At 43.5% G+C, this 134,528-nt stretch overlaps 3 protein-coding genes across 5 annotated transcripts; all 3 read left to right on the top strand.

Annotated features, from left to right (window-relative positions):
* The first annotated feature begins 16,747 nt into the window (after positions 1–16,747).
* LOC132820440 (interferon-inducible GTPase 5-like) lies at positions 16,748–28,622 on the top strand. The gene is made up of 4 exons (XM_060832577.1): positions 16,748–17,300; positions 17,450–17,559; positions 18,928–19,093; positions 25,204–28,622. Exons 3-4 carry the CDS (start codon positions 19,074–19,076, stop codon positions 26,465–26,467), a joined length of 1,284 nt encoding a protein of 427 aa, XP_060688560.1. The 5' UTR covers positions 16,748–17,300; positions 17,450–17,559; positions 18,928–19,073; the 3' UTR covers positions 26,468–28,622.
* Positions 28,623–38,642: 10,020 nt separating this feature from the next.
* Positions 38,643–62,167, top strand: LOC132820442 (interferon-inducible GTPase 5-like). Of its 2 annotated transcripts, none has more exons than XM_060832581.1 (3): positions 38,643–38,736; positions 48,835–48,999; positions 58,523–62,167. In XM_060832581.1, exons 2-3 carry the CDS (start codon positions 48,980–48,982, stop codon positions 59,760–59,762), a joined length of 1,260 nt encoding a protein of 419 aa, XP_060688564.1. In that variant the 5' UTR covers positions 38,643–38,736; positions 48,835–48,979; the 3' UTR covers positions 59,763–62,167. The 2 variants fall into 2 exon arrangements, with proteins under 2 accessions (XP_060688564.1, XP_060688563.1); XM_060832580.1 differs by lacking the exon at positions 38,643–38,736 and adding an exon at positions 42,574–42,849.
* An 11,164-nt stretch (positions 62,168–73,331) lies between these two features.
* LOC132820441 (interferon-inducible GTPase 5-like) lies at positions 73,332–91,126 on the top strand. Of its 2 annotated transcripts, none has more exons than XM_060832579.1 (3): positions 73,332–73,510; positions 80,249–80,412; positions 87,345–91,126. In XM_060832579.1, exons 2-3 carry the CDS (start codon positions 80,393–80,395, stop codon positions 88,606–88,608), a joined length of 1,284 nt encoding a protein of 427 aa, XP_060688562.1. In that variant the 5' UTR covers positions 73,332–73,510; positions 80,249–80,392; the 3' UTR covers positions 88,609–91,126. The 2 variants fall into 2 exon arrangements, with proteins under 2 accessions (XP_060688562.1, XP_060688561.1); XM_060832578.1 differs by lacking the exon at positions 73,332–73,510 and adding an exon at positions 73,679–73,769.
* The last annotated feature ends 43,402 nt before the right edge of the window (positions 91,127–134,528 follow it).

Below are 134,528 nucleotides of genomic sequence, written 5' to 3'. Positions count from 1 at the left end.
TTCCAGGGAAGGCCCACTGCATCACAATTCAATTAGGCAGTGGCAAGGCCACAAGTCGACGTTCCTGGGAATCAGATGCACGGGGATGGAGGTCCCATTCGAAGGGAGCTGCTGACTAAACATAGGCCAATGGGTCTTATATTGGCATGTCATAGAGGAGGCCGTGGCTCCTGCTGGAGATACACCCATTCAGAATCCAAGGATTGCAGGGTGAACTAGGAGAAAGGGAAGTGATGGGGTGGCAGGGGAGTAGGTTTTGCGGTTGGGGCTCCATGCAACTACAGACAAGCACCCACCTGTGAGACATCTAATCCCTTGATCAGATACTGATTGGCTTTGGATCAAGAGATCCTTGTCCATTCGTCCTGAAATGACAGGCTGTCAGCAGGAGAACATCTATAGTGCATGCTGCAGAGTAACATGCCAGCTCATCACGGGGTTAACGCCAGCAGCGGTCAGCTAAGACTTTTGAATAGCCATTACTTGGTCTTAAGGACCCCGATTGGCTGGACAGGATTGGCTGGATGGGAAAGTTGACCGTTGGCCTTCCTGCACTTAATTCTCCATCTAATGAGGTGCCCTTCCTGCCTCCAAAATCACCAATATCAACAGCAGAGGATTTGCCCCACATGTTCAAAATGAAGAGAATCCTCCAATTGCCAGACACTTTTAACATAGATCATTACCTGTTCAATCCCTAAAAACTAAAGAACTTGCAAACAACCAAAGTCCCTTTTCTCTCCAAAGTCATTGAAAATGTTGTCACCTCCCAAATCCATTCCCATCTATTTTGGAATTTTCTTAAAACACATAACAGTCAATAAATTACCAGGATCTGATCAAGTGTATCCCAAGAAATTGTGGGAATCTAACAAAGAAACTGTGGGGTCCCTCACTGGCATATTTGTATCCTTAGCAGAAATGGGGAAGGTACCAGAAGACTGGAGGGTGGATAATGTTGTGAATTATTTAAGAAGGGCTGTAAGTAAAGACCTGGGAAATACAGAGCGGTGTGCCTAATATCTGTGGTGCGTAGGTTGTTTGAGGTAATTCTGCGAGACAGGATCTGTATGCATTTTGAAAGGCAAGGACAGATTAGGGATAGTCAGCATGATATTGTCAGTGGGAAATCATGTCTCAGAAATTTTATTGAGTTTCTTTTGAATAGTATCCGGGAAGCTAGATGAAAGTAAAGTAGTAGACATTGAGAAAGGTGTTGAACCACTGTAATCCTCCTGGTATTTTTCCTTCTAAGCTACATTTGTGCCTAATCATCAATGGCTGACTGTAGAGAAGTGCAGTGTATTCCATTGAAAAACAAAACCTCAGCAAGGAAGATCGCTTAGGACTCACCTCATGAAGGTAAGATAATGTAATGACGGGAACGAGGTCAGCTGAGTGGGCCTCATAGATTATGAGTTTTCTGATTGGGGGATCCAATCAGGGAGTCCTGGCTGACAGATATAAACAGAGGTGCTGCTCACTCTGAGAGAAACTGGCTCTGAGGAAGCAGAACAAGTGTCAAGAACTATATACATCTAAGTAAAGGGTGATTTTGGTGACAGGATACTGGCCTCTGTGGAGTTGTTTCATTGGCAATGAGGTTGGGATTAATGATGTAACCATGCAAAAGCACCTACTAGCTGAAGCCCAACTTCAAACAGGAAGTACAACTGGCTTTATTATTGGAAAATGCAGCAAGTGTAGCATGAGGTACAGGTGTGCCGATGGAAATGGACTCTCTGACCAAGCTGACTGAGCTTAGGGGACACCACCTGAGTGAAGACAATTACATAGCCTCACTCGTGACATACTCTGAACAGAGGGACCCTTGGTCAGCCCACAGCAAAACACCAAAATAAAGCCAGCATTGGTCAAACGGTTAAGATTTTCTTCAGGAACTGGGCCGGCAAGCCATTGTACTTGCTGCTGGTATGTGGACCCTAGAAGGAAAAGAGTCATACTCATCCTGAATTGAGTAAGAGAACTCATTGGGTAGTGTCCAGGGAAAGCCCTCCTAAATCTGCTTTGGAACAGTTAAATTGCTTGGCAACATTCAAATCAGAACCAATCAAAATAAGCATCTGGTTAAATGAGGAAATACCTTTCATCATTGAAGGTGTAAGCACCTTCTTGTTGCAAGTGAAATCTGGTGCTGACATGTGATGCCTCCACAGACAGATTTGGGTCGTGGTGGCTACCAGTGGTTCAATGGAACGGAATGCCCAATGATGTCGGCTTCTTGGACTTTGGCTGAAGCCTATGCTATTGGTTAAGTTACACCAACAGATGTAAATTTGTAATAATAACAGATCACAAACCACTGCTAGGGCTATTCAAAGAGAACAAGCCTGTGCTACCCAGGGTAGCAGGGTGGCTCAGGGGTTAGCATTGCTCACTCACAGCACTAGGGACCCGTGTTTGATTCCAACCTCAGGTGACAGTCCGTATGGAGTTTGCACATTTTCCCTGTGTCTGCACGAGTTTCTTCTGGGTGCTGTGGTTTCCTCCCACATCAAAAAGTTACATGAATTGGCCATGCTAAATTACCCATAGTGTTTAGGGTGTGGAGGTTAGGTGCATTAGTTAGGGGTAAAATGTAGAGTACAACAGTGCATACAATTACATCATCCAGGAGGCCAAGTAGCAAATGTAGATGCATTGCAACATCATCTGGTAGGCCAAATAACAAAGATAGATGTCCTGAACTGCCTCCCACTGGCAGATACACCCGTGGTGGTGCCACCACTGGAAGAATCCATTTTCGATTTTCTGGGCAGCCTTCTAATCACTGCTAACAATATCATGTGGATGCAAGAAGATGAGCTCCTAGCAAAATTGAAACAGCTGGTAGTGATGGAGTAAATAAAAGGATCATCACAACCAGAATTGCAATCTTTCTGAGACCAGACCACCGGAGAGGATGCCATTTTAATATGGGGAGCGAGGGTAATTGTCCTGAAGGTTGCCACCAGATACTGGTGAACTGCATCAAAGTTATCCAGGGCTTGTCCAAATGAAGATTTTGATGAGAAGTTATATCTGGTGGCCAGGTCTGAATATAAATATGTCACATTGGTGGGGGATTACCCAAAGTTAAAACAAGGACAAAACGTACTGCCAGCAACTCCCCAACATTCAATGGAATGGCTGGGTAAACCCGAGATTGGGTTACAGTGGGAATATTCCGGCCCTCTTGTGGTCTCAATGTTCTTCGTTATTGTGGATGCCTACTCAAACTAGTTGGAATTACATAAGGTTTATTCTTCAATGACAGGGACAACCATAGAAAAGATTCGAGCAACTTTTCGCATACACGGACTCCTGGAAGTGTTGGTCACTGACAATGGGTCATCCGTTACCAGCAGGGAAGTTGAGTATTTCCTAAATTGAATAGCATTTGCCATATAATGACAGCTCCATATCATCCCTCATCCAACGGTCGAGCAGAAAGAGCCATCCAAACTTTGAAGGCAGGCTTAAAGAAGCAGCCCATAGGTTTACTCGATACCAAACTGACCTGGTTCCTGTTTGATAATAGGACCACCCCACATGCAACCACGGGAATAGCTCCAGCAGAGTCGCATATGGGGAGAAGGCTTCACACTAGATTAAATCTGATTTTCCCAGACGTGTTGAGGGAGGGGATTGGGTGAAAAGGCATCAGGGCTGCTAATGTCGAACACAAGACTCCTCTAAGCAAGAGAGACCATATACTTCAGGGGATGACGTTTGGTGCCAAAACCATGGAAATGGCCCTGTGTGGGTAAGAGGCATGGTTGGCACAAGGTCAGGTTCTGTGGCGTACAAAGTCTGGGTCAGTGAGGCGGTCCTGAACTACCATGTGGACCACATGAAAGCTGCAAACTCGTAAACAGGGCAAGAGCAAAACATAGCTGGCCCCTCAGAACAGCTGGCATGGCTGTTGAAAACTGTGGGCTTTTTCCCTCCATCTATTGTCAAAAAAAACCTCGGTGTCTGAGATGGACACGGCACATGTTGCAGTCTTAATGTTTTTACTGCCTGAAGAAGAGGATGAATTTCTTCCAAGACACCCCGTTTCCTCATTTCCCCTCCCCCCACCTTGTCTCAGTCGGTTCCCTCAACTCAGCACCGCCCTCCTAACCTGCAATCTTCTTCCTAACCTCTCCGCCCCCACCCCACTCCGGCTTATCACCCTCACCTTGACCTCCTTCCACCTATCACATCTCCATCGCCCCTCCCCCAAGTCCCTCCTCCCTACCTTTTATCTTAGCCTGCCTGGCACCCTCTCCTCATTCCTGATGAAGGGCTTATGCCCGAAACGTCGAATTTCCTATTCCTTGGATGCTGCCTGACCTGCTGTGCTTTAACCAGCAACACATTTTCAACTGTGATCTCCAGCATCTGCAGACCTCATTTTTTACCCGAACAAAATAATTATCCCACCACATAATCTGAACTGGAAGACAATGTTACCTGCTGAGGTGAAATGTATGATATGTCATTGCTTTGCAAAGCAAGTGTCAGTTTCTGTAGCATGAACTTTGCTATTCAAACAATACTGTACCTTCATGAGCAGGGAGTAACCACTCACAGCACAATGTCTCCTGCTCCTTGGATGCTGATTGACCTGCTGTACCTTTCCAGTGCCACACTTTTCAACTCTGACTCTCCAGCATCTGCAGTCCTCACTTCCTCCCCGAATACATGACTAGCCCATCATCTTGAAGTCAGTGCCAAAGATTTGTGTTTGGAGTGACTGTCATGCTCACACAATCTGACTGTATGAGGGTAAGTATGAAATAGATGGTGGTTCCTTGGTTAGCACTAATGCCAGTATTTTCCAGTGTTTCAGCCTGCTACCTGCAGAGAAACACCTCATCTGCCCTGAGAGGTTCAGATGTCCCCCACAGCACCAGAACTGGGGAGATGGCAGGGAAGTAGTTTTAAGCGGTATTTCAGACAAGATTGAAAGACAGAGCAGGCTCGATGGGCTGAATGGCCTAATTCTGCGCCTCTCTCTTATTCTCAGACAGAATTGATATCTTAGTGGATGTACAAAGCGATGGGAAACTATACCTGTGCAATGAAAAGCTTCTGTTATTTTAAATGAAACGTCCATCAGGATAAACTATAGTCCTTTGCTTGGCAAAGGGACTTCCCAGTGCAGTTAATAATGAGGATGATGCTCAGAACAGAGGAGAAATAAGTTCAGGAATCACAAACTATAAAAATATAATTACCCGGCAGCAAATAAGCATTCATTGTGTGTGATTCTCATTGGATAGTGCACAGTAATCGGTATAATCTGACAGAATGTAACAGTCCCTGGTCTGTACCCAGTTGCTCAGTGTCCCTGGTGTGAGAGAGACAGTGAAGCAGCAGGAGCAGTCACTCTGCATTGAGGTGCTGACAGTGGGAGAACTTCACTGACAGACTCTCCTTCAAGGAAGTAGCACAGGTAAGGACAAAAGATCAAGCCATAAACTGGGGACGGGGAGTTAGTGAAATGACGAGGGAGGTTCATATTGAACAAGTTTTACCTAAGTTACAGCTCAGTTTTGACAGCTGTTCCAAGTGCTTTCCATTCTTTCAATCTTCACTGTACTTCACGTTCTGGATGTGATCAAGGCATTAGTTGCTCAATGTGATTAGTTAGCTTTCATAGGTCTGATTTAAAATGATACTTGTACAGGCAAAACCAACTGCAGGAAAGGATTTTGGATGAAATGTTGAGAGCCGTGTATGTACTGGAACAGGGATTACCACCGAACGAGAGGTAGGGGATACTGACTATTCTCTGCAGAGGGTGATCTGTGCCTTCAGTTCAGAGACAGCAGTGTATGAGCATAGAATAGAGGCAGTTACACTGTCCAGGCTCCTTGGCTCCAGGTGACCGCTTCCTCCTTTCTTTCCCAACCTTTTCTTCATCCTCTCGCGGGGGGGTGTGACATGGCGGGGGGTGGGGGGGGCTGGTGGTGGTGGAATGGGCTCTCATTCAAAATCCCTGAGTGAGTGATCCAACATCGGGAAGGCAGTGATGTCACATAGTAATACCCCATCCTTGTGGCTGACCCCTGTTACCCCGAGCACTGCTGGAGCATGAAAAAGCGATTTCCTAACCTCAGGACTGGTTGGTTGGCACTGCCACTATGTTTCCTTCATTGTCGAGCCAAAACCTTACCCTCTGCATGCTCTATCTAGTGAGTGAAACCTGCTTAAACAGTCCTTTTATTTCTTCAATACAGAGACTTAGTGCCAGCATGTTTTGCTGAGTCTATCAATGATTAAAAGCAGAGTTAAATAGAAGCAAAGGAAGGAACATACAGAGACAAAACAGTGAACCAACAAAGTAACAAATAGGTCACTATATTTAAATTTTAGAATGCCAGTGACTATCAAAAAGAAAAAGAAGGCAAGTATTTTCTTCTGGGATTCATTAGTGAGCTACACCCGCAATGAATTACAACTGGTTAAACACCACAGGCAACTTTACTTCAGATCAATAAATGATCCCAAAAGGAAATCCTTTGCTATCAGCATGTAGGATCTTTACCAAGTAAATACATTCAGCTTTTCTGAGGATAAGAAAAAGCATCATATCACAATATATGAAGATCAAAGCAATGTAATTATCTGTAATATTTCCCTAAAACAGGCAGTCTCTGCTGATCACAGTCTGATGGGTGAGGTACAGGGACCCCAATACAACACCTCGTAAATGACCCTGTCTGTTAACATAATCACAGCCAATCACAGAGCCACCCCACCTCTCAGGTCTCATATCCAGCCGTCAATTAATCACCAACTGCAGACTAATCCTGTTCCATTCCGAGGAAGTGTCATTCAATCTGAAACATTAACTCTAATTTCGCTCGACAATTGATGTCAGATTCACTGAGGCTGTCTCTCCCACGCACAAGGCATCAAGAGTTATTTATAATTCATTCACAAGATGTACATCACTGGCCAACCAGTATTTATTGTTATCTCTAATTGCCCAGATGGCAAACCACATTGAGTACCACATGTTGGTCAGTCTGGATAACAACATTCCCAACCATCCTCCAACTCCCTCTCCAGCTTCACTTCCATTCCATTCCTCCTATTCACCCTTCCTTGCATCTACCAACAAGATTCATTTCTCCCATCAACGAAACAGATCGTATCGACCAGCTGTATTCCCCTATCACTACTTCACCATTCTAACCCTCTCCCCACCTATATCCGCTCCCCCCCCCTCATTTATCTGCAATATCCACGACTCCCACCTCGATTCCTGAAGAAGGGTTATATCTGAAACATTGACTTCTCCACCTCCTGATGTTGCCTGGCTTGCTGTGTTCCTCAGCCTCCTGCTTGTCTACTTTCGACCGAATAAGGACAGCAGTTTCCTTTCCTCAAGGACATGAGTGAACTAGATGGGTTATTTTTCCCAACAATTGGCGATGGTTTCTTGGTCACCATGAGACTCTTCATTCCAGATTTCTTACTGAACCCACATTTCACCATCTATCCTGGCAGTATTCATTTCCTGGTGCATTACCTGGGTCCCGATCTCAGAAGGCCATTGCCTCCACCCCGACTCAGTTACCAGACCCTGAAACCAATCTGCATCACAAAGGCTGGGCACCATTAACTGCTGGCCAACAGGCTTCATATGGATCATTCTCTGGCCCAGCTAAGGACCAATTCAGCTCCCTGTTCAAATCTCTGGGTTAAACACTCCTCAGACAATCCAGCAGGACATTCCACATGATCAGTCCTCTTGCCTGGAGGGCATTGGTTAATCACATTGGTTGCTTGCACCATTTTTTCTGTTGAATTCCATTGGTCAACCGGACACGATAAATTTGTATACATAACCCCAATGTCACCCCCAACTCGAGCAATATGACAACTCAGCACCCAATGTGTCAGGGCTTCAGTCCCACCACCTTGCTGCCCCATTCTGTTTTGCTGCATGAACCACAGGTCAGTCAGCAATATGTTTGTTTCTGATGGGGATAATAGAGCAGACTCTGCTAATGTTTACAGTTGTGCAACAGGTAAATATTTAATCAGATCAGAGACTCGGAGTGCGGTGGTAGTGACCCCTACTTGTTGTCTAGAGGTATGTTAAAATATGTCTGAACTGTGAATATATATATAAAACTTACCAGGAAAATAAATTGTAGAGTCTGAGTGGGCGTGTCTTCGGCGCTCGGAGGTCATGTGATCCTCTGATGCATGCGCAGAGGATGATCACGTGATGCTCCGAGACACGGGCGCGGTCACGTGGTCTCCCTGTTTCTCATTCCGGAAGAGTGCTGGGAGGTCACGTGATCGGCCGTTTCGCGCCCCGGAAGTTTGCGAGTCTGCCGTTTCGCGCCCGAAAGGAGGCCACATGGTGCTCCTTTTCAGAGACAAAGGAGGGTCACGTGGGATCGGACATCCGGGAATGCGAGGAGGCGGGGAATGGAGTCAGAGCAACAGCCAATTAGAAGACAATCTCACTTGAGTGATGGTATGATGTTTTGTATGGTATAAAAGACTGGGTCGGGGCAGGAATACATCTTTGTTCTTTGTGAACTGACTTACTTAGTAGTTTGTCAGGGACAGAAAGGTTTAGACCCAGAGCTCTGTATACTTTATCCACTTACTGATAGAATAAAACTAAAAGTGTAAGATTAAATATTTTTTCCTATTGCTTTATTTAAAGAGCACGCAGGACTTGGCTCACACATAAAAGAAAATAAGTTTGTAGATTGAGCCTAAAGTCCATCAGATGGTGAGACTGACGTGATCCCGACTGAGCGACGTAAATGCGAGGAAAATAGAAACAACGGACACTGACGTCTGATGACGACAACAAGCGGCGCCGCATAAAAAAAAGTGAGCAGACACCTGTTTATATCAAAGTTCTGCGATTGGAGATACTAAATTGATTGTTGTCACTAGACTGCAAGTGTCCTAGTAATAGTAAGTGGATAAAGTATTGATTTCATACATACGGGTTTAAAGTCCCATGGGGTTAGAGTCCTCATAAAAGCACCAAGGTACATATGTGTGAGAAGGTTTAAAGTCCTTTGAGCAGGATCTCACGAATTTTGGTTGATGATTGATGTGTTGTAAGTTTTAAAATTACATTGGGAATGTACGGAGGGTAGTAGAAAAGCCAGTGATGTCTCTGAGACAAAGACGGTGATGTCTCAGTGAAAAAGAGTAGGCAGTAGAAACTTAAAGGTGATAATGAAACTGCTGATAACTTTAACTGTAAGAGTAAGTTGTTTGGGTGTATTTTATACAAATTGATTCACAACCGGATTTGTTTTAATTGGGTTGGGTGCTTGGCTAAATTAAATATAAACTGATTGGTTATTGGACAGGAGGATTCTTAAAAAAAACAGAAATACATAAAATGATAGGGAATTTGATAAAGAGTGTGAAGAAAACGGAGGATGTTCTTCTGATTTAGTCTTGTCTGTAAAACAGCAGTGGGGTAAAGTTAGAGGTCAGTTAATTAGTGGGCTTGCAAAGGACAAACAAAAAACAGTGATGCAGAAATATGGGAAGATTTATAAAAGCAGGGCAAAGTTCCTAAAGATGAGGAGAGGAAGAAATTGTCACTGTTTTTGGGAAAAGCAGAAGAGTAGGTTAGATTAGAAGTAGAAGAGCATGTGAAGGGAAAGAAAGGGTCAAATACTGGTTGGAAGAAAGTGGACAAAAGAAGCCGAAGAGAAAGAAGAGAGGAGGAGTCAAGGAGTAGCACGGATAGTGAAGACGAGGAGTCCCGCCCAGGGGGCGGTCCAAACACGTACTCTGTCACTTTAAAAGGCTCACTTACCATGCATACTGAACAGGGCTCCTCAGGGGTACAGCCTCCGTTTGAAAACAGTTATGATTTGTGACGGAGGGAGATATTGCAGCTGCCCATAAAATATCAGCACCAACTGCCTCTAGTTTATAAAGGCTCTTTTATGGGGGATGTGTATCAGCCCTTTACCTATACCCGATATGAATTGTATTTTGGATAAAATGTCCCCATCCATGGAGGGAGGTGGACCCTGGATGACTAAATTTTGTCAATACACACTAGGCTTCAAGTTGGCCATGAGTGATTGGAGAGCATTATTGGGCAAACAATTGAGTATGTGGGAGGTACAGCAGATTGAAGTGTCTGCGGGGACCACCTTAGTACCTGACTCGGACCCGTTTGCGCAGCATGCCAACTGTGTGGGAAGGGCAATGAGGGATAGATTCTCGATTCCACCGGGAGCAATGCACTCGCTCACCTTCACAATGAAGGAGGGCGAGGAGATGCTTCCCTTTTTGGCTAGATGTAAAGGCACATGGACAGATACTGCGGGGAGCCATCCAGGGTCAGGTCAGCTACAGACCACGTTATTTAGGAATGCCGTTATGGCAGGGATGCCTAAGGAAGTAAAAGAGGCAATGGAGAGTAATCCTGATATCCCAGGGTGTTTGACAGAACAGTGGGAAAAACAGTTGATGCATCACATGAAGCGATATAGGACAAAACAGGATGAAGATAAACAGAGTAATGAGTCAGCACAAGTGCAGTTGCTGAAGTTACAGCTTGATGAGGCTAGACGGAAGGTTAATGAGACAAAGAAGGCCCCCCAAAAGACGACTAATCAGATGGTGCAGCAGCCATTGCCACAAAATAACCAGCAGAGTCTAGACCCGGCACCTGATTCGACGCCATATTACCCCCTTTATGGGGGCAGACCAATAGCTGTTGCAGGAGGAATGCGTGGTAGAGGAAGGGGCCGTGGAGGAGTCAGAGGTTAGCCACCAGACACTCGTTTTGAATGTGGCCAACCTGGGCATTGGAGAAGAAAATTGTCCCCGGTTGTGGGGCCCCCAGGGACGCCAGGAATTGATCCGAGGACAGTATGTCCCCTTAAATCAGCCTCCTAATCTGCCTTTGACATCGCCACTGATTACATCAGTGGCCGGACAGACTTTTTATCATCAATATATTTCATCACCTGCATGCCCTGTGAATTTGATGGGACGTGACTTGCTGGTGAGATGCGGGGTCCCAGTTCTGTGCGGACTAGACGGACTCGTAGTGATCTTTCAAATGGCTATTCTGTTAATTGTTCTATGTCGATGATTCACTCTGGACTCCAAGTGATATTATCACCAGACACATCACCAATGGCAGAAGGACAGTGGGCAGATATATACTGGGGACTCCTTGAACCTGAGAAAGGGCAGAATAACAGCATACAGTCTTTATATAACCAAGGGCGACCCTGGGTTCAGATGCTGCATCCCTATGCTCCTCCTGCAGATCCCCTTGTGACCCTATATTACAACAGATGACAATAAAATCTATCCGCATGCATTCTATCAACACCTGGAAGTTGTGGTGGGTGTTGTGGAACTAACTCTGGAACAGTTGGAATGGTATGAGATATCTGACGAAGCTATACCGCATTTCACATTGGCAGTGCATGCTGAATATCAGGCCAAAGATCTGGGACTCTTGTCCAAAACGCTTGATAGAGCTAACTGATTGGGTTTGGACTCAGTTACCCAGTTTGCAATATTCACCCTCAGTTGAAGCTTATATACTTGTGCACAGAACAACTGACAAGGTGTTGCTGGAACATAGGCAGATTGAAAGGTTTCATGGCAGGGAAAAGACGGACCATCCACAGGCCGCAGCGATGCTTGATACACTACCGGATGCCTTGTGGTCAGCAGGTTCGACGGACGTTGGTTACTGCGAACACGTCGCACCAATCACATTCGATTTCATAGACCACACTCAGATTTGACTGAGACAATACCCACACAAACCAGAGGCTGAAGCCAGCATTGCCGACACAATTGAAGGATTGGTAGCAGCAGGGGTGTTAGAACCCTCTCAGTCAGCCTGGAACACTCCTATCTTACCTGTAGAGAAGCAGAATACAGGCAAATATAGAATGGTGCATGATCTTAGACGGATCAGTAGTGTCGTTTCTACTCCAACAGTTCCATTCCCAAACCCTTATACTGCGATGTCTGTGCTGACCCTGACCATAAGTGGTTCTCGTGCATTGGTTTGGCCAACGCGTTCTTTTGTTTGCCCCTAGCTGATTATTTCAGGGACATTTTTTCGTTCACCTATAAAGGCTAACAACTTCATTATACAAGGGTCCCTCAGGGGTTTATTTTGTCACCTGGGGTGTTTAATCAGGTACTGAAACAGCAGCTGAAGGATCTGATGCTCCCAGACGGGGTGGTATTGATTCAATATGTGGATAACATTCCTTTGGCGGCACCCGACCATGTTTCTTGTTTGGCAGCTACACACTCGTTGCTGTTACCCTTGTATAATGTCGGTTTCAAAGTTTCACGGGCTAAATTACAATGCTGCAGACGAACGGTGTCTTTTTTGGGCAGAGTTATTTCCAGTAAGGGAACAGGTGTGTCTCCATGCCATAGATCTTCTATTCTGCATCATGCCAAACCAGTCACTGTAAAAGACATGCTTTCGTTTCTTGGGTTGGCAGGGTACAGTAGACAATTTGTTCCCTCATATGGGGAGCTTACTCTTCCTCTAAGGGCCATGGTAAATGAGCAAGGTATGAGAAATTTGTCGGCCCATTTGCAGTGGACCATGGAGGCAGACGAAAGTTTCATATCTCAAACAGGCCCTAACGCGGGCTGCTGATTTAGCGGTCCCGGATTATACAGAGCCATTTTTGCTCAATATTTCTGAAAAAGCACACACAATAAATGGTGCTCTTTTTCTGGAAAAAGGGGGAGGCAGGCAGGTGCTGATGTATGTAAGTGTTACCCTTGACTCAATAGAGGACAGATACCTGCCATGTACAAGACATGCAGCAGGGGTAGCAAAAATTCTCCAAAAAGTAGCACATATAGTCATGGGCCATTCACTAACAGTACTGACAACACATAGTATAGTGGCCTATGTGAACTCAACAGCCTTTACAATGACGCCACTGCGGCAGATCAGGTTAGAGAAAATTCCGAGTGCACCACATTATAATTTTTACACATGAAGGAATTAACGTGGCTGATATGATGGGAGAAGGAGAGCCACATCTGTGTGAGGAAAGGGCACAGAGAGATGCCAAAGTTAGGCCAGATTTACAGGCAATTCCATTAGTAGACCCAGAAGGAGTGCTGTTCACAGATGGTTGCTGTTACAGACATCCAACTGAGGGACTTAAAGCAGCCTAGGCAGTGGTGCGACAGACAAGTGAGGGATTTGAAGAAGTGTTGATAGGAAAAGTGACAGGCAAAGAATCAGCCCAATTGGCTGAATTACAGGTAATGAGTGAAAATTATATCAGAGAATGTAAAAAGTGTTCAGAATATAATGTAAAAGCAACAGTGAAACCACAAGAGGGAAAATTTCCTCTCCCAAGAATGCCAGGTCAGGAAAGAGTGATTGACTACACTGACATGGTAGAGAGAGTAAACGGATGTAGGTACCTTTTGGTACCAGTGGATGCATACACTGGTTGGCCAGAAGTGATACCTGCGAAAAAGGAAGATGCAAAGACAGTGATCAAATTTTTGATAAACCAATATATTCCAATGCATGGGTTTCCAAAGAAAGTCAGGTCAGATAATGGCACACATTTTAAGAATAAAGACCTGCAAGAAGTAGAAGCAGCTTTAGGAACGGTGTACCATCCTCAGTCACAGGGAAAAGTGGAGAGAATGAACCAGTCCATAAAGGGGAAAATAGGAAAAGTGTGTGCACAAACGAAGTTAAGCTGGGTGGATGCCCTACCTTTAGCCTTAATGTCCATTAGCAGCTCAGTAAACTCTATTACAGGGTTTAACCCGTACGAGCTAACAACAGGGCAGCAGTTTCCAGGACCAGGAGCTGGAATACAGATGATAGAGAGAGGAGTCTCAATAAGGTACAAACCTTATAATGATCAACTAACAGCTTTGGTCTCAGCTTTCTCTAAACAGGTTGGATCGGAAAAGGGGGACCTACAGAGCCAGGCGCCATCCACCACAGAGTGGGTCCTGCTGAAGGTGATCAAACGGAAATGGTTGGAGCCACGGTAGACAGGACCTTACAAGGTGGTGGAAAGGACATCTCATGCGGTTCGACTACAAGGGAAAGGAGACACTTGGTACCATTGGAGCCAGTGTGCGGCCACAGACCCGCCAACGAGAACTCTAGAACAAATAAGAACAGAAAAAGAGTAAAAGGGTCTTAAACTTTTAATTTTTGTGTCACGAATGTCATGTTTATTTTAGTAACTAGCCCACATTATCCTAGGCCGTTAAGGTTGGGAGTGTTTACTATTTTAGGTATAAGTGTTATGATACTGTTAATAAGGGCATCAACCGCGAGGGACAAACACACAGACGAGTAGAGAGTCCCAGGAATAAGAGATCAGCGGGACAAGAGATGGACAAATGTTAAGGGAGCCGGGTAGACATTAGACATGATAAAAAGCGTGATACAATATACTGATATACCAGTTTGACTTATGTCAAGTAAATTGACTGTGGCCAAAATACAGGGAACTGGAGGGAGTATGATGTATATCTTTGTATCTACACTATTTACTATGACCCATGCCCTTCGTGGGATAATGTAGTAACATGGACTAGGGTACAATGGAAACCTAAGAAGTCGTCACCCTTGGATAATAGATGGGAGGTTAGAGACCATGTGAGCCTGACAAAGGGGCAACTTGGTCAATTCTAAGAGCTAAAAAATCCACTCTTGTTAACCCTGACAAGATTCAACATTAATCCTGGTTCTGAAAAGGTACAGATTTACTGTAGAATTGATGACAGAAGCTTTTATTTTGTAATAGGGGTTCCCCGCGGCGTACCTCATGAATATAAGTTGGTAGACCAGGTAACAACAGGATTCGAGAACCTCCCAATTATTAGTGCTTTATTCCCAGTTACACCGAATAAAAACGTTGATTGAATTAATTATGTACATTACAATGTACTCAGGCTAGCCAATAGAACTAGAGACGCCATGGCGGGACTCTCTGAACAACTGGCAGAGACATCATTGATGACAGTACAAAATAGAATGGCCTTAGATACGTTGTTGGCAGAAAAGGGGGAGTGTGCGCTATGTTTGGAGATCAATGTACATTCATCCCCAACAATACAGCCCCTGATGGCTCGGTAATCAGAGCCCTGGAAGGATTAAGAACCTTGTCTGAAGAAATGCATGAACATTCAGGTATTGACAACCCTCTAGGAGGCATTTTCGATTCCTGGGTAGGGAAATGGAAAGGATTAATTGTGTGTGTTTATGTCCCTAGCTGGTATGACCATTGTGTTCGTGTTGTGTGGATGTTGTTGTATCCCCTGTATCAGATCTTTGTTGAACAGGGTAATTATTACAGCAATTGAAGGGAAGGCTCCACCACCCTACCAGATGTCACAAATAGCGGCGGAAACCATGGCACTGGCAAGAGGGGAGGACTATGTGTCGGAGAGTGAATGTGATGCATAAAACTGGTTTGTTGGTCTCATTTTCATGAGACCAAAAGGGGGAGTTGTGAATATATAGAACATAGAACATAGAACATAGAAAGATACAGCGCAGTACAGGCCCTTCGGCCCTCGATGTTGCGCCGACCGAATCCTACCTAACCTACACTAGCCCAATAACTTCCAAATGCCTATCCAGTGCCCGCTTAAATGACCATAAAGAAGGAGAGTTCACCACTGCTACTGGCAGGGCATTCCATGAACTCACAACCCGCTGCGTAAAGAATCTACCCCTAACATCTGTCCTATACCTACCACCCCTTAATTTAAAGCTGTGTCCCCTAGTAACACCTGACTCCATTAGCGGTAAAAGGTTCTCAGTGTCGACCCTATCTAAACCCCTAATCATCTTATACACCTCTATCAAATCTCCCCTAAACCTTCTCTTCTCCAATGAGAACAGCCCCAAGTGCCTCAGCCTTTCCTCATAAGATTTTCCTACCATTCCAGGCAACATGCTGGTAAACCTCCTCTGCACTCGTTCCAATGCCTCCACATCCTTCCTATAGTATGGCGACCAAAACTGCACACAATACTCCAGATGAGGCCGCACCAGAGTCTTATACAGTTGCAACATGACCTCAGGACTCCGGAACTCAATTCCTCTACCAATAAAGCCCAGTACACCATATGCCTTCCTCACAGCAGTATTTACCTGGGTGGCAACTTTCAGAGATCTGTGTACATGGACACCAAGATCCCTCTGCTCATCCACACGACCAAGTAGCCTACCATTAGCCCAGTAATCCATCCTCTTGTTACTCCTACCAAAGTGAATGACTTCACACTTAGCTACATTGAATTCCATATATATATATAAAATTCCATATTATATATATATAAAACTTACCAGGAAAATAAATTGTAGAGTCTGAGTGGGCGTGTCCTTGGCGCTCGGAGGTCACGTGATCCTCTGATGCATGCGCAGAGGATGATCATGTGATGCTCCGAGACGCAGGCTTGGTCACGTGGTCTCCCTGTTTCTCATTCCGGAAGAGTGCCGGGAGGTCACGTGATTGGCCGTTTCGCGCCCCGGAAGTTTGCGAGTCTGCCGTTTCGTGCCCGAAAGGAGGCCACATGGTGCTCCTTTTCAGAGACAAAGGAGGGTCACGTGGGATCGGACATCCGGGAATGCGAGGAGGCGGGGAATGGAGTCAGAGCAACAGCCAATTAGAAGACAATCTCACTTGAGTGATGGTATGATGTTTTGTATGGTATAAAAGACTGGGTCGGGGCAGGAATACATCTTTGTTCTTTGTGAACTGACTTACTTAGTAGTTTGTCAGGGACAGAAAGGTTTAGACCCAGAGCTCTGTATACTTTATCCACTTACTGATAGAGTAAAACCAGAAGTGTAAGATTAAATATTTTTTCCTATTGCTTTATTTAAAGAGCACGCAGGACTTGGCTCACACATAAAAGAAAATAAGTTTGTAGATTGAGCCTAAAGTCCATCAGAACAGATGGATTAAAAATGTTTTTATAATCAGAGATTGATGGGTTTGCTTTGAGGAGCCGTTTGTCCTTTAACCGGTTAAGTGTTGGCTGGTGTTTGATCTTTGTTTGTTGGTGAAATTTCAATCGAAACTGCTGACGTGTTCCTCAGCTGAGTGATGTACAGATTCTTTTCATGAACTGAATTCCCTGAAAGTGAAACTTCATGGAGCTAAAGGGCTACTTTTAAACAGAGCAAAGTCATTTCGTCAAATAGGAATTGTTTGAACCCACCCATCTCCAACTATCCAGCCCAGTGACTGCATCTGAAATTCAAGCAGATACCAGTTCCCAACTTCTTGTCTGGGGTAAAGTTGTGTTTTGTTTATATTCTCATTTTTTGTGTAACCTGTAAAAGCAAAATCTCCCCAGTAACAAGTGACCTTGCTTGGCCTTTGATTTTCATTGGTCAGATTTGCTGTGCATTGACCTTCAAAATTTGTATTTAAATATCCAGATTCCTTGTTTCCTGACAAAGTGAGTGCGACGCCGAGATCACAGACATCTCGGTGTGCATTCAGTGTGAACTACACGGAGAAATTCACCCCCTCCACGGAAACAGTGCAGGTAAGGACCAGGAAATGGAAACAAAACAGTGCAGCTGTCACATTCAGAGAGAATTGCATTTAAATTTAAACAGGATTACAGCACAACTTGGGCAGAGTCTGGCTCTATCGATCTGCTTCACCCCTCGAACTCTGAAGTTTTACAATAAGAATTCTTCAGGAGGCCAAATCTAAGCGAAACTGTTCCCGGAGCAAACTGTAGAAAATGTCTCGTCGTGCTGTTGAGAAGGGAGTGAGTTGTTTTCAAGTGACAGGATGTGGAGACTGTACTCGGCAGAAAGTTAACATTGAGAAACTGCTTCGGAGTCTTTGGCAATATGGACAAATCATCTTGTTTCTTCTTATCCGTAGGGTTTAAAAACAAACGCATGAAATTAATTTAAACTTTTTTGGGTGCGAATGCTGAGTGCGCATATCTCGTTGGCTTAAAAATACTTTTATGTCCTGAAACAGACTCGCAATGCGGATTTCACCAGTTTCCTCATTTCCCTTTCCGCTTCACCTTCACCTCACCCCAGCTCCAACCTTCCAGCACAGCACCGTCTCCATGACTTGTACTACCTGCCTATTTTCCTTTCCACCTATCCACTCCACCCTCCTCTCTGACCTATCAGCTCCATCCCCACCCCCATTCACCTATTGAACTCTATGCTACTTTCTGCCCACCCCATCCCCCTCTCATTTATCTCTCCACTTTGCAGGCACTCTGCCTCTATTCCTGATGAAGGGCTTTTGCCCGAAATGTCGATTTTCCTGCTCCTGCTGTGCTTTTCCAGCACCACTCTAATTTAGACTCTGGTTTCCAGCATGTGCAGCCCTTGTTTTTACCGATGTAACAAATCAGCCATTTTGTGATTTTCAGTAACAAATAGATTTGTGGCCAGTTCATATGTAAATGGAGCAACATCATGAAAACCATGGGTGAAATGAAGCATAAAATGCCATGTTCATGAGGCTAAAGCTGGAATGGGGCAAATCATCAGGAACTTTGTAGCAATTTGCCACACAGTGTCTGCACATCACCACCAGATACCAGCCAATTTACACATTAATCAAAGGGAGGGTCATTCAGACAACTTTATTTGTACAGTAAAGCCTGCACTCACAATATTTTTCTATTTTCCACTCAGCCTGCCTTCTCTGTTTCCCCAAAGAGAGCAATTTCCTGAAAATATTGAAGGTGAAACACATCTAACAACTCACTCCTTCCCTCACACACTGACTGGGTGAAGATGTAAAATGTTCTGGGATGAAGTTCATGTTCCTGTCCTCACTCTGATTAAGGACGGGGTTCCTCACACCAGTCTTGTACTTTATCTGATGGCGAATAAGGTGCTGCGACTCACTCTCTCTACTCTCCCTCTAACAGGAGAAAACCGAACACAACCAAAGACGAAGAAGTGACATCGTGGGAGGAGCTACGACCCTCTGGCCCCTCCCCCCCCCATGTGAGGAGGGTTCTCTGGAATCACTGGGCAGTCAGACGGGGAAAGCAGTGAGAGACACAGAAGGAGGATGGGAGGAGCCAGCTCCAGGTTGGTCAAGAAACTCCTCGTATTCTGTCATAGGCTCAAAGGAACATAGAAACAGGAAAAGGCCATTCAGCTCATGGAGCCTGGTCTTCCAGTAAATTAGATCATGGTTAGGTCCTCATGATCTCCATGTGATTGTTCTGCAGAACTGAATTGATTTCTGTCATGAATATGCTCCATGATTGAGCTTCCACATCCCTCTGGGACAGCAATTTACAACAACCTAACACCATCTAAGTGAAGGAATTCCTCCTCCTCTTAAATGGCCTCCCTTTTAACTGGAGCTGAAAATGTGTTGCTGGTTAAAGCACAGCAGGTCAGGCAGCATCCAAGGAACAGGAAATTCGACGTTTCGGGCATGAGCCCTTCATGATTCCTGATGAAGGGCTGCCTGACCTGCTGCGCTTTAACCAGCAACACATTTTCAGCTCTGATCTCCAGCATCTGCAGACCTCACTTTTTACTCCCTTTTAACTGGAGACTATGTTCCAGATTTTAGACTCAAAAGCCATCATATATATATATAAATACCTGTCATGTTTGATCAGATTTTTTTAACAGAGACAATGTAGTCAACCCTTATGCAAAATGTAGTTTCTTCAATTCCTCCTCAAATGACAATCCTACCATCGCAAGATTAATGTGATGAACTTCCATTGCATTCCCTCAACGAATGTATATCTCTCCTTTAACGGAGACTAAAACTAGACGCAATACGCTAACTGGGCTCTCATGATTTATAGAAGTGGATCTTTATACCTGGTCTCAAATCCCTGTGCAATTCCATTTTAACAACTGTCATTGGAAAAATGTTGACTCTAAGCAATCAAGCAAAGACAGCATTGCTTTCCAAAAGGGAAATCTTACCAGACACCTTTTTTATTAGAATTGTTCCAGGAGGCATTCAGCCAGGTGGATAAACAGGAAGCACAAGGTGCCATATATTTGCATTTTCAAAAAGATGTTCTATAAGGTATTGCCCATAGGTCCACTGATTAAGACAAGAGCCCATGGTATTGATGGTGTATATGTGTATGCACAGAGGATTGGCTAGCAAATCAAGAATATAGAAAGTTAGGATAATGAGGGAATTCTCACTGTAACCAGTGGAGTGCCAGAGGGATCAATGCTGGGGCCATGATTATATACATTATAAATTAATGACTTTGGATAAAGGAGTTGAATACAGAGGAACCTCGATTATCCAAACGAGATGGGCGGGCACAATTTCGCTCGGATAATCGATTTTAAATATCTTTCCTCTGGGCTGAATGGCCGACTCTGCTCCACATGCTATGCTGTTATTGTCTGTCATACTTTAGTCCATTCACTGAGCCTGTCCAAGACGTGTTGAGGCCTCCTTGTATCCTCTTCATAACTTATTTCAGTTTGGTATCTTCAGCAACTTTGGAAATCTGACAACTGATCTCCAAATCCACACCATTTATGCATCTTGTGAACAGCCATGGATCAAGTGGTGATCCTTACCAAATCCCACTGGTAAACAGTCTGACTTTTGACAATAATCTATTTACAGAGCAACCTTGATTTATCCGAACGAGACGGGTGGGGAGTATTTTGTCTGGGTAACTGTTCAGATAACTCACCTGATCGTAAACAAAAGAAGCCATACTGAACACAAAATGTAAAAAAAAGCATGGTTTGCAGAGTTTTTGTTTCAGTAAATCAATTTAAAATGTATACAAACACTGGATATTGCTTAAATGGAGATCAAATCCTGAAATATTCCTGAAGCACTCTACGTATTTATGGAGGAAAGTAGAGGATGTAATGTTGTGCTCTACTGGAGACTCTGTTTAAATCTATAATTTTGATGAGTCTGCTATTTAAACTAACTAATGTTTGCATTCTGCAAATTGCAGAATTTTAAAATGTTTTATTCGGAAGTATCTTGTGATTATAGCAATAGGAAATAACACTAGAACAACATTCCAGGCTGCGTGGAGCATGTTGCACAAGTCTGGTTAAACTGAGAAGGATGAAACCCTGACTGTCACATAAATATGAAAATCCCAGCATTAAACAAGGTCCTGAACAGCTTCTACAATCACAAGAGCATTTGTCAGTTCCCACTGAACGCAGTATCACGATAGAAAAACAGAAGCAGCGCCTCGCTCATGCATTTACTTTCTTTATCTTATTTTCCATGAGTGGCCTGGTAAAGTGACAGGAATAAAGCACTTACTTTTGCAAAGAGCTGTGCAGCTAACTCTTATGTTAAAAAAAATTCCGTTGCTGGTACTTGTGCTTCTTTGTTTTTGCTAGAGTTTCCACATGTTCTTCAGTACAGATTATCCAACTTCACTTTGCATCATTGTAAACAAAAGATGCAATCGGCACACCAGTGTCGGTAACTCCTCTTTAATGTATCTTGCTCAGATAATTGAGGTTGTTCGGTATTCCTAATTTCTGCTTTCTCACTGTTAGCTATATTTATATGTTTTGCCCCAACCCCATGCCTTCTAATTTCATTCACAAACCCACATAGGACCTTATCAAAAGGGAGCTAACCCACTGATTCTCCTGGATCAATGCTAAAAGTAATCACCTCAAAGAAACACCAATGAGTTTGTCAACAAGACTTCCCCTTCACAAGTCTATGTTGACACTGAACAATTCTATCATTCTTTTCAAATAGCCACTTATTACATCTTTTACAGATTTTAACAGTGAGTGGTGTCAAGGTAACAGCTCTCCCTCTTCCTCCCTTTGTGAATAATGGTGTAACATTGCTCTTCTCAGTCCATAGGAATGTTTTCAGAATCTGCAGAATTTTGAAAGATAATCACCAATACATTGAGTATCCGTCTGGGATGAAGCTAACCTGGTCCAGGAAAGTTACTAGCCTTCAATGAAGTTAACTTTTCCAGCATTAAATGTTTATGAATGCTTATTTCTTTCAGTCACTCAGTTCCATACTCTCTTCGTCTGTTTGTATTTCTGGGAGATTTTTTTGTATCTTCTACAAAGGCAGACACAGTAACCATTTAGTTTCTCTGCCTGTTCTTCAAACTCCAACTGCAATTTGCCTACATTTGTTGGAGCTAGTTTATTTTCCATTTAACATACCTGAAGAAACTGTTATAGATTACCCTGAAATTCCTTGCTTGTTTACTTTCATGATTCTCTTTTCCATTTTTAAATCTTTTCTTGGTCCTTCACTTGGTTTTGAAATTGCAATCATCAGGATTACAACTTTTTCTAAGCTAATTCCTTTGAAAAAGGAGGGAAGGCAATGGGAATCAACGGTTACAGGAACTTGGCAGGAGGATGATGTTGAGAAACATATCAGCCATGATCAAATGGTGGAGCAGTCCTGATGGTCCCAATGGCCTAATTCTGCTCCTGTATCTTATAATCATGCGTGTTATGGTGACAGATAAACAACTCCCACCGATGTTTGCTACCTTTTGCTGTTTCATGGCTCCACCCAAATTGATTTTACATATTGTTCCTTTGGCCTAAGATCCTGTCTTACTAATGTATTGATTTCATCTCTGATCAGAAGTTTCTGCCACTTCCGTTTTGCCTGTCCTTCATAAATGCTAAATATCCTTGGATATTCACCTTCCAAATTTAGTACACGTGGAACCACAACTCCATAATAGCAATTAACTCATTTACCTCAAATTGTCCTTTCACGTTATTAATCTTTTGTGAATGCCGCACAGCATGCCTTCAGATGCAGTGCCTATAATTCGGAATTTTTTGGGGGGATTTGTTTCACTCAAATTGGAGTTTCTCAGCTTCCCATTCCCTTTCTAAACCACATTAAACCCCCAGCAGCACAAGTGAATCTCCCTACAAAGATGCTCGTCTTCTCCCTGCTCTCCCTCTCTCCACAAGATTCCCCAGCCATAAGCTCCATTTTCCTAATTCTATAATGACTCTCAGATGAGACGGAAGGAATTCTGAAGTTACTGCTCAAGTGCCCCTGCTTTTCAATCTCGTTTCCAGCTCCCTGAAAGTTGCTGTCCCTACCCAAGTCACAATCACCACGACCTCCACCAGTTCAGCTTCTCCCAGAAGAATGTCCTGCAATCACTAATGACACTGTTGGCCCTGGTATCAGGGAGTAACACAAATGCCAGTCCTCTTAACTAATGAATCCTTTATCATTCTCTCCTCTTGTCCAGCTGAACCACCCATAGAGCCATGAACTTGTCTCTGACTGCACTCATAAATGCCTTCATCAATATCCAAACTAGAAAATTAATTAGGGTTCTCTTCCTGGTTTTCTAGGACTGTTTGATAGTCACCCATGTCCCTTCTGTCTACAAGATCCTAGCCTGCAGTTTGACTACCTCTGTGAACATGCTATTCACCTTGATCTCAGCCCTGCAGATGCATCATAGTGAGTCTAGCTGCCAATCCAAACTGCAAAGCCCAGAGCTCAGGTTTATATGACTGGTTCCATTATCTGCATTTGTGGTTGGTTATGTCACTGATAGCATCCATGACTTCTCACATGCAACAGGACACACATACCATGTGACCGTGCTGCCTTGCCATCCTAAACTAAACAGCTTCTGTGTCTTCCTCCTCTAGAATACAACCAATCAGTGCAACACTTTACACTTACTCAATATTGTTTGTAAAGAAAGTATTCAGGCAGGTATACAGCTCCTGTACCCTATTAATCTCTCCTCTTCTTCAGTCCTTCAACACAAGAGGAGTATCTGCAACAGCAAGGCCCTGGGTTTGGGCTTTAACCAAGCCTCCGTTCACTTGATCCATCACGACACTTGAGCCTCAGAAACAGCAGTTTGGAACCACCCCTTTGGGAGGGCTTAGGAGAATGAAGGAAGGTGATTCATAGACTGATGAAGAGGAACGTGGGGTGTGGAGGTAGACATTTGATTGCTACTTTCTAGAAAGAGAGAGAAAGGCTATGATTATCCTCCAGTGTGGTAGCAATGAACCTACATGTAATGGGTCCATCAGTAAGAGGGATGACTGACATTCATCTCGTTGCTCACACAAGACCTTTTGTAGAAATTGGCCATGACAAACAGTTATATTTAAAACAATGATTTCATTTTAATAGTCAGTGACAAATTAAGTGTGTTAGGAGGCTCTGAACATTTCTAGGGATTATTTAAGCTTCTGGATGTAAGTTTGCTCGCTGAGCTGGAAGGTTTGTTTTCAGATGTTTCATCACCTAACTAGGTAACATCATCAGTGAGCCTCTGGTGAAGCACTGATGTTAGTGACCCACTATCTGTTTATGTATTTAGGTTCCCTTGGGTTGGTAATGTCATTTGCTGTTCTATTTTTCAGAGGGTGGTAAATGGGGTCCAAGTCGATATGTTTGTTCATAGAGTTTAAAGTATTCAAAACGATCGGTACCCAATGAACACAGTCCACCAATTTTTCCCCAACAAACCCAAACAAGCAGAAGAAACGCATCCAGAAACCCTAGCCACTCTCCCCCACATCAAAGACATATCGGAAATGACTGCCAGACTACTCCGACCTCGTGGCATCACGGTAGCCCACAAACCCACCAACACACTAAAACAGCAGCTTATGAACTTGAAAGGCCCGAAACAGACAACAAGCAAAACTAATGTTATTTACAAAATACTTTGCAAGAATTTAACAAACACTACACAGGACAAACAGGCCAAACACTAGCCACCAGGATACATGAACATCAACTAGCCAGAAAAAGGCATGACCCACTGTAACTAGTAGCCTTACATCCAGATGAGGAAGGACACCACTTTGAGTGGGACAACACATCCATCCTAGGACAAGCCGAACAGAGACATGCACGAGAACTCCTAGAAGCCTGGCATTTCAACCGCAACTCTATCAACAAGCACATTGACTTAGATCCCATTTCCCAGTCCCTGAGAAAAAGAACAGCAAATGAATCACCAACCCAAGGAAACTAAATACATAAATAGAAAGAAGGTCACTAACACCACTGCTTCATCTGGAGGTTCACTGAAGATGTTACCTGGTTTGGTGATGAAACATCTGAAAATGAACCTTTCAGCTCAGCGAGTAAACTTACGTCCAGAAACTCAACCTCCAGAAGCTACAAATATTCTCAAAACTCATTATTTAAGCTTATTTTCTTTCAGAGATCAACGAGCTGAAACTTCAAACTGTTTAGAAGATGAAACAGTGGAATCATCAAACTCTACATTCTTCACTGATGAAGAACTCACCAAACTCAAGTCTGATTATGACATGGGTGGAGTGGAAAAGGTTAAAACAGTGGTACAGCAGAAAGTAACTGAACTGGACAATACAGAACTTAATGTTGCAGTAACAGGAGAAACAGGTGCAGGGAAATCTTCCTTCATCAATGCGATGAGAGGACTTGAGTTCGATGATGAGGGAGCAGCTGAAGTTGGTAACATAGAAACCACAATGGAGCCAACGGGATACAAACATCCCCACCTGCCGAATGTTTGTTTCTGGGATTTGCCAGGAATTGGAACCAAAAAATTCCCTGCGAATAAATACCTGAAGGAAATGAAATTTAAAAAGTATGATTTTTTCATCATCATCTCATATTGTCGATTCACAGAAAATGACACAAAACTTGCCAGAGAGATCAAACGGCTTGGAAAGAATTTCTATTTTGTTCGATCAAAAATTGATAATGATCTTGATTCAAACAGAAAGGGAGGGAGGCAATTTAATGAAGAGGAAGAACTGGAGAAGATCAGGAATGACTGTATCAGCAAGCTGCAAGAGGCTGGGATCCCATCACCCAGAGTGTTCCTGATATCAAACTTTGACCTGAATCTGTATGATTTTAGTCTGTTAAATAAAGCTCTGGAAGATGGCCTTCCGAATATAAAGAAAAGTGTATACATCCTCGCCCTCCCAAATATCAACTCGGAGGTTGTGGAGAAGAAAAGGAAAGAGCTAAGGAAACGAGTCTGGATGTTGGCGACACTGTCTGGGGTAATTGGGGCAGTGCCAGTTCCTGGAGTCTCCCTGGGCTGTGACATTGGGATAGTAATTGGAGGAATAGTACATTTTCGTCAATGTCTGGGTCTGAATGATTCCTCTCTTCAAAGTCTGGCCAAGAGGGCAGGGAAACCTGTGGAGGATCTGAAAGCAGTGGTGACAACTCCCCTGGTCGGCGGGGAGATAACCCCCGATGTTATAAACAGATTGGCCTGGGGTGCTGCTGCTGTCACCATTTCAGCAATCGAGCTCGCCCTTGACATCATCCCAGTGATTGGTTCCATCTTCGGAGCAGGATCTTCGTTCCTTGTGACCTACAAACTGCTGAGTGCTGCACTGGATGATCTTACAGAGAGTGCACAGAAAGTGGTGACAGCTGCATTTGGGACCAAAAATGATATAAACCAAACATCAGTGCAGTGAGTGGATACTGCAGTTGATGGATAAATGGGATCTAGCCCTAAATACTGATGAAACTTTACTCAAATATTCCCTTGTGACTGACTCATTTTTGAAAATATTCCTCCCTGATATCAAGGAAATGTTATTGCAGAAAAAACAGCATCTTTTTTGAGGTGTATAATAAGGTGAATTTTAAGACTCCAATTAACTTCACATATTCCTGGCACACTGGCTATCCCTTCATGAAATACAAATAAAATACGTGTTCCCTGCTGCTGGAATCATCCAGCACAGGATGTATCCATTCAGCCCACTATTCCTCTGGTCAGAAATATCTGTGTGTCCACAATGACAGTGATGGACAGCTCTTTCTAACATTCAGCTCCTTCTCTGTAATGGTGTCTTCTAAAGTATGACAACAGCATTATGACTGAAATGGACTCCTACAGAAAGAAAATTCACTGGGATTGTGTTTATTTTTGATTATGGGTAATTTCCACATTGGTCCCTTTTTCCACCTTCATAGCTATCATTCACATGACATTTTAAACCTGTGTTAAGGTTAACAGTATAGTCTTCCTCCGAGCATATAACAATCCCAACATAAAGCCTTATCAAGAGAAAGCTTGTTTTCCAATGCTGTTAAACCCATCAGCACATTCAGTGTACAGCCCACTCACCTGGCGTTAGAACAGTTGTTGCACAATGCAGAGAATGTCAGAAAAGATTTCAGTTTTCTGCAGATCTCAATATACATGATATCAAAATATGGATGAAGGCACTGGATAATGTAAGAGCGAAGGGCCCTGACAACATGCAGCAATACGACTGAAAGCACCAGCTCCACACCCTGCCAAGGCCCGAGGCAATTTGTCCATTTGAATCTAACTGACAAATAACACAGATCGAATAATGAACCACTAACTGCCTTTGCAGTCTCCTCTCAATCATTAACAAAGTGATGTTGCTATCAAACAACAGTTGCTCAACAATAACCTGCTCTCTGATGCTCAGTTTGGTTCAACCAGGCCCGCTCAGCTCCTGGCCTCATGGCAGCTTAGATCCAAACACGGTCCAAAGCAGTGAACTGCACAGGTGATGGGAGAGAGACTGCACTTGGCATCAAGGTCCCACCCCTCAGTACCAGTGAGACAGGACTTGCAGCACCCTGATGCAGCAAGGTTAGCGGGTCGCATTTAGTTCCAGGACATTAACAGAATGGAACACATTACACATGAATGGACAAAGAATGCTTGGCCATTGTCTTTGCTTGTGAACATTTTCATCAATAACTACTTCCAGGAGACAAAATCACATTCAGAACTGACCACAAACCACTTCAAAGTAATTTTCCACGACTGCCACTGTTCTGCTCCAAAAGCCGTCACTCACAATACAGAGGTAGCATTTGCAAATGCGAGGCAGGCGACTGAAGCAGATGTAAATTGCAGACATGCTGTTGACAGCAGCTTCCCAGTGAAGACAGTACAGGATACTGGAATCATAAATTGCAACATCCACAGAAACAGTTTCTTTGGTCCAAGTCATCCACACTGACCAGACATTCCAATCTGACCTCGTCCCATTTGCTTGGATTTGGCATATCCTTCTAAACCCTTCTGACTCTTATACCCACCCATATGCCTTTTAAATGTTGTAATTGTACCAGCCTCCACCACTTCCCCTGGCATCTCATTCCAGACACGCTCTACATTCTGTGTGAAAAGGTTACCCCTCAGGGCCTTTTTAAGTCTTTCCCCTCACTTTAAACCATATTGACATAAACTGTAATCTGTTGTCATTTTCGGACACAATTCATAAAAGAAACCCTTCCACTAACAACTTTGTATTTCCAAGGTTCATGTTGTACTAAAGCTGACACACTCACCTCTACGACCATATTACTCACTTACCCTCTGCCAGTTCCCCCATGGGTCCCAGCTGCTGAGATACTATAAGACAGGAGGACCAGTGATTGCAAGGATGACTGTTACAACATATGCTCATGGACCAAGATTCCTTTGTTCTGAATCAAGCTGCCCTTTTTAAACACATTAAATAAAAGGCAAGTTTATTTTCAGTCAAGCTCATGTTCTGTATCTGTTTTTATGGCATTACCATATCATTGGAGTTCAGCTTGCGTTGACATTTGTATCGGAAAGTGTTCTAATTAAATGCTGTGTTATCAATAAATAATTGATTATCATTTTGGGAACCGTTAACAAAGTTATTGTTCAAAGAGTTCAAATTATTTTGGATTTCTTCCTTCCTTACCACATTATTAAGTTTTGTTTCCTTCCAAAATATGATCAGAAACTTCTGAAGGCAGGAGAGTGAGTGAGAGACTAACACTGCCTCTTCCAGGGAAGGCCCACTGCATCACAATTCAATTAGGCAGTGGCAAGGCCACAAGTGGACTTCCCCGGGAATCAGATGCACGGGGATGGAGGTCTCATTTGGATGGAGCTGCTGACTAAACACAGGCCAATGGGTCTTATATTGGCATGTCATAGAGGAGGCCATGGCTCCTGCTGGAGATACACCCATTCAGAGTCCAAGGATTGCAGGGTGAACTAGGAGAAAGGGAAGTGATGGGGTGGCAGGGGAGTAGGTTTTGTGGTTGGGGCTCTGTCCAACGACAGACAAGCACCCACCTGTGAGATGTCTAATCCCTTGATCAGATACTGATTGGCTTTGGATCAAGAGATCCTTGCCCATTCCTCCCGAGGTGACAAGCTGTCTGCATGATTTGGAGATACTGGGGTTGGACTCAGGTGTACAAAGTTAAAAATCACACAACACCAGGTTATAGTCCAACAGGTTTAATTGGAAGCACTCGCTTTCAGAGCACAGGTCCTTCATTTGGTGGTTGTGCAGCAGGAGAACAGTGATAGTGCATGCTGCATAGTAACATGCCAGCTTGCCATGGGGTTAACCCCAGCAGCAGTCAGCTAAGACCCCTGAATGGCCATTACTTGGTCTTAAGGGTCTCGATTGGATGGACACGATTTGCTGGATGGGAAAGTTGACCGTGGGCCTTCCTACACTTAATTCTCTGTCTAATGAGGTGCCCTTCCTGCCGCCAAAATCACCAATATCAAGGGCCAAAGATTTGACCCACATCTTTGAAATGAAGAGATTCCTCCAGTTGTCAGATACTTTTAGATCCTTATCTGTTCAATCCCTAAGAACTGTACATACTGGTGTAAAAGTCCAATTTTTTGGATGGTTTGTTTAAGCTGAAATTAGGGGTTCGACTATGACACGAGTATTGTTTTTGAGGGGATGAAAATCATGCTTAGTGTGAGTCAAAACTGGCCAAACAAGATCCAGATCTCTAGGTCAAATAATAAACAACAAAAGGAGAAAGAATTATGGCCATATTGAATATTTATCGCCAAAATAAATGCCTCCATTCTGCTTGCTACGGAAGAGTGGTATTGTCGTACTGTATTCCAGATACCAGTCCAGTATACTCGAGAAATAATTGAATTTTTTCACTAATTTATAAAGTTAAGTTTATGGGGTTGACTATTATAGGGATGCCTCAGTTCAAATTAGTGCCCGTTAAAATACATACCGTATCGGTAACAGAAGCCCAGCTGATCTCTAAACAAATAAAGATGCAATACACAAGAATTACAGCAATTCTGAAAACCTGGAGAGAACGTGACAGCTGGTGGACTGGAAAGCCGGACTGGAGCGTAATGGGTACGGTCACTGACTCATAAGTGTTGATTTGTTATCTGTGAATAACCAAGGTTGACTTTTACATGAGATCTATGGAAAAATCCTAACATTTTGACCAAAAACATGGGGTCAACATTTACATGAGATCGACTTCTACTCGAGTATATACGGTACTTGCAAAGAATCAATGTCCCTTTTCTCTCCAAAGTCATTGAAAATGATGTCACCTCCCAAATCCATTCCCATTTATTCTGGAAGTTTCTTAACTTGATCAAGTGTATCCCAAGAAATTGTGGGAATCTAACGAAGAAACTGCAGGATCCCTAGTCGACATATTAGTATCATCGACAGGCACAAGGGAGGTGCCAGAAGATAGAGGGTAGCTAATGTTGAGCAATTATTTAAGAAGGGCAGTAAGGAAAGGGCTGGGAACTACAGAGCAGTCAGCCCAACTCTCACATACCCAAACTCTCACATTGAGGATTTATATACAAAACTGGCACAGGGGTAATGTCCTTCACATAGTTGAACATGAGACATGTGTACTTGCAATTGTGGTTAAATGAGGATTTCCAAAAGTATGCGACAATTAATTCCCATAAGGGCTTGTACCAATATATAAGACTGCCATTTGAGCAATCATCAGCCTGTACTATTTTTCAGTGGATGATGGAGAACATTTTACAATGTTCTACCCTGGTGGTCAACCCGAGGTTGCTATTTATTTAGATGATGCAGTAATAACAGAGAAGACCAATGAAGAGCACGTTGAGAACTTGGACATAGTCCTTAGCCGTTTCTTGCACATGGACATATGCATTTGAAGTTAAAAATGTGTGTTCCAGGTACATTGGGCTACAGAATGGACAAGAAACATTGGAAGATAACGTGAGGATGAACAAATGTGCTGGACTCCCATGTCAATAGTGGAGATTAGGTCTTTCCTTGGATTGGTAAATTATTATGGAAAGTTCATACATTACCCTGGCCTCAATCCTGGCACCCTTACATCTGCCATTGGAAAAGGGTCAGCCTTGGAAATGGTCTTGCAGCCAAGATATCGTCGTTAGGGAAATGAGGAAGTAGCTTTCATCATTGAAGGTGTAAGCACCCTATTGCTGCAAGTGAGATCTGGTGCTGACATGTGATGCCTCCGCAGACAGATTTGGGTCCTGGTGGCTACCAGTGGCTCAATGGAATGGAATGCCCAATGATGTCGGCTTTCTGGACTTTGGCTGAAGCCTATGCTATTGGTTAAGTTACATCAATGCCTTTACAGATGTAAATTTGTAATAACAGACCACAAACCACTGCTAGGGCTATTCAAAGAGAACAAGCCTGTGTCATCCAGGGTAGCACGGTGGCTCAGTGGTTCGCATTGCTGCCTCACAGTGCCAGGGACCTTTGTTCGATTTCACCCTCGGGTGACTGTCTGTGTGGAGTTAGCACATTTTGCATGAGTTTACTCCGGGTGTTCAGGTTTCTTCCCACATCCCAAAGATGTGCAGGTCAGCTGAATTGGCCAGGCTAAATTGCCTGTAGTGTTCAGGGATGTGTAGGTGAGCTGAATTAGTTAGGGGTAAAATGTAGAGTAAATGTAGGGGAATGGGTCTGGGTGGGGTACTCTTTGAAGGGTCGCTGTGAGCTTGTTTGGCTAAATGGCCTATTTCAACACTGTAGGCATTCTATTAGATTACATTAGCTTCTGGTCGAATTCAGGAATGGTTCTCATTCCAAGTGTGCACAATTACATCGTCCAGGAGGCCAAGTAGCAATGGCGGATGCCCTGAACTGCCTCCCACTGGCAGATACACCAGTGGTAGTGCTGCCACTGGAAGAATCCATTTTCAACGTGTGGACGCAAAAAAGATGCACTCTGAGCAAAACTGAAACAGCTGGTAGTGATGCCGCGAATATAAGGGCCATCACAACCAGAATAGCAATCTTTCTGGACCTGGCGAGTCTACACCACTGGAGAGGACGCCATGTTATTATGTCGGACATGAGTGATTGTCCCGAGGAAAGGTTGCTACCGGATACTCTATCAAAGTTATCCAGGGCTTATCCAAATAAAGATGTTGGCGAGAAGTTATGTCTGGTGGCCAGGATTGAATATAGATATGTTCACATTGGTGGGGCGTTACCCAGAGTTCCAACAAGGACAAAATGTACTGCCAGCATCTCCCCAACATTCACAGGAATAGTTGGGTAAACCCGGGATTTGGTTACACTTGGAATATTCCAGCCCTTTCGTGGTCACAATATTCTTCAATATTGTGGATGCCTACTCAAATTGGTTGGACGTGCATAAAGTTCATTCATCATCCACAGGGACCGTAGCAAAGATTTGAGCATCCTTTGTAATCCGCAGTCTCCTGGAAGTGTTGGTCACCGACAATAGGTCATCCGTTACCAGCGGGGACATCGAGTGTTTCCTAAAATTGAATAGCATTCGGCATATGATGACAGCTCCATATCATCCCTTGTCCAATGGTCGAGCAGAAAGAGCCATCCAAACATTGAAGGCAGGCTCAAAGAAACAGCCCATAGGTTTACTCGATACTAAACTGACCTGGTTCCTGTTTGATAATAGGACCACCCCACATGCAACCACTGGAATAGCTCCAGCAGAGTCACAAATGGGGAGAAGGCTCCATGCCAGGTTAAATCTGATCTTCCCTGACATGTTGGGGAGTGGGCGAGGATATAAAAAGCCATCATAAACACTAATGTCTGACACAAGACTGCTTTAAGCAATCGAGCAGGTTTACTTCAGGGGATGACATTTGGTGCCAAAACCATGGAAATGGCCCTGTGTGGGTAAGAGGCATGGTTGACGCAAGGTCAGGTTCTGTGGCGTACAAAGTCTGGGTCGGTGAGGCGGTCCTGAACAAACATATGGACCACATCAAAGCTGCAAACTCACAAACAGGGCAAGAGCAAAACATAGCTAGCCCCTTAGAACAGCTGGCAAGGCTGTGGAAAATTGTGGGCTTTTTCCTCCATCTATTGTCAAAAAAAGCCTCGGTGTCTGAGATGGACACGGCACATGTTGCAGCCTCCATGCTTTTACCGCCTGAAGAAGAGGACAAACTTATTCCGAGACACTCCCTGTGCAGGCGCTGACCTAGTGTCCGCTATATGTCACCTGTACACCTTACAATGTGTGCAGGAGGGTTTACAATGTGTGCAGGAGGGTTTCCTGACACAATATGTCGACAGGCCAACAAGAGGGGAGGCTATATTGGATTTGGTTCTAGGTAATGAACCAGGCCAGGTGTTAGACTTGGAGGTAGGTGAGCACTTCGGGGACAGTGACCACAACTCGGTGACTTTTACTTTAGTGATGGAGAGGGATAATCGTGCGCCGCAGGGCAAGAGCTATAGCTGGGGGCAGGGGAATTATGATGCAGTGAGGCATGACTTAGGATGTGTGGATTGGAAAAACAGGCTTCAAGAGAAGAACACTAATGAGATGTGGGGATTGTTCAAGGAGCAGCTACTGCGTGTCCTCGATAGGTATGCACCAGTCAGGCATGGTGTAAAGGGCCTTGTGAGGCAGCCGTGGTTTAGTAAGGAATTGGAGTCCCTTGTGAAAGGGAAGAAGGCGGCATATGTAAAGATGAGGCGTGAAGGTTCAGTTGGGGCGATTGAGAGTTATAAGGTAGCCAGGAAGGAGCTAAAGAGGGAGCTAAGAGAAGCGAGAAGGGGACATGAAAAGTCTTTAGCTGGTAGGATTAGGGAAAACCCAAAGGCTTTCTATAGGTATGTCAAGAATAAAAGGATGACTAGGGTAGGTATCGGTCCAGTCAAGGATAGTAGTGGGAAGTTGTGTGTGGAGGCGGAGGAGATTGGAGAGACATTAAATCAGTACTTTTCATCAGTATTCACTCAGGAACAGGACACTGTTGCTGATGTGAATATGGAATCACAAATAATTAGAATGGATGCCCTGGAAATATGCAGGGAGGAGGTTTTGGGAATTTTGGAAAGGATGAATATAGATAAGTCTCCTGGGCCTGATGGCATTTACCCCAGGATCCTATGGGAAGCTAGGGAGGAGATAGCAGAGCCATTGGCCTGGATTTTTATGTCGTCATTGTCTACGGGAATAGTACCAGAGGACTGGAGGATAGCAAATGTGGTCCCATTGTTCAAGAAAGGGAGTAGGGATAGCCCTAGTAACTATAGGCCAGTGAGTCTGACTTCAGTGGTGGGCAAAGTCTTAGAGAGAATGGTAAGGGATAAGATTTATGAACATCTGGGTAGGAATAACGTGATCAGGGATAGCCAGCATGGTTTTGTGAAGGGCAGGTCGTGCCTCACAAACCTTATTGAGTTCTTTGAGAAGGTTACTAAGGAAGTGGATGAGGGTAAAGCAGTAGATGTTGTGTATATGGATTTTAGTAAGGCGTTCGATAAGGTTCCCCATGGTAGGCTAATGCTAAAACTTCGGAGGTATGGCATTGAGGATACATTAGAGGTTTGGATTAGGAATTGGCTGGCTGGAAGGAGACAGAGGGTAGTAGTTGATGGATTATGTTCATCTTGGAGCGCAGTTACTAGCGGTGTACCACAAGGATCTGTTTTGGGACCATTGCTTTTTGTTATCTTTATAAATGATCTAGAGGAAGGACTTGAAAGCTGGGTAAGCAAGTTTGCGGATGACACAAAAGTCGGTGGAGTTGTGGATAGTGAGGAAGGAAGTGGTAGGTTACAGCGGGATATAGATAAGTTGCAGAGCTGGGCGGAAATGTGGCAAATGGAATTCAATGTAGCTAAGTACGAAGTCGTTCACTTTGGTAGGAATAACAAGATGATGGATTACTGGGCTAATGGTAGGCTACTTGGTAGTGTGGATGAGCAGAGGGATCTTGGTGTCTATGTACACAGATCTCTGAAAGTTGCCACCCAGGTAAATAGTGCTGTGAGGAAGGCATATGGTGTACTGGGCTTTATTGGCAGAGGAATTGAGTTCCGGAGTCCTGAGGTCATGTTGCAGTTGTATAGGACTCTGGTGAGGCCTCATCTGGAGTATTGTGTGCAGTTTTGGTCGCCATACTATAGGAAGGATGTGGAAGCTTTAGAATGAGTGCAGAGGAGGTTTACCAGGATGTTGCCTGGAATGGTAGGAAAATCTTATGAGGAAAGGCTGAGGCACTTGGGGCTGTTCTCATTGGAGAAGAGAAGGTTTAGGGGAGATCTGATAGAAGTGTATAACATGATTAGGGGTTTAGATAGGGTAGATACTAAGAACCTTTTACCGCTAATGGAGTCAGGTGTTACTAGGGGACATAGCTTTAAATTAAGGGGTGGTAGGTATAGGACAGATGTTAGGGGTAGATTCTTCACACAGCGGGTTGTGAGTTCATGGAATGCCCTGCCCGTATCAGTGGTGAACTCTCCTTCTTTATGGTCATTTAAGCGGGCATTGGATAGGCATTTGGAAGTTATTGGGCTAGTATAGGTTAGGTAGGATTCGGTCGGCGCAACATCAAGGGCCGAAGGGCCTGTACTGCGCTGTATCCTTCTATGTTCTATGTTCTATGTATCCAAGGCAGAGTCAGAGGTACTGGCCCCATTTGTAAACACCCCAGGAGAGGCTACAAGATAAACAATAGGCCTATGTCCCTGGGTGTGGTGATTATAAGCCTGGGGATTTCATGGAATGAGTCCCTGATTGGACCAGCTTAACAGCCCTAATCAGGGAGTGCTGGCTGACAGATAAAAACAGGAGCAATTCTTTTGTGGAATTGTTTGCGGAATTGTTGAGTTGGGGGAGCAACATTGTAGAATGCATAGAGGATTTGTTAGTAAACTAGAAGCAGCGAGTAGACCTTAATGGCGCAGTTTACATTTAGGAACTCACTGAATAGGAGCATCCCACAAGGATCAATATTGGGCCACAGCTGTTACCAACCTAAACTCCTGATTGCCAATGAAGAGACAAAGACTAATGTTTGTACATTTGCTGATGATATAACGTGGAGTGGAAAGGTAAGCTGCGAGGAGGACACACAGAATGTGAAAAGAGATAGACAGGTCAAGAGAGTGGAGAACAAGATGGCAGTTTGAGTACAGTGTAGATACCTGGAAGATTATTCATGATGGTTGCAAGAATGTGGAACTACCAAATGGTGATGTTCAGAGAGATCTGGATGTGCTCAGACAAGGAGAACAGAATGTCAACAGGCAGCTGCAGCAAGCAATTAGGAAAACAAATGGCAAAGTGTCTGTTATAGAGGGAGGATTGAAGTTCAGGGTCAAGAAGTCTTTCTAAAATTGGACAGGTTTTGGTAAGGTTACACCTGCAGCACTGTGTGTAGGCCTGGCCTCTATATTTAAGAAATGAAATCATTGCATCAGTAAAGTTTCATTATGTTGGTCCCATTGACGTGGGGCTTGTATTATGCTGAGAGACTGAGTAAATCTGGAGTTCAGATGAAGAGAACATATTTCATTAAGATAGATAACTTTATGAAGCATTTGACCGGATAATTGCTGAGAGTCTGTTTCCCTTGGTCAGAGATTCTAAAATCAATCTTAGCATAAAGCAACAATCATTCTGGATTGAGAGGAGGAGAAATTACTTCACTCAAAGGATTATGGTGTGGTAGAGTTCTGTATACCCTGTTGGATTATGTATATTCCATCATTCCAGACACCCATCACTGATTCCTGTCATTACAATGGGTGAAACTCAATGTCAGAATGATGTCAGGTCCAGCTGCTCAGAACAGGAAAAATGATTGGGAAGAAATCGCAACAGCAAATCAGATACTGCAGAGAGAAAAGATGAGGGACTGAGTTATGCCCACTCAATGCAAATCTTATGATGCAGAATTACTGATCTAAACATTATCATTGCTGTATCTGTAACTGCTGTCAAATATCATACTGTTGCATTCTGCTTCACTGGAATTCTTTTCGATAAATTGATTTTCACGAACATGCATCCAAACACATCAATTCTTGTTAACAATACTTTCTTCTAACCAAAAGCTCACCCTTCTTGCAATGTTTATTGTATATTTGTGAACTTTTGTTTATCTTAATAAGACTGATGGGAATCTGACCAAATGAAACTGATGAATAAGATAAATATCCCACCACATATTCTGAATTGGAATACAATGTTACCTGCCAAGGTGAAATGTATGATATGGGAGAAAGTGAGGACTGCAGATGCTGGAGATCAGAGCTGAAAATGTGTTGCTGGTCAGGCAGCATCCAAGGAGCAGGAGAATCAAAGGAGGTCATCTCCTCTGCCCAGAAGCTCTTCAGCCACATTCTCAAACAGACTTGCTACCACAGACACATCGACCAGGACAGAACACCACTGGTCCTCACCTACCATCCCACCAACCTCCATATACATCGTATCATCTGTCGTCATTTCCGCCACTTCCAAACGGACCCCACCACCAGGGTTATATTTCCCTCCCCTCCCCTATCAGTGTTCCGAAAAGACCATTCCCTCCGTAACTTCCTCATCAGGTCCACGCCCCCCACCAACCCAACCTCCACTACTGGCACGTCGATTCTCCTGCTCCTTAGATGCTGCCTGACCTGCTGCACTTTTCCAGCAACACATTTTCAGAAATGTATGACATGTCACTGCTTTGCAAACCAAGTGTCATGGAAAATGGTGTCATGAATCCGTTTCTGCAGCGTGAGCTTTACTGTCAAAACAATACTGTACCTTCATGATCAGGGAGTAACCACTCACAGCACAATGTCTCCTGCTCCTTGGATGCTGATTGACCTGCTGTATCTTTCCAGTGCCACACTTTTCAACTCTGACTCTCCAGCATCTGCAGTCCTCACTTTCTCCCAGACTACATGCCTAACCCATCATCTCGAAGCTAGTGCCAAGGATTTATGTGTTGAGAGTTACTGTCATGCTCACACAATGTGACCTTATGAGGGACAAATATGAAATAGATGGTGGTTCTTTGGTTAGCACTAATGCCAGTATTTTCCAGTGTTTCAGCCTGCTGCCTGCAGAGAAACACCTCATCTGCCCTGAGAGGTTCAAATGACCCCCAAAGCAACAGAACTGGGGAGAAGGCAGGAGAGTAGGTTTAAGAGGTAATTCAGCCAAGATTGAAAGACAGAGCAGGCTCGATTGGCTGAATGGCCTAATTCTGCTCCTCTCTCTTATTCTCAGACAGAATTGATATCTTAGTGGATGTACAAAGCGATGGGAAACTATACCTGTGCAATGAAAAGCTTCTGTTATTTTAAATGAAGCGTCCTTCAGGATAAACTATAATCCTTTGCTTGGCAAAGGGACTTCCCAGTTCAGTTAAGAATTAGGATAATGCTCAGAATAAAGGAGAAATAAGTTCAGGAATCACAAACTATAAAAATATAATCTACCCGGCAGCAAGTGAGCATTCATTGTGTGTGATTCTCATTGGACAGTGCACAGTAATCGGTATAATCTGACAGAATGTAACAGTCCCTGTTCTGTACCCAGTTGCTCAGTGTCCCTGGTGTGAGAGAGACAGTGAAGCAGCACGAGCAGTCACTCTGCATTGAGGTGCTGACAGTGGGAGAACTTCACTGACAGACTCTCCTTCAAGGAAGTAGCACAGGTAAGGACAAAAGATCAAGCCATAAACTGGGGACGGGGAGTTAGTGAAATGACGAGGGAGGTTCATATTGAACAAGTTTTACCTAAGTTACAGCTCAGTTTTGACAGCTGTTCCAAGTGCTTTCCATTCTTTCAATCTTCACTGTACTTCACGTTCTGGATGTGTTCAAGGCATTAGTTGCTCAATGTGATTAGTTAGCTTTAATAGGTGTGATTTAAAATGATACTTGTACAGGCAAAACCAACTGCAGGAAAGGATTTTGGATGAAATGTTGAGAGCCGTGTATGTACTGGAACAGGGATTACCACCGAACGAGAGGTAGGGTTTACTGATTATTCTCTGCAGCGGGTGATCTGTGCCTTCAGGTCAGAGACAGCAGTGTATGAGGATAGAATAGAGGCAGTTGCACTGTCCAGGCTCCTTGGCTCCAGGTGGCCGCTTCCTCCTTTCTTTCCCAACCTTTTTTATCTTCTTTATTTCTCATTTTCATTTTCTTCATCCTCTCGCGGGAGGGAGTGACATTGCAGGGGGGTGGGGTGGGGGCGGGGCGGGGAGGGGGGAATGGGCCCTCATTCAAAATCCCTGAGTGAGTGATCCAACAGCGGAAGGCAGTGGTGTCACATAGTAATACCCCATCCCTGTGGCTGACCCTTGTTACCCCGAGCACTGCTGGAGCACGAAAAAGCGATTTCCTAACCTAAGGACGCTCACCTGTAGGCACTGGTTGGTTGGCACTGCCACAATGTTTCCTTCATTGTCGAGCCAAAACCTTACCCTCTGCATGCTCTATCTAGTGAGTGAAACCTGCTTAAATAGTCCTTTTATTTCTTAAATACAGAGACTTAGTGCCAGCATGTTTTGCTGAGTCTATCAATGATTAAAAGCAGAGTTAAATAGAAGCAAAGGAAGGAACATACAGAGACAAAACAGTGAACCAACAAAGTAACAAGTAAGTCACTATATTTAAATTTTAGAATGCCAATGACTATCAAAAAGTAAAAGAAGGCAAGTATTTTCTTCTGGGATTCATTAGTGAGCTACACCCGCAATGAATTACAACTGGTTAAACACCACAGGCAACTTTACTTCAGATCAATAAATGATCCCAAGAGGACATCCCTTGCTATCAGCATGTAGGATCTTTACCAAGTAAATACATTCAGCTTTTCTGAGGATAAGAAAAAGCATCATATCACAATCTATGAAGATCAAAGCAGTGTAGTTATCTGCAATATTTCCCTAAAACAGGCAGTCTCTGCTGATCACAGTCTGATGGGTGAGGTACAGGGACCCCAATGCAACCACCTGGTCAATGACCCTGTCTGTTAACATAATCACAGCCAATCACAGAGCTCCCCCACCTCTCAGGTCTCATATCCAGCCGTCAATGAATCACCAACTGCAGACTAATCCTGTTCCATTCTGAGGATGTGTCATTGGATCTGAAACATTAACTCTAATTTCGCTCGAAAGTTGATGTCAGACCCACTGAGATTTTCCAGCAATTTGTTTTTGTTCCAACCTTATTTATTTTATGAGCACAGTAAGAATCATTGATAGTGTATGGGGCTGGAGTTATAGGTCCAGCAGATCCAAGGATTAAGGATCATTCGAAGAGACAGCAATAATGGATAGCTAACCCAGACAGGCTGTCTCTCCCACACACAAGACATCGAGGGTTATTTACAATTCATTCACAAGATGTACATCACTGGCCAACCAGTATTTATTGCTATGCCTAATTGCCCAGATGGCAAACCACATTGCAGTACCACATGTTGGCCAGACTGGATAACAACCTTCCCAACCATCCTCCAACTCTATCTCCAGCTTCGCATCCTCCCTTCCTTTCCTCTGATTCACCCTTCCTTGTATCTACAAACCAGATTCATTTCTCCCACAAACCAAACAGGTCGTGTCCATCACCTGTATTCCCCTATCACTACTTCACTATTCTGACCCTCTCCCCAGCTATAAACCACCAGCCCCACCCTCGGCCCATCCCCATTTATTTGCAGTATCCACTACTCCCACCTTGATTCCTGAAGAAGGGTTATATCTGAAACATTGACTCCTCCACCTCCTGATATTGCTTGGCTTGCTGTGTTCCTCCAGCATCCTGCTTGTCTACTCTCGACCAAATAAGGACAGCAGTTTCCTTTCCTCAAGGACATGAGTGAACTAGATGGGTTATTTTTCCCAACAATTGGCAATGGTTTCTTGGTCACCATGAGACTCTTCATTCCAGATTTCTTATTGAACTCACATTTCACCATCTATCCTGGCAGTATTCGAACCCATTTCCTGGTGCATTACCTGGGTCCCGATCTCGGTAGGCTATTGCCCTCAACCCCGACTCAGTTACCAGACCCTGAAACCAATCTGCATCACCAAGGCTGGGCATTCATTAACTGCTGGCCAACAGGCTTCATATGGATCATTCACTGGCCCAGCTTAGGACCAATTCAGCTCCCTGTTCAAATCTCTGGGTTAAACACTCCCCATACAATCCAGCAGGACATTCCACATGATCAGTCCTCTTGCCTGGAGGACATTGGTTGATCACATTGGTTGCTTGCACCATTTTTTCTCTTGAATTCCATTGGTCAACTGGACACGATGGATTTGTATACATAACCCCAATGTCACCACCAACTAGAGCAGTATGACAACTCAGCACCCAATGTGCCAGGGCTTCAGTCCCACCACCTTGCTGCCCCATTCTGTTTTGCTGCATGAACCCCAGGTCAGTCAGCAATATGTTTGTTTCTGATGGGGATAACAGAGCAGACTCTGCTAATGTTTACAGTTGTGCAACAGGTAAATATTTAATCAGATCAGAGACTCGGAGTGCAGTGGTAGTGACCCCTACTTGTTGGCTAGAAAGTGTCGCTTCGACTCCCAGTTTCTGTAGAGATATGTTATAATATGTCTGAACAGATGGATTAAAAATGTCTTTATAATCAGAGATTGAGAGGTTGGCTTTGAGGAGCCGTTTGTCCTTTAACCGGTTAAGTGTTGGCTGGTGTTTGATCTTTGTTTGTTGGTGAAATTTCAATCGAAACTGCTGACGTGTTCCTGAGCTGAGTGATGTACAGATTCTTTTCATGAACTGAATTCCCGGAAAGTGAAACTTCATGGAGCTAAAGGGCTACTTTTAAACAGAGCAAAGTCATTTCGTCAAATAGGAATTGTTTGAACCCACCCATCTCCAACTATCCAGCCCAGTGGCTGCATCTGAAATTCAAGCAGATACCAGTTCCCAACTTCTTGTCTGGGGTAAAGTTGTGTTTTGTTTAGATTCTCATTTTTTGTGTAACCTGTAAAAGCAAAATCTCCCCAGTAACAAGTGACCTTGCTTGGCCTTTGATTTTCATTGGTCAGATTTGCTGCCCATTGACTTTCAAAATTTGTATTTAAATATCGAGCTTCCTTGTTTACTGACAAAGTGAGGAGAAAGTGAGGACTGCAGATCAGAGCTGAAAATGTGTTGCTGGAAAAGCGCAGCAGGTCAGGCAGCATCCAAGGAGCAGGAGAATCGTTGTTTCGGGCATGAGCCCTTCTTCAGGAATGAGGAAAGTGTGTCCAGCAGGCTAAGATAAAAGGTAGGGAGGAGGGACTTGGGGGAGGGGGCTAAGATAAAAGGTAGGGAGGAGGGACTAGGGGGAGGGGGCTAAGATAATAGGTAGGGAGGAGGGACTAGGGGGAGGGGGCTAAGATAAAAGGTGGGGAGGAGGGACTAGGGGAGGGGGCTAAGATAATAGGTAGGGAGGAGGGACTGGGGGAGGGGGCTAATATAAAAAGTAGGGAGGAAGGACTAGGGGCGGGGGGCTAAGACCTCCTAGGCCCTCCTCCCTACTTTTTATATTAGCCCCCTCCCCCAGTCCCTCCTCCCTACTTTTTATCTTAGCCTGCTGGACACACTCTCCTCATTCCTGAAGAAGGGCTCATGCCCGAAACGTCGACTCTACTGCTCTTTGGATGCTGCTTGACCTGCTGCGCTTTTCCAGCAATACTGACAAAGTGAGGGCGACGCCGAGATCACAGACATCTCGGTGTGCATTCAGTGTGAACTACACGGAGAAATTCGCCCCCTCCACGGAAACAGTGCAGGTAAGGACCAGGAAATGGAAACAAAACAGTGCAGCTGTCACATTCAGAGAGAATTGCATTTAAATTTAAACAGGATTACAGCACAACTTGGGCAGAGTCTGGCTCTATCGATCTGCTTCACCCCTCGAACTCTGAAGTTTTACAATAAGAATTCTTCAGGAGGCCAAGTCTAAGTGAAACTGTTCCCGGAGCAAACTGTAGGAAATGTCTCGTGCTTTTGAGAAGGGAGTGAGTTGTTTTCAAGTGACAGGATGTGGAGACTGGACTCAGCAGAAAGTTAACATTGAGAAACTGCTTCGGAGTCTTTGACAATATGGACAAATCATCTTGTGTCTCCTTATCCGTAGGGTTTAAAAACAAACGCATGAAATTAGTCTGAACTTTTAATATTGGGCGCGAATGCTGAGTGTGCATATCTCGTTGGCTGAAAATTACTTTGTGGTTTAAATGTCATCATGTATGACTTTAAAGTTAGAATATAGGGCCCCTCAAAGATCAGCAAGGCGGCCTTTGTGTGGAGCCGCAGAAAATGGGGGAGATACTGAATGAATATTTTGTATCAGTATTTACTGTGGAAAAGGATATGGAAGAAATAGACTGTCGGGAAATAGATGGTGACATCTTGCAAAATGTCCAGATTACAGAGGAGGAAGTGCTGAAATGGGTAAAGGTGGATGAATCCCCAGGACCTGATCAGGTGTACCCGAGAACTCTGTGGGAAGCTAGAGAAGTGATTATTGGGCCTCTTGCTGAGATATTTGTATCATCGATAGTCACAGGGTAGGTGCTGGAAGACGGGAGGTTGGCAAATGTGGTGCCACAGTTTAAGAAGGGCGGTAAAGACAAGCTAATGAACTATAGACCAGCGAGCCTGACCTCGGTGGTGGGCAAGTTGTTGGAGGGAATCCTGAGCGACAGTATGTACATGTATTTGGAAAGGCAAGGACTGATTAGGGACAGTCAACATGACTTTGTGCGTGGGGAATCATGTCTCACAAATGTGACTGAGTCTTTTGAAGATGTAACAAAGGATTGATGAGGGCAGAGCAGTAGATGTTATCTATGTGGACTTCAGTAAGGCGTTTGACAAGGTTCCCCATGGGAGACTGATTAACAAGGTCAGATCTCATAATACAGGGAGAACTAGCCATTTGGATAGAGAACTGACTCAAATGGAGAAGACAGATGGTGGTGGTAGAGGGTTGTTTTTCAGACTGGAGGCCTGTCACCAAAGGAGTGCCACAAGGATCAGTGCTGGGTCCTCTACTTTTTGTCATTTACATAAATGATTTGGATGTGAGCATAAGAGGTACATTTAGTACGTTTGCAGATGACATCAAAATTGGAGGTGTAGTGGACAGTGAAGAGGGTCAATGAGCTGAGAAGTGATAGATGGAGTTTAATTTAGATAAATACGAGGTGCCGCATTTTGGGAAAGCAAATCTTAGCAGGACTTATACACTTAATGGTAAGGTCCTAAGGAGTGTTGCTGAACAAAGAGACCTTGGAGTGCAGGTTCATAGTTCCTTTGAAAGTGAAGTTGCAAGTTGATAGGATAGTGAAGAAGGCGTTTGGTATGCAAACCTTTATTGGTCAGAGTATTGAGTACAGGAGTTGGGAGGTCATGTTGCGGCTGTACAGGACATTAGTGAGGCCACTGTTGGAATATTGCATGCAATTCTGGTCTCCTTCCTATCGGAAAGATGTTGTGAAATTTGAAAGGGTTCAGAAAAGATTTACAAGGATGTTGCCAGGGTTAGAAAATTTGAGCTATAGGGAGAAGCTGAACAGGCTGGGACTGTTTTCTCTGGAATGGTGGGGGCTGAGGTGTGACCTAATAGAGATTTACAAAATTATGAAGGGCATGGATAGGGTAAATAGGCAAAGTCTTTTCCCTGTGGTCAGGAAGTCCAGAACTAGAGGGCATAGGTTTAGGGTGAGAGGGGAAAGATATAAGAGAGACCTAAGGGGCAACGTTTTCACACAGAGGGTGGTGTGTGTATGGAATGAGCTGCCAGAGGAAGTGGTGGAGGCTGGTACAATTGCAACATTTAAGAGGCATTTGGATATGTATATGAATAGGAAGGGTTTGGAGGGCTATGGGCCAGGTGCTGGCAGGTGGACTAGATTGGGTTGGGATATCTGGTCGGCATGGACGGGTTAGACCAAAGGGTCTGTTTCCATTTTGTACATCTCTATGACAGTACACAGCCCTAGTTGTCCTTGAGAATGTGGTGGTGAGCAGCCTCCTTGAACCATGTTCAAACATGCACAAAGAGATAAATCCCAGAGGGGAGGTGAGAGTGCAAGTCATTGACATCAAGACTGCATTTGGCTAAAACTTCCAAGCCCCTGATCATGACCAATGAGAGGGATAGGGACAGCAGATACATGGGAACACCACCCCTACAAATTTCCCTCCAAGTCACACTCCATCCTGACTTGGAAATATATTACTATTCCTTCACATTTCCTGGAATTCTCTCCCTGAGGGCATTGTGGATGGATTGACAGAACATGGACTGCAGCAGTTCAAAAAAGCAACTCACTACCACCTCCACAAGGGTAGCGAGAGACTGGCAATAAATGCTGGCCAGCCACTGACACCATATCCCCATGATTCAATGAAAAAATCCTTTGAGTTGGCTGCAGCCTTCAACACAGTTAATCCTGCTGATTCTTCCTGGCACAATGAATTCCCACTCCTTACCAGAGGTTTACTTGGTAGAATTACAGAAAAAGAGGCAAAACGTCATGATGGAAGTCAGGAGTCACTTAAAAATCATGGTCCTGTAATGGATGAGCCCTTGACTGTGAAAAAGCTCCTGTACAGCAGTAGTAATTCCAGAACAGGAGCCCAAGAAAGAAATGAAATAAGACATGTCGATCAGTATGTGCCGGATTTTGCTGTTGTGAGGTATTTCTCAATATGTCCCACTAGTTACACTTGCTGATATATTGAACACTTGCTTTTGAACGATTTTCTTCCTGTGTTGCTGAAATTAGTTGTTAATACCAGCTGCAACCCAACCTTAGTGAATAACAGCACTGAGTAATCCTTAATGTGTCAGATTTAAAGATGGTAAATACATGAAGATGAATGAAGACTTGTGGTAAACTAATTAAGACCAAATCAGTTCCAGTAAGAAGAAAGTAGTAGATGAATTTAATTGGAGCTATGTACAGTTATAGAATAACGTCCACTGCTATCAGTTTCAGATCTGAGGAAAGACCAATCTACTCTGCAGCAGCTCTATACAGTTTTTGTAATATAGGGTCATAGATGTGTACATCAGGGACTAACCCATCCATGCCGACCAGATATCCTAAATTAATCGAGTCCTATTTGCGAACCTTTGGTCTATATCCCTCTAAACCCTTCCTATTCATGTACCCATCCAGATGCCATTTAAATGCTGTAATTGGACCAGTATCCACCACTTCCTCTGGCAGCTCATTCCATACACGCACCACCCTTCTGTGGTAAAAGACTACCCCACAGGCCCCTTTTCAATCTTCCCACTCTGATCTTAAACTTCTGCCCTCTAGTTTTGGACACTCCTGCTTTGAGGAAAAGACCCTATTCATGCCCCTCATGACTTTATAAACCTCTATTTGGTCACCCTTCAGCCTCTGACACTCCAGAGAAAATAGCCACTTGCTATTCAGTCTCTGTTATAGCTCAAACCCTCCATCTCTGGCTGCATTGTTGTAAACATTTTCTGAACACTGTCATGTTTGACAAATGGAGATCAAATCGACTGTTTTCTGACCAAACTTTGATAAGTTTAAGTTCTATAAGTCCTATAACTTCTATAGTTCTACAAGTGTCATTATTTTTTTCATCTACACCCCAGTGTTCCAAAAGCAGATTATCTAGGCATTGTCATGTTGGTTGTGGGAGTTTGCTGAGTAAATTTGCTTTCGAACAGGGATTCCATTTCAATATCTTTGGTTGAGAAGCACTTTCAGTTATCTGATGGTAAAAATAAACTCAAATCTTCTCTTACAAATGTATTCTGAAACATCTCTTGAAAACTACATCCACTGATTTCCGTTTAACTTCTCTATTTACCGTCAACATTAGTAAGTTTGCAATGATACCATAATTGAAGGTGTAGTGGACAGCGAAGGTTATCTCAGTCCATTGACCCATCTGATCAAGAGCCCAATGGGCTGAGGAGTGGCAGAGGGGTTTAATTGAGATAAACAATGAGATGCTGCTTTTTTTTGAAAGGCATATCAGGGTTGGGCTTATTCACTTAATGGTAAGGTCCTGTGATGGATTGATGAATGGACTTTGGTGTGCATGTTCATAGTCCCTTTAAGTGGAGTTATAGGTAGAATAGTGAAGAAGGCATTTGATAAGCTTGACTTTATTGGCCAGTGAATTGAGTATAGGGGTTGGGAGGTCATGTTGCAGGACATTGGTGAGGCCTCTCTTGGAATACTGTGTTCATTTCTAGTCTCCCTGCTATAGGAAGGATGTTGCATAAGTTGAAAGGGTTCAGAAAAGACTTAAAAAGATGTTGCCAGGGTTGGAGGGTTTGAGCAATATGGAGAGACAGAATAGTCTGCGGCTATTTTCCCTGAAATCTCAGAGGCTAAGGGATGACCTTATAGAGGTTTACAAAATCGTGAGGGGCATGGATAGGGTGAATAGACAAGGCCTTTTTCCTGGGGTGGGCAAGTCCAAAACTAGAGGGCATAGCTCTAAGCTGAGAGGGGAAAGATTTAAAAGGGACCTAAGGGGCAATATTTTCACGCAGAGGGTGGTGCATGAATTGAATAAGTTGGCAGAGGAAGTGGTGGAGGCTGGTACAATTACAATATTGAAAAAGGCATCTGGCTGAGTACATAAATAGGAAAGGTTTAGAGAGTGACTTCCTGCTGCTACTGCCTCTCTAACACAGTGCAGCTCAGACTTAGGTAGTCTTGCTTTAGTCAACATCGTCAACACTTCTGCTTCCCACATTCCCCAAATGCTGGCAAATGGTGCTAGATTAATTTAGAATATCTGGTCAGCAAGGAAGAATAGGACTGAAGGGTCTGTTTCCATGCTGTACAACTCTGAATCTGTAATAACATTTCTAGGGTCTTTCCTGACTGGACATTGACTTGATTCCAAGTCAAGAAGACAGGTTGAACTAAACAGTGAACAATTTAGTCATGTGACCCAGAAATCTGGCTGATGAGTATTGGCTGGTATACTGGGGACAAGTTCCCAGCTCTTGCTTGAAGTAGTGCCTGGAGGTAGTGATTTGTCATCAGATATGCCAGGTGTAATTTCTGAGTTCAGGTACTAAAGGTGGAATTGAATGCATAGCCTTGTGAATCAGACAGTGTGAAACCTATTGAGTCAGAGCTGACCCCATTCCCAGTCCCTTGTATTCACAAGTTTGAAATTCAGTCACTGATCACACTCTCTTCATCTGTTTAAAATTGCCATTCATTGACCTTTTAATTACATCCCAATCGATGACGAACATGTTCCCTCAATTCATTTATTATCCAATATCAGATACAAATGCAGGACCAAGGCGAGCATTACTGGCAAGGCAGAGATAAATGCAAAGTGCAATACAATTGCCATTGCAATGGATATGTGAGAAGTAAATGTTAATGGTTAAGTGTATAAAGTTGGCACTAACTTGTGCTCTCCTTGGTAACAGTTTTTAGCTGGAAACTTTCTCTCCATAACTCTTTGCTGTAGTCTCATAATTTAGATAATCTGAGTGGGTAGGGGATCCTAGCTGACAGAACATAGCCCAACAGCCCACCTGGTCTGCACCATGATGCCATTCTGAACTAATCCTGTCTGCCTGCTCATGGCCCATATCCCTCTCTTCCCTGCCTATTTGTGTCTGCCTACACGACTCTTCACCATTGTTATTGTTTCTGAATCTACACCTTTCCAAATTGCGTTGCTACAACATTGTCCATTTTTAGATGCATTAACTCACTCTCTCTACTTCCCTCTAACAGGAGAAAACCGAACACAACTAAAGACAAAGAAGTGACATCGCGAGAGGAGCTACGAGCCCTCTGGCCCCTCCCCCCTTTCTGAGGAGGGTTCTCTGGAATCATTGGGCAGTCAGACGGGGAAAGCAGTGAGAGACACAGAGGGAGGATGGGAGGAGCCAGCTCCAGGTTGGTCAAGAAACTCCTCGTATTCTGCCATAGGCTCAAAGGAACATAGAAACAGGAAAAGGGCATTCAGCCCATGGAGCCTGGTCTTCTAGTAAATTAGATCATTGTTGATCTGCATGATCTCCATGTGATTGTTCTGCAGAACTCAGTTGACATCTGTCGTGAATATGCTCCAGGATTGAGCTTCCACATCCCTCTGGGACAGCAAATTACAATGTCTTAACACCATCTAAGTGAAGGCATTCATCCTCATTTTAAATGGTCTCCCTCTTAACTGGAGACTATGTTCCAGGTTTTAGACTCAAAAGCCATCTTATATATATATAAATATCTGTCATGCGTGGTCTGATTTTTAAAATCAGATACAATGCGGTCAACCCTCTGTGAACTGTAGTTTCTTCAAATGCTCCTCATAAGACAATCCTACCATCACAAAATTAATGTGATGAAGTTCCATTGCACTCCTTCTCCGAAAGTATATCCCTCCTTTAAAGAGGATTAAAACTAGACACAATATGTCAACTGAGATCTCAACAAGGATTTATAGAAGTGCACCTTTATGCCTGGTCTTAAATCCCTGTGCAATTCCATTTTAACGTCTGTCAATGGGAAAATGTTGACTCTGAGCAGCCATGCAAAGACAGCCATGTTTTCCAAAAGGGAAATCCTGCCTGAAACATTTTATTAGAATTCTTTCGGGAGACATCCAGCCAGATAGATAAATCGGAAGTAGAGGATGCTATGTATTTGAATTTTCAAAAAGATGTTCAATAAGGGATTGCCCATAAGCCCACTTATTAAGATAAGAACCCATGGCACTGGTGGTGTGCGCAGAGGATTGGCTAGCAAACAGAGAATATAGAAAGATAGGATAATGAGGGAATTTTCACTGTAACTAGTGGAATACCACAGGAATCAATGCTGGGGGACCATAATTATTTACAATATAAACCAATGACTTTGGATGAAGTAAATGAATATACTATAATGAAGTGTGTAGGTAACACAAAAATAGAATGGGGGCAAGCAGTGAAGATGATAAAAAGAATCCACCAAAGGATTTAGACAGGTTATGTGAGCAGGCAAAACATTTGGTAGGTGGACTATAATGTGGAAAATGTAAGATTATGCATTTTAGGAGGAAGTACAGAAGAGCTGAATATTGTCTAAATGGGGAAAGACTGCAGAATTTTGCATAATAGAAGGAATTTGCATCCTTGTACAGGAATCACAGGAAGCTAAAGTACAAATTCAGTGGGTGACAGGGCAGGCAAGTAGAGTTAGCTTTTATTTCAAAGGAAACAGTGTATAAAATATGGAGGCCTTGCTGAAATGATACAAGGCACAAGTCAGATTATAGCTGTAACATTGGGAAGGGTTTTATTCCCTTTGCCTTAGGGAAGAGGTACTGACATTGAACGCAGCTCAGGGAAGGTTCACCAAGTCAATTATGGGAATGGGGTGATTTTTCTGAGAGTAGGTTGTGCCTGTACTCATTACAGTTTGGGAGAATGTAGGGAGACTTTACTGAAACATAGGATTCTTAAGAGGCTGACGGGATAGATGAAGAAAAGTTATTTCCTCTTGAGGGAGAACCTAGGACCAGGAAGGATTAAGGGGATTTCAGATTATTTGGATAAGATAGGAAAGGATTTGTGGATTTCTAAATCAGCCGTGATTTCATTGAAAAGCAGAACAGACTCAATGGGCTGAATGGCCTACTCTGATCCACATGCTATGCTGTTATTGTCTGTCATACTTTAACCCATTCACTGAGCCTGTCCAAGATCTGTTGAGGCCTCCTTGTATCCTCTTCATAACTTATTTCAGTTTGGTATCTTCAGCAACTTTGGAAATCTGACAATTTTTCTCCACATCCACATCATTTCTGTATCTTGTGAACAGCAGTGGATCAAGTTCTGATCCTTACCAAATCCCACTGGTAAACAGTCTGACTTTTGACAATAATCTATTTCTTCCTAATTTCTGCTTTCTCACTGTTAACCAAGTCTCAACCATATTTGTATATTTTACCCATGTGGGGCCTTATCAAAAGGGAGCTGAAAATCCAAATACACCCTACCCACTGATTCTCCTGGATCAATGCTAAAAGTAATCACCTCAAAGAAACACCAATGAGTTTGTCAACAAGACTTCTCCTTCACAAGCCTATGTAGACTCTGACCAATTTTATCATTCTTTCCAGATACCCATTTATTACATCTTTTACAGATTTTAACAATGAGTGGCGTCAAGGTAACAGCTCTGTAGTTCTCCCTCTTCCTCCCTTTGTGAATAATGGTGTAACATTGCTCTTCTCAGTCCATAGGAATGCCTTCAGAATCTGCAGAATTTTGAAAGATAATCACCAATACATTGAGTATCCGTCTGGGCATCAGCATTAGCGCTCTGGTGTTAAGCTAACCTGATCCAGGAAACTTATCAACCTTCAATCAAGTTAACTTTTCCAACATTAACTGTTTACGAATCTTATTTCTTATAGTCCCTCAGTTCCACAATCTCTTGGTCAGTTTGTATTTCTGGGAGATTTTTTGTATCTTCTGCAAATGCCGATACAGTAACAACTTAGTTTCTCTGCCTTGTTCTGCACAATGTAAATTCTCCAATGTCAAACTGCAATATGCCTATCTTTGTCCTTGCTAGCTTTTTCTTCATACTGAGAGAATGTAGGGAGACTATACTGTCTATCTCTAAATTTCCTGCTTGTTTACATTCATGTTTTCACTTTTTAAATCTTTTCTTGGTCCTTCTTCACTAGGTTCTAAATTCCTCCCAGTCATCAGGTTTATAACTTTTTTCTGGCATCCTTATAAACTAATTCCTTGGATTAACTAGGGGAGGCAATGGCCTAGTGGTATTTTTGCTCGATTGTTGATCCAGATAAGGTTCTGAGTACCCGAGTTTGAATCCCGCCAAGGCTGATGGTGGAATTTGGATACAATAAATATCTGGATCTAACAATCTAATGACAATGATGAATCCATTATTGGAAACACTCATCTGGTTCAATAATGTCCTTTAGCAAAGGTAATTTCCCTACTTACCTGGAATGGCCTACTTGTGACTCCAGACCCAGAACAGTATGGGTGACTCTTAACTGTGGGATGGACAATGAATGCAGCATAGCCCTCATCCTGTGAATGAATAAAGGGAAAAAAAAATGCAATCTCTAACTTATTTTGTTAACCGTGATTTACTCTTCCATTTGGATTGTTTGAGCCTCAGAATAATGGATGTCAGTGTACACCATATAATGTTTCTTTCAATACTAGCCCCTGCCTATCATCAACTTTCTTAGGGATTTTCCCATTTCACCACAACTAGGGGAGGCCCTCTTAACTTCCTAATTTTGTTTCTTCAGATTTAAAACCTGAGTTTCAGAATGCGATACATTGCATTCAAATCAGATACAAAATTCTCTCATATTAGGGTCACTATTTCCCAAAGGCTCCTTTTTGACAAGACTATGAATTAGCCCTTCCACATTATGCGACACTATTCCAAAATAGCACGATTCCGAGTTGGTTCCTCAATATACTGCTTCTACAAACTCTAGGAATACATCCTCATTAGCATCAGTGCTGTTTGGATGCACCCAGTCCATGTGTAAATTAGAGTTGCCTATTATTGCTGTGTTACCACGTTACAAGAGTCTATGATTTATGTTACAAGAGTTTCATGATTTATACATGCCCAACAGTTTGGTAATCCGTGTTGATAAGCAGGAGTCTAAGCTTTGGTCACTGAAACATATCAGGGAGGGGGAGATTTACATGTGTTTCTGGTGGCAGTCACACCCTATAGGTTAAGTATTTAAAATTTGGCCTGTGGTCAGGAACAGGAGGGTGTGACTAAAAATGAGGCAGGTAGTTTCTGGAATAATACCAAAACTATATGCGAATTTGCATAAATTAAAGAAAATTAGGAAAGCAAACTGTTAGCTAAAGAAATGGTGTGAGTAAGACGGTTTCCATTTGGTGAGGTCCTGGCATCAGTATTTGGACAGGAAGGAATATTACCATTGGATCAGCCTCCACCTGAACTGATCTGGGACAAGAATCTTAAGGGAAAGGATTAATTGTTGGTCACAAGTACTTTAAACTAATTATAGTCATAGTGTCAGAGAGCTAAACAGCATGGAAACTGACGCTTTGATCCAACTCATCAATGCCAACCAGATGTCCTAGGTTAATCTAGTCCCATCTGCAAGCATTTGGCCCAGTTCCCTCCAAATCCTTTCTATTCATATACCCATCCAGATGTCTTTAAATGCTTTATTTGTACCAGCCTCACCATCTTCTCTGGCAGCTCATTCTGTACACGCACCACCCTGTGTGTGAAAACATTGCCCCTTAGAGGTTTGTTTTAAATCTTTCCCCTCTCCTTAAACCTAGGCCCTCTACTATTGGACTCTACTTCCTTGGGGGAATAGATTTTGGCTATTCACCCCTTTCCATGCCCCTTTTGATTTTATAAATCTCTGTAAGGTCATCTCTCAGCCCCCAACTCTCCAAGGAAAATGGCCCCAGCCTATTCAGCCTCTTCCCATAGCTCAGACACTCCAACTTTGGCAACATCCTTGTATGTCTTTTCTGAACCCTTTCAAGTTTCACAACATCTCTCCTATAGCAGGGAGACCAGAATTGAACACAGTCTTCCAAAAGCACCTGACCAATGTCCCAACACCTATAATCAATGCACTGACTAATTAAGGCAAGTGTATCAGATGCCTTCTTTATCACCCTTTCCATCTGTGATTCCTCTTTCAAGGAACTGTGAACTTACAGCCAAGGTCTCTTTGCTCTGTAACACTCCGCAGGGCCTTAACATTATGTGTATTCGTCCTGCCCTGATTTGCCTTTCCAAAATGCAGCACCTCACGTTGATCTAAATTAAACTACATTTGCCACTCTAAGCGATTGGGAGAGCTTAGGAAAGGTTCTTAAAGTTTCCAGAACAAGTAATAGGACAGAGAGTATGGAAAGGGTCAGGGATCTAACTTCAGACATATAGGTGGGCAGTCAATGCAGGTCTGTGTGCAAAATACAAAACAAATTAAATGAAGATGTAGAACAGATTGTAATTGGCGGGTATGATATTATGGCCATCACAAAGACGTGGATGCAAGGAGATCAGGACTGGGAGCTAAATATCCAAGGATACACATATTATCGACAGGACCTGCAGACAGACTAAGGTGGTAGAGTTGCCTTGTTAGTAAGAAATTAAATTTAATTGTTAGTAAGAAGCGATGTAGAGTAAGATGATGTAGAATTTTTTTTATTCATCCAGATGACTGGACCAGCATTTATCACCCATTCCTAAGAGTCAACCACATTGCTGTGGGTCTGGAGTCACATGTAGGCTAGACCAGGTAAGAATGGTAGATTTCCTTTCCTAAGGAAAGGAAACCATGTGGATTTTTCCTAACAATTGACAATGGTTTCAAGGCCATCATTTGGCTTTTCTTTCCAGATTATTGTGGAATTTATATTCCATCATAGCCAGGTGGGGAGAGTTGGGGAACCGCAAAGGAGAAAGGACCATGAAGACATTATGTACAGGTCCCCTAGCAGTATTCAGGATGTGGGGCAGAAAATAAATGAGGAGATAAAACAAATGTGAAGGAGTAAAGGTAACTACAGAGACATAAGGGTGAAGTAGGCCGGAGTTGATTGGAAGGGGAGTTGAGCAGCAATGGTAGAAATTTCTTGGGTAAATTGGGAGGCACAGCAGAAATTAATCCCAAGGAAAAAGAAAAATATGAGGGTGTGGATGTGACAACTATCACTGACAAGGGAAGATGGAGACAGTATAAATGCAAAAGCAAAATTATGTGTTGTAAATGAGCAGGAAGCTAGAGGAATGGAAAGCCTTTAAAACCAGCAGCGGGTAACTAAAAAAGTAATAAGTTGCGGGGGTGCTGTGGTGGGTGAAGAGAGAGAGAGAAAGTGAAGATGAAATATGAGGGTAAAGCAGCCAGTGATATAAAGTGCAAGAGTTGCATTTTATATAAAGTGTGAGAGCGGCTAAAGTTGACATTAGACCGGTTGAAAATGAGGCTGGAGAAGTCATCATGGGGAACAAAGGAATGCTGGGGAAGTGAATTGGTGCTTTACATCAGTCTTGATGGTGAAAGACACAAACAGCATTCCAGAACTTCAAGACAGTTGGGAACAGAGGTGAGTGTTGTGGCCATCACTAAGGACAAGATGCTGGGGAAGCTGAAAGATCTGAAGGAGAATAAATCATCTGAACCAATGGGTGAGACCCCAGAGTTCTGAAAGTTGTAACTGTAGAGATTATACAGGCAATGATGGTGATTTGTCAGGAATGACTGGAGTAAAGGTGGGTAAAAGACAACTGGAAAATGGTTAAATGTAACAGCCCTTTTTAAAAAGGGAAGGGGGCAGAAGACAGGAAACTACAGGTTGGTTAACCTGACCTAGCTCATTAGTAGGATTTTAGAGTCCAATATTAATGATGAGATTGCAGAGCACTTGGAAGTACATGAAAAAATATGGAAGTACATGAGTCAGCATAACTTCAACAAGAGGAAGTCATATCCAACAAATCTGTTGTAATTATTTGAAGAGGTAACAAGCAAGTTAGACGAAGGAAAACCAATGAACATGATCTATTTGAATTTCCAGAAGGCCTTTGACAAGGTGCTACATAGGAGGCTGCTGAGTAAAACAAGAGCCTGTGCTGTTAGGGGAAAGGTACCAGCATGGATAGAGGTTTGGCTCACAAGCCAAAGGCAAAAAATAGTGCTGAAAGGGTCTTTCTAGGATGCTAGCTGGTGACTAGTGGAGTTCTGTAACGGTCAGTGTTGAGACCACAGCTATCCACTTTACATATAAATGGTTTAGATGAAAGAGCATTGTTGCTAAGTTTGCAGATGATGCAAAAGTGGAGGAACAGGTACTGATGACGAGGTGGGGAGGCCACAGAAGCACTTGGAGAGGCTAGGAGAGTGACAGATGGAAAACAATTCGGGAAAGTTAGGTTATGCTCTTTGGTAGGAAGAATAGATATGTAGACTATTTTCTAAATGGGGAAAGACTTTGGAAATCTGAAACACAATGGCCTTAGAAGTTCCTATTTCAGGATTCTCAGAAGGTTAACTTGCAGGTTCAACGGGCTGTTAGGAAGGCAAATACAATGTTAGCTATCATTTCAAGATGTCTGGAGCAGGGATGTACTGCTGATGTTGTATAAGGCTCTGATCAGATTGAATTTGAAATATTGTGAGCAATTTTAGGTCACAAATGTAAGGAAGGATATACTGGCCTTAGTGGGGGCGCAGAGGAGGTTCATCAGAATGATCCTGGGAATGAAGAAATTATCATGTGAGGAATGGTTTAGAACTCTAGTTCTGTATTTGATGGGGTTTAGATGGATGAAGGGGCATCTCATTGTAACTTACAGAATGCTGAGAAACCTGGACAGAAATGGAGAACATGTTTACACTCATAAGAGATACGAGGACCTCAGCGCACAGCCTATCAGTGTGAAGGGACATCCTTTAGAATAGAGATGAGGAATTTCCCCAGAGGTGGGGAATCTGTGGAACTCATTGCCATAGAAGGCTGTGGAGGCCAAGCCATTAAGATGGAGATAGGTTTTAGATTAGTTAAGTGATCACAGGTGAAAGGGAGTAGGCAGGAGGATGGGGTTGAGAAACATATCAGCCATGATGAAAAGGTGGAGCAGCCCCAATTGGCCAAATGGCCTAATTCTCCCCCTATAATTCATGTCTTACAATGGCTGATAACCAAATCCACCGACGTTTGCTCGCCCTTGTTCTCAACGTAACTCCACCCAAATTGATTTTACATATTGCTCCTTTGACCAAAGATCCTGTCTTACTAATGTACTGATTTCATCTTTTATCAGAAGTTTTTGTCACCTCCTTTTTAGCCTGTCCTTCATAAATGCCAAATATCCTTAGATAGTCACTTTCCAAATTTAGTACACGTGGAGCCGCATCTCTATAATTGCAACTAACTCAAACCTATTTACCTGAAATTGTCCTTTCACATTATTAACCTTTTGTGAATGCTGCACAGCATGCCTTCAGATGCAATACCTTTAATTCTGATTTTTTTTTTGGTGGATTTGTTTCACTCAAATTGGAGTTTCTCAGCTTCCCTTTCCCTTTCCAAACCACATTAAACCCCCAGCAGCACAAGTGAATCTCCCTACAAAGATGCTCATCTTCTCCATGCCCTCCCTCCCTCCACAAGATTCCCCAGCCACAAGGTCCATTTTCCTAATTCTGTGCTGACTCTCAGATGAGACGGAAGGAATTCTGAAGTTACTGCTTAAGTGCCCCTGCTTTTCAATCTCGTTTCCAGCTCCCTGAAATTTGCTGTTCCTATCCAAGTCACAAGCACCACGACCTCCACCAGTTCAGCTTCTCCCAGAAGAATGTTCTGCAATCACTAATGACACTGCTGGCCCTGGTACCAGGGAGTAACACACAAATGCCAGTTCCCTTACCTAATGAATCCTCTATCATTCTCCCCTCTTGTCCAGCTGAACCACCCATAGAGCCATGAACTTGTCTCTGACTGCACTCATACAAGGAACCACTGCCCTCACCAATATTCAAACTAGAAAGCCAATCAGGGTTCTCTTCCTGGTTCTCTGGGACTGTTTGACAGTCACCCATTTCCTTTCTGTCTGTAAGATCCTAGCCTGCAGTTTGACTACCTCTGTGAACATGCTATCCACCTTGATCTCAGCCCTGCTGATGCATCATAGTGACTCTAGCTGCCAATCCAAACTGCAAAGCCCAGGTTTCTGTGGCTGGTTACATCACCTGCATTTGCGGTTGGTTATGTGACTGGTATCATCTATGACTTCTCACACATACCATGTGTCCGTGCTGCCTTGGTTTATGCAAACTAAAACATTTTGTGTCTTCCTCCTCTAGAATACAACCAATCAGTGCAACACATTACACTTGCGCAATGTTGCTTATAAAGATAGTATACTGGAAGGCATACAGCTCCTCTACCCTATTAAACTCTCCTCTTCTTCAGTCCTTCAACACAAGAGGAGTATCTTCAACAGCAAGGCCCTGGGTTTGGGTTTTAACCAACCCTCAGTCCACTTGATCCATCACAACACCTGAGCCTCACAAAAAGCAGTTTGGAACCACCCCTATGGGAGCTTAGATAGAATGAAGGAAGATGATTCACAGATTGGTGAAGAGAAACTTGGGGTGTGGAGGTAGACATTTGGTTGCTACTGTCCAGAAAGAGAGAGAGAGAGAGAGAGAGAGGACATGATTACCCTGAAATGTGGTAGCTATGGGCCTAAACATAAATGGGTGACAGGCATTCATTTTATTGTTCGGCTCAGACCCTTTATATTAATTGGGCATCACAATCAGCTATATTAAAAATATTGATTTCATTTTAACAACCAATGGAAATTAAGTGTGTTAGGAGGCTCTGAGCATTTCTCAAGATTATTTAAACTTTTCTTTCAGAGATCAAGAAGCTGAAACTTCATACCATTTGGAAAATGCAACAGCGGAATCTTCAAACTCTTCATTCTTCACTGATGAAGAGCTCACTAAACTCAAGTCTGATTATGAATCAGGTGGAGTTGAAAAGGTTAAAACAGTGGTACAGCAGAAAATAACTGAACTGGACAATACCGAGCTTAATGTTGCAGTAACAGGAGGATCAGGTGCAGGGAAATCTTCCTTCATCAATGCGATGAGGGGACTTCAGTTCAATGATGAGGGAGCAGCTGAAGTTGGTAACATAGAAACCACAATGGAGCCAACGGGATACAAACATCCCAACCTGCCAAATGTTTGTTTCTGGGATCTGCCAGGAATTGGATCCCTGGAAATGCCACTGAATAAATACCTGAAGGAAATGAAATTTAACAAATATGATTTTGTCGTTATTATCTCAGCCTGTCGATTCACAGAAAATGACTCAAAACTTGCCAAAGAGATCAAACGGCTTGTGAAGAATTTCTATTTTGTTCGATCTAAAATTGATAATGATCTTGATTCAAACAGAAAGGGAGGGAAGCAATTTAATGAAGAGGAAGAACTGAAGAAGATCAGGAATGACTGTGTCAGCAAGCTGCAAAGGACAGGGATCCCATCACCCAGAGTGTTCCTGATATCAAACTTTGACCTGAATCTGTACGATTTTAGTCTGTTAAATAAAGCTCTGGAAGATGACCCTACAAATATTATGAAAAATATGTACATCCTCGCCCTTCCAAATTTAAACTCAGAGATTGTGGAGAAGAAAAGGAAAGAGCTAAGGAAACGAATCTGGATGTTGGCAATACTTTCTGGGGTAATTGGGGTAGTGCCAGTTCCTGGAGTCTCCCTGGGCTGTGACATTAGGATAGTAATTGGAGAAATAGTACGTTTCCAACAATGTCTGGGTCTGAATGATTCATCTCTTCAAAGTCTGGCCAAAAGGGCAGGGAAATCTGTGGAGGATCTGAAAGCAGTGGTGACAACTCCCCTGGTCGGGGGGGAGATAACCCCTGATGTCATAAACAGATTGGCCTGGGGTGCTGCTGCTGAGACTGTTCCAACAATTGAGCTTGCCGTTTGGTTGATCCCAGTGATTGGTCCCATCTTCGTAGCAGCGTCTTCGTTCCTTATGACCTACAAACTGCTGAGTGGTGCACTGGATGATCTTACAGAGAGTGCACAGAAAGTGGTGATGGCTGCATTTGGGACCGAAAAATGATCCAAACCAAACATCGGTGCAGTGAGTGAATACTGGAGCTGGTGGGTAAATGGGATCTAGCCCTCAGCGTCGATGCAAGCCTGCTCTAAAGTATTCCTTTGTTACTGAACTCATTTGTGAAAATATTCCTCCCTGACATCAAGGAAATGTTATTGCAGAACAATATATTTTTCAAAGTGTAAGTTCAGGAGAATTTTAGACTCCAATTAATTTCATGTCTTCCCTGCGCCCAGGCTGCCCCTTCATTAAATACAAATTTAAATAAATGTCCCTCGCTGCTGGAATCATCCAGCACAGGATGCATCGATTCAGCCCCCCATTCCTGTGGTCTGAAATATCTGTGTGTCCGTTTTGACGGTGATGGATTCAGTTCCAACGTTTAGCTCCTTCTCTGTAATTCTCCCTTTTAAAATATGACAACAGCATTATGACTGAAATGGACTCCTACAGAAAGAAAACTCACTGGGACTGCGTTTCACTTTTGATTATGGGTAATTTCCACATTGGTACGTTTTTCCATCCTCATAACTATCATTCAATGACATTTTAAACCTGTGTTAAGGTATAGTCTTCCTCCCAGCAAACAACAACCCCAGTATAAAGCCTTATCAAGAGGAAGCTTATTTTCCAATGCTGTTAAACCCATCAGCACATTCAGTCTATAGCCCACTCACGTGGCATTAGAACAGTTGTTGCACAAAGCAGAGAAAAGTGTCAGAAAAGATTTCAGTTCTCTGCAGATCTCAGTATACATGATGAAGGATGAAGGCACTGGATAAAGTAAGGGCAAAGGGCCCTGACAACATGCAGCAATACGACTGAAGGCACCAGCACCACAATCTGCCAAAGCCCTAAGCAATTTGTACATTGGAATCTAATTGACAAATGGCAGCACAGACCGAATGATCTGCCCTTTCAATGTCCTGTCAATCATTAACAAAGTGATGTTGCTATCAAACAACACTAGCTCAACAAAAAGTTGCTCTCTGATGCTCAGTCTGGGCTCTGCCAAGCCCACACAGTTCCTGGCTTCGTGGCAGCTTTGATCCAAACACGGTCCAAAAAGATGAACTGCACAGGTGATGTGAGAGAGATTGCACTTGGCATCAAGGGCCCACTCCTCAGTACCAGTGAGACAGGATTTGGAACAACCCTGATGCAGCAAGATCAGCGGGTTGCATTTAGTTCCAGGACATGAACGGAAACGAAACACGTTATGCTCGAATGGACAAAGAATGCCTGGCCACTGTCTTTGCTTGTGAACATTTTCATCAATACCTACTTCCAGGAGACAAAACAACATTCAGAACTGACCACAAACCACTTCAAAGTAACTTTCCACAAACTGCCACTGTTTGCTTCAAAGAATGTGACTCACAATACAGAGGAAGCATTTGCACATGCTAGTCGGTTGACTGAAGCAGATGTAAATTGCAGACATGCTGTTAGCAGCAGCTTCCCAGTGAAGACAATACAGGATACTGGAATCATAAAGCTGCTGCTACCCATAGGCTCCCATATCTATGTGAATAGACTCTATGGTCCAAGTCATCCACACTGACCAAATATTCCAATTTGGATTAGAGTGGTGCCAGAAAAGCTCAGCAGTTCAGGCAGGATCGTCCTCCTCCTCGGATGCTGTCTGAACTGCTGTGCTTTTCCGGCACACTCTAATCCAGAATCTGGTTTCCAGCATCTGCAGTCATTGATTTTTCCAAATACTCCAATCTAGCCTAGTCCCATTTTCCAAAATTTGGCATATCCTCTAAACCCTTTCAACTCATATCCCCACCCATATGCCTTTTAAATGTTGTAATTGTGCCAGACTCCACCACTTCCTTTGGCATCTCATTCCAGACACGTTCCACCCTCTGCATGAAAAAATAACCCTCAGGGCCTTTTTAAGTCTTTCCCCTCACCTTAAACCATATTGTTATAAACTGTAATCTATTGTCACTGACGGACACAATTCATAAAAGAAACCCTTCCACTGACAACTTTGTATTTCCAAGGTTCATGTTGTGCTAAAGCTGACACACTCACCTCTACGACCATATTGCTCACTTACCCTCTGCCAGTTCCCCCATGGGTCCCAGCTGCTGAGATACTATAAGACAGGAGGACCAGTGATTGCGAAGACGACTATAACAAAATATCCTCAAGGTCCAAGATTCCTTTGTTCTGAATCAATCCTCCCTTTTTCAACACATTAAACAAAAGGCAAGTTTATTTTCAATCAAGCTCATGTTCTGCATCTTTTTTTTATGGCATTACCATATCATTGGAGTTCAGCTTATGTTAACATTTGTATCAGAAAGTGTTCTCATTTAAATGCTGTATTATCAATAAATAATTGATTATCATTTTGGAAACTGTTAATAAAGTTATTGTTCAAAGGGTTCAAATCATTTTGGAAATCTTCCTTCCTTACCACATGTTTGCGTTTTGTTTCCTTCCATAATATGATCAGAAACTTCTGAAGGCAGGAGAGTGAGTGAGAGATTAACACTGCCTCTTCCAGGGAAGGCCCACTGCATCACAATTCAATTAGGCAGTGGCAAAACCACAAGTGGACTTTCCTGGGAATCAGATGCACAGGGATGGAGGTCCCATTTGGAGGGAGCTGCTGACTAAACATAGGCCAATGGGTCTTATGTTGGCATGTCATAGAGGAGGCCATGGCTCCTGCTGGAGATACACCCATTCAGAGTCCAAGGATTGCAGGGTGAACTAGGAGAAAGGGAAGTGATGGGGTGGCAGGGGAGTAGGTTTTCTGGTTGGGGCTCTGTCCAACGACAGACAAGCACCCACCTGTGAGATGTCTAATCCCTTGATCAGATACTGATTGGCTTTGGATCAAGAGATCCTTGCCCATTCCTCCTGAGGTGACAAGCTGTCTGCATGATTTGGAGATGCTGGGGTTGGACTCGGGTGTACAAAGTTAAAAATCACACAACACCAGGTTATAGTCCAACAGGTTTAATTGGAAGCACTCGCTTTCGGAGCACAGGTCCTTCATTTGGTGGTTGTGCAGCAGGAGAACATCTACAGTGTATGCTGCATAGTAACATGCCAGCTTGCCATGGGGTTAACCCCAGCAACAGTCAGCTAAGACCCCTGAATGGCCATTACTTGGTCTCAAGGGTCTCGATTGGATGGATATGATTTGCTGGATGGGAAAGTTGACCGTGGGCCTTCCTACACTTAATTCTCTGTCTAATGAGGTGCCCTTCCTGCCTCCAAAATCACCAATGTCAAGGGCCAAAGATTTGACCCACATCTTTGAAATGAAGAGATTCCTCCAGTTGTCAGATACTTTTAGATCCTTATCTGTTCAATTCCTAAGAACTGTACATACTAGTGTAAAAGTCCAATTTTTTGGATGGCTTGTTGAAGCTGAAATTAGGGGTTCGACTATGATATGAGTATTGTTTTCGAGGGGATGAAAGTCATGCTTAGTGTGAGTCAAAAATGGACAAATAAGATCCAGATCTCTAGGTCAAATAATAAACAACAAAAGGAGAAAGAATTATGGCCATATTGAATATTTATCGCCAAAATAAATGCCTGCATTCTGCTTGCTACGGAAGAGTGGTATTGTCGTACTGTATTCCAGATACCAGTCCAGTATACTCGAGAAATAATTGAATTTTGTCACTAATTTATAAAGTTAAGTTTATGGGGTTGACTATTACAGGGATGCCTCAGTTCAAATTCGTGCCCGTTAAAATACATACTGTACCGGTAACAGAAGCCCAGCTGATCTCTAAACGAATAAAGATGCAATACACAAGAATTACAGCAATTCTGAAAACCTGGAGAGAACGTGACAGCTGGTGGATTGGAAAGCTGGAGTGGAATGTAATGGGTACGGTCACTGACTCATAAGTGTTGATTTGTTATCTGTGAATAACCAAGGTTGACTTTTACATGAGATCTATGGAAAAATCCGAACATTTTGACCAAAAACATGGGGTCAACATTTACATGAGATCGACTTCTACTCGAGTATATACGGTACTTGCAAAGAATCAATGTCCCTTTTCTCTCCAAAGTCATTGAAAATGATGTCACCTCCCAAATCCATTCCCATATATTCTGGAAGTTTCTTAACTTGATCAAGTGTATCCCAAGAAATTGTGGGAATCTAACGAAGAAACTGCAGGATCCCTAGTCGACATATTTATATCATCGACAGGCACAAGGGAGGTGCCAGAAGACTGGAGGGTGGCTAATATTGTGCAATTATTTAAGAAGGGCTGTAAGGAAAGGGCTGGGAACTACAGAGCAGTCAGCCCAACTCTCACATACCCAAACTCTCACATTGAGGATTTATATACAAAACTAGCACAGGGGTTATGTCCATCACATAGTTGAACATGAGACATGTGTACTTGCAATTGTGGTTAAATGAGGATTTCCAAACATATGCGACAATTAATTCCCATAAGGGCTTGTACCAATACATAAGACTGCCATTTGAGCTACCATCAGCCTGTACTATTTTTCAGTGGATGATGGAGAACATTTTACAATGTTCTACCCCGGTGGTCAACCCAAGGTTGCTATTTATTTAGATGATGTAGTAATAACAGAGAAGACCAATGAAGAGCACTTTGAGAACTTGGACATAGTCCTTAGCTGTTTCTTGCACATGGACATATGCATTTGAAGTTAAAAATGTGTGTTCCAGGTACATTGGGCTTCAGAATGGACAAGAAACACTGGAAGATAACGTGAGGATGAACAAATGTGCTGGGCTCCCATGTCAATAGTGGAGATTTGGTCTTTCCTTGGATTGGTAAATTATTATGGAAAGTTCATACATTACCCTGGCCTCAATCCTGGCACCCTTACATCTGCCATTGGAAAAGGGTCAGCCTTGGAAATGGTCTTGCAGCCAAGATATGGTCGTTAGGGAAATGAGGAAGTAGCTTTCATCATTGAAGGTGTAAGCACCCTATGCTGCAAGTGAGATCTGGTGCTGACATGTGATGCCTCCGCAGACAGATTTGGGTTGCAGTGGCTACCAGTGGCTCAATGGAACGAAATGCCCAATGATGTCGGCTTCCTGGACTTTGGCTGAAGCCAATGCTATTGATTAAGTTACACCAATGCCTTTACAGATGTAAATTTGTAATAACAGACCACAAACTACTGCTAGGGCTATTCAAAGAGAACAAGCCTGTGTCATCCAGAGTAGCACGGTGGCTCAGTGGTTCGCACTGCTGCCTCACAGTGCCAGGGACCTTTGTTCGATTTCACCCTCGGGTGACTGTCTGTGTGGAGTTAGCACATTTTGCATGAGTTTACTCCGGGTGTTCAGGTTTCTTCCCACATCGCAGAGATGTGCAGGTTAGCTGAATTGGCCAGGCTAAATTGCCTGTAGTGTTCAGGGACGTGTAGATTAGGTGCATTAGTTAGGGGTAAAATGTAGAGTAAATGTAGGGGAATGGGTCTGGGTGGGATACTCTTTGGAGGGTCGCTGTGAGCTTGTTGGGTAAATGGCCTATTTCCACACTGTGGGCATTCTATTAGATTACATTAGCTTCTGGTCGAATTCAGGAGTGGTTCTCATTCCAAGTGTGCACAATTACATCGTCCAGGAGGCCAAGTAGCAATGGCAGATGCCCTGAACTGCCTCCCACTGGCAGATACACCAGTGGTAGTGCTGCCACTGGAAGAATCCATTTTCAACGTGTGGACGCAAGAAGATGCACTCTGAGCAAAACTGAAACAGCTGGTAGTGATGCAGCAAATATAAGGACCATCATAACCAGAATAGCAATCTTTCTGGACCTGGCGAGTCTACACCACTGGAGAGGACGTCATGTTATTATGTCGGACATGAGTGATTGTCCCGAGGAAAGGTTGCTACCGGATACTCCATCAAAGTTATCCAGGGCTTATCCAAATAAAGATGTTAGCGAGAAGTTATGTCTGGTGGCCAGGATTGAATATAGATATGTTCACATTGGTGGGGTGTTACTCAGAGTTCCAACAAGGACAAAATGTACTGCCAGCATCTCCCCAACATTCACAGGAATAGTCGGGTAAACCCGGGATTTGGTTACACTTGGAATATTCCAGCCCTTTCGTGGTCTCAATATTCTTCGTTATTGTGGATGCCTATTCAAATTGGTTGGACGTGCATAAAGTTCATTCATCATCCACAGGGACCGTAGCAAAGATTTGAGCATCCTTTGTAATCCGAGGACTCCTGGAAGTGTTGGTCACCGACAATAGGTCATCCGTTACCAGCGGGGACATCGAGTGTTTCCTAAAATTGAATAGCATTCGACATATAACGACAGCTCCATATCATCCGAAATCCAATGGTCGAGCAGAAAGAGCCATCCAAACAAAGAAGGCAGGCTCAAAGAAACAGCTCCTAGGTTTACTCGATACTAAACTGACCTGGTTCCTGTTTGATAATAGGACCACCCCACATGCAACCACTGGAATAGCTCCAGCAGAGTCACAAATGGGGGGAAGGCTCCATGCCAGGTTAAATCTGATCTTCCCTGACATGTTGGGGAGTGGGCGAGGATGTAGAAAGCCATCATAAACACTAATGTCTGACACAAGACTGCTTTAAGCAATCGAGCAAGTTTACTTCAGGGGATGACATTTGGTGCCAAAACCATGGAAATGGCCCTGTGTGGGTAAGAGGCATGGTTGGCGCAAGGTCAGGTTCTGTGGCGTACAAAGTCTGGGTCGGTGAGGCGGTCCTGAACTACCATTTGGACCACATGAAAGCTGCAAACTTGCAAACAGGGCAAGAGCAAAACATAGCTGGCCCCTCAGAACAGCTGGCAAGGCTGTGGAAAACTGTAGGCTTTTTCCCTCCATCTATTGTCAAAAAAAGCCTCGGTGTCTGAGATGGACACAGCGCATGTTGCAGCCTCCATGCTTTTACCGCCTGAAGAATAGGACAAACTTATTCCGAGACACTCCCTGTGCAGGCGCTGACCTAGTGTCCGCTATATGTCACCTGTATCCAAGGCAGAGTCAGAGGTACTGGCCACATTTATAAACACCCCAGGAGAGGCTACAAGATAAACAATAGGCCTATGTCCCTGGGTGTGGTGATTATAATGGGGTCAGCCTGGGGATTTCATGGAATGAGTCCCCAATTGGACCAGCTTAACAGCCAAATCAGGGAGCCCTGGCTGACAGATAAAAACAGGAGCAATTCTTTTGTGGAATTGTTTGCAGAATTGTTGAGTTGGGGGAGCAACATTGTAGAATGCATAGAGGACTTGTTAGTAAACTAGAAGCATGGAGTAGACCTTAATGGCGCAGTTTACATTTAGGAACTCACTGAATAGGAGCATCCCACAAGGATCAATACTGGGCCACAGCTGTTACCAACCTAAACTCCTGATTGCCAATGAAGAGACAAAGACTAATGTTTGTACATTTGCTGATGATATAACATGGGGTGGAAAGGTAAGCTGTGAGGAGGACACACAGAATGTGAAGAGAGTGGAGAACAAGATGGCAGTTTGAGTACAGTGTAGATACCTGGAAGATTATTCATGTTGGCTGCAAGAATGTGGAACTACGAAATGGTGATGTTCAGAGAGATCTGGATGTGCTCAGACAAGGAGAACAGAAAGTCAGCAGGCAGCTGCAGCAAGCAATTAGGAAAACAAATGGCAAAGTGTCTGTTATAGAGGGGGGATTGAAGTTTGGGGTAAAGAAGTCTTTCTAAAATTGGACAGGTTTTGGTAAGGTTACACCTGCAGCACTGTGTGTAGGCCTGGCCTCTATATTTAAGAAATGAAATCATTGCATCAGTAAAGTTTCATTATATTGGTCCCTGGGACATGGCGCTTGTATTATGCTGAGAGACTGAATAAATCTGGAGTTCAGATGAAGAGAACGTATTTCATTAAGATATATAACTTTATGAAGCATTTGACAGGATAATTGCTGAGAGTCTGTTTCCCTTGGTCAGAGATTCTAAAATCAGTCTTCGCATAAGGTGACAATCATTCTGGATTGAGAGGAGGATTATGGTTTGGTAGAGTTCTGTATACTGGCCCGAAACGTCGAATTTCCTGTTCCTTGGATGCTGCCTAACCTGCTGTGCTTTAACCAGCAACGCATTTTCAGTAGAGTTCTGTATACCCTGGTGGATTATGTATATTCCATCAATCCAGACACCCATCACTGATTCCTGTCATTACAGTGTCAGAAACGCAGTGTCAGAATGATGTCAGGTCCAACTGCTCAGAACAGGAAAAATGATTGGGAAGAAATTGCAACAGCAAATCAGATACTGCAGAGGGAAAAGATGAGGGACTGAGTTATGCCCACTCAATGCAAATCTTATGATGCAGAATTACTGATCTAAACATTATCTGTGCTGTACCTGAAACTGCTGTCAAATATCATACTGTTACATTTTGCTTCACTGGAAATCTTTTTGATCAATTGATCTTCACGAACATACATCAATACACATCAATTCTTGTTAACACTAATTTCTTCTAACCAAAAGCTCACCTTCTTGCAATGTTTGTTGTATATTTGTGAACTTTTGTTTATCTTAATAAGACAGATGGTAATCTGACCAAATGAACCTGATGAACAAGATAAATATCCCACCACATATTCTGAATTAGAATACAATGTTACCTGCCAAGGTGAAATGTCTGATATGGGAGAAAGTGAGGACAGCAGATGCTGGAGATCAGAGCTGAAAATGTGTTGCTGGAAAAGTGCAGCAGGTCAGGCAGCATCCAAGGAGCAGGAGAATCGAAGGAGGTAATCTCCTCTGCCCAGAAGCTCTTCAGCCATGTTCTCAAACAGACTTGCTACCACAGCCACATCTACCAGGACGGAACCCCACTGGTCCTCACCTACCATCCCACCAACCTCCATATACATCGTATCATCTGTTGTCATTTCCGCCACCTCCAAACGGACCCCACCACCAGGGATATATTTCCCTCCCCACCCTTATCAGCGTTCCAAAAAGACCACTCCCTCCGTGACTCCCTCATCAGGTCCACACCCCCCACCAACCCAACCTCCACTACTGGCACCTTCCTCTGCAACCGCAAGAAATGCAAAATTTGTGCCCACACCTCCCCCCTTACGTCCCTCCAAGCCCCCAAGGGATCCTTCCATATCGGCCACAAATTCACCTGCACCTCCACACACATCATTTACTGCATCCGCTGCACCCGATGTGGCCTCCTCTATATTGGGGAGACAGGCCGCCTACTTGCGGAATGTTTCAGGTAACACCTCTTGGACACCCGGACCAACCAACCCAACCCGATCACCCCGTGGCTCAACACTTCAACTCCCCCTCCCACTGCACCAAGGACATGCAGGTCCTTGGACTCCTCCATTGCCAGACCATAGCAACACGTTGGCTGGAGGAAGAGCGCCTCATCTTCCACCTAGGAACCCTCCACCCACAAGGGATGAACTCAGATTTCTCCAGTTTCCTCATTTCCCCTGCCCCCACCTTGTCTCAGTCCCAAACCCCGAAGTCAGCACCATCTTCCTAACCTGCAATCTTCTTCCTGACCTCTCCGCACCACCCCTCCCCACACCCACTCTGGCCTATCACCCTCACCTTATTACCCTCACCTTAACCTCCTCCCACCTATCACATTTCCAATGCCCCTCCCCATGTCCCTCCTCCCTACCTTTTATCTTAGCCTGCTTGGCACACTTTCCTCATTCCTGAAGAAGGGCTCATGCCCGAAACGTCGATTCTCCTGCTCCTTAGATGCTGCCTGAGCTGCTGCACTTTTCTAGCAACACATTTTCAGAAATGTATGATATGTCACTGCTTTGCAAACCAAGTGTCATGGAAAATGGTGTCATGAATCAGTTTCTGCAGTGTGAGCTTCACTGTCAAGACAATACTGTACCTTCATGATCAGGGAGTAACCACTCACAGCACAATGTCTCCTGCTCCTTGGATGCTGATTGACCTGCTGTACCTTTCCAGTGCCACACTTTTCAACTCTGACTCTCCAGCATCTGCAGTCCTCACTTTCTCCCAGACTACATGCCTAACCCATCATCTTGAAGCTAGTGCCAAGGATTTATGTGTTGAGAGTTACTGTCATGCTGACACAATGTATGAAATAGATGGTGGTTCCTTGGTTAGCACTAATGCCAGTATTTTTCAGTGTTTCAGCCTGCTGCCTGCAGAGAAACACCTCAACTGCCCTGAGAGGTTCAGATGACCCCCAAAGCAACGGAACTGGGGAGAAGGCAGGAGAGTAGGTTTAAGAGGTAATTCAGGAGAAAGTGAGGACTGTAGATGCTGGAGATCAGAGCTGAAAATGTGTTGCTGTGTCTGCTGCGCTTTTCCAGCAACACATTTTCAGTTAAGAGGTAATTCAGCCAAGATTGAAAGACAGAGCAGGCTCAATGGGCTGAATGGCCTAATTCTACTCCTCTCTCTTATGCTCAGACAGAATTGATATCTTAGTGGATGTACAAAGCAATGGGAAACTATACCTGTGCAATGAAAAACTTCTGTTATTTTAAATGAAGCGTCCATCAGGATAAACTATAGTCCTTTGCTTGGCAAAGGGACTTCCCAGTGCAGTTAAGAAATAGGATGATGCTCAGAATAAAGGAGAAATAAGTTCAGGAATCACAAACTATAAAAATATAATCTACCCGGCAGCATGTGAGCATTCATTGTGTGTGATTCTCATTGGACAGTGCACAGTAATCGGTATAATCTGACAGAATGTAACAGTCCCTGTTCTGCACCCAGTTGCTCAGTGTCCCTGGTGTGAGAGAGACAATGAAGCAGCAGGAGCAGTCACTCTGCATTGAGGTGCTGACAGTGGGTGAACCTCACTGACAGACTCTCCTTCAAGGAAGTAGCACAGGTAAGGACAAAAGATCAAACCATAAACTGGGGACGGGGAATTAATGAAATGACGAGGGAGGTTCATATTGAACAAGTTTTTCCTAAGTTACAGCTCAGTTTTGACAGCTGTTTGACAGTTAAATAGAAGCAAATGAAGGAACATACAGAGACAAAACAGTGAACCAACAAAGTAACAAGTAAGTCACTATATTTAAATTTTAGAATGCCAATGACTATCAAAAAGAAAAAAGAAGGCAAGTATTTTCTTCTGGGATTCATTAGTGAGCTACACCCGCAATGAATTACAACTGGTTAAACACCACAGGCAACTTTACTTTAGATCAATAAATGATCCCAAGAGGAGATCCCTTGCTATCAGCATGTAGGATTTTTACCAAGTAAATATATTCAGCTTTTCTGAGGATAAGAAAAAGCATCATATCACAATATATGAAGATCAAAGCAATGTAATTATCTGTAATATTTCCCTAAAACAGGCAGTCTCTGCTGATCACAGTCTGATGGGTGAGGTACAGGGACCCCAATACAACCACCTGGTCAATGACCCTGTCTGTTAACATAATCACAGTCAATCACAGAGCTCCCCCACCCTTCAGGTCTCATATCCAGCTATCAATGAATCACCAACTGCAGACTAATCCTGCTCCTTTCTAAGGAAGTGTCATTGGATCTGAAATATTAACTCTAATTTCACTCAACAGTTGATGTCAGACCCACTGAGCTTTTCCAGCAATTTGTTTTTGTTCCAAACTTATTTATTTTATGAGCACAGTAAGAATCATTGACTGTGGGGCTGGAGTCATAGGTCCAGCAGATCCAAGGATTAAGGATCATTCGAAGAGACAGCAATAATGGATAGCTAGCCCAGACAGGCTGTCTCTCCCACACACAAGACATCAAGGGTTATTAACAATTCATTCACAAGATGTACATCACTGGCCAACCAGTATTTATTTAGATTAGATTACTTACAATGTGGAAACAGGCCCTCTGGCCCAACAAGTCCACACCGACCCGCCGAAGCGCAACCCACCCATACCCCTACATTTACCCCTTTACCTAACACAGGCAATTTAACATGGCCAATTCACCTGACCCGCACATCTTTGGACTGTGGGAGGAAACCGGAGCACCCGGAGGAAACCCACGCAGACACGGGGAGAACATGCAAACTCCACACAGTCAGTCGCCTGAGTCAGGAATTGAACCCGGGTCTCTGGCGCTGTGAGGCAGCAGTGCTAATCACTGTGCCACCGTGCCGCCCCTCACTGTGCCACCGTGCCGCCCCTCACTGTGCCACCGTGCCGCCCCTCACTGTGCCACCGTGCCGCCCCACACTGTGCCACCTCTCTAATTGCCCAGATGGCAAACCACATTGCAGTACATGTTGGCCAGTCTGGATAACAACATTCCCAACCATCCTCCAATTCCCGCTCCAGCTTCACTTACATTCCATTCCTCTGATTCACCCTTCCTTGCATCTACCAACGAGATTCATTTCTCCCATCAACAAAATAGATTGTATTCCCCTATCACTACTTCACCATTCTTACCCTCTCCCCACTTATAACACCCCACGCCCCCCCCCCCCTCATTTATCTGCAGTATCCACTACTCCCACCTTGATTCCTGAAGAAGGGTTATATCTGAAACATTGACTTCTCCACCTCCTGATGTTGCCTGGCTTGCTGTGTTCCTCCAGCCTCCTGCTTGTCTACTCTCGACCAAATAAGGACAGCAGTTTCCTTTCCTCAAGGACATGAGTAAACTAGATGGGTTATTTTTCCCAACAATTGGCGATGGTTTCATGGTCACCATGAGACTCTTCATTCCAGATTTCTTATTGAACTCACATTTCACCATCTATCCTGGCAGTATTCGAACCCATTTCCTGGTGCATTACCTGGGTCCCGATCTCGGAAGGCCATTGCCCCCAACCCTGACTCAATTACCAGACCCTGAAACCAATCTGCATCACAAAGGCTGGGCATTCATTAACTGCTGGCCAACAGGCTTCATATGGATCATTCTCTGGCCCAGCTTAGGACCAATTCAGCTCCCTGTTCAAATCTCTGGGTTAAACACTCCCCATACAATCCAGCAGGACATTCCACATGATCAGTCATCTTGCCTGGGGGGCATTGGTTAATCACATTGGTTGCTTGCACCATTTTTTCTGTTGAATTCCATTGGTCAACTGGACACGATGGATTTGTATACATAACCCCAATGTCACCACCAACTAGAGCAGTATGACAACTCAGCACCCAATGTGCCAGGGCTTCAGTCCCACCACCTTGCTGCCCCATTCTGTTTTGCTGCATGAACCCCAGGTCAGTCAGCAATATGTTTGTTTCTGATGGGGATAACAGAGCAGACTCTGCTAATGTTTACAGTTGTGCAACAGGTAAATATTTAATCAGATCAGAGACTCGGAGTGCAGTGGTAGTGACCCCTACTTGTTGGCTAGAAAGTGTCGCTTCGACTCCCAGTTTCTGTAGAGATATGTTATAATATGTCTGAACAGATGGATTAAAAGTGTCTTTATAATCAGAGATTGAGAGGTTTGCTTTGAGGAGCCGTTTGTCCTTTAACCGGTTAAGTGTTGGCTGGTGTTTGATCTTTGTTTGTTGGTGAAATTTCAATCGAAACTGCTGACGTGTTCCTGAGCTGAGTGATGTACAGATTCTTTTCATGAACTGAATTCCCGGAAAGTGAAACTTCATGGAGCTAAAGGGCTACTTTTAAACAGAGCAAAGTCATTTCGTCAAATAGGAATTGTTTGAACCCACCCATCTCCAACTATCCAGCCCAGTGGCTGCATCTGAAATTCAAGCAGATACCAGTTCCCAACTTCTTGTCTGGGGTAAAGTTGTGTTTTGTTTAGATTCTCATTTTTTGTGTAACCTGTAAAAGCAAAATCTCCCCAGTAACAAGTGACCTTGCTTGGCCTTTGATTTTCATTGGTCAGATTTGCTGTGCATTGACCTTCAAAATTTGTATGTAAATATCCAGATTCCTTGTTTCCTGACAAAGTGAGTGCGACGCCGAGATCACAGACATCTCGGTGTGCATTCAGTGTCAACGACACGGAGAAATTCACCCCCTCCACGGAAACAGTGCAGGTAAGGACCAGGAAATGGAAACAAAACAGTGCAGCTGTCACATTCAGAGAGAATTGCATTTAAATTTAAACAGGATTACAGCACAACTTGGGCAGAGTCTGGCTCTATCGATCTGCTTCACCCCTCGAACTCTGAAGTTTTACAATAAGAATTCTTCAGGAGGCCAAATCTAAGCGAAACTGTTCCCGGAGCAAACTGTAGGAAATGTCTCGTCGTGCTGTTGAGAAGGGAGTGAGTTGTTTTCAAGTGACAGGATGTGGAGACTGTACTCGGCAGAAAGTTAACATTGAGAAACTGCTTCGGAGTCTTTGGCAATATGGACAAATCATCTTGTTTCTTCTTATCCGTAGGGTTTAAAAACAAACGCATGAAATTAGTCTGAAGTTTTAATATTGGGCGCGAATGCTGAGTGCGCATATCTCGTTGGCTGAAAATTATTTTGTGGTTTAAATGTCATCATGTATGATTTTAAAGATAGAGTATAGCGCCCCTCAAAGATCAGCAAGGCGGCCTTTGTGTGGAGCCGCAGAAAACGGGGGAGATACTGAATGAATATTTTGCATTAGTATTTACTGTGGAAAAGGATATGGAAGAAATAGACTGTCGGGAAATAGATGGTGCAAAATGTCCAGATTACAGAGGAGGAAGTGCTGAAACGGGTAAAGGTGGATAAATCCCCAGGACCTGATCAGGTATACCTGAGAACTCTGTGGGAAATTAGAGAAGTGATTGCTGGTCTTCTTGCTGAGATATTTGTATCATCGATAGTCACAGGTGAGGTGCTGGAAGACTGGAGGTTGGCAAATGTGGTGCCACTGTTTAAGAAGGGCGGTAAAGACAAGCCAAGGAACTATAGACTGGTGAGCCTGACCTCGGTGGTGGGCAAGTTGTTGGAGGGAATCCTGACGGACAGTATGTATTTGTATTTGGAAAGGCAAGGACTGATTAAGGATAGTCAACATGACTTTGTGTGTGGGAAATCATGTCTCACAAACGTGACTGAGTCTTTTGAAGATGTAACAAAGGATTGATGAGGGCAGAGCAGTAGATGTTATCTATATGGACTTCAGTAAGGCGTTTGACAAGGTTCCCCATGGGAGACTGATTAACAAGGTCAGATCTCATAATACAGGGAGAACTAGCCATTTGGATACAGAACTGGCTCAAAGGGAGAAGACGGAGGGTTGTGTTTCAGCCTGGAGGCCTGTCACCCAAGGAGTGCCACAAGGATCGGTGCTGGGTCCTCTACTTTTTGTCATTTACATAAATGATTTGGATGTGAGCATAAGAGGTACAGTTAGTAAGTTTGCAGATGACACCAAAATTGGAGGTGTAGTGGACAGTGAAGAGGGTCAATGAGCTGAGAAGTGGCAGATGGAGTTTAATTCAGATAAATACGAGGTGCCGCATTTTGGGAAAGCAAATCTTAGCAGGACTAATACACTTAATGGTAAGGTCCTAGGGAGTATTGCTGCACAAAGAGACCTTGGAGTGCAGATTCATAGTTCCTTTGAAAGTGAAGTTGTAGGTAGATAGGATAGTGAAGAAGGTGTTTGGTATGCTTTCCTTTATTGGTCAGAGTACTGAGTACAGGAGTTGGGGGGTCATGTTGTGGCTGTACAGGACATTGGTGAGGCCACTGTTGGAATATTGCATGCAATTCTGGTCTCCTTCCTATCGGAAAGATGTTGTGAAATTTGAAAGGGTTCAGAAAAGATTTACAAGGATGTTGCCAGGGTTAGAAAATTTGAGCTATAGGGAGAAGCTGAACAGGCTGGGGCTGTTTTCCTTGGAATGTTGGGAGCTGAGGTGTGACCTAATAGAGATTTACAAAATTATGAAGGGCATGGATAGGGTAAATAGGCAAAGTCTTTTCCCTGTGGTCAGGGAGTCCAGAACTAGAGGGCATAAGTTTAGGGTGAGAGGGGAAAGATATAAGAGAGACCTAAGGGGGCAACGTTTTCACACAGAGGGTGGTGTGTGTATGGAATGAGCTGCCAGAGGAAGTGGTGGAGGCTGGTACAATTGCAACATTTAAGAGGCATTTGGATGGGTATATGAATTGGAAGGGTTTGGAGGGCTATGGGCCAGGTGCTGGCAGGTGGGACTAGATTGGGTTGGGATATCTGGTCGGCATGGACGGGTTAGACCGAAGGGTCTGTTTCCATGTTGTACATCTCTACGACAGTACACAGCCCTAGTTGTCCTTGAGAATGTGGTGGTGAGCAGCCTCCTAGAACCATGTTCAAACATGCTCAAAAAGATAAATCCCAGAGGGGAGGTGAGAGTGCAAGTCCTTGACATCAAGGCTGCATTTGGCTAAAACTTCCAAGCCCCTGATCATGACCAATGAGAGGGATAGGGACAGCAGATACATGGGAACACCACGCCTACCAATTTCCCTCCAAGTCACACTCCATCCTGGCTTGGAAATATATTACTATTCCTTCACATTTCCTGGAATTCTCTCCCTGAGGGCATTGTGGGTCTATTGACAGAATATGTACTGCAGGAGTTCAAAAAAGCAACTCACTACCACCTCCACAAGGGTAGCGAGAGACTGGCAATAAATGCTGGCCAGCCACTGACACCATATCCCCATGATTCATTGAAAAAATCCTTTGAGTTAGCCTACAACACAGCTAATCCTGCTGATTCTTCCTGGCACAATGAATTCCCACTCCTTACCAGAGGTTTACTTGGTAGAATTACAGAAAAAGAGGCAAAACGTCGTGATGGAAATCAGGAGTCACTTGAAAATCATGGTCCTGTTAATGGATGAGCCCTTGACTGTGAAAAAGCTCCTGTACAGCAGTAGAAATTCCAGAACAGGAGCCCAAGAAAGAAATGAAATAAGACATGTCGATCAGTATGTGCCGGATTTTGCTGTTGTGAGGTATTTCTCAATACGTCCCACTAGTTACACTTGCTGATATATTGAACACTTGCTTTTGAACAATTTTCATCCAGTGTTGCTGAAATTAGTTGTTAATACCAGCTGCAACCCAACCTTCGTGAATAACAGCACTGAGTAATCCTTAACCTGTCAGATTTAAAGATGGTAAATACATGAAGATGAATGAAGACTTGTGGTAAACTAATTAAGACCAAATCAGTTCCAGTAAAAAGAAAGTAGTAGATGAATTTAATTGGAGCTATGTACAGTTATAGAATAACGTCCACTGCTATCAGTTTCAGATCTGAGGAAAGACCAATCTACTCTGCAGCAGCTCTATACAGTTTTTGTAATATAGGGTCATAGATGTGTACATCACAGACCAACCCATCCATGCCGACCAGATATCCTAAATTAATCGAGTCCTATTTGCCAAACTTTGGTCCATATCCCTCTAAACCCTTCCTTTCATGTACCCATCCAGATGCCATTTAAATGCTGTAATTGTACCAGTATCCACCACTTCCTCTGGCAGCTCATTCCATACACGTACCACCCTTCTGTGGGAAAAGACTACCCAATAAGTCCCTTTTAAATCTTCCCACTCTGACCTTAATCTTCTGCCCTCTAGTTTTGGACACCCCTGCTTTGAGGAAAAGACCCTATTCATGCCCCTCATGACTTTATAAACCTCTATTTGGTCACCCTTCAGCCTCTGACACTCCAGAGAAAATAGCCACTTGCTATTCAGTCTCTGTTATAGCTCAAACCCTCCATCTCTGGCTGCATTGTTGTAAACATTTTCTGAACACTGTCATGTTTGACAAATGGAGATCAAATCGACTGTTTTCTGACCAAACTTTGATAAGTTTAAGTTCTATAAGTCCTATAACTTCTATAGTTCTACAAGTGTCTTTATTTTTTTTCATCTATACCCCAGTGTTCCAAAAGCAGATTATCTAGGTGTTGTCATGTTGGTTGTGGGAGTTTGCTGAGTAAATTTGCTTTCGAACAGGGATCCCATTTCAATATCTTTGGTCGAGAAGCACTTTCAGTTATCTGATGGTAAAAATAAACTCAAATCTTCTCTTACAAATGTATTCTGAAACATCTCTTGAAAACTACATCCACTGATTTCCGTTTAACTTCTCTATTTACCATCAACATTAATAAGTTTGCAATGATACCATTGTTGTGGTTCTGTTCGCCGAGCTGGAAGTTTTTGCTGCAAACGTTTCGTCCCCTGGCTAGGGAACATCATCAGTGCTATTGGAGCCTCCTGTGAAGCGCTGCTTTGATGTTTCTTCCGGTATTTATAGTGGTTTGTTCTTGCCGCTTCCGGGTGTCAGTTTCAGCTGTAGTAGTTTGTATGTGGGGTCCAGGTCGATGTGTCTGTTGATGGATGTTCTTGCCGTTTCCGGGTGTCAGTTTCAGCTGTAGTGGTTTGTATATGGGGTCCAGGTCTATGTGTCTGTTAATGGAGTTTGTGGATGAATGCCATGCCTCTAGGAATTCCCTGGCTGTTCTCTGTCTGGCTTGTCCTATGATGGTAGTGTTTTCCCAGTCAAATTCATGTTCCTGGTTGTCTGAGTGTATGGCTACTAGGGATAGCTGGTCGTGTCGTTTTGTGGCTAGCTGATGACCACAACAACGGACACCCGAGCTACAAATCTTCAACCAGACTTTAAACAATGATACCATAATTGAAGGTGCAGTTATCTCAGTCCATTGACCCATCAGATCAAGAGCCCAATGGGTCGAGGAGTGTCAGAGGGGTTTAATTGAGATAAACAATGAGATGCTGCTTTTTATTTGAAAGGCATATCAGGGTTGGGCTTATTCACTTAATGGTAAGGTCCTGTGGTGTATTGATGAATGGACTTTGGAGTGCATGTTCATAGTTCCTTTAAGTGGAGTTATAGGTGGAATAATGAAGAAGGCATTTGGTAAGCTTGCCTTTATTGGCCAGTGAATTGAGTATAGGGATTGGGAGGTCATGTTGCAGGACATTGATGAGGCCTCTCTTGGAATACTGTGTTCATTTCTAGTCTCCCTGCTATAGGAAGGATGTTGCATAAGTTGAAACGGTTCAGAAAAGACTTAAAAAGATGTTGCCAGGGTTGGAGGGTTTGAGCTATATGGAGAGACAGAATAGTCTGCGGCTATTTTCCCTGAAATCTCAGAGGCTAAGGGATGACCTTATCGAGGTTTATAAATCATGAGAGGCATGAATAGGGTGAATAGACAAGGCCTTTTTCCTGGGGTGGGCAAGTCCAAAACTAGAGGGCATAGCTCTAAGCTGAGAGGGGAAAGATTTAAAAGGGACCTAAGGGGCAATATTTTCACGCAGAGGGTGGTGCATGAATTGAATAAGTTGGCAGAGGAAGTGGTGGAGGCTGGTACAATTACAATATTGAAAAAGGCATCTGGATGACTACATAAATAGGAAAGGTTTAGAGAGTGACTTCCTGCTGCTACTGCCTCTCTAACACAGTGCAGCTCAGACTTAGATAGTCTTGCTTTAGTCAACATCGTCAACACTTCTGCTTCCCACATTCCCCAAATGCTGGCAAATGGTGCTAGATTAATTTAGAATATCTGGTCAGCAAGGAAGAAGAGGACTGAAGGATCTGTTTCCATGCTGTACAACTTTGAATCTGTAATAACATTTCTGGGGTCTTTCCCGACTGGACATTGACTTGATTCCAAGTCACGAAGACAGGTTTAACTAAAGAGTGAACAACTCAGTCATGTGACTCAGAAATCTGGCTGATGGGCATTAGCTGGTATACTGGGGACAAGTTCCCAGCTCTTGCTTGAAGTAGTGCCTGGAGGTAGTGATTTGTCATCAGATATGCCAGGTGTAATTTCTGAGTTCAGGTACTCAATGCATAGGTGGAATTGAATGCATAGCCTTGTGAATCAGACAGTGTGAAACCTACTGAGTCAGAGCTGACCCCATTCCCAATCCCTTGTATTCACAAGTTTGAAATTCAGTCACTGATCACACTCTCTTCATCTGTTTAAAATTGCCATTCATTGACCTTTTAATTACATCCCAATGTAATCCCCATCGATGATGAACATGTTCCCGCAATTCATTTATTATCCAATATCAGATACAAATGCAGGACCAAGGCGAGCATTACTGGCAAGGCAGAGATAAATGCAAAGTGCAATACAATTGCTATTGTAATGGATATGTGAGATGTAAATGTTAATGGTTAAGTGTATAAAGTTGGCACTAACTTGCGCTCTCCTTGGTAAGAGTTTTTAGCTGGAAACTTTCTCTCCATAACTCTTTGCTGTAGTCTCATAATTTAGATAATCTGAGTGGGTAGGGGATCCTAGCTGACAGAACATAGCCCAACAGCCCACCTGGTCTGCACCATGATGCCATTCTGAACTAATCCTGTCTGCCTGCTCATGGCCCATATCCCTCTCTTCCCTGCCTGTTTGTGTCTGCCTACACGACTCTTCACCATTGTTATTGTTTCTGAATCTACACCTTTCCAAATTGCGTTGCTACAACTTTGTCCATTTTTAGATGCATTAACTCACTCTCTCTACTTCCCTCTAACAGGAAAAAACCGAACACAACTAAAGACAAAGAAGTGACATCGCGAGAGGAGCTACGAGCCTCTGGCCCCTCCCCCCTTTCTGAGGAGGGTTCTCTGGAATCACTGGGCAGTCAGACGGGGAAAGCAGTGAGAGACACAGAAGGAGGATGGGAGGAGCCAGCTCCAGGTTGGTTAAGAAACACATCATATTGTGTCATAGGCTCAAAGGAACATAGAAACAGGAAAAGGCCATTCAGCTCATGGAGCCTGGTCTTCCAGTAAATTAGATCATTGTTGATCTGCATGATCTCCATGTGATTGTTCTGCAGAACTCAGTTGACATCTGTCATGAGTATGCTCCAGGATTGAGCTTCCACATCCCTCTGGGACATTAAATTGCATGGCTTAATAACATCTAATTGAAGGAATTCCTCCTCCTCTTAAATGGACACTATGTTCCAGGTTTTAGACTCAAAAATCATCTTATATATAAATACTTGTCATGTGTGGTCTGACTTTTTTTTATTAGATACAATGTGGACAACCCTTTCTGTAAAATGCAGTTTCTTCAATTGCTCCTCATATGACAATCCTACTGTCGCAAGATCAATTTACTGAAGCTCTATTGCACTCCCTCTATGAAAATATATCCTTCCTTTAACAGGGACTAAACCTGGACACAGTATGTCAACTGAGATCTCAACAAGGATTTATAGAAGTTGCATCTTTATACGTGGTCTCAAATCCCTGTGCAATTCAATTTTTAACACCTGACATTGGGAAAATGTTGACTCTAAGCAATCAAAGATAGCAATGCTTTCCAAAAGGGAAATCCCACCATACACCTTTTTATTAGAATTATTTCAGCAGGCATTCAGGCAGATGGATAAACGGGAAGGAGCAGATGTAATATATTTGAATTTTCGAAAAGGTGTTCTATAAGGTATTGGCCATAGGTGCACTTATTAAGACAAGAGCCCATGGCAGTGGTGGTGGTATATGAGCCTGCGTGGAGGATTGGCTAGCGAATCAAGGATATAGAAAGTTGGGATAATGAGGGAATTCTCACTGTTTTGAGTAGAGTCCCACAGGGATCAATGCTGGAACCATGATGATATACAATATAAATTAATGACTTTGGATGAAGGAGTTTAATATACGATAGTGAAGTGTAAGGTAACACAATAGAATGGGGGCAGGCAGTGAGCAGGATAGAAAGAATCCACAGAAGGATTTGGACATGTCACATGAGCAGCCAAAACATTTGATAGGTGGACTATAATCTGGGAAACGTGCGATTATTTAAATGGGGAAAGACTGCAGAGTTTTGCATAACAGAAGGAATTTGCATCCTTGTACAGGAATCACAGGAAGCTAAAACACATGGTCAGTGGGTAACAGGGAAGGCAAGTAGACTTAGCTTTTATTTCAAAGGAAATGGTGTATAAAAATATGGAGATCTTGCTGAAATGATACAAAGCATGAGTCAATCATAGCTGTAACACTGGGAAGGATTATATTCCCCTTGCCTTAAGGGAAGAGGTACTGACATTGAAGGCAGCTCAGGGAAGGTTCACCAAGTCGATTATGGGAATGGAGTGATTTTTTTTGAGGTTGAACAGGCTGTGCCTGTAATTGGAGTTTAGGAGAATGTAGGGAGACGTTACTGAAACATGGGATTCTGAAGGAGCTTAATAGGATGGATGTAGAGAACCTAGAACCCAAGAGCATAATGTCAAAATCAGAGCTCTTGTATTTCAAACTGAGATTGGAGGGAATTTCACTTTCTCGGAAGGCAGTATATTTGTGGTATTCTTCATGCAGAGATCTGTTGAGGATGGACTATTAAGATGGATTGTTCAAGACTGAGATCGACAGCTTTTTGAACATTAAAGGATTTCAGATTATTTGGATATGACAGGAAAGGAGTTGAAAATTATTAGATCAACCGTAATGTTATTGCATGGTAGAATAGACTCAATGGGCTGAATGGCCTATTCTGCTCCACAAGCTATGCTGTTATTGTCTGTCATACTTTAACCCATTCACTGAACCTGTCCAAGACCTGTTGAGGTCTCTTTGTATCCTCTTCATAACTTATTTCAGTTTGGTATCTTCAGCAACTTTGGAAATCTGACAACTGATCTCCAAATCCACACCATTTGTGCATCTTGTGAACAGCAGTGGATCAAGTGGTGCTCCTTACCAAATCCCACTGGTGAACAGTCTGACTTTTGACAATAATCTATTTACAGAGCAACCTTGATTTATCTGAAAGAGACGGGTGGGGAGTATTTTGTCTGGATAACTGTTCAGATAACTCACCTGATCGTACATAAAGGAAGCCATACTGAACACAAAATGTAAAAAAGCATGGTTTGCAGAGTTTTTATTTCACTAAATCAATTTAAAATGTGTATAAACACTGAATATTACTTAAACATTTACGATATTTTACAAAACAAAATCACTTATTATGTAAATAAAATTCATTAAGGTGGAGGCCAAATCCTCAAATATTCCTTAAGCACTCTACATATTTCCAGACAGGATTTGAGGATCGAATGCTGTGCTGTATGGGAGAGTTTGTTTAAATCTATAGTTTTGCTAAGTCTGCTATTTAAAGAAACTAATTTTTGTATTCTGCAAATTGCAGTATTTTAAATGTTTTGTTCAGAAGTATCTTGTGATTATAGCAACAGGAAATAACACTAGAGCAACATTCCAGGCTGTGAGGAGCATGTTGCACAAGTCGGGTTAAACTGAGAAGGGTGAAACCCTCACTGTCACATGAATATGGAAATCCCAGCATTAAACAAGGTCCTGAACAGCTTCTACAATCACAAGAGCATTTGTCAGTTCCCGCTGAACTCAGTATCATGATAGAAAGACAGAAGCACTGCCTCGCTCAGGTGTTTACTTTCTTTGTCATTTTTTTTCACAAGTAGCCTGGCAGCACGGTGGCTCAGTGGTTAGCACTGCTGCCTCTCAGCACCAGGGTCCCAGGTTCAATTCCAATCTCAGGTGACTCTGTGGAGTTTGCACATTCTCCCTGTGTCTGTGTGGGTTTTCTCTGGGTGTTCTGGTTTCATCCATAGCCCCAAAGATGTGTGGGTCAGGTTGCCCATGGTGATAGGTGCATTAGTAGGGAGTAGGTAAATGGGTCTGGGTGGGTTACTCCTTGGAGGGTTGGTGTGGACTTGTTGGGCCAAAGGGAATCTAATCTAATCAAGACTGAGATTGAAAGCTTTTTAAGCATTAATGGGATTTCAGATTATTTGGATAAGATGGGAAAGGAGTTGAAGTGTATTAGATCAGCCGTGATCTCATTGAATAGCAGAGCCAACTCAATGGGCTGAACGGCCTAATCTGCTCCACATCCTCTGCTGTTGTTGTCCATCATACTTTAACCCCTTCACTGAGCCTGTCCAAGACCTGTGGAGGCCTCCTTGTATCCTCTTCATAACTTATTTCAGTTTGATATCTTCAGCAACTTTGGAAATCTGACAATTGGTCTCCAAATCCACACCATTTATGCATCTTGTGAACAGCAGTGGATCAGGTGGTGCTCCTTACCAAATCCCACTGGTGAACAGTCTGACTTTTGACAATAATCTATTTACAGAGCAACCTTGATTTATCCAAAGGAGATGGGTGGGGAGTATTTTGTCTGGATAACTGTTCAGATAACTCACCTGATCGTAAACAAAAGAAGCCATACTGAACACAAAATGTAAAAAAGCATGGTTTGCAGAGTTTTTGTTTCATTAACTCGATTTAAAATGTATACAAACACTGGATATTGCTTAAATTCATTGAGGTGGAGGCCAAATCCTCCAATATTCCTGAAGCACTCTATGTATTTACAGAGGAGAGTAGAGGATCTAACGCTGTGCTCTTCTGGAGAGTTTGTTTAAATCTATAATTAGTTAGTTTAAATAACAGACTCAATCTTTGCATTCTGCAAAATTGCAGAATTTTAACTGTTTTGTTCGGAAGTATCTTGTGATTATAGCAACAGGAAATAACACTAGAGCAACATTCCAGGCTGCATGGAGCATGTTGCACAAGTCGGGTTAAACTGAGAAGGATGAAACCCTCACTGTCACGTGAATATGAAAATCCCAGCATTAAACAAGGTCCTGAACAGCTTCTACAATCACAAGAGCATTTGTCAGTTCCCGCTGAACTCAGTATCACAATAGAAAGACAGAAGCACCATCTTGCTCTTGTGTTTACTTTCTTTGTCATTTTTTTCCACAAGCGGCCTGGTAAATTAACGGCAATAAAGCACTTACTTTTGCAAAGAGCTGTGTAGCTAACCCTTATGTTAAAAAAAATCCCGTTGCTGATGCTTGTGTTTCTTTGTTTTTGCCAGAGTTTCCACATGTTCTTCAGCACAGATTATCCAACTTCACTTTGCGTCATTGTAAACAAAAGATGCAATCGGCACACCAGTGTCGGTAACTCCTCTTTAATGGAACTTTTTTGAGATCATGAGATCTTGTTCGGATAACCAAGGTTGTTCTGATTCCTAATTTCTGCTTTCTCACTGTTCACCAAATCTCAGCCATACTTGTATGTTTTACCCCAACCCTATACCTTCTAATTTTACTCACAAACCCACATAGAGCCTTATCACAAGGGAGCTGAAAATCCAAATACGCCACACCCACTGATTCTCCTGGATCAATGCTAAAAGTAATCACCTCAAAGAAACATCAATGAGTTTGTCAACAAGACTTCTCCTTCACAAGTCTATGTAGACTCTGAACAATTCTATCATTCTTTCCAGATACCTAGTTATTACATCTTTTACAGATTTTAACAATGAGTGATGTCAAGATAACAGCTCTGTAGTTCTCCCTCTTCCTCCCTTTGTGAATAGTGCTGTAACATTGCTCTTCTCAGTCCATAGGAATGCTTTCAGAATCTATAAAATTTTGAAAGATAATCACCAATTCATTCAGTATCCCTCTGGGCATCAGCATTATCGCTCTGGGCTGAAGCTAACCTGGTCCAGGAAACTATCTGCCTTCAATCAAGTTAACTTTTCCAACATTAACTGTTTATGAATGCTTAATTCTTTCAATTGTTCAGTTCCACACTTTCTTGGTCAGTTTGTATTTCTGGGAGATTTTCTGTACTTTCTGCAAAGGCAGACACAGTAACCATTTAGTTTCTCTGCCTTGTTCTGCAATCTCCAACTGCAATAGTCCTTCACTAGGTTTAAAATCGTTCCCAATCATCAGGATTACAACTTTTTCTAAGCTAATTCCTTTGAAAAAGGAGGGAAGACAATGGGGATCAACGGTTACAGGAAGATGGCAGGAGGATGAGGTTGAGAAACATATCAGCCATGATCAAATGGTGGAGCAGTCCTGATGGGCCTAATGGCCTAATTCTGCTCCTGTATCTTATACTCTTGTGTATTATAGTGGAACTCCCACCATTGTTTGCTCCCCTTTGCTGTTTCATGGCTCCACCCAAATTGATTTTACATATTGTTCCTTTGGCCTAAGATCCTGTCTTACTAATGTACTGGTTTCATCTCTTATCAGAAGTTTCTGCCACCTCCTTGCTGCCTGTCCTTCATAAATGCTAAATATCCTGAGATATTAACCTTCCAAATTTAGTACACGTGGAACCACAACTCCATAATAGCAATAAACTCATTTACCTCAAATTGTCCTTTCACATTATTAACCTTTTGTGAATGCTGCACAGCATGCCTTCAGATGCAACACCTTTAATTCAGATTTTTTTTTCACTCACTTTATTTCACTCAAATTGGAGTTTCTCAGCTTCCCTTTCCCTTTCCAAACCACATTAAACCCCCAGCAGCACAAGTGAATCTCCCTGCAAAGATGCTCGTCTTCTCCATGCCCTCCCTAACACCACATGATTCCCCAGCCACAAGCTCCATTTTCCTAATTTTGTGCTGACTCTCAGATGAGACGGAAGGAATTCTGAAGTTTCTGCTCAAGGGCCACTGTTTTTAATCTCGTTTCCAGCTCCCTGAAATTTGCTGTCCCTACCTAAGTCACATGCACCAAGACCTCCACCAGTTCAGCTTCTCTCAGAAGAATGTCCTGCAATCACTAATGACACAGTTGGCACTGATACCAGGGAGTAACACACAAATGCTAGTCCCCTTAACTAATGAATCCTCTATCATTCTCCCCTCTTGTCCAGCTGAACCACCCATAGAGCCATGAACTTGGCTCTGACTGCACTCATAAAGGAACCAATGCTTTCATCAATATCCAAACTAGAAAATTAATTACGGTTCTCTTCCTGGTTCTCTGGGACTGTTTGACTGTCACCCATGTCCTTTCTGTCTGTAAGATCCTAGCCTGCAGTTTGACTACCTCTGTGAACATGCTATCCACCTTGATCTCAGCCCTGCAGATGCATCATAGTGACTCTAGCTGCCAATCCAAACTGCAAAGCCCAGAGCTCAGGCTGGTTACAAAACCAACCACAAATGCAGGTAATGTCATTGGTAGCGTCCATGACTTCTCACATACAACAGGACACACATACCATGTGACCACGCTGCCTTGCCATCCCCAAACTAAACAGCTTCTGCATCTTCCTCCTCTAGAATACAACCAATCAGTGCAACACTTCCACAGCTCCTATACCCTATTAAACTCTCCTCTTCCTCAGTCCTTCAACACAAGGGAAGTATCTCCAGCAGCAAAGCCCTGGGATTGGGTTTTAACCAACCCTCAGTTCACTTGATCCATCACGCCACTTGAGCCTCACAAACAGCAGTTTGGAACCACCCCTATGGGAGGGCTTAGATGGAATGAAGGAAGGTGATTCACAGACTGGTGAAGAGGAACGTGGGGTGAGGAGGTAGGCACTTGGTTGCTACTGTCAAGAGAGAGAGGATATGATTATTCTTCAATGCGGTATCTATGAAGCTAAACATAATGGGTCCATCAGGAAGTGGGATGATGGTCATTCATCTCATGTAAGACCATTTGTATAAATTGGGCATCGGAATCAGCTATATTTAAAACAGTGATTTCATTTTACCAGTCAATATAAAATTGTGTGTTAGGAGGCTTTGAACATTTCTCAAGATTATTTGAACGTCTTTCCTTTTAGAGATCAACGAGCTGAAACTTCAAACCGTTTAGAAGATGAAACAGTAGAATCTTCAAATTCTACATTCTTCACTAATGAAGAACTCACCAAACTCCAGTCTGATTATGACATGGGTGGAGTGGAAAAGGTTAAAACAGTGGTACAGCAGAAAGTAACTGAACTGGACAATACAGAACTTAATATTGCAGTAACGGGAGAATCAGGTGCAGGGAAATCTTCCTTCATCAATGCGATGAGAGGACTTGAGTTCGATGATGAGGGAGCAGCTGAAGTTGGTAACATAGAAACCACAATGGAGCCAACGGGATACAAACATCCCAACCTGCCGAATGTTTGTTTCTGGGATTTGCCAGGAATTGGAACCAAAACATTCCCTGCGAATAAATACCTGAAGAAAATGAAATTTAAAAGGTATGATTTTTTCATCATCATCTCAGCCTGTCGATTCACAGAAAATGACATACAACTTGCCAAAGAGATCAAACGGCTCGGAAAGAATTTTTATTTTGTTCGCTCTAAAATTGATAATGATCTTTATTCAAAGAGAAGGAGAGGGAGGCAATTTAATGAAGAGGAAGAACTGAAGAAGATCAGGAATGACTGTGTCAGCAAGCTGCAAGAGGCTGGGATGCCATCACCCAGAGTGTTCCTGATATCAAACTTTGACCTGAATCTGTATGATTTTAGTCTGTTAAATAAAGCTCTGGAAGATGACCTTCCGACTATAAAGAAAAGTGTATACATCCTCGCTCTCCCAAATATCAGCTCGGAGACTGTGGAGAAGAAAAGGAAAGAGCTAAGGAAACAAGTCTGGATGTTGGCGACACTTTCTGGGGGAATTGGGGTAGTGCCAATTCCTGGAGTCTCCCTGGGCTGTGACATTGGGATAGTAATTGGAGGAATAGTACATTTCCGTCAATGTCTGGGTCTGGATGATTCCTCTCTTCAAAGTCTGGCCAAGAGGGCAGGGAAACCTGTGGAGGATCTGAAAGCAGTGGTGACAACTCCCCTGGTCGGGGGGGAGATAACCCCTGATGTCATAAACAGATTGGCCTGGGGTGCTGCTGCTGTCACTGCTTCAGCAATTGAAGTCTTCCTTGACACCATCCCAGTGATTGGTTCCATCTTCGGAGCAGGGTCATCCTTCTTTTTTACCTACAAACTGCTGAGTGCTGCATTGGATGATCTTACAGAGAGTGCACAGAAAGTGATGTCGGCTGCATTTGGGAATGAAAATGATCCAAACCAAACATCAGTGCAGTGAGTGAATGCTTTAGCTAAGCACTGATGAAAGTCTACTCTATAATATTCCCTTGTGACTGAACTTGTTTGTGAAAATATTCCTCCCTCACATCAGGGAAATGTTATTGCAGAACAGTATCTTTTTTGAGGTGTACTACAAAGAAGAATTTTAAGAGTTGAATTAATTTCACATGTTCCCTGAACAGAGGTTACTCCTTGAGTAAATACAAATTTAAATAAATGTTCCCTGCTGCAGGATGTATTCATTCAGCCCCCCATTCCTGTGGTCAGACATATCTGTGTGTCCACAGAAGAGGAGAAACTTCTTCACCCAGAGAGTGGTGGGTGTGTGGAATGCTCTGCCCCAGAAGGCTGTGGAGGCCCAGTCTCTGGATACTTTCAAGAAAGGGTTGGATAGAGCTCTTAAGGATAGTGGAATCAAGGGTTATGGGGATAAGGCAGGAACAGGATACTGATTGAGGATGATCAGCCATGATCATAATGAATGGTGGTGCTGGCCGAAAGGGCAGAATGGCCTATTCCTGCACCTATTGTCCATTGATGGATTCAGTTCCAACATTCAGCTCCTTCTCTGTAATGGTCTCTTTTTAAAATATGACAACAGCATTATGACAGAAAGGCAACCAGTGGAGCTGTGTTTCATTTTGATTATGGGTAATTTCCACATTGGTCCCTTTTTCCATCCTCATAGCTATCATTCAAAGACATTTTAAACCTGTGTTAAGGTCTTCCTCCCAGCAAACAACAATCCCAATAGAAAGTCTTATCAAGAGGAAGCTTATTTTCTAATGCTGTTAAACCCATCAGCATATTCAGTGTACAGCCCACTCACCTGGTGTTCGAACAGTTGTTGCACAAAGCAGAGAATGTCAGAAACGATTTCAATTCTCTGCAGATCTGGATGTACATTGCATCAGAAGATGGATGAAGGCACTGGATAAAGTAAGGGCGAAGGGCCCTGACAACATGCCAACAATACGACTGAAGACACCGGCTCCACAACCTGCCAAGATCCTAAGCAATTTGTCCATTGGAATCTAATTGACAAATGGCAGCACATCAGACAATGAGCCACTAACTGCCCTTTCAGTCTACTCTCAATCATTAATAAAGTGATGTTGCTGTCAAACAACACTTGCTTAACAAAAATCTGCTCTTTGATGCTCAGTCTGGGTTCTGCCAGAGTTGAGAGTGTGTTGCTGGAAAAGCACAGCAGGTCAGGCAGCATCCGAGGAACAGGAAAATCAACGTTTCGGGCCGGATCTCTTCATCAGGAATGAGAGGATAGACAGATAGACAGTGTCAGCTTTCCCAGTCGGCAGATTGAGATACCTCTCCATTAATGTGATGCTGCCTGACTTGCTGTGCTCTTCCAGCAACACACTCTCAACTCTGATCTCCAGCATCTGCAGACCTCACTGTCTCCTGGACTCTGCCAGGCCCACTCAGCTACTGGCTTCATGACAACTTTGATCAAAACACACTAAAGAGGTGAACTGCACAGGTGATGTGAGAGAGACTGCACTTGGCATCAAGGTCCCACCCCTCAGTACGAGTGAGATAGGACTTGCAGCACCCTGATGCAGCAAGGACAGTGGGTTACATTTGATTCCAGGTCATTGGCAGAAATGGAACACATTACGCTCGAATGGACAAAGAATGCCTGGCCATTGTCTTTGCTTGTGAACATTTTCATCAATACCTACTTCCAGGAGACAAAATCACATTTGGGACTGACCACAAACCACTTCAAAGCAATTTCCACAAACTGCCATTGTCTGCTCCAAAGAATGTCACTCACAAGACAGAGGTAGCATTTGCACATGCTAGACAGGTGACTGAAGCAGATGTAAATTGCAGACATGCTGTTGACAGCAGTTTCCCAGTAATACAGGAATCGTAAAGCTATCCATAAACTGCAATAGCTACAGAAACCCTTCCTACTCATATACCCACCCAAATGCCTTTTAAATGTTGTAATTGTAACAGCCTCCACCACTTCCTTTGGCATTTCATTACAGACACGCTCCACTGTCTGTGTGAAAAAGTTACCCTCAGGGCCTTTTTAAGTCTTTCCCCTCACCTTTAACACATTGACATAAATTGTAATCTATTGTCACTGATGGACACAATTCTTAAAAGAAACCCTTCCACTGACAACTTTGTAATTTCAAGGTTAATTTTGTGCAAACGCTGAGCCACTCACTTCCACTACCATATTACAGACTTACCCACTGCCAGTTCTCCCATGGGTCCCAGCTGCTGAGATACTATAAGACAGGAGGACCAGTGATTGCAAAGATGACTGTAACAAAATATGCTCAAGGTCCAAGATTCCTTTGTTCTGAATCAATCGTCCCTTTTTTCAACACACTAAACAAAAGGCAAGTTTATTTTCAGTCAAGCTCATGTTTTGCATCTGTTTTAATGGCATTGCCATATCATTGGAGTTCAGCTTGTGTTGACAATTACAAGTAAAAGTGTTCTAATTAAATGCTGTGTTATCAATAAATAATTGATTACTATTTTGGAAACCATTAAAAAATTATTGTTCAAAGGATTCAAATCATTTTGGAAATCTTCCTTCCTTACCAAATTTTTAAGTTTTGTTTCCTTCCATAATATGATCAGAAACTTCTGAAGGCAGGAGAGTGAGTGAGAGACTAACACTGCCTCTTCCAGGGAAGGCCCACTGCATCACAATTCAATTAGGCAGTGGCAAGGCCACAAGTGGACTTCCCCGGGAATTAAATGCACGGGGATGGAGGTCTCATTTGAAGGGAGGTGCTGACTAAACACAGGCCAATGGGTCTTATGTTGTCATGTCATAGACGAGGCCATGGCTCCTGCTAGAGATACACTCGTTCAGAGTCCATAGATTGCAGGGTGAACTAGGAGAAAGGGAAGTGATGGGGTGGCAGGGGAGTATGTTTTGTAGTTGGGGCTCCATGCAACTGCTGAAAATGTGTTGCTGGAAAAGCGCAGCAGGTCAGGCAGCATCCAAGGAACAGGAGATTCGACATTTCGGGCATAAGCCCTTCTTCAGGAATCAGATTCCTGAAGAAGGGCTTATGCCCGAAACGTCGAATGTCCTGTTCCTTGGATGCTGCCTGACCTGCTGTGCTTTTCCAGCAACACATTTTCAGCTCTGATCTCCAGCATCTGGGACCTCACTTTCTCCTGCTCCATGCAACTCCAAACAAGCACCCACCTGTGAAACGTCTAATCCCTTGATCAGATACTGATTGGCTTTGGATCAAGAGAACCTTGCCCATTCCTCCCGAGATGACAAGCTGTCTGCAGGAGAACATCTATAGTGCATGCTGCATAGTAACATGCCAGCTCATCATGGGGTTAAGCCCAGCAGTGGTCAGCTAGGACCCCTGAATGGCCATTACTTGATCTTAAGGGTCTCGATTGGCTGGATGGGAAAGTTGACTGTGGGCCTTCCTACACTTAATTCTCTGTCTAATGAGGTGCCCTTCCTGCCTCCAAAATCACCAATATCAAGGGCAGAAGATTTGCCCCACTTCTTTGAAATGAAGAGAATCCTCCAATTGCCAGATACTCTTAACTTAGATCCTTATCTGTTCAATCCTAGAAACTAAAGAATTTACCATACATACTCGGTAAATGCCAAATTTTTAGACAGTTTGTTTAAGCTGAAATTAGGGGTTCAACTATTACTTGAGTATTGTTTTTGAGAGGATGAAAGCCATGCTTAGTATGAGTCAAAAATGGACAAATAAGAACCAGATCTCCATATCAAATAATAAACAACAAAAGGAAAAATAATTATGGCCATATTGAATATTTATCAACAAAATAACTGTCTCCATTCTGCCTGTTATGGTAGAATGGTATTGTTGTACCGAATTCCGGTTACATAGAACATAGAACATTACAGCGCAGTACAGGCCCTTCGACTCTCGATGTTGCGCTGACCTGTTATACCAATCTGAAGCCCATCTAACCTACACTATTCCATGTACATCCATATGCTTGTCCAATGACGACTTAAATGTACTTAAGGTTGGCGAATCTACTACCATTGCAGGCAAAGCATTCCATACCCTTACTACTCTCTGAGTAAAGAAACTACTTCCGACATCTGTCCTATATCTATCACCCTTCAATTTAAAGCTATGCCCCCTCATGCTCGTCGTCACCATACTTGGAAAAAGTCTTTCCCTGTCCACCCTATCTAACACTCTGATTATCTTATATGTCTCTATTAAGTCACCTCTCAACCTTCTTCTCTCTAACCAAAACAGCTTCAAGTCCCTCAGCCTTTCCCCATAAGACCTTCCCTCCAAACCAGGCAACACCCTAGTAAGCTAGAGCTTCTCTCCATGCTTTAGGCTCACTGCCTTTATTCCTGAAATGTTGATTTAGCTGCACTTCGGATGCTGCCTGAAGTACTGTGCTCTTCCAGCTCCACTGATCCAAAATCTGGTTTCCAGCATCTGCAGTCATTGTTTTTACCTTGTCGTTTTTAACATCCTAGTAAATCTCCTCTACACCTTTTCCAAAGCTTCCACATCCTTCTTATAATGCGGTGACCAGAACTGTACACAATACACCAAGTGCGGCCGCAGTAGAGTTTTGTACAGCTGTAGCATAACCTCATGGTTCCGGAACTCAAACCCTCTATTAATATAAGCTAAAACACTGTATGCCTTCTTAACAACCCTGTCAATCTGGGTGGCAACTTTCAATGATCTGTGCATCTGGACACTGAGATCTCTCTGCTCATCTACACTACTAAGAATCTTACCATTAGCCCAGTACTTTGCATTCCGACCAAAATGAATCACCTCACACTTGTCCGCATTAAACTCCATTTGCCACCTCTCAGCCCAGCTCTGCAGCTTATCTATGTCTCTCTGTAACCTACAACATCCTTCCTCACTATCCACAACTCCACTGACCTTAGTGTCATCTGCAAATTTACTAACCCACTCTGCAACGCCCTCATCCAGGTCGTTTATGAAAATAACGAACAGCAGTGGACCCAACACCGACCCTTGCGGTATACCACTGGTAACTGGACTCCAGGATGAACATTTCCCACCAACCACCATCCTGTCTTCTTTCAGCAAGCCAATTACTGATCTAAACTGCTACATCTCCCCCAATCCCATTCTTCCTCATTTGTACAATAGCCTATTGTGGGGAACGTTATCGAACGCCTTACCTGTCCTGTAAAGTGCATGTAGGTCAACACATATCATATATACTCAAGTAATGGTTGAAATTTTCCACTACTTTTTAAGGATAAATTTATAGGGTCGACCATTACAGGGATACTCTATTTGAGGGGCTGAAATTCATGCTTGTTAAAATTCATACCATATCATTAGCAAAAGCTCAACTGATCTCTAAACGAATAAAACTACAATATACAAGAATTACAGCAATTCAGAAAACCTGGAGCAGAATGTGATAGCTGGTGGACTGGAAAGCCGGAGTGGAGCACAATGACTCATAAATGTTAATTTGTTATCTGTGAAGAACTAAGGTTGAAGATTCCTGACTTTTTGACCAAAAAAAGTCAACTTTTACATGAGATCGACTTATACTCGAGTATATATGGTATTTGCAGCGACTCAACGTTCCTTTTCTCTCCAAAGTCATTGAAAATGTCACTTCCCAAATCCATTCCCACTTATTCTGGAATTTTCTTAACACACGTAACAGTCAATAAATCACCAGGACCTGATCAAGTGTATCCCAAGAAATTATAGGAATCTAACGAAAAAACTGCAGGATCCTTAGTAGACATGTTTGTATCATCAACAGGCACAGGGGAGGTGCCAGAAAACTGGAGGGTTGCTAATGTTGTGCTATTATTTATGAAGGGCTGTAAGGAAAGGGCTGGGAACTACAGAGCAGTGGGACTAACATCTGTGGTGGGTGTGTTGTCAGAGGGGATTCTGCAAGTCAGGATCTACATGCATTTTGAAAGACGAGAACAGATTAGGGATAGTCAGCATGACATTGTCAGTGGGAAATCGTACTTCAGATATTTTATTGAGTTTTTTTGTGAATAAGTGGCGAAAAGCTAGATGAAGGTAAGGTAGTAGACATTGAGAAAGTGTTGAATCGCCATAATCCTCCTGGTATTTTTCGTTCTAAGCTACATTTGTGCTTAATGATCAATGGCTGAGTCTAGAGAAGTGCAGTGTATTCCATTGAAAAACAAAACCTCGGCAAGGAAGATCCATTGAGACTCACCTCAGTTAGGTAAGATTGTATAGTGATTGGAATGAGGTCAGCCAGGTGAACCACATAGAATATGAGTTTTCTGATTGGGGGATCCAATCAGAGAGTCCAGGCTGACAGAAGTAAACAGAGGTGCTGTTCACTCTGAGAAGTGGCCCTGAGGAACATGGACCAATGTGAACAGCTATGCACATGTAAGTAAAGGATGACTTGGTGAAGGGATACCAGCCTCTGTGGAATTATTTCATTGGCGGCGATATTGGGATTAATGATGTAACCATGCAAAAGCATCTACTTGCTGAAGCCCAATTTAACTTTAAACAGGAACTACAACTGGCTTTATCATTGGAAAATGCAGCAAGTGGAGCATGAAGTACAGGTAAGCCGATGGAAATGGACTCCCTGACCAAGCTGACTGAGCTTAGGGGACACCACCTGAGTGAAGGCAATTGCATAGCCTCACTCGTGACATACTCTGAACAGAGGGACCCTTGGTCAGCCCACAGCAAAACACCAAAATAAAGTCAGCATTGGTCAAACGGTTAAGATTTTCTTCAGGAACTGGGCCGGCAAGCCATTGTACTTGCTGCTGGTATGTGGACCCTAGAAGGAAAAGAGTCCCACTCATCCTGAATTGCGTAAGAGAACTCATTGGGTAGCGTCCAGGAGAATGCACATCCTGGAAAGCCCTCCTAAATCTGCTTTGGAACAGTTAAATTGCTTAGCAATATCCACATCAGAGCCAATCAGAATAAACATCTGGTTAAATGGTCATCCAGTTCTAATGGAGGTTGGTAGCATTGCTGATGTAAGAGTGATTGCAGAATCAGTCTTTAATAAGGGCTCCAACGCTTGTGCTTGCATAAGACCTTGGCTAGTCTGAGAACCTATTCCAGGGAACGTTTACAGATTAAGGCCACAACTTTGGTTCTGGTCTCTTATGACAAGCAGCAGTTACCACTGATTGTAGTAAAAGGCTTGGGCCAAAGCCTGGTGGGGTGAAATTGGTTGAGAAAGATTCAACTTGATTGGCTCCACATTTTGCAGTTTGAAATTGCTGCCTGAGTGCAGCCTTAATTAAATACTCGGACATTGTTTAGGAAAGTCTAGGGACGATCAAAGAATGCAAGACCACCTCCCATGTTGACCAGGAAGTAATTCCACACTTCTGCAATGCCCATCCAGTGACAATTGCCTTATGCACAAAAGTAGAGGCAGAAATCATGAGGCTGGAAAGCGAGAGAATCATCAAACCAGTCCAGTTTGCAGAATGGGCAGCTCTGGGTCATACCAATTGTGAAGCCCAGCGGGTTGGTTCATCTTTGCGGGGATTTCAAACAAATGGCACACCACTTGCTGCAGCCGGATAAATACCCAAACTCTCACATAGAGGCTATATATACAAAACTGGTATGGGGGGGGTGGTGGGAGGGGGGAATATTCTTCACAAAGGTGAACATGAGAACATGTGTAATTGCAATTGCAATTGGATGAGGATTCCCAGACATATGCTACAATTAATTCCCATAAGAACTTGTACCAATATATGAGACTGCCATTTGAATTATCATCAGCCTGTGCCATTTTTCTGTGGATGATTGAGAACATTTTACAATGTTCTACCCAAGTGGCCTACACCAGGCTGTTATTTATCTAATGATGTGCTAATAACAGAGAAGACCAATAAAGACGACTTAGAGAACTTGAACATAGTCTTTAGCTGTTTCTTGCAGATGGGTATATGCCTTAGAAGTTAAAAATATGTGTTCCAGGCACTAAAGTAGCCTACTCGAGCTACAGAGTTGACAAAATGCATAGGGAGATAAAGTTACGGCCACCAAAGGTGCTGGGCTCCCATGTCTATACTGGAGATTAGGTCTTCCTGGGATTGGTGAATTATTATGTAGTAGTAACAGACCACATATTCCTGCTGGAGTCACTCAAAGACAACAAGTCCGTGCCACCCTAGCTTCTGATCGAATTCAGCAGTGGGCTCTCAGTCCAATAGCATACAATCACATTGTCCGGGAGGCCAAATGGCAAATGCAGATGTCTTGAACTGCCTTCCGCTAACAGATACACCACTGGTGATGCTGCCACTGGTGATGCTGCCACTGGTAGAATCCATTTTCAACTTCTTGTACACCCTTCCAATCACCGCTAACAGTATCAGACTGTTGGGGCAAGAAAATGTGCTCTGAGCAAAACTGAAACAGCTGGTAGTGATGGAGTAAATAAAAGGACCATCACAACCAGAATTGTAATCTTTCAGGACCTGGCAAGACCAGACCACTGGAGAGGACGCCATTTTATTATGGGGACAAGAATGATTGTCCCGAGCAAAAGTTGCCACCACATCCTGGCTGAACTCCATCAAAGTTTTCCAGGGCTTGTCCAAAATGAAGATGTTGGCGAGATGTTATGTCTGGTCACCAGGTTTGGATGCAGGTGTGGTCACGTTGGTGGGGCATTACCCAGAATACTGCCAGCAACCCACCAACATTCGTGGGAATAGCCAGGTAAGCTCTGGACTCAGTTACACTTGGACTATTATGACCCTTTCATGGCCTTAATGTTGTTAGTTATTGTAGATGCCCACTCAAATTGGTTGGATGTGCATAGTGTTCATTCATCAAATAGGGGGAGCACAATACAAAAGCTTCAAGCATCATTTGCAATACAGAGTCTCCAAGAAGTGTTGTTCACAGACAACGGGCCATCAGTTACCAATAGGGAATTCAAGTATTTCCTAAAATTGAACAGCATTCGGCATCTAAGGACATCATCCAATGATGAAGCAGAAAGAGCAATCCAAACTTTGAAGGCAGGTTTAAAGAAATAGCTGAGAGTGCGGTGCTGGAAAAGCACAGCAAGTCAGGCAGCATGCGAGCAGCAGGAAAATCGATGTTTCAGGCAAAAGCCCTTTATAGAAAGAAATAGCCACAGCATCACGCGATACCAAACTAACCCAGTTCCTGTTTGATTATAGGACAGCGCCACATGCAACTATAGGAATAGGTCCAGCAGAGTTGCAAATGAGGAGAAAGCTCCGCACCAGGTTAAATCTGATCTTCGCAAACATGCAGGGGGAGGGATGGGAAGTGAAATGGCATCAGGAACACTAATCTCAGACACAAGACTCCACTGCATAAGAGAGATAGTTTACTTTAGGGGATGAAGTTTGGTGCTGAAACTATGGGAATGGCCTTGCATGGGTAAGAGGCATGGTCAGCGCAATGCCAGGTCCCAGGACGTACAAAGTTCGGGAAGTGAAACAGTCCTGAACAAGCAGGCGGAGCACATGAAAACTGCAAAATCACAAACAGGACTGCAGAAAAACATACCTGGCCCCTCAGAACAGCCAGCAAGGCTGTTGGAACCTATTGGTTCTTCCCTTTCATCCAGTGTCAAAGAAACCTAAGTGTTTGACAAGGACATGGCATATGTTACAACCTCGATGCCTTTACTGCCTGAAGAAGAGAATGAATTCCTTTCAAGACACTCTGGGTGCAGGTGGCAAGCTATGATCTGGCACATGCCGCTCCCTTTCTGAAGTTTAATTGAAAATACTGGACCCTTTGCGAAAACGCCCCAGGAGAGGCTACAAGAAAACTTCATCCCTGGACATAGTGGGGAAAGGGTGTAGTTTTGTAGTGAGGTCAGCCAGGCGGACTGTACAGAATGTGAGTTCACTGGTTGGACCAGGTTAACAGCCCCAATCAAAGACCCCTGCCTGACAGAAGTGTCCTTTGGCTATGTATATATTGGTTATGGATGTTTATACTCCCTTTGTACTTACCTCAAAAACCAGTTCTTACCTTTTTTTGTTGCACTTCAGCACCAGGCTCCTGATGATTGGACAGCCGGTGTGGAGGGGGGTGGGAAGATCGGAGGATCTCTTCATGGGTCTGCTCCTGGGCTTGGCCAGGCAGTCTATAAATAGGTCCAGGTAGCGGTTTATGGAGAGGGTCATCTTTGCCGACTGCCTGCCTGCCTTCTGCATTTACCTTCGAGCCCAGGTGTCATTGGAGAGGCAGCATGCGATGTTCACCAACACTCTCGATGCCTTTAGAGAGAGAGATGGGCACTGGAGGGAATAGAGTGTTTTATTTTCCCCAGAATTCTATTTTGATTTAATCCCCATCCTCCCCCTTCACTTTCTTCACCTGCATCGGGCTTTGTTACTACTTCACTAACCACATGGGTGTCATCCTGGTGGTGAAACATATAAAGTTTTTGCACAACTGCATCTTTTTACTGAGTCATTGCAGACACACAACATTGAGTTTGTGGGGAAATATAAGCACTACTGCTGTGAAGGGATAGCTAGGAAAAGGGATGAATTTATGAAAAATGAAGTTTGGGAGTTAGGATGGAAACTAAAAAGAAGGGACTCAAGGGCAATAATCTCTGGGTTGCTGCCTGTGCCACATGCTAGTGAGGGCAATGATAGGAGGATATGGCAGGCAAATGCGTGGCTGAAGAGTTGGTGCAGGGGGCTCGGTTTCAGATCTGTGGATCATTGGGTTCTCTTCTGGGGAAGGTATGATGTGTACAAAAGTGACGGGTTACACCTGAACATAAGGAGGACCAATATCCTTGCGGATAGGTTTGCTAGAGCTGTTGGGGAAGCTTTAAACTAGGTTGGCGGGGGGTAGGAACCAGAAAGCCAGGTCAGAAGATGTAGCAGTTGGTGTAAAGGTAAATGCAACAAGCAGATCGACTGTGAGGAAGGGTAGACTAATACAGCAAGAGTCCAGACAGAAAGGCAGAAGGAAGCGATGCAAAGACCAGAGCAAAAGTTGGAAAATAAGTGAAATTGGGTGACAGAACCATATGCAAAAGACAGGGAGATTGTTAGACTCTAAAGGGACAATGAATATAAGGACCTTTTGTCTGAATGACCGTAGAATTCAAAACAAAGTCAATGAACTTGTTGTGCAAATCAGTCCAAAGGGATATGATTTAGTTGCTATTACAGAAATGTAACGGTGATGATTGGGAATTAAATATTCAAGGGTATCAGGTAATTAGCAAGGATAGGCAAGAAGGTAAGGAAGGTGTGGTCGCATTCTTAATTAAGGATAAGATTAGGGCGATAGGGAGAGGTGATAAAGGATCTAAGGAGCAAAATGTTGAATCTATTTGGGTGGAGATCAGGAATATTGAGGGGAAGAAGTCACTGGTGGGAGTAGTGTATAGGCCACCCATTAATAATGCCACAGTGGCACAGACAGTCAATCAAGAAATATCTGATGCATTTGGAGTGGAATGGGGGACTTTAACATGCACTTTGATTGGCCAAATCAAGTCAGTAGAGGCAGTCTTCATGAGGAGTTCATGGAACTCATCTGTAATAACTTTCTTGAACAGCATGTTACCAAACCTACAAGGGGGGGTGCAATCTTAGATCTGGTCCTGTGTAATGAGACAGGTAAAATTAATGATCTCATAGTTAAGGATCCACTCGGAAAGAGTGATCACAGTATGATAGAATTTCGGGTACAAATGGAGGGTGAAATAGTATAATCTAAAACGATGGTGTTATGCCTAAACAAGAGAGACTATAATAGGATGAGGAAGGAGTTGGCTAAATTAGACTGGGAACACAAGTTATCTGGTGGAACAGTGGAGGGCTATCAAAACGATTTTTCAAAGTGCTCAAGAGAAATATATTTTGGTCAAAAACAAGGATAGTAAGGGTAGGAAGAATCGGCCTTGGATAAACAAGGAAATAAGGGAAGACATCCAATTTAAAACTTAGGCTTACAAAGTAGCCAAGGGTAGTGGGAAACAGAAAGTTTGGGAAAACTTTAAAAAGCAACAAAAAAATCCACAAAGCAAGCAATAAAGAAAGAAACGATAGATTATGAATGCAGACAAGCACAGAATATAAAAACAGGTTGGAAAAGTATTTTATAAATATATAAAACAGAATAAGGTGGCTAAAGTGAGTGTCGGTCGCTTGCAGAATGAGAAAAGGGAATTAATATTGGATAATGCTGAAACAGCTGAGGCCTTGAATATCCATTTTGTGTTAGTCTTCACAGTAGAAGATGTGTCTAACATGGCAGAGAATGATGTCAAGGATATGATGGAAGATGAGGACCTCAATTCAATTGTTATGACTAAAGGAGTAGTATTGAGCAAAAGTGAGGGTCCAAAGGTAGATAAGTCCCCTGGTCTGGATGAAATGCATCCCAGAGTGCTGAAAGAAATGGTGGAAATTATAGTAGATGCGTTAGTGGTAATTAACCAAACTTCACTGGACTCCGGATAGGTCCTGTTGGAGTGGAAGACAGTCATGCTGCTGTTTAAAAAGGGATGTAGGCAAAAGGCAGGCAACTATAGGCCAGTTAGCTTAACATCTGTAGTCAGGAAAATGCTGGAGGCTATCATTAAAGAAAAAATTGTGAGACATCTGGATGGAAAGGGTTCCATCAAGCAGATGCAGCTTGGATTCAGGAAGGGCAGGTCATTTTGAGAAACTTACTGGAGTTCTCTGAGGATGTAACAAGCTCAGTGGAGGTAGAGGATTTCCAGAAGACATTTGATAAGGTGCTGCATAAAAGACTCATCCATAAGAGAAGAATGGATGGAGTTGTGGGGAATGTACTAGCATGGATAGAAGACTGGTTAACCAATAGAAAGCAGAGAGTTAGGATAAATGGGTGCGTCTCTGATTGGAGATCAGTGGTGAACGGGTGCTGTAGGAGTCGGTGTTGGGCCCGCAACTGTTCATGATATATATAAATGATCGAATGCAACGTATCCAAGTTTGCTGATGATACTAAATTGAGAGGAAAGGCAAACTCTGTGGAGGGTCTGCAGAGAGATTTAGATGGATTAAATGAGTGGGCAAGGGTCTGGCAGATGGAGTACAATTTTGGTAAGTATGGGGCAATCCACTTTGGAAATAAAAATAGTAGGTCAGTGTATTATTTACATGGTGAAAGATTGTAGCATGCTGTTGTGCAGATAGACTTAGGAGTGCTTGCACATGATCCACTGAAAGTTGACTAGCAGGGGCAAAAGGTAATCAGGAAGGCAAATGGAATATTGGCTTTCATTGCTAAAGGGATTGAATTTAAGAGCAGGGAGGTTCTACTGCAATTGTACAAGGTGTTGGTGAGGCCGCACCTGGAGTGTTATGTGCAGTTCTGATCTCCTTACATGAGGAAGGATATACTGGATTTGGAGGCAGTGCAGAGGAGGCTCACCAGGTTGATTCCGGGGATGAGGGGGCTATCCTATGAGGAAGGGATGAACCACATGAGACTGTACTCACTAAAACTTAGAAGAATGAGAGGGGACTTATCGAAACATATAAAATTAAGAAAGGGATAGATAAGGTAGATGCAGGCAAAGTGTTTCTGCTGACGGGTGAGACTAGGACTAGGGCATATGGCCACAAGATTGATGGGAGTAGATTTAGGACAGAGCTGAGGAGGAAATACTTTTCCCAGAAAGTAGTGAATCTATGGAATTCTCTGTCCAAGGAAGCAGTAGAGGCAGCCTCATTAAATATACTTAAGCAATGGTTGGATGGGTTTTTGCATGGGAGGAGAATTATGGGTTTTGGGGATAATGCAGATAGGAAGAGCTGAGATATGGATAGATCAGCCATGATCTTAATGAATGGCAGAGTTGCCCACTCCTGCTTCTATGACTATGAAGTGATAGTGTAAGGGATTTAAAAAAGTACATTGGAGATTCAGAAGATCTCCTCGTTCTACAGGGGAAAAATAAACAGGAGTATCAGATGTCCTGGGGAAGATGGACCAGTGTCAAGTACTACGCATGTGAAAATAAACGGCGACTTGGTTATGGGTTACTGGCCTCTGTGGAGTTGTTTCAGTTTGGTGTTGGATTAGAAGAGGATTACAATGTTGCAAACAAACAACAACCAAGTCTGAGCATTGGGAGTGCTTCAGAAACCACCAAAGACTCGTAAAAGATTGATCAGAAGGGGAAAAAATAAGAGTTGAGAAAAAAGAACTAACCGTGATTCTAAATACAGATTGTAAAACCTTTGATAAATAAGTGAGGGAGAAAATAGATAAGGTGAACCCTGTGATGCAGAATTGCTGACATAAACAGTGGATTAATGTTACTGCTGTAACATTATCAGTACTGTATCAGTAACTGCTGTCAAATATGGTAGTTACTTTTTGCTTCATTGGAATCCCTTTAGATCAATTGAGCTTCACAAACATACATCCATACACATCAACTCTTGTTAACAATACTTTCTTCTAACCAAAACCTCACTTTTATTGCAATTTTTGCTGTATTATTTCTGAACTGTTGTTCATCTTTTATTAGCAAGACTGATTCAGCAAGAAGTTGGGAATCTAAATTGTAGCTCCATTGTCCAGGAGGTTGAGAGTAGTGAGGTCAGAAATAAGGTTTCAAGTTCACAAGAGTGCACTGTCTAGTAGGAAGTTGGTTTGAAGTGTGTCTATGTCAAAGCCAGAAGCATCCGGAATAAGGTGGGTGAACTTGCAGCATGGGTTGGTACCTAGGACTTTGATGTTGTGGCCATTTCATGAACATGGTTAGAGCAGGAAGAAGAATGGCTGTTGCAGTTTCTGGGGTTTAGATTAGATTAGATTACTTACAGTGATTTAAGCAGGCCCATCTTTGGACTGTGGGAGGAAACCGGAGCACCCGGAGGAAACCCACGCAGACACGGGATGAATGTGCAAACTCCACACAGTCAGTCGCCTGAGTCGGGAATTGAACCTGGGTCTCTAGCGCTGTGAGGCAGCAGTGCTAACCACTGTGCCACCGTGCCGCCCACTAAGTAACAACAGGGAAGGTGTAAAAGAGGGGGAGGTATGGCATTGTCGGTCAGGGACAGTATTAAGGAGGCAGCAAGGACGTTTGAGGACACATATACAGGGGAGCCTCGATTATCTGAACGAAATGGGTGGGCACTATTTCGTTCAGATAATCAATTATTTGGTTAAATGATTAAATGCCTTTCCTCGAGGGCTTAAAGTCTGCTCCCCATTCAGGAGACTTGTAGCAGCACACAGTGTGCCAGACCCTGCACCCAGCATTGCCCACTGCCCCAGACCCTGCCTAATCCTGACCCCCAACCCCGTCTCCCAACCCCATCCAACACCACTCCGACCCCGTCCAACCCCGCTTAACTCGGTTATGTTTACTTTAGCGATGGAAAGGGATAAGTATATACCTGCAGGTCAAGAGTTATAGATGGGTGAAATTATGATGCAATTAGACAAGATTTAGGATGCATAGGATTGGGAAGGAAATTTCAGGGGACGGGCACAATTGAAACGTGAAGCTTATTCAAGATACAGTTACTATGTGTCCTTGATAATTATGTACCTGTCAGGCTGGGAGGAAGTGGTCGAGCGAGAAAGCTGTTGTTTACTATAGAAGTTGAATCGCATGTCAAGAAGAAGAAGAAGAAAGCTTGGGTAAAGATGAGAAGTGAGGGCTCAGTTTGGGCACTTGAGAGTTACAAGTTAGCCAGGAAAGACTTAAAAAGAGAGCTAAGAAGAGCCAGGAGGGGACATGAGAAGTCGTTTGCAGGTAGGATCAAGGAAAACCCAAAGGTTTTCTATAGGTATATCAGGAATAAAAAAATGACTACAGTAAGCTGAGGGCCAATTAAGGACAGTAGTAGGAAGTTGTGTGTGGAGTCAGAGGAGATAGGAGAAGCACTAAATGAATATTTTTCATCAGTATTCACACTGGAAAAAGACATTTTTGCCAAGGAAAATACTGAGATTCAGGGTTGAGGCTCACAAAGAGGAGGTGTTAACAATTCTGGAAAGTGTGAAAATAGATGAATCCCCTGGGCCGGATGAGATTTACCATAGGATTCTCTGGGAAGCCAGACAGGAATTTGCAGAGCCTTTGGCTTTAGTCTTTATGTCATCATTGCCTACAGAAACAGTGCCAGAAGACTAGAGGAGAGCAAATGTTGCCCCATTGTCCGAGAAAGGGAGTAGAGACAACCCTGGCATTTATAGTCCAGTGAGCCTTACTTCGGTTATGGGTAAAGTATTGGAAAAAGTTGCAAGAGATTGGATTTATAATCATCTAGAAAGGAATAAGTTGATTAGGGATAGTCAACATGGTTTTCTGAAGGGTAGGTTGTGCTTTGCCAAATCTTATTGAGTTCTTTGAGAAGGTGATCAAACAGGTGGTTGAGGGTAAATGGTTGATGTGGTGTATATGGATTTCTGTAGGTGGTTTGATAAGTTTCCCCATGGTAGGGTATTGCACAAATACGGAGGCATGGGATTGAGGGTGATTTTGCGGTTTGGATCAGAAATTGGCTAGTTGAAAGAAAACAAAGAGTGGTGGTTGATGGGAAAAGTTCATCCAGGAGTTCAATTATAAATGACCTGGATGAGGGCATAGCAGGATGGGTTAGTAAATTTGTGGATGACACGAAGGTCGGTAGAGTAGCAGTGCCGAAGGATGGTATGATATGTCACTGCTTTGCAAAACCAGTGTCCTGGGGAATGGTGTCATGAATCAGGTTCTACAGCATGAGCATTGCTGTCAAGACAATACTGTACAAACACAAGCAGGGACTATTTACACACAACACAATGTCAGAGTTAATGTCAATCCCACCACCTTGAAGCTCTTGCCGAGGATTTAAGCACTAGGATTAGGAGTTACTGTCAACCTCACACAACTTATGAAGGATAAAGATGAAATAGATGGTGGTTCAGTGGTTAGCACCGATCTCGACAGCACTAGGCACCTGGGTTTGATTCCACCCTCAGGCAACTGCCTGTGTGGAGTTTCCACATTCTCTGTGTCTGTGTTTCCTCCAGATACTCTGGTTTCATCCCAGAGTCCAAAGATGTGCAGGTTGGGTGGGTTGGCCATGCTAAATTGCTCATGTTGTCGCCTACCGTCAAGCCAATATTGTATCCAGTTGACTAGTTGTTCCTGGATCCCATACAATCTAACCGTACTAAGCAGTACACAATGCAGAACATTGCCAAAGGCTTTGCTAAAGTCCATATAGACAACATCTACCACTCTGCCTTCAATTGTCCTCTTTGGATACTTATTTAAAAAACTCAATCAAGTTTGTGAAACACAATTTCTCACACACAAAGCCATACTGACTATCACTATTCAGTCTTTAACTTCCCAATGCATGTAGATCCTGTCTCTTGAAATCCCCTGCAAAAACATTCCCACCGCTAACTTTAGGCTCACCAGTCTTTTGTTCCCTGACATTTCCACGCTGCTTTTCTTAAATAATAGCACAATGTTAGCCACCCTCATTTGTGGCTATATCTCTGCTAGGGCCCTATCATTTCTTCATCATCTTTCCACAATTTTCTTGGGATACACTTGATCAGCTCCCAGAATTGATCTACATCTATACATTTTAAGACCTCCAGCACCTCCTCTGCTGTGGTATTGAATCTTTTCAAGTCATCACTATTTATTTGCCTGAGCTCTGTAGCTGTCTTGTCATTCTCCATGGCTCGATACTGAGACAAAATATTCATTTAGGCTCTCACCTGTCTCCTCTGATTCCACACATAGATGGCATAATTGATCTTTGATCTTACCTCCCTCATATCCATTCACTGACCCATGGAGAGATATATGATTGTCAGAACATTTCACTGATGCTTGGACAGCAATGCCAAACTCTGTCAATCACAAAAAAATAAGAGCACAGAGGCAACCTGATAATACTTGCCTATCCGACCAGAGCAACCCTTCACTCACCCACAGACCATCTTGATGAAATAGTTTTACACTCCCATTATTTCTAGATTACTAGCTTTCAGTCTCAGAGACTGCAACAGTATTTTGTACTGATTTTTTAAAAAAATCATTGAGAGAAATGAAGCCATTGTCACAGTAAGGCTCATTTTTATCTTAGTTTCACATGACAGGAATGGTCTACACTCACAGAATCTCTCCAGTGGGAAAACAGGCCTTTAGGCCCATCGAGTCCACATGGATCATCTGAAGGATATCCATCTACTCTATCCCTGTAGCTCTGTATTGCATGTGGCCAGTTCATCTAACCTGCGTATCTTTGGAATGTGGGAGGAAACCAGAGCACCTGGAGGAAACCCATGCAGACACGAGGAGAATATGCAAACTCCACAGAGACAGTTGCCAAAGGCTGGAATCAAACCCAGGTCCCTGAGTTGTGACTCAGCCATGCTAACCACTGAGCCATCGCGCTGCCCATCGTCAGATAAATAGGGGGTGTTACATTTTGGAAAGACAAACAAGGGCGGGACTATGGTTAATGGCAGAGCTCTGGAAAGTGCTGTCAAACAGAGATCTGGAGTGCAGATACATAGTCCTTATAAGTGGCATCACAATTTGACAGGATGGTGAAGGAGACATTTAGTACGCTTGCCTTCATTGGTAAGAGCATTGAGTTGGGAGGTCATGTTATAGCTGTACAAGATATTGGTAATGCCATGTTTGGAGTACTGTGTACAATTCGAGTTTTCCCGCTGTAGGGAAGAAGCAAAAACACTTTACGGGGATATTACCAGGACCAGAAGGTTTGAGTTATAAGGAGATGCAGCATAAGCTGGGAGGTTTGTCCCTGCAGTGTAGGAGCTGAGGGTTGACCTTGTAGAAATTTATAAAATCATAAGGGACATAGACAAGGTGAATAGCCAAGGCCTTTCCCCTCAGGTCAGGGAGTCCAAAGTTTAAGGGCATAGGTTGAAGGTGAGAGGGGAAAATTAACAAGCAATCTGAGCAGCTATATTTTACACACAGAGGGTAGTGCATTTATGGAATGAGCTGCCAGAGGATGTGGTAGAAGCTGGTACAATGACAATATTTAAAATACATTTGGACAGGTACATGGATAGGAATGGTTTGAAGGGATGTGGGCCAAATGCAAACAAATGGGACTAGTTCAGTTTTGGAAAACTGGTTAGCGTGGAAGAATGGGGTGCAAGGTCTGTTCCCATTCTATATGACTCTACAACTCTACAAGTGAGTAGTCTATAGCAGAGTAGAAGGATGTGCAGGATGTTATGTGGTAAGGTCAGGGTCAGATTAGGTTGGAACAGAGGGCTTTTGGTGAGAGAGTCAAATGTTTGGAGGGGAGTTGGGGAAGGTCAGATTTTGGAAGTATAGTTGGACAGGCCAGATATGAGTCACAACTTGGGAAGTCAGTGGGTCTGGGTAAGTTGGAGAGACAGGGTGATAAGTTTTATGAGGTCAAAAGAATGTATGTTCACTTTAAAATAGAGAATGTTTTCTGAATTTTGAAGTAAATTTAAAGTGCAGGCTCAGCCGCCTGAATGGAACAGCTGAAAGATGAGCTAGGTAAAAAACAATGACTGCAGATGCTGGAAACCAGATTCTGGATCAGTGGTACTGGAAGAGCACAGCAGTTCAGGCAGCATCCAACGAGCAGCGAAATCGATGTTTCGGGCAAAAGCCCTTCATCAGGAATAAAGGCAGTGAGCTGGAAGCATGGAGAGATAAGCTAGAGGAGGGTGGGGTGGGGAGAGAGTAGCATAGAGTACAATGGGTGAGTGGGGGAGGAGATGAAGGTGATAGGTCAGGGAGGAGAAGGTGGAGTGGAGAGGTGGAAAAGAAGATAAGCAGATCGGACAAGTCCGGACAAGTCATGGGCAGAGTGTTGAACTGGAAGTTTGAAACTAGGATGAGGTGGGGGAAGGGGAAATGATGAAGCTGTTGAAGTCCACATTGATGCCCTGGGGTTGAAGTGTTCCGAGACGGAAGATGAGGCGTTCTTCGTCCAGGCGTCTGGTGGTGAGGGAACAGCGGTGAAGGAGGCCCAGGACTTCCATGTCCTCGGCAGAGTGGGAGGGGGAATTGAAATGTTGGGCCACAGGGCAGTGTGGTTGATTGGTGCGGGTATCTCAGAGATGTTCCCTCTACCTACCTCGACACTGTCCTATCCCCCCTAGTCCAGGAATTCCCCACATACGTTCAAGACACCACCCACGCCCTCCATCTCCTCCAAGACTTCTGTTTCCCCGGCCCACAACGCCTCATTTTCACCATGGATATCCAATCTCTCTACACCTCCATCCGCCATGACCAGGGCATCCAAGCCCTCCGTTTTTTCCTCTCCAGACGTCCCCAACAGTACCCTTCCACCGACACTCTCATTCGTTTGGCTGAACTGGTCCTCACCCTTAACAATTTCTCCTTTGGGGAGATCCAAGATGGCGGCGACTCAGCGAGTCTGAGTTTACAGTGCTCTTCCCAAAACCTGGGTAAAGTGAGTTACTCACCCCCACCACACTTACCAAACCACCCAAAAAAATTTCTAACCTTAATTAGCTGTTTACTATTATATTTAAGCAGTTTAATATTAAGTGGATAATGAGTAAACCAAAAGGATCCCGCAGTTCTCAGAAAACAAAGACCCCTCCCCCACCCTCCTCTCCTCCTCCGGCTGCAGCTGATGTAAAAACAGGCCTTGAAGAGATGATTGCCAGGCTGGAAACGACACTCGTCAATTTCATCGCAGAATCCAGACAGAGATGGAATGCATTCGAAGAAAAGCTGCAGAAACACAGCCAGGCTCTCGAGGAATTACAGGGCCGAGTGAAGGGGGCAGAGCTAAAGGCCACGACCTCCGAGGCTGCAGCACAAACAGCTGCAGAACAGGTGCCAGCTCAGGAGCAGAGAGTCAGGGCCTTTGAAATTTACATGGATGACCTGGATAATAGAAATCGGAGAAGGAATATCCGTCTTCTGGGCCTCCCTGAACAAGAAGAGAAGGGACAGTTAGCAGTATTTCTGGAGCGATGGCTGCCCCAGCTTTTAAACCTGGGGGCTGAAACTGACCGGGTAAGGGTGGAGTGGGCCTACCGGGTCGCAGCATTCGGATCTGGCCCAAACCAGCGCCCACGCCCGGTCCTGTTCCGGCTGCAGAGTTATAGGGAGAGGCAGATACTCCTGGACGCCTCCAGAAATCTTGGAAAGGATCCTAAAGCTATGATTCATGAAGGATCCAAGATTATGTTATTTCAGGACTTCTCCCCGGCTTTGGCACGAAGGAGGAAGGCGTTTGATGAGGTGAAGAAATGTCTAAGGAACTTAGATATTCAATACACCTTACGCTACCCAGCGACGTTATGCTTTACCCACGAAGGATCCGAGTATAATTTTAGATCACCAGAAGAGGCTAAGGAACTTTTAGACTCGTTTAAATAAATCGTAAGAGACAATTTATGTTGGCTTGCCTCTTCCACACTCCGTGGGGAGAAATGGATACTTTACTTTACTTTTGCTTCTGGGAGCAGGGTTGTCTTCCCTTGCTATTTTATGTTATTATACTTAACTGTAATTTGTTGGAGTTGTAATTTTATAGTTGTGTGTTTGTATGTGGCATTGATGCTATCAGATATACTCAGGTATGGGTGGGGAGGGGTGGGGGTGGGGCGCTCACTGTTAACTCTAGCTCGGTATTATATCTAAATCCTATTAAGGAGCGCCCGGGTCAAGGGTGGGACACTGTTTGGGAGAGGATATGGTGGACCTTTAGAAAGGAAGTAAGGCCCCCTGAGAATAAGGGGGAGGATCTCCATTCAAACATGTTTTTTTTTTGTTCTTATTGTTTGGAAATAGTTTCCTTTTTATTATACTGTTATGAGTGTATTAGAGAACATTTTCTTTCGTTTGAAGGATGTAAGTGACTCAACTATACACTCTGGATAATTGTGGATTAGATTAGTAGTTAACTGAGTTTCATTGTTTTTCTTTCTTCTTTAGTATCATTCCTTTGAATTTTGATGATTATATATTTAAGATCTATTTTTATATTAATGTTTGTGCTTGAAAGTTCTGTTTATTTTTGTAAATCTGTCAAAATATTAAATTTCTAATAAAAATATCTTTAAAAAAAAACAATTTCTCCTTTGAATCCTCCCACTTCCTCCAGACCAAAGGGGTAGCCATGGGCACACGTATGGGCCCCAGCTATGCCTGTCTCTTTGTTGGCCACGTAGAACAGTCGATCTTCCGTAATTACACCGGCACCACTCCCCACCTCTTCCTCCGCTACATTGATGACTGCGTTGGCGCCACCTCGTGCTCCCGCAAGGAGAATGAGCAATTCATCAACTTCATCAACACATTCCACCCTGACCTTAAATTTACCTGGACCATCTCTGACACCTCCCTCCCCTTCCTAGACCTCTCCATCTCCATTAATGACGACCGACTTGACACTGACATTTTTTACAAACTTACCGACTCCCACAGCTACCTGGATTACACCTCTTCCCACCCTATCTCTTGCAAAAATGCCATCCCGTATTCCCAATTCCTCCGCCTCCGCCGTATCTGCTCCCAGCAGGACCAGTTCCACCATAGAACACTACAGGTGGCCTCCTTCTTTAGAGACCGCAATATCCCTTCCCACATGGTTAAAGATGCCCTCCAATGCATCTCGTCCACATCTCGCATCTCCGCCCTCAGACCACACCCCTCCAACCATAACAAGGACAGAACGCCCCTGGTGCTCACCTTCCACCCTACCAATCTTAGCATAAACCAAATCATCCGCCGACATTTCCGCCACCTCCAAAAAGACCCCACCACCAAGGATATATTTCCCTCCCCACCCCTTTCCGCCTTCCGCAAAGATCGTTCCCTCCGTGACTACCTGGTCAGGTCCATGCCCCCCTACGACCCACCCTCCCATTCTGGCACTTTCCCCTGCCACCGCAGGAACTGTAAAACCTGTGCCCATACCTCCTCCCTCACCTCTATCCAAGGCCCTAAAGGAGCCTTCCACATCCATCAAAGTTTTACCTGCACATCCACTAATATCATTTATTGTATCCGTCGCTCCCGATGCGGTCTCCTCTACATTGGGGAGACTGGGCGCCTCCTAGCAGAGCGCTTTAGGGAACATCTCCGAGATACCCGCACCAATCAAACACACTGTCCCATGGCCCAAAATTTCAAGTCCCCCTCCCACTCTACCGCGGACATGGAGGTCCTGGGCTGCCTTCACCGCCGCTTCCTCACCACTAGATGCCTGGAGGAAGAACGCCTCATCTTCCGCCTCAGAACACTCCAACCCCAGGGCATCAATGTGGACTTCAACAGCTTCCTCATTTCCCCTTCCCCCATCTCATGCTAGTTTCAAACTTCCAGTTCAGCACTCTCCCCATGACTTGTCTGGAAGATGAGCTGTTCCAAAATAGACACATGTCGCAAATGGCTGTTAAATGAATGCCTGGGTTTTGGGTGCTATTTTGACAATCATTCGAATTTAACCAATTATGCCCAGGATAAGAAAACCCAATTGAGTTTGAATTTATTGTTTTGTCAACATCGGACCATTGAGCCAGTACAATGGTTGGATGTATAAAAAAGCGGGCATTTTGAAAATTGGTCAGAGAGCCAAAGCCATTGATCAGCCAAGTAATGCCATAGAGCTAGAATCAAACTGCCCATCTAACATCGTGCTCTCAAAGAAATTAGAAACACTCTCTATCAATGGTACATTTTCCTGTAAAACATACTCACAGTAAAAAGAAAGAAAATGACCCAGGCAGATCAGCAGACAGAAGAGTGAAGACTGCAGTGAAGAAAAATACTGTGTGGGCTTGAGATTAAGTTATCGTAATGTTTAATAAGTGTGTTATTGGAACGGCACTTTTTCAAAGAGTTGGGGTCAGGTAGTAAATAGTTAAGAACAAGGAGGGCTTAGATGGTGTTAACTGTGTTTAGTGTTCACTATTAAAGTTCGGAAAATAAATTATCATTTATCTTTAAATAGTGGAAATTAGGAGTTCTCTGTCACTCAGATTTTAACAGATTACAAGACAAGATGAGGCGAGCTTTTCTAGGAGTTTGGTTTTAATTAGCAGAAGAGTTTGACCTCTGTGTCATAATATGAGAGACTTGGTAAATCAGAGTATCAGGGAGAACAGAGGGTCAAGGCACACAGAGGGCCTGCGGCATGTGCCGGTTAAATTGAGTGAGACCAGTAAGGGCATGCATTGGAAGGTCAAGATGACAGTTGGAAGCTCTGAGGGGCTTCAGAGAACCAAGGGGGGAAGGGCTAGATAGCTATCAAACATTTCCTGGGTAACTACCCAGGTAAGTAATTCGGGAGCTCCGGAAGTCTCTGACTCAATGTCAGGGTTGGAAACATTTCATGGAATTCTGGAGACAGGATAATAGCAATTACAGCATGATAAGTCTGCGAGGATTACAAAGGACTCTTTTTTGTTTCTACTGGTGTATGGCTGGTCGCTGGCTATCTGAAGACTGACAGCTCTGTGTCAACGTTTATGATCAGGGTCTGAATAAGGTATAATCTGTTCAGACAGGTAGAACCATCTCTTTCAACGACAGGTAAAGTCCTTGCCTATGGACTTCCTCCACAAAAGCCATGCAGCCAGAGACATGAGTTGGGCTTGAGTTCTCGACGGAGGAACTGCATTACACCTTGACTGGGTGATGTTAAAAATCAGCTCCTGAGAAAGTAAAATTAGAGAGAATCCACTCTCCTAAAGGACTGGCTTTCCCTCAGTGGATCAGAATTTACAATACTGCTTCAATCCTTCACCCCGGGGAATGTGCTGAAAAGAAAGCTTCAAATCGTAGGGACATAAATAATTGTTACTTCTATCATTGCACTCTTATCCAGAGGGGGTGTCCGTGTGTGTGTGTGTGTGTGTCCGTGTGTGTGTTTAGGTGTTGAACAATAAACATTTTATTTTGAAACATATCTTCCCAGTCAGTCGAGGGTGAGGAAGGGGAGTGAGGTCTATGGTCTCCCATCCATCAGTATCAGTTACCATGAGAGCTGCAATGTTGCTGGTGACCATAGTCCATGCTGGAATAATTGAACAGGGAAGTGGCGCAGAAGGTGACATGGACAGGGTTACGTTCCAGATGAGCAGGTGGAGTTTACTGTGGAAAAACGGATGCCAGCTGGGGGTGGGGAGGGGTCTGGTCCTAGCAATGGGATCTCAGTCTGTTTCTCAATGTCGTGTCTGATCAATATTTTATGGACAGAGCACAGTCAGCCAGAAGTGATTTATTTCATTAAGAAAGCTCAATTAGAGCCAATGAAGGCTCTTCAAACTTTAACTGAAACTTATTTCATGTGCCCTGCATCCATGAATGTTCTTTGGCCTCTTAATAGTTTCCCTCATTGCCTTCCTCTCTTTTGCTTTATGTTCTGGCTGTGTTCAGAACACATTTTTCTAAAAGTGTGGAGTTTTATTCTGGGTTTGAAAAGTGGCTGAGTGAAAACAAACCTCACAGAAACAAGCTGCAGAGCAAGGCGATGGAAAAATGTTGAGGGCTGTGAGTTTAACTGAAGAGGAAGTGTTGTGTATCAAAGGAGGATGCACAGATTGCCTGCAGGCAAGTGAGAATATCAACAATACAGAGACAGAAAACTTACCTGAAATGGCCCAAATTCAGAAAGATTAAGAGCAAGTCTCATATTTGTTTCTCCTTCAGTTTTGGTTTAATTATCCAAAGTGAGAAATGTCCTTGAATAATATTTTTTAACAAATTCTATCAGGGAAGGTGATCATTATGGACAGACCGAGAGTTTGTTTGTGTCCCCAGTTGTGATGGTGAGCTGCCCTTACATGACTGTTTGATTTGCTGTAGAAATATGTAGCATTTCCATAATATACCTGTGCCTGTTATTTTCACGGACATATATTTTCAAATACTCACTTGCTTTCTTTTATACTTAAACATAGTCACTCAACTGGATCTTATGCTGCTTTATTGTTGTACACTTGATGGTGAGGAGGGCATTGAACTGGACAAGGTATTGAAACCACCAGTTCCTAACCTTAATCCTGATCATGCCCATTCTGTGCATGTGTTAGAACACCTTCTCATCTTATTTCTCTTTGGGGTGTTTAATCAATCTGTACCAATCACAGCCAATCAAACAAGGTCTTAAAAATAATGTCAATAAATCACAGTCAAACAACATCAGAATAATCTCCCTTGGACTGAAAATCTTCTAGATTTTCCTCAGGGTTGGATTGACACTCGAATTCTCCCACGATTACACAATGTGACCCTACTGTGAACTGTTGTGTGAGAGAAGATAAACAAATCATTCAGGATATCATTTGGCAGCACTGTGGCTCAGTGGTTAGCACTGTTGTCCTGCAACACCAGGGACCCAGGTTCGATTCCAATCTGGGGCAACTGTCTGTGTGGAGTTTGCACGTTTCTCCGCCTGCCTATGTGGGTTTCCTCCCACAGTCCAAAGTTGTGAAAGTTAGACAGATTGGCCACGCTAAATTGCCCATAGTGTTCTGGGATGTGTCGGTCAGATGTGTTAGCCATGGGAAATGGGTTACAGGGAAAAGGTAGGAGAATAGATCTGGATGGGATGCCCTTGGATGGTTGATGTGGACCTTTGGGGCTGAATGGCTTGTTTCCACACTGTAGGATTTCTATGGATATCCACATGACATGAGAGGTAATGAATGTTTTGAAATTGCTACGTACAGGAAAATCTCCAGGCATAGATGACATAACAAAAGAACACTTAAACAATCTTAGAGAAAGAGAATTAGAAGCGATAACAGAAATTTCTGATCAAAGTATACATTCCAATTGACTTGAGACAGTCAACATTCATTGTATACTTAGACACCGGTGCTAAATGAGTACAATCATTTTAGAATGTAAACATTAATGGTTAATCTTATTAAAGTGATCATGAAAATCATAATGGAAAGATCTAATACATTTGAAGCAGAGTTTGGTAAATGCACTGTCTGGATTTAGGTTGGGAGTAGCAGTAAAAGAGGGAGTATTTAACCAAAGAAGAAATTTCAATAAAAATCACCAACTGCAAAAGCATTTGGTCATGTTTATCATCAAAGGTTAATCGATGCGTTTCTGAGGCGTGACAGAGACAGTAAAGATGTGAGGGTTATCCAGAGCCTGTACAGGGATCAAATGATTAGTATTGGTCTAGTTGAGGGGTGATCAAACACATTTCAAGGGAAGAGGGAATACAACAACACTCTGTATCATGATCAAAATTATTCAGTCTTAACACAGAACAAAACAAAGTCATAGAATTAGATGCACTTCCACATGTAAAGACTGGAGGCAAATACCTGTTATGATCACAAATGATGCTATCACTGATCCAGTCAGATCCCAGAATGAAAGCTGACTTGACATAACTTTATTCACAAGAGTCTGCTGGTGTACTTTTAATTCAAAGGATACAATATATATTAGAAATTAGAAGCAAACTGAACAATGTCACACTAGAAACAGATTGGAAAGATTAAATTACAAACATCAGAGAGATATCAAACTCACATTATTCCTTTTGTCTCTGCAGTATCTTTACAAGCACCAAAACCTCAGTGAAGAGCAACCAATCTCCCACATAAAGCCTTTTACTCAGGCTGGTATGGTTGCAACTGATTTCAACACAATGAATGTTTGTGTATTCAATCTGTACAGTCGGTTCTGCTGTAGCATGATAGTTCCATTCTCATACAATCCCCTGTTATAAGAAAATCATCTAATAGCAGTACCATTTAAACTTATGGAGCAGAATTGCATTATGACCAATACGTGCTTTAGAAGGTCACACTAATAAAGACAGTGCCCCCAATTTATAAGCAAATTTGCATTAACGAAAAGCACATTATAGCAGAACAAGCCACATGATGCTTTTTCTTCTATTTGTATCTCCCCTTCAAAAACCAAAAAATCAAACTTCACTATTTTATTAATTTCAGAGTAAGTACAAGTTTCCAGAACTGAGGTTCCAGCAGTATTGAAAGATTTCTCAGTAAAGAGCTTCACATTCTCTCTGCCTCACCTACTGACCATCTTCTCTATCCCCAGAAGATTGGAGAATAGCCAGAGTTATCCTGTTGTTTAAGAAGGGTAACAAGGATAATTCAGGAAATTACAGGCCTGTGAGCCTCACGTCGATGGTAGGAAATTATTCAAAAAGATTCTCAGGGACAAGATCTACATACATTTAGAAGCAAATGGACTTATTTGCGATAAAGATCATGGTTTTGTCAGTGGTGGTTGTGTCTCACTAACTTGATTTTTTTGAGGGGGTAACAAACATGATTGATGAAGGAAAAGTACTTGATATTGCCTACAGTAAAGCCTCTGACAAGGTCCCTCATGGCAGACTGGTTCAAAAGGTGAAGTCACACAGTTTCAGGGATAACCTGGCAAGATGGATACAAAACTGGCTTAGTCATAGGAGACAGAGGGCAGTGGTGGATAGATGCTTTTTGGAATGGAGAACAGTAACCAGTGGTGTTCCACAGGGACAGGTGCTGGGACCCCTGTTGTTTGTAGTCTACATAAATGATTTGGAGGAAACCATGCTTAATTAATAAGTTTGCGAATGATACAAAAATTAGTAGCGTTGGGGAGAGTGAGGAGGATTGTCAGAGGATACAGAAGGATATAGACCAGTTAGAGGGATAGGCAGAAAAATGGCAGATGGAGTTTAATCTGGACAAATGTGATGTGATGTGATGTGATGCACTTTGGAAGGTCAAGTACAGGTGGAAAACATACAGTAAATGGCAGAACCTTTAGGAGTATTGATAGGCAGATATGCAGGTCCAAACATCACTGAAGGTGGCAGCACAGATGGATAAGGTAGTAAAAAAGGCCCATGGCATGCCTGCCTTCATTGGAAATGGTACTGAGTGTAAGGGTAGGCAAGCTACACACCAGCTTTATTGAACTTTAGTTAGGCCATACTTGGAATATTGTGTACAGTTCTGGTCACCACACTACCAGATGGATGTGGATACTGAGGAGAAGGTCCAGAAAAAGTTTACCAGGATGTTGCCTGGTAAGGGGGAATTTTAGCTTTGAAGAAAGGTTGGATAGACTGGCCTTGTTTTCACTGGAATGCAGGAGGTTCAGGGGCAACCTGATAGAAGTTTATAAGACTGTGAATGGCCTGGATAGAGTGGAAATTATGAGGCCTTTTCCCAGGGTGCAGAGGTCAATTACTAGGGAACACAGGTTCAAGGTGTGGAAGGGCAAATTTTAAAAGAGATGTGCAAAACAAGTTTTTCACATAAAGGATAGTGAGTGTTTGGAATGTGCTGCCAGAAGCGGTAGTGGTAGCAGACACAATAGCAGCATAGAGTTATATGGATCCTGTAAAAGAAGACAGTTCTATTACAGAAGGTCAAAATGTGTCAGCACAGATTTGGAGAGCCAAAGGGCATGTTCCTGTGCTGTATTGTTCATTGTTCTCTGACACTGGTTAGGCCTTTTTGGAATACTGTGTTCAGTTCTGGTTTCACTGCTATAGGAAATATGTTGTGAAATTTCAAAGGATTCAGAAAAAAATTACAAGGATGTTGCCAGGGTTGGAGGGTTTGAGCTATAGAGAGAGGCTGAATAAGCTGGGACTATTTTCACTGGATTATCAGAGGCTGCAGGGTGACCTTATCAAAGGTAATGAAATCATGAAGGGCATGGATAGGGTAAACAGCCAACGTTATTCCCCTGGGTCAAGGAATCCAAAACTAGAGGGCACAGATTTAAGGTGAGAGGGGCAAGTTTTAAAAGGAACCTGACAACTTTTACACACATAGCATGGTGCATGTTTGGAATGAGCTGCCAGAGGCGATGGTGGAGGCAGGTACAATTGCAACATTTAAAAGGCACCTAGATGGGTATATGAATAAGAAGAGTTTTGGAGGGATATGGGCCAAATGTGGAATGGGATTAGGTTAAGTTAGGATAATTGTTTGGTATGGACAATTTGGACTGAAGGGTCTTTTTCCATGCTGTATATCTGTATGACTCTATGCTCAGTTCAACTGCAATTGGCTCACACTCTGAGTTAGTCCAGGTATTGACTAGCATTATATTTTGCAGATAAGTATCTGGTCCCAAGTTTCATACCCAAACTCGATGTTTTGTAAAGCGTCTAGGGTAGTATGAATTAGCTCATTGAAAGTTTAAATTTTTGGTTATTTCAGTGCTTGTGTGTCTGTATGTGTGTGCCTGTGTAGGTCTATTTGTATATCTCTGAGTATGTGTCTTTGTGCGTGGTTTTGTGTGTGTGCATGTATGTGTTTGTCTTTTGTGTGTCTGCATGTATACGTGTATCGATTTGTGTGTGTGTGTATATATGTGTCGGTATGTCTGTTTGTATGCCTGTCTGTGTGTCTGCTTGTGTATATATGCGTCTATGCATATGACTGTAGGCCTGTGTTTGTGTGTGGAGGGGATTGGTGGGGGAACTGTGCAGGTTCTGATGCACAACAACTTATACAGATTTCATTACTTTGGTGACTGAAGATTCGGGGCTTTATTATGTGCTCAGTAATGGTGCAGTGATAGCGAACATTAACAATAATAACGATCACCACCATCCCTTCAAGGACAACTATAGCTGGACAACAAATAATCACCTTTCCCACAAATCAAATGAAAGACTAAAAAATCACATTGAAAGTGGATTAATTGTTTCGAATAATTAAAGACACTGAATAGGAAGGATCAAACATCAGGATATTGCTCTCTCCATTGCAGGTATTTCCAATGAGCTTCTTGTCTGCATACTGACAGGAGAGCAGTCTCTCCTGAGATCAATGTACACATCCTGTTTCATTGCTCAGCATCACTCCCCGCTCCAATAAACACAGCCTCAACCTTAAGGTACTTCCTGCAGTTCGTTCTTCTTATAACAGTTTCATTTTCATTCCACAGCCTGTAAAACCCAGGATAAACTGGAAATTCCTGTTCTGAACACACTCAGGAGTTGACGAGAGAGAGCAGCATCGTCGCGGCACTGGTTTCATCGAAGGGCCGAACGGCCGCAATGGAAAATAGAACGATGAAAGAGAGATGGAGACAATGAAGAAAATTATTCACAACATTTTTAACTGCGTAGTTTAAACCTATTGAATGCGATTCTCCTTTATTATTTCACTGAATCCCCTCCCCTCCAGTTTGTTGTTTGATCCTTGATCCTTACCTTTGCTGCTTCCTTGAAGGAAGAGAGTCTATCAGTGAAGTTCTCCCACTGTCAGCACCTTCATGCAGAGTGACTGCTCCTGCAGCTCTCTCTCAGCAGCGGCATTGAGCAACAGAACAGGAACTGTTATCAGTTAGCAGATTACTGCACATTGTCCAATGGGAATTATACACATGAATACTCACTTGTTGCTGGATAGATTATAGTTTTCTACTTGGTGCTTCGCAAAAATCTATTACACTTTATTTTCACAAGAAGTAGAATCAGTGAATCCTGAATATTCCGCATAATGGTTGCTCAGTGGTGAGCACTGTTGCCTCAGCACCAGGGACCTGGGTTCAACTTGTTATACCCAGGCCAAATCCCATCAAAACTTTTCAAGCAGGTAGCCCAGATCCTAATTTTCCTCGTTGTTTTAAGCAAGTGTAAGGTGGGCATTCCTGGAGTGAGGTGGAAGTGGGTACTGCAGCTGCTGGAGGTTAGAGTCAAGATTAGAGTGGTGCTGGAAAAGCACAGCAGGTCAGGCAGCATCTGAGAAGCAGGAAAATCAATGGTTCAGGCAGGGACCCTTCATCAAGAGTGATGCAGCTGGTCAAACTACTGAGTTTTAAACAAAATAGAATTTATTTACAGACTACTAAATGAAACACAAGCAAAAGAAAACAAAATTTAGAATAACAACTATTTGAAAACCCGACCGACACGATTCTTACAGGAGAGACGTTAGCCAGAGAGGGTCAGGGATCATTGGCTAAAACATGGAACTTTTTTTTTCCCAGTAGCTTCTTGGGCTCCCCAGCTAAAACTAAACCAAACTAGAAAGATCGAGTTCCAAATACAGAGGAACCTCGATTATCCAGCATTCGATTATCTGAATATTAGATTACCTGAAAAGACTGCAAGGTCCCAATGCTTGACTAAACTATGTTATCCGACAGTCCAAAGATGTGCAGGTTAGGTGACTTGATCATGCTAAATTGCTCATAGTGTCCAGGGACCTGTAGGTTAGGTGGATTAGCCATGGGAAATGCAGGGTTATGGGGTTAGGATGGGTCTGGGTGGGATGTTCTTCAAAGGTGTGGACTTGATGGGCTGAATGGCCTGCTTCCACACTGTAGAATACTATGATTCAAAGCATTTGACCTGAAATCCCCTCAAGGGCAAAATTCTGGCAAATGGGATTAGATCTGATTGGGATGTCTGGTTTGCATAGACAAGTTGGACCAAAGAGTCTGTTCCCATGCTACATGATTAAAAGTGGTATACAATGCATGTTTTCTTGATTTGAATCACACTGGAGAGCTGTAGCCTTCTGGAAATACAAATAGATCACCCTCATTGGCTTTCCTTTGTCTAATTTGTTTATTACTTCCTGAAAGAATCAGGTCTGATCTCCCTTTAACGAAGCGATGCTGACTTAGCCCTAACTCACCATGCTGCTTACTATGTACTACACACCCTTCACAATGGACCCTTAAGTCTTATTAATGACCGAGGTCAGACTAACTGGCCTATAATTTGCTGTCTTCTGCCTTCTTCCCTTCTTAAGCAGGGGTGTTACATTATCCATTTTGAGTTCTCTCAGATCTTCCCTGACTTCAGCGATTCCTGAAAGATCACAACAATATGCTCTACAACATCCACAGGAATCTTACTCACTAGTGTTTAGTCTATCTGGTCTAGGTGATTTATCAGCCTTCAGACCTTTCAGCTTCCACAGCCCAATTCTCTTTAGTGATAGTCATTACACTCACTATTGCCCCCGACTTACCTGAAGTTCTAGCATGTTCCTTGTGTCTTCCACTGAAAACCAATGCAAAGTATTGATTCATTTCCTCTGCCATTTCTTTGCTCCCATTGACTACTCTCCAGCTCCAGTTGTATTAACTGTGAGGAAACTCAAAAAGAAATGAAACTGAGAGGGGCACCTGGCATCTACAACAGCATCAGCAAAAATCAGCAGAAACAACACTGTTGAAACTGCAAGGTCTTCCTTTCCTATATATCAGGACTTGTTCCAAAATTGGGAGAGCTGTCTTGTAGACAAGTCAAGCAACAGCCTGACATAGTAATCCACACAGAAAATTTCCTAGATACAACCATCACCATCTTTGGATTTATCAAGTCCCACCAGCAGGACAGATAGAGGTAGCATAATGGCATACAGCTGGGAGAGTGTTGCCCTGGGAATCCTCAACATTAATTCCAGAAACCATGAGGTTTCATGGCATCATGCCAAACATGATCAAGGAAACCTTCTACTGATTACCAGATGCTAACCCCACACCACCTCAGCTGATTAATCCATATTGAAGTAATTACTGAGTGAGGCAAGGGTGCAGCTCATACTTGGATGTAGGTTTCAATGTCAATCACCAAGAGTGGCTTGGTAACATCACTAATGACCAAACTGGTCAAGTCCTCAGGGACATAACTACCAGACTGGTTCTGTGGTAGGTGGGAAGAGAACATACAAGAATGAAAGACATACTTGTTGCCTTACCAGGAAACGGTCAACCATGTGTTTAGTGATAAAGGGTGTCACCAAGAATGTTATGAAGCCAGGGTTCCACTTGGACCACTCAGCTCCCCACTTCAATACACCCTTGGTTCAAACATGGACAAAACAGCTGAATCCCAGAGGTGAAGTGATAGTGACAGCATCAATTGTGGCATCAAGCCCAAGCAAAACTGGAGTCAATGGAAATTGGGGGAAGAACCTCCACTGGTTGGAGTCATCTTGGCACAGAGGAAGATGGTTGTGATTGTTGCAAGTTGGTCATCTGAGCTACAGGACACCTCTGCAGGAGTCCATCAGAGTAATGTCCAAGGGCCAGCTACTTCATAAATGACCTTCCTCCATCATTAGGTCAAAAGTCGGGATGTTCATTGATGATTGTACAATGTTAAGCACCATTCAAGACTCCTCAGATACTTAAGCAGCCCATGTTCAAAAGCAACAAGATCTGGACAATATCCAGGCTTAGGCTGGAAAGTGACAATGAACATTTGCGCCACACAAATTACTCTCACCAGGCAATAGCCATCACAAATAAGATACAAACCACCAGCATCCCTTGAAATTCAATGGTGTTACATCACTGAATCCCTTATAAATCAAATTCTGGGGATTTACCATTGATCAGAGACTGAACTGGTCTCATCACACACAATAACTATAAGAGTATGTCTGGGGCTAGGAATCCTGCAGCAAGTAACTCACTTCCTGATTCCCTAGAGCCTGACTGCCATCTGCAAGATACAAGTCAGGAGTTTGATGGAATACTCTGCACTAGTCTTCCTCCGACAACACACAAAAAGCTAGACACCATCCAAGATAAAGCAGCCCGCTTGTTTGGCACCTCATCCACAAATTTCCACTTCCTCCACCACCAATGTTCAGTGGCAGCAATATATAATGTCCATAGGATGCACTACAGAAATTCACCAATGCTCCTTCGAACAGCACTTTCCAAATTTACTACCATCTAGAAAGACAAGGGCAACTGGTAAACGGGAGCACTGCCACTTGTATGCTCACCTTCAAGCCACTCGTTGTCCTGACTTGGAAATGTATTGCCATTCCTTCACTGTCAGTCAAAAACCTGGTATTCCCTCCCTAACAGGATTGTGCGTCTAATAAAGCACATGGACTGCAGCAGTTCAAGATGACAGCTTACCACCAACCTTTCCAGTCTTGGTCAACAAAACTGGCACAGCCAGAGATATCCACATCCAATAAATTAATGCTTTAAATGTTCAAGGGGCAAAGTGGAAACTAGCATAATCAGAGTAGATGTGACAGAGTTGGAGAAATTTGGAATGGAGCCCTTACAGGGAGTGGGAGGATGTGAAGAAGTTCAGTTGAGATTGCAGATGCTACTGACCTGCTGAGTTTCTCCAGCATTCGCTGTTTTGGTTTCAGTTCTCCAACATCCACAGCATTGTAGCTTTATAACACTATGCATATTTAGACAATGCGGTGTGTTTAGATTTCTCTAAAGGCTAGTAATGTGTTTAGAGCATTATTTATTTTGGACATCTGAAAATCAAAGAACTTACAAGAAGAATGAAGTCATCCGATTCCATGTTTAATAATAAACAATGTTATTACACCAAAATCAAACAGCTTCAATGTTAATAACTGCATTCTGGCTTAAAGTGTCAGTTGTATTAAAGATTTTAAAAGTTCAATTCCCTATCATCTGGGTAAAATATAATTAATTAAAAGTTCCATATTCACTCAGTTCCCTTACAATCTCCATTAATTCAAGTCATCTATGTGTCAGAAATTAGAAGCTTATCCATGTACTCTGAGGACTGTTTCAAAGATCCCCGTAAGGTTGAGATTAATGGCACCCACTTATTTCTGGTATGGTGCTCCCTTCAAATCACCTCCAACTGCTTTGTAGCTATATTCTTATTTGTGTTTTACGTTCCTTACCAGGGATTCCACAAATGGATCTATTAGGTTTAGTCTATTTATGGTCATAAGATTAGAGGTTCATTAAAACTGAATATTCTAGGATTACAGGGATAGGGGTGGGATGCTTTTTGGAGGGTGGGCTGAATGGTCTCTATCTGCACTCTAGAGATTTGTGAGTTTCACAAGTGTGGGTGAAATAATGGACTGATAAACATTCAGCAATAGAGCATTTTAAGTGGGAAATGACATTGTTACCATTCCAAAGTGAACCTCTGAAAACGAAACTTAGTAGTCCATATAAAAAATAATTAGTAAAGTAAGTTATCCGATAAATATTCCCAATCCTAGGACAAAGAATTAATAGTACTACACAAATATGCTGAAAATATCTCATCATAAGGAAAAGGATAAGGAAGAACAAGTGTGTCAGGTGGTAAAAGTTGTGAATATGACTGAAACAATAAGGGTGAGGTAGAGCGAGAGATTAAAAGGTCTCACTGTGAATCTCCTACATAACACAGAAATATGTCTGTACATTGAAATATTATTTTCAATGAAGTGCCTTTAAGGACTAACCATAGTTCTGGAAAAGGGTATTGCCGGTGTCGTTTTAAGTGAGGATGTTACATGGATGTTTGGAGAGGTTCCTTTTCGTGCAGATGAATTGTTCTCAAATTACATACCTGCTGAGCAAAGAGCACAATGAGAAATAAGAAACTGATTCCTGGATGTCTGAATGGTAGAATCAAAAGTGTAATGCTATAACAGCACAACCGGTCAGGCAGCATCCAAGGAGCAGGAGAGTAACATTTCGAGCATACGTGTTTCGGGCCGACACATAATCCAATGTTTATGCCAGCACCACACTTTTTACTCTGATCTCCAGCATTGGCAGATCTCACTTTCTCCCTGCCTGAGTGCTAGGTCCAGCATAGTCATGCAGAGTAGAATGGCATCTTGCTGTACATTGTGCTTCTCGGATTCTCTAATAGAAACAAAGTGCACCATTGAGTACAGCTTCTCAGTCCAGTCCTTCACATCACTGTACACAATGTTCCTGGTCCACTGATTCTGTATCCAGTGATAATAATAAATCCTAAATACAGAATTCAGAGAATCACAAACTATAAAACTATAATTTACCCGGTAGCGAGTGAGCATCCACTCTGTGTGTTTCCCATTGGACAGTGTACAGTAATGTGCTGACTGAGTGTAACAGTTTCTGTTCAATGCTCAGTTGCTCAATGCCGCTGCTGAGAGAGAGCAGCAGGAGCAGTCACTCTGCATTAAGGTGCTGACAGTGGGAGAACTTCACTGATAGACTCTCCTCCTTCAAGGAAGCAGCGCAGGTAAGGACCAAGAATCAACCAACAAACTGGGACTACTATTGAAATTAAGACGAAAAACTGTATTCAACAAGTTTAAAGTAAGTTATAGCCCAACTTTAAAGTTTGTTTGCAATGATTTTTCATATTCCTTCCAAATTCGTTCCTGTTATCAAGTTCTGGATTTGTGCAAACATAAGGAATTTAATTTTAGATTCTACAGGTGGGTGAGTAAAAATAAAACCAATCTGTCAGAAATGTCTGTTGATAAAATGCTGGGGGCAATGTATTTACTGAAACAGGAAATGTTTAGCACGAAGCAGGGTGGCACAGATTGTTTTCAGAGTTAAAAATCACACAGCAGGTTATATTCCATCAGGTTTATCTGGAAGTGCAAACTTCGTCAGGGAGATAGTGGGGCAGGATCGTAGGACACAGAATTTAGAGTAAAAGATCAAAGTGTCATACAACTGGCATGGTATTGAACAAACCTAGATTGCTGTTAAGTCTTTAAACACTTAGAATGCAGTTTTGATTGATTAATATGTAAATCCAGAACTTCTTTCGAGTCACAGTCCCGAGATAACTTAAGATTTTATAAAAAAAGAGGTGACATCTCAGTGACAATGCATTAAAGGTGTGAGGTTAGAGTCTTTATTCCAACCTTGAGTCAGACCTCTTCTATCACCCTCTGTCAAAGATGTTCCTCACCTAACCATCTCTGTGCAAACAGCAGCTGCATTTTCATTTCTTCTTCAATGGGACTCTAATGTATGCATTTCACAAGATCCTTTGTGTTGTTTTAACTTTGGACATACTCCCTTCACACTGGCTACAATTACTCCAACTGACAGTTTAACTTCAAGTATCAGACAATGGAAGCCTATTGTTTTCTCTAAAACTCTTCTTCAGCCATTTTATATTAACTGAGAGCCACATTCAGACATTTCATGTTAACCTCAGTTAACAACTGGGAAAAGTGAGTTATTGTCCTTCATACCTGATTACTGTTGAAGAGGTAGTTATGAGTTGCTTTTTACTGTTTGATATCATGAATAATCACACTGATATGTCTTTGTATTAGTAGGGTATCTTCACCTGATGGGTAATGCTTATTATACATTCCATTACATGAAATCAGACATGGATAATGCGGTATTGAAAGTATCACCATATTTATTGCAGCTGGTTATTATGGACAAATATTCCATTCACAGACACGTCTCTGTGTCTAACCTCATGTAAAGTTATTCAGTTACAGCAGAACACCGTGCTTCTAGTAGAGTGTCATGCAATAAGTTTAGATTGAGATTTAGATTAGATTTAGACTTTATTGTCACGTGTACTCAAGTACAAAAATACAAGAGTACAGTATAAAGTTGTCAATGTTGCCAGACACGGCGCCATCTTACATACAAATACTGAGATAAAAAACCTTAAGAACAAGGTAGAAAGAAATAAGGAGAAAGGGAGGACTGCAGATGCTGGAGATCAGAGCTGAAAATGTGTTGCTGGAAAAGCGCAGCAGATCAGGCAGCATCCAAAGAGCAGGAGAATCGATGTTTCGGGCATGAGCCCTTCTTCAGGAATGAGGAGAGTGCGCCCAGCAGGCTAAGATAAAAGGTAGGGAGGAGGGACTTGGGGGAAGGGCGTTGGAAGTGCGATAGGTGGAAAGAGGTTAAGGTGAGGGTGATAGGCCGGAGTCGGGGTGGAGGCCGAGAGGTCAGGAAGAAGATTGCAGTTAGGAAGGTGGCGCTGAGTTCGAGGGTTGGGACTGACCCTCCAACCACAAGGGATGAACTCAGATTTCTCCAGTTTCCTCATTTCCCCTCCCCCCACCTTGTCTCAGTCCCAACCCTCAAACTCAGCACCACCTTCCTCACCTGCAATCTTCTTCCTGACCTCTCCGCCCTCACCCCCACTCCGGCCTATCACCCTCACCTTAACCTCCTACCACCTATCGCACTTCCAACACCCCTCCCCCAAATCCCTCCTCCCTACCTTTTATCTTAGCCTGCTTGGCACACTCTCCTCATTCCTGAAGAAGGGCTCATGCCCGAAACATCAATTCTCCTGCTCCTTGGATGCTGCCTGACCTGCTGCGCATTTCCAGCAACACATTTTCAGAAAGAAATAAGGAGCAAAGTTAAAAGTTAAACATGAAAATCCTTCTTAGTATTAAGTCTAAAACTAAAGAAATAAAGCTAAAAGTTCAAACATTGCAGTCTTTAAGTGCTTAACCATGCTGGGACAGCACTTCCTAGAAGGGATCGATATGCTTCGCTTTGACACACTTTCCCTGTGCAGGCTTGATCTCCCTGGCTCTCTTCAGGTCATTGCAGATGTCAGGAGAACCCCCATCACCATGTTGGGCCCGTTCATGGGGATCTCAGACTCCCAAAGTCCTGATCCAGAACTTCAGTCACTGTAACACAGCAGACTGCCAAAGCCCTGATCTTGATGCTGCCCATGCTGGGCCTCAGCCTCACCTTTGCTGCCAGAGCCAAGTGTCCTGGGACAGGTCCCCAGCTACTCCATCACGCTAGACACCTAGCCAACTGCCAAATTCAATAAGCTCAATATCATCACCACCGCTGCCTTTCACTTGAAGCTAAGTTAGTAAAAGAAAAATTTTTAAAAAATCAAAGGAGAAGAGGAGAAGATGGTTTTCCACCATTTTGCAGAAATGCCAACCAATTCAAGTCCGTGCTGGGCCCACTATGCTGACCACCACATGTCAATGCTGGATCCACTCCCTGACCGTCACAAGTCTGCACTGGGTCCACTCACTAACCACCACAAGTCTGCACTGGGTCCACTCACTGACCGCCTCAAGTCTGCACTGGGTCCAATCACTGACCACCACAAGTCTGCACTGGCCCCACTCGCTGACTACCACAAGTCCACACTGGATCCCCTCGCTGACCACCACAATTCTATGCTAAGCCCACTCTCTGACAACCGCAATTCCACTCTGGGTCTACTCGCTGACCACTATGTGTCTGTGTTGGACCCACTCACTGACCATCATGTGTCCACTCTGGACTCACTCACTTACCACTATGAATCTCAATAAGAACCACTCGCTGACCACTATGTGCCTGTGTGGAGCTCACTCACTGACCACCATGAGTCTGTATTAGGCCCACACATTGACCGCCATGTGTCCACTCTGGGTCCACTCGCTGACCACCATATGTCTGTGTTGGAGTCACTCACTGACCACCATGTGTCTATGTTGGAGCCACTCACTGACCACCATGTGTCTGTGTTGTGCCCACTTGCTGACCACAATGTATCCACTCTGGGTCCACTCACTGACTGCCATGTGTCCATGTTGGACCCCCTCGCTGACTGCCATGTGCCCACTCTGGGTCCACTCGCTGACCATGTGTCTGTCTTGGGCCTACTCACTGACCACGTGTCCACTCTGGTCCCACTCACTGACCACCAAGTGTCTATGTTGTGCCCACTCACTGACCACCACGTGTCCACTCTGGGCCCACTCGCTGACCACCACGTGTCTGCGATGGACCTACTCGTTGACCACCATGTGTTTGTGTTGGGCCCACTCATTGACCACCATGCATCCAATCTGGGCTCACTCACTGACCAGCATTTGCCCACTCTGGGCTTACTTGCTTACCACTATGTGCCTGTGTTGGGCTCACTCACTGACCACCAAGTGTCTGTGTTGGGCCCACACTTTGACCACCATGTGTATGTGTTGGACCAACTCACTGACCACCATGGCTCCAATCTGGGCCCACTCGCTGACCACCACGTGTCTGTGTTAGGCCCACTCATTGACTATCATGTGTATATGTTGGACCAACTCACTGACTACCATGGCTCCACTCTGGGCCAACTGTGGGTCCACTCGCTGACCACCATGTGTCTGTATTGGGCCCACACACTGACCACCATGTGTTCACTGTGGGCTCACTCGCTGACCACCATGTGTCCACTCTGGTTCCACTCACTGACCACCAAGTGTCTATGTTGTGCCCACTCACTGACCACCACGTGTCCACTCTGGGCTCACTCGCTGACCCCATGTGTCCACTCTGGTTCCACTCACTGACCACCAAGTGTCTATATTGTGCCCACTCACTGACCACCACGTGTCCACTCTGGGCCCACTTGCTGATCACCACATGTCTGTGATGGACCTACTCGTTGACCACCATGTGTTTGTGTTGGGCCCACTCATTGACCACCATGCATCCAATCTGGGCTCACTCACTGACCAGCATTTTTCCACTCTGGGCTTACTTGCTTACCACTATGTGCCTGTGTTGGGTTCACTCACTGACCACCAAGTGTCTGTGTTGGGCCCACACTTTGACCACCATGTGTATATGTTGGACCAACTCACTGACCACCATGGCTCCACTCTGGGCCAACTGTGGGTCCACTCGCTGACCACCATGTGTTCACTGTGGGCTCACTCGCTGACCCCCATGTGTCCACTCTGGTTCCACTCACTGACCACCAAGTGTCTATGTTGTGCCCACTCACTGACCACCACATGTCCACTCTGGGCCCACTCGCTGACCACTATGTGTCTGTGATGGACCCACTCGCTGACCACCCTGTGTCTGTGTTGGGCTCACGCATTGACTACCATGATCCAATCTGGGCTCACTCACTGACCAGCATGTGTTCACTCTGGGCTCACTCGCTGACCACTTGGGTCCACTGTGGGCTCACTCGCTTACCACCATGTGTCTGTGTTTGGCCCTCTCACTGACCACCATGTGTCTCTGTTGGGACCACACTTTGACCACCATGTGGCCACTCTGGACACACTTGCTGACCACCATGTGTCTATGTTGGACCGACTTGCTGACCACCATGTGTCCTCTTGGGGCCACTCATTGACAACCATGAGTCTGTGTTGGACGCACTCACTGACCACCATGGCTCTACCGTGGGCTCACTCGCTGACCATCATGTGTCTGTGTTGGGCCCACTCGCGGTCCACCATGGGTCCACTCTGGGTCCACTGACTGACCACCATGGCTCCACTCTGGGTCAACTCGCTGACCACCATGTGTCTGTGTTGTGCCCACTTGCTGACTACATTTGTCCACTCTGGGCCCACTCGCTGTCCACCATGTGTCTGTGTTAGGCCCACTCACTGACTATCATGTGTCTGTGTTGGGCCCACTCGCGGACCACTATGTGTACACTCTGGGTCCACTCATTGACCACCATGGCTCCACTCTGGGTCCACTCACTGACTATCATTGTCTGCGTTGGACCCACTCACTGACCACCATAGGTCCTCTCTGGGCCCACTCGCTGTCCACCATGTGTCTGTGTTGGGCGTGCTCGCAGACCACTATGTGTCCACTCTGGGTCCACTCACTGACCACCATAGGTCCACTCTGGGCCCACTCACTGACTGCCATGTCTCTGTGTTGGGCCCACTCGCGGACCACTATGTGTCCACTCTGGATCCACTCACTGACCACCATGTGTCCACTCTGGGCTCACTCGCTGACCACCATGTGTCTGTGTTGGTCCATTCGCTGACCACCATGTGTCCAATCTGGGTTCACTCACTGACCACCATGTGTCTATTCTGGGCTCACTCGCTGACCACTATATGTCTGTGTTGGGCTCACTCACTAACCACCATTTGTCCACTTTGGGCCCACTCACTGACCACCAAGTGTCTATGTTGTGCCCACTCGCTAACCACCAAGTGTCTGTGTTGGTCTCACTCACTGACTTCCATGTGGCCATGCAGGGCCCATCGCTGACCACCATGTGTCCCTGCTGGGCCTACTCACCGACTGCCATGTGTCCATGCTGGGCTATTTTGCTAACATTGATTCTGTCACCACAACCAAGCTCTTCAAAAAGAAATAAGTAAATAAGATTTAAAAAGAAAAATAAATTGAGAAAAGAAAACTGTCATTGAAAATGTACCTCATGGGGACACGTAAATTCCAGCCCATAGTGTGCTACTTCAACAGCTTTACTTGTACAGCAAAATGGCCCACATTTTCCATTTTCACTTAGCTCACCATCACTGTGTCTCACATTAGAAGCTCCTTGCCCAAAATATTCGTGGAAACATGAGAATCTTCAGATTCCACTCCCTCCCTCACACTCAAATGGGGTGACAATGAAAAGTTAGGTCAAATAAGGTTTAAAAAGCAGAATTAAAAGCACTCTATCTAAATGCATGCACCATTGTAATTGATGCACTAGAAACAAATACAAGTCTTCAATGTTGTGGCCATTTCAGAGACATGGATAGAGCCGGGACAGGAATGGTTTTTGCAGGTTTCAGGATTTAGACGTTTCAGTAAGAACAAAGAAGATGGTAAAAGAGGAATAGGTGTGGCATTGTTGGTCAAGGACAGTATTACGGTAGCAGAAAGGATGCTTGAGGATTCATCTACTGAGGTAGTATGGGCTGTGGTTAGAAACAGGAAAGGAGAGGTCACCCTGTTGGGAGTTTTCTATAAGCCTCCGAATAGTTCCAAAGACGCAGAGGAAAGGAGAGCCAAGATGATTCTCGATAGGAGTGAGAGGAACAGGTTAATTGTTATGGGAGTCTTTAACTTTCCAAATATTGACTGGAAATACTGTAGTTTGAGTACTTTAGATGAGTCAATCTTTTGTCCAGTGTGTGCAGGAGGGTTTCCTAACACAGTATGTAGACAGGATTAGAGGGTGCTGGAAAAGCGCAGCAGGTCAGGCAGCATTTGAGGAGCAGAAAAATCGGGTAGGGTTGATGAAAGGCTCCTGCCCGGAATGTCGATTTTCCTGCACCTCGGATGCTGCCTGACCTGCTGTGCTTTTCCAGCACCACTCTAATCTTAATTCTGATCTCCAGCATCTGCAGTCCTCACTTTTTCAACAGTATGTAGACAGGCCAACAAGGGGTGAGGCCCCATTGTATTTGTTACTGGGTAATGAATCCAGCCAGGCGTGAGATTTGGAGGTAGGTGAGCACTTTGGTTATAGTGACCACAATTCAATTATGTTTACTTTAGCGATGGCAAGGGACAGGTATATACCTACAAGGCAAGAGCTATAACTGGGGAAAAGATTGAGAGAAGAAGATTGAGAGGTGATTTAATTGACAAAAATAAGATAATCAGCAGGTTAAATAGGGTGGACAATGAGAGCATTTTTCCTCAGATGGTGATGGCTAGCACGAGGAGACATAGCTTTAAATTGAAGGGTGAAATATATAGGACTGATGTCAGAGGTAGTTTGTTTACTCAGCAAGTACTAGAGGTATGGAACACCCTCCCTGCAACAGTAGTAGACTCACCAACTTTAAGGGCAATTAAATGACCATATGGATGAAAATGGAATAGTGTAGGATAGATAGGCTTCAGATTGGCTCTACAGGTCAAATCAACATCGATGGCTAAAAGGCTTGTACAGATATTGACTGGGAGAGCTATAGCTCGAGTTCATTAGATGGGTCGGTGTTTGTACAATGTGTGCAGGAGGGTTTCCTGACACAATATGTCGACAGGCCAACAAGAGGGGAGGCTATATTGGATTTGGTTCTAGGTAATGAACCAGGCCAGGTGTTAGACTTGGAGGTAGGTGAGCACTTCGGGGACAGTGACCACAACTCGGTGACTTTTACTTTAGTGATGGAGAGGGATAATCGTGCGCCGCAGGGCAAGAGCTATAGCTGGGGGCAGGGAAATTATGATGCAGTGAGGCATGACTTAGGATGTGTGGATTGGAAAAACAGGCTTCAAGAGAAGAACACTAATGAGATGTGGGGATTGTTCAAGGAGCAGCTACTGCGTGTCCTCGATAGGTATGTACCAGTCAGGCATGGTGTAAAGGGCCTTGTGAGGCAGCCGTGGTTTAGTAAGGAATTGGAGTCCCTTGTGAAAGGGAAGAAGGCGGCATATGTAAAGATGAGGCGTGAAGGTTCAGTTGGGGCGATTGAGAGTTATAAGGTAGCCAGGAAGGAGCTAAAGAGGGAGCTAAGAGAAGCGAGAAGGGGACATGAAAAGTCTTTAGCTGGTAGGATTAGGGAAAACCCAAAGGCTTTCTATAGGTATGTCAAGAATAAAAGGATGACTGGGGTAGGTATCGGTCCAGTCAAGGATAGTAGTGGGAAGTTGTGTGTGGAGGCGGAGGAGATTGGAGAGACATTAAATCAGTACTTTTCATCAGTATTCACTCAGGAACAGGACACTGTTACTGATGTGAATATGGAATCACAAATAATTAGAATGGATGCCCTGGAAATATGCAGGGAAGAGGTTTTGGGAATATTGGAAAGGATGAATATGGATAAGTCTCCTGGGCCTGATGGCATTTACCCCAGGATCCTATGGGAAGCTAGGGAGGAGATAGCAGAGCCATTGGCCTGGATCTTTATGTCGTCATTGTCAACGGGAATAGTACCAGAGGACTGGAGGATAGCGAATGTGGTCCCATTGTTCAAGAAAGGGAGTAGGGATAGCCCTAGTAACTATAGGCCAGTGAGTCTGACTTCAGTGGTGGGCAAAGTCTTAGAGAGAATGGTAAGGGATAAGATTTATGAACATCTGGGTAGGAATAACGTGATCAGGGATAGCCAGCATGGTTTTGTGAAGGGCAGGTCGTGCCTCACAAACCTTATTGAGTTCTTTGAGAAGGTGACTAAGGAAGTGGATGAGGGTAAAGCAGTAGATGTTGTGTATATGGATTTTAGTAAGGCGTTCGATAAGGTTCCCCATGGTAGGCTAATGCTAAAACTTCGGAGGTATGGCATTGAGGATACATTAGAGGTTTGGATTAGGAATTGGCTGGCTGGAAGGAGACAGAGGGTAGTAGTTGATGGATTATGTTCATCTTGGAGCGCAGTTACTAGCGGTGTACCACAAGGATCTGTTTTGGGACCATTGCTTTTTGTTATCTTTATAAATGATCTAGAGGAAGGACTTGAAAGCTGGGTAAGCAAGTTTGCGGAT

Source organism: Hemiscyllium ocellatum, chromosome 11 (genome assembly GCF_020745735.1).
Source record: "Hemiscyllium ocellatum isolate sHemOce1 chromosome 11, sHemOce1.pat.X.cur, whole genome shotgun sequence".
Taxonomy (NCBI): Eukaryota; Metazoa; Chordata; class Chondrichthyes; order Orectolobiformes; family Hemiscylliidae; genus Hemiscyllium; species Hemiscyllium ocellatum.
This window is presented reverse-complemented; position numbering and strand designations above follow the sequence as displayed.

Excerpts from the sequence above, each read along its gene's own strand:
- LOC132820440 (XM_060832577.1), top strand. The coding sequence starts at position 19,074 with ATGGGAGGAGCCAGCTCCAG. Across the intron at positions 19,094-25,203 it reads ATGGGAGGAGCCAGCTCCAG|AGATCAACGAGCTGAAACTT; the intron begins GTTGGTCAAGAA and ends ATTTTCTTTCAG.
- LOC132820442 (XM_060832581.1), top strand. The coding sequence starts at position 48,980 with ATGGGAGGAGCCAGCTCCAG. Across the intron at positions 49,000-58,522 it reads ATGGGAGGAGCCAGCTCCAG|AGATCAAGAAGCTGAAACTT; the intron begins GTTGGTCAAGAA and ends CTTTTCTTTCAG.
- LOC132820441 (XM_060832579.1), top strand. The coding sequence starts at position 80,393 with ATGGGAGGAGCCAGCTCCAG. Across the intron at positions 80,413-87,344 it reads ATGGGAGGAGCCAGCTCCAG|AGATCAACGAGCTGAAACTT; the intron begins GTTGGTTAAGAA and ends CTTTCCTTTTAG.